We start from the raw sequence: 144,179 nt of genomic DNA, 5'->3' as shown, positions 1-144,179 counted from the left end.
CAGATTACCGATTTGGGGCCCCCATGCAATAACACTGAGCACTGACCATTTGCGATAACATTGACTGCTGACAATTTGCATTAATACTGAGCGCTAACAATTTGCCTTAACACTGAGCACTTACAATTATCATAATCACAGAGTACTGACTATTTGCTTTACCTCTGAACACTGACAATTTGCATTAGCACTGAGCGCTGACTATTTGCGTTATCACTGTGATGCAACCCCCCCCTAGAAACTACCCCCAACCAACTAACCAACTTTAAAAAAAAGGCTTTCCTGGAGAAGCATGAATCCTATGTACTCAATTTTGATATGAGGACAATTAATGACAATTAAGGTCATGGGGGGGTAGAAAAAGCAGAAAGAGGGGAGGGAGAGGAGTGGGGCCTTGGTGTGTGCCACACCTTCTGGGGCAAGACATGATTGCAAGAGGGACTTTACCTAACAAATGCAATCAGTGTAACCTGGCTTATTGTGCCCTCAATGAATCCTCAACAATAAAAAAGAAAACAAAGTCTTACTTTAAAAAAAAAAAAGGCTTTCCTAACTTCAAAAAAAGGTGCCCCCATCTGCAAAAAAAAGAAAGACCTCCTTACTTCAGGAAAATAAGGCCCCCATTAATGGCAAAAATAAGGCCCTACTAACTGCAAAATAAAAAAATTAAAAAAAAGACCTCCTAACTTAAAAAAAAAAAAAATCCTAACTTTTTCTTACCTTGGTCCTTATGCAGCAGCAGGCTCTGCACAGGCAACCTGGTGACTCCTCCGATTACACCAGAGACTGAGATGAGGAGTCAAGAGACAGAGAGAAGGAGGGGCGGGGAGAGACAGAGAGAAGGGGCAGAGTCAGAGAGTAGGAGGGGAATTGGAGAGTGTGGGGCACATTCCACACGTGCACACTGCGGCCTGGACAGTGAGTTGCTAAGCAGGACGGCAATAAAACCCGGCGGGGAGAGACAGAGGGAAGGAAGAGTTGGCGCACATTCCACACATGCACACTGTGGCCCAGGACAAGTCGGCTACTAAGCAGGACAGGCAGCTGTGGCAAAAACACCGGGTGGGCTGGATAAACGTCCTCAGCGGGTGGCATGTGGCCCGTGGGCCGTAGTTTGAGGACCCCTGATCTAGACTGTATATCAGTTCTGGCATTTACATGTAAATACCATTTCCATTTTGTCAGTGAAGACACTGTCGAGTGTCTTTACAGTATGCAGGTATCTCTAAGATTCACTCATATCTTAACTGTTTTTTATAAGGAGTGACAAAAGGCACAGATAATAAGTGTTCAAACAGTGGCTCAAACCAGTTTGATAATTACTTTCAGACTCTATTTAGCACTTTTTAATAAGAAAAATTTAACAATTTCATTTTTAACTTTCTCTGACTCTTAATTCTAGGTAGGATTCCTTCATCTAGTTAAATGAATAGGTAAAAATAACATGCAGAAAAAAGAAAGAAAAAGTAGAGGTTCTGGCATTTTGACAGGACAACACTTGAATTTCTGTTTTTTATTTTAAAACATTCACAATGGCCTATATTTGTTGAAATAAGGTAGAAATGTCTGTTCAAATTCTTTGACCTTTTACAAATTGGATTTTACCTTTCTGTTGTTAAGTTGTAAATGTTTGTTGTATCCTGGATTGTAGTCCCTTATCAGATATTTGATGTGCAAACATTTTTCTAATATTCTGTGGGCTTTTTCACTTTCTTGATGTAAAAGCATCAAAGTATTCATTGATGTACAAGCATTTTTGTTTGGATAAAGTCCAATTTATCTGTTTTTTTGTTTGTTTGTTTTGTTCTTTGTGTTTTAGTATTATCTGAGAAAAAAATCATTGCCTAATTCAGTTACAAAGACTTATACCAATTTTTTCATCTAAGAATTTTACCGTTTAAAATGTTAATTTTTGATCCATTCTAAGTTTCACATATGGTGTAAGGTAGAGTTTCCACTTCATTATTTTGAATGTGAGACATTTAGCTGTGCCAGCACCATTTGTTTAAAGACTATTCCTTCCCTCATTGAATTGTTTTGCCATTTTGTTGATGTCAACTGACTACAAACATTCGGTTTTTATTTCTGGACTCTCAGTTCTATCCTATTGACCAATTTGTCTATCCTCATACCAGCACAACATTTGCCTAATACAGAAATGTAGTAGCTTTGAAGTGGAAAGTATGAGACTTCCAACTTTGCCCTTTTTTGTAAGACCGATTTGGCTTTTTCTTGATCTTTCACATTTCCATATAAACTTTAGGATCTGCTTATCAATTTCTACAAAACAAAGCTGAGATTTTGATAGTGATTGCATTGAATTCCTAAAGCAATTTGAGAAATTTTATCATTTTAATAATATTAAACCTTCTAATCAGTGAACATAGGATATCTTTCTAATATTTAGGTCTGTAATTTCTTTCAATGTTACTTTGCAGTTTTTGGTGAACAAGTTTTATACTTCTTTTATTCAATTTATGTCTAAATGTTCTATCATTTTGATGTTATTTAAGTGCAATTGTTTTCTTAGTTTCATTTTTGCACTGCTGGGATATAAAAAAACAATTTTGTACATTTATTTTGTATCTTACAATGTTGCTGAACTATTTTATTAGAGATAATACATTTATTTATTTATTTGTAAATTCCTTATGATTTTGTACATGAAGATCATGTCATAAACAAATAGAGATAGTTTTATTCTTCCCTTTTCAATATGGGTGGGCGCCTTTTATCACTGTTTTCTACCTTAAAGAAAGGTGGCCATTGTTCTAGCTAGAACTTCCAGTACCATGTTGAATACAAGAGGTGAAAGTAGACCTCTTCATCTCGTACCTAAGCTCAGCATATAAAGATTTCAACCCTTCAGTGGTAAGTATGATATTAGGTTTGGGTCTTTGTAGCTGTCCCTTACAAAACAGAGGAAGTTTCCTTTAAAACTAGTTTATTAAGTGTTCTCATTTTAAAAGGTATTTGATATCGCCATATGCTCATTGAATAAAGTTCTTGTCCTTTATTCTATTAGTATGATATATGATAGGATATGATACTTTTCATATGTTGCTGGACTTGTTTTGCAGGATTTTTACATCAATCAATATATTTATAGGGGACATTGTTCTATACTTTTCTTTTCTTGTTATGTCATGGTCCAGTTTTGCTATCAAAATAATACTGGCCTCATGGAATAAACTGAGAGTGTTTCTGTCATGTGTTTTTGAAGAGTTTGTGAAATACTGGTTCTCATTCTTCTTAAACTTTTGATAGAACTCAATAGTAAAGTCTGGTTTCTCTCTGTGAGAAGTGATTTTGAAAAACAAATACAATTCAATCTTTATATTTCTGTCTCTTCTTGATTGGGCTATGGTAGTTTGTATCTTTTTAGGAATTCATCCATTTCATACAGGTTTTCTATTTTTGGCACACAATTATTCACAGTATTCTTTATGTATTTTTTAATTTCTGTAAAGTTTGGCAGTAATATCCTCAACCCCTAGAATTTGGTTTTATTTTTTAAATCTGGAAATAAGACGCTGGGAGGAATTATGTCACATCTTTTTTAAGAAGAGCCAGGAGGTGTATAGACCTCTCTAGCGAAATCCAGGGGGCAGTTGTATTAATGACAACACATATACCAGTTGTTGAACACCAACCACTATTAACATCCAGAAGGGGCTTTTCTCAAGTGGGCAGACAGAATTTCCAGGCACAGACACACTGTTACATGGAAGTTTCATCTGTTTTCAAGCAGCAGCTTCAGTAATGGCTGAAAGCATGGAAGATACCTAAGCAGAAGTGAGTGAGGGGCTTGAATTCAGGACCAGCCTGAGAATTTCAAGTGAAGGACCAGAGGTGCAGGCTGACATGTGTAGTACATCATGAAAAATAAAACATATTTGGAATCTTAACTAAGGTGGAACCACTGAACAGGAATTCATCTGCAATATAAAATCCCTGGGAACAGAAAGTAAGCAAAAAGTGGATTCAAAAATCTAAGGTCTGTTAAAAGATGCAAAATAAATTAGCAGTGACCATGTAAGGAAAAAAGATTCTCTAAGCTGAAGGATGTTGTAAACAGCAGGAGTCCAATTTACAATTGAGACAGAGGTAGAAACTGTCAAGAGGGTTACAGGAACTTTGGATTATGATAAATTTCCCTATTTTCACCCTCTTTCTTCAGCTGTCAGGGTGGTGGTAGATGCAAAAACTTTTAAAAATTACATCTTTCACATTTTATGGGGGCAAGACATGATTGCAAGAGGGACTTTACCTAACAATTGCAATCAGTGTAACTGGCTTATTGTACCCTCAATGAATCCCCAACAATAAAAAAAAAAAAAAAAAAAGAAAAAAAAAAAAATTACATCTTTTTATTAAGGATCAGGGTCTTTATCTGTGCTACTCCACTCTTCTCAGGAGCTTTATATTATCAATGGTTCCTCTTACACCTTGTTTCTTTACAATCCCTCTCTCTCCAACTCTCCTAACAAGTTTGCCCTTTGTATCTTTAGTATTTCTCTCCCCCCACCCACTCTGTACAAGATTGCCCCAACTATCATTAAAGCAAAGCTTTTTCTCTCCTATCTTAAAATAAAACAAAAATCAAATACTTTTTAGTAGACCACCCAGAAACACAAAATCTCCCAGTTTCCAATCACCATCTTTCCATCCTAACAAAGCCAAAATTTCGAAAAGAATTTCCTTCCTCCAGTTCTTTTCTAAATATTTACTCTTCAATTCATTTCAATCTTGCTTTCACCTTTTCCTTCGCAACTCCACTGAAACAGCCCTTTCCAAAAATTGTGTTGCTGCTAAAGCCAAGAAACACTTTCCTGTCCTCATTTTCCTTGACACCTTTGCACTCTTCATCGTTGACCATACCATTCTCCTCAGAAAATTTCCTAGTTTTCTCCTACTTTGCTGGTAACTCTTTTTTGGCTTCTATAACATTTTATTTTATTATTTTTTAACTTTTTTTAATTTTTATTTTTTTATTATTAAATTATAGCTGTGTACATTAATGTGATCATGGGGCACCACACACATGTTTTATAGACCGTTTGACACATTTTAATCACACTGGTTAACATAGCCTTCCTGGCATTTTCTTAGTTATTGTGTTAAGACATTTACATTCTACATTTACTAAGTTTCACATATAGCCCTGTAAGATGCACCACAGGTGTAATCCCACCAATCACCCTCCCTCCCCCCACCTTCCCCCTCCATCCCCTCCCTTTCCCCTTTCCCCCTATTCTTAGATTATAACTGGGTTATAGCTTTCATGTGAAAGCCATAAATTAGTTTCATAGTAGGGCTGAGTACATTGGATACTTTTTCTTCCATTCTTGAGATACTTTACTAAGAAATATGTTCCAGCTCCATCCATGTAAACACAAAAGAGGTAAAGTCTCCATCTTTCTTTAAGGCTGCATAATATTCCATGGTGTACATATACCACAATTTATTAATCCATTTGTGGATTGATGCGCACTTGGGCTTTTTCCATGAATTAGCAATATGAATTGGGCTGCAATAAATATTCTGGTATAAATATCTTTGTTATGATGTGATTTTTGGTCTTCTGGGTATATACCTAGTAGAGGAATTATAGGATTGAATGGCAGATCTATTTTTAGATCTCTAAGTGTTGTCCAAACATCTTTCCAGAAGGAATGTATGAATTTGCATTCCCACCAGCAGCGTAGAAATGTTCCCTTTTCTCCACATCCACGCCAACATCTCTGGTCTTGGGATTTTGTGATATGGGCTAATCTTACTGGAGTTAGATGATATCTCAAAGTAGTTTTGATTTGCATTTCTCTGATGATTAAGGATGATGAACATTTTTGCATATGTCTGTAGGCCATGCACCTGTCTTCTTCAGAGAAGTTTCTCCTCAAGTCCCTTGCCCCCTTGCAATGGGATCACTTGTTCTTTTCTTGTTTATACGTTTGAGTTCTCTGTGGATTCTGGTTATTAAACCTTTGTCGGAGACATAACCTGCAAATATCTTCTCCCATTCTGAGGGCTGACTGCTTGCTTTACTTACTGTGTTCTTGGCTGTGCAGAAGCTTTTCAGTTTGATCAGGTCCCAGTAATGTATTTTTGAAGCTGCTTCAATTGCCCAGCAGGGGTCCTCCTCATAAAATACTCACCCAGACCAATTTCTTCAAGGGTTTTCCCTGCACTCTCTTCTAGTATTTTTATGGTTTCATGTCTTAAGTTTAAATCTTTAATCCAGTGAGAGTCTATCTTAGTTAATGGTGAAAGGTGTGGGTCCAGTTTCAGTCTACTACAGGTTGCCAGCCAGTTTACCCAGCACCATTTGTTAAATAGGGAAACTTTTCCCCACTGATGTTTTTAATTGGCTTGTTCTCTGACATTTTAAAGATGAACTTTCTCAGAAATTAATTTTACATTCTCTTCTATTATAGTACTTCAAACTATACCTGGAAGATACATTTCTTTAATTACTTTGTACATGTCAGTGACTCCAAAAGTTACACAACTCTCTTCACCTCTCTTTTGAGTATCACACCTTTGTCTCCAAAATAGATACTTTACCACCTGGATCTCACATAAGCTTCTGAACGACATCCAAATTGGAACATTCATTCTTTACCTTGTTTTACTCCTCTTTCAGTATTCACTATTGAAGAAAATGGCATGGCGAATTTACCCAATAATTGAAGAAACTCTCTCTTCCTTGCCTCTCCGTTTCTAATCAACCACAACGTTTTCAGTTAAACTTCCTAAATTTTTCTCAAAACTTTTCATTTTCTTCTATCCTTTTTACCAATACCCTAAACCAAAAAGTTGTCACTTGCACCTGCACTGCTGAACTATCCTCATTAATGACTCTTCTCATTGCCACTGTGTCTGCCCTTAAATCCATTCTTGATAAAGCTGTTGGAGTAAAGGTTTGGAGATGTAAATATCTGTATGTAATATCCTGCTTAAAACCCTTAAACTGTATTACATCACCAGTAAGGAGCATCCAACCTTTCTCCCTCTCTGCCACACATTGGAAGGAGAAGAGTTGTCTTGGGCCACACATTAAATACCCAAACACTAATGAAAGCTGATGAGCAAGAAAACATCTGTGCATAATTTTCATGATATGTGACACCTCAGAAAAGAAAAACGGTCCTCAAATCATCCACATGTTATACCAGGGGATTAAAAATCAAAGACCACGTGAGAGAAAAACCTCAATTAAATTCAAGAAGGGAGGAAGAAGAGAGGAGATTTAGTAGCTTCCCAAGCAATGGGTATAATGCATGGATACATTTCCTGGGTGTAGGACACGGCTACAACTTTGACTTTAACGTTTCATGTCTAAATTATATAACCTCATGGTTTGTAGCTTCATATTAATCCAAAGTTAAAAAAAATTTAAGTAAATAACCTGCATACAATAGCGGGCCAAAGATTGGCCATCCCAACCTCACTCCACCTAACTCTCTGTCTCATCCAGATGCATCTTCTCCTTGCCATAGTTCAGATACAATGGCCTTCTTTCAGTTCTTCAAAATTGTCGAGGTACTTTCTGCCACAAGTACTTTGCACCTGGAGGGAGGCACACTCCTGTCACCCCATTCACACACACACACACACACACACACACACACTCCATTTTAATCTTCCAACTAATTACTTTCTCAGTAAAATCTTTGATTTCTCCAGGCTAAATGGATTATCCTATCATAGCCTCTCAGTGCACTGTGTGTAATTTCCTGAATAGCTCATGTAGCAACTCTAAATCAAATGCTTATGTATGTCTGTCTCTGTTGCACTATAAAATTCAGTATGCCACTTGGTATATTTGCTTTGTTGGTAACTATGTCTATCTCCAGCAACCATAATTCTTGACCCATAATGGTCTCCTCCCCCCCAAAAAAAGTATAACTAATTATGAAACAATTGAATAAAGAAATAGTGTAAGAACACGTGTGTGCTTTGGTGTCTCCTACTACCCAAGTCGAACCTCACCTGCTAGAGGAAAAGAGTCTTCTGACTATCTTAGATTCAGAATAGAGCCATATCCAGGAAAAAGGAGGGAACCATGTCTCCTGGAGATTAGGAGGACTAAGAAGTTCAATTTCAGAATTTCAGTGCCTGGAGGAAAAGATAGCAAGAAAAAGCAAAGGCTGACATAAATACGTTCATTTGTCTCCTAACTAGAGAAAATAACTGGCATTGAGCGAGTAAAGTGAATGGGAGACAAGCATGACATCCGTGGTTAGATAGGCGAATTAATAAAAAATAGGTGAACATGGTAAGGTGTTCATTCTAGATAAAGCAATAAACCAATGATGTGCTTGGGAAACAGCAACAACACATATGAGGAGGAATAGTATTGAAGTTGAGAAATGTCGAGAAGGAAAGTGGCAAGCCTCCTTCCTGCAGATTCACTTAGGGTCTGACGTCAAGGCTCTTTCCAAAGGAACTTCAGTAGAAAGGCCTTTTTTTGATGAGAATCTCTTCCAGTGAATAGCCTTCCTATAAATCTGCAACTTCTCTTTCCTTTTGGATTTGAACTGTGGACTAATCTGAAGTCTTTGACTCTTAGAAGTATGTGATGTACAGAGTAATATGTCTGTCCTTAACCAGTTTGCTGACCTTGGTTTTATTAAGAACTAATCTCCAACGTCTTGTTTGTTCTTCTCTAGCCCAGATCTCAGCTTTTTCTTTTCTTTTATTCTGATAGCTGGGTTAGACTTTGCCTCAATGTGCAGTGGATATAGAAAAATGCTTCCAGGAGAACATTCATCTGTTCACACACTCTCCTTGTCTAGAAGATCTTTACCCTTTATTCACTGTGCCTGGAAAACTCATTACTTTAAAAAATAAGATGGTATTTTCCAATAAAGAATTCCTGGGTCTTCTCCTTAGGACAAAGTTAATTACTGATTCTTTTATATTCTTGTAGAATAATATAATGTGTTATTTTAATGGTTATATTATACTTGTTAATAATTTAGTCAAAGTTTGAGTTATCCTCTAAATTCTAAGTTGCTTGAAGACAAATACAGTAATTCCTCATTTTTCATTGTACCACATGCCTTCTGGCCTGTCATAAGGAATTAAAGGGGATACTACATATAAAATATTTAGCATAGCACCTGGCAAATAATATGTGATTATATATCTTGGTTAAAGTGAGTAATTATTCCATTATCAATTATCCTAATTTAAATAATCTCTACTTACTAAGCAAATTAATTTTAAGAAAGCCTTATTTATCATTATATTTCACTTAAATATTTACATTGTTATGATGTTCACTGTTCTTGGCCACCTACTTTAGAAAATAAATCACACTTTCTATCTTTATAATATAACATTGAGACTTCAGAGCCCTGGGCTTCAGTCTCACATACAAGATGTGAAACCCTTACCCTTTGAACATTTGTGTGGCAAGATTCTAAAGAACATTTACTCATCACCTATTATTCTATTGTCATAGTGTGTATATTTGTCTTTTTATTTTTTTAGAAAAAAGGGTAATTCAATATTCTTTATATAACATTTAACATCCAACATAGTATCTAGCACAATAATAGTCATGCAGTAGCCTTGTGAAATATTTATAAACTGAATCACAAACATAGTTGCTGCTTTGTTTAATGTGGTATGGCTACTCTTTTTCCTCTGTACATCTCTTTTCTTTATGCATTCCATTTTATTACTGTGCTAAGGTGAGTAAATGCATACAAACCTACCCAAACACCAAGGATTCTGGAAAGTTGAAGAAAGGGTGACAAATACAGTTTCTCAGGAGAAACATTTAATAGGAAGTTATGAAGAGAAGCCATAACTCAGGGGAGTGTGAGGCAGTACAGTGCTGCTCCCCACCACCACCTCCAGACCCAGGGCTTATACTGTAGGAAAAGTGTATGTTTTCATGCATAGGGCGACTATCTAGGAAAAGACAAGGATGCCACATATGTCACAGCAACTGGTAATTTGCAGGTTAACACTGAGGTTGGTTTTATGTAAAGGCAGAATTTATAGTAAGTATGTGCTCTTATACAAGAAACACTAAGTAAAGTGGCACTCCTGGAACTGGAGTTAAAAAGAAACCAACACAGCAGATGTCACTTTCTTTTCTTTCATTTACAGAAGTGACTTACTGCCCTAACCACAAATGCCACCTTCCTCTTTGACTAACCGAGCCTGGAACCTGTTCCTCTTTAGATGGATTCCAGCCCTTTTTCTGGATGGATTCAGACAGATTCAAGAGTTTGCGTAAGTTTTAGTCAAACCTGGAGAATTCGTTTCACTCTAGCTGGTGGCAAGAAGATTTGAAGAGAAAACAATAGACAGATTCAAACATTGTTGGCATTGCAAAATGCTATCTTCCTCAGTTCCATCTGATTCACAATACCTCCACCTTGCCTTCCACAGATTTCACTTTGTTTTCCAACAGTATTGCTCACTGTGAAAAACCTTCAGTGTTAATACTTTGAGGTTAGATATTGAACAATTCAGATTTATTAACTAAATTCTTTGTAATTTTTTTGTTTTAAATCTCTTATATTATTATTTTTTATTAAATCATAACTTTGTACATTGATGCATTTATGGGTTTCAGGGTACTGCTTTGATATACAATGTGAAATGCTGACATTGAACTAAGTAACATGTCCATCACAATTATACTCATTTCTTAATAGTTTTGAATGTGGATGATGGAATGGTACATTTCTTTGTAATATTAACACACACATAGGACCTCCTGTTCAAAGGGCAGTTCTTTGGAGAAGATGCCATTATCAAAATGAGATTTCTTCCTCTGACAGAAACCATCAGGAGGAGTCAATATTTATAGAGCTTTATCCTGACTTGTGTAGTTTGTAACTCCTGCCTAGGGCAGTGGGGGATGACTGTTCAGCTCAGCTGTTCTTTCAGTCCATTAACTACGATAACAAGGTGAATTCAGATTTACTGGTACTAATGAGAGCTTGGCTAAGAGCTAGGGTTTGAAAGGAATGGACTCTCTGGAAGGTGGAGGATGGAGAAAATGTTGGGACTTAGAAAACAATGCCTCGAAGTACTTTATTCTGAGTGATTTTAGCTAAGGGAGAACCAAGGTCTCTGTGACCTCCTCCGGAATCCTCCCCTTCATCTGTGGCGTCTCTTCCCTGCCACGACATCCAGGGAGGGGCTTTCTCTGAAGTTCTCTCATGTGACTAGGGAAGTCCCTTCAGAAGGAATGCAAAGGTCCACACCAGTTATTTTTCTGTGGGCTGCTGCCTGAGGAACTTTATCTATGTGACAAGAAAGCATCTGTTCCTCACGTATGTCTGAACCTCAACTCACCATAATCTGTTGCGGCTTCACCCCAGAAACTTCATTTCCTTATTTCTTTCTGTAGCTCCGGATACCATACCATCTTCAATCATCTGGGCCTTTCCTGAAGTCTCCTACTTTATGGGATCCCTGTGCATAGACACATACTAAATTTGTATGCCTTTTCTCCTGTTAATCTGTCTACTGTCAGCTTATTCCAGAGACTCAAACTATCAGACTTTCAGAGGGTGGAAGGAAAGTTTCCTTCACCTCTACAAAGTAATGAATTTTTCCAGCTGCTGAGGTTCAGCTCGTGGATACCTTTGGTACGTGACATCTCCATCAGGCATGTCTTACATCCCTTGAACAAATATTCCTTCTGGGAAGGAAGAATTTAAGATAGGAATTTGGACAGTGGTATCTAAAAACACATTCCCTTTTAAAAATAAGCTCCACAGTTAATTTGCAAGTATCTGTTTATCCCCAATCATGTTACCATCATTGAGATAAATACTACTAGATTTAAAATTATTCAAGAAGCTGTGTTCCATGTTGGAAAGAGCCCATCACTAGATTCAGGATGCCTAAATCCGATCTAGGATGTGCCACTCATGAATGTGATGATGTTTGATGAATCCTGACTTACTAAGAATCTTCTTCCTTTTTCAATGTTCTTCCTAGTATTTCAGATTGGCAGTAAAATAAGTCCTTGACCGTGGTGTAGCATCTAAAAGATTTTGACCTATGCGTATGCTATGTGGTGCAAAAGTTTGTGACCATAGAATGGAATGAGGCACACTTGTTTAGGTTAGTTTGATACCAGAATCTTCACTAGGGAAGGATGTATTCAGAAGAGGGGCTGGGCAGACAGCTTAAAAAAAAAAAAATCTAATAGAACTCTCTGAAGCAGCCCTCATCCAGTGGCCTCCTGGACACTGTATGTAACAATTCTGGAGCACGTTCACCACCACCCCGAGTCCTAGTGGGATTATGCTTCTGTTGTCCATAGAGGTACTTGTTAGTTAACATATTAACATGTTCTACTGCCATTTTTTCCTTTTCCAGGTAGACTTTTCCTAAGTCTTTATCATTATCATTATTATTTATAGTCTTTATCATTATCCTTATCATTCTCTCCTGGCATTCCCTCCCAAGTAAACTACTTCTCCTTGGATCTTTGTCTCAGGATGTGCTTCTGCAGGGAACAAATTTAAACATCTCTGATATAATATATATGCAATAATGCAAAATGTGTATCTTTTTAATGTCAAAAATCTGTTGTACAGAAATTCACCAAATACTAGATATTTTATATTGTTTTATTTTCTCTCGCTTATGTATGATAAAAGAACAACTACATTGCTTCAAAGACAAAAGCACAAGTGAATTTCAGAGATATATTTATTTAGCTCACTGATTTTATCATTTATTAATTAGGCATAATAATGATTGAAACCTAGCACATCTTATAATTTGCAAATAATTTATTTTATTAGTTTTTAATCTATCCTAGTTCTCCCCTTTTGCCCCAAATTTAAGACTAGCATACAACAGCAACTAGATTCCATCTTAGTTTCAGGAGTTGCCTAGAGCAGGACAGTGACCTTGATAATGGTAGAGAAGATCTGCCCTGGGGTTCTTAATCTGCTCCAACGTTAAATAGTTTTCTCTGTTAAGGAAGTGAAAGGTAAAAAGGAAACATTTTAAATGCTTGGGTTAAGATTTTCTCATTAACTAATTCTCTGCAGAAGCCCTGTTTCACCTCTGGCAGACCTTCCCTTCTCAGCACATGAGAGATGGGTTACTGGCAGGAAGGAGAGACCAGCACATGTAATTAAATGGGAGAAAGATTCATAGGAATTACGTGAAGAGAAAGAATCAGCAATATCCACTCCACAGTTTCATTAGCTAATGAATGCCTGGACAGGCACTGAGATATGTTATTGATGCAGAGCCCTGTACCTACCACTCTGTGTGAATACACAATTATACATTGTTAGAACCTGAGTGCACTTTGAATGCATAGGTTGACATTGAAGATTCTTCATAAACTGGCCTCAACCCACCTATACAATTTACTTACCAGCCACATTTTCCGGGTGCATTCTATATTCTAGGATTCTGCATCTTACCTTGGGTTGTTCAGGAAAAATAATCTGAGGCAAAAGTATATGCTAAACCTTTATTGAAAGACATAAAGGGATATGAGCAGAGAAAACTAGTGAGGCAGGGGCAAAGGGAAAGTAAAATACAATGTGGTGTGTTTCTGTGCTGGCCACAGTCTCAGATAAAAGCAGTCAGTTGGTGAGTCTTATAGGGTAAATATGGCCTGGCTACAAGGGATCCCTGCACCTAGGAACAGTCCATGGTGGGTGGTGGGAAGTACAAGGAATTCTCTGTTGCTTCCATCTTATCTTTTGTGATTCACTGGTCTGCCTCATGGGGTTTTATTAACTTCCCTGCACTTTCAGGCTGCATTATTCCCCACCCTGCTTTGGGCATCCAGGAGAGTCTGGAATCTTCTCAACTTCATTCCACCAATATGCAATCGCAGCAGGTTGTCTTAGTCAGTACCTTGTGTAGGGGCTCTTTTGTTTGGGTTGGTAGAACAAGCAGAAATAGCTGGGCCTTTATCACCATGGGAAATCTATGTGGCTTGGAATCAAGGCAAGTGCTAGAGCTGGGCATAAAGGCATATGTGCCCCATGAATATGTACCAAGTGTCAGGGCAGCTTGTGCTATGACGTAGATCTACTATGGATCTCTTGTATAGGGTGACATTTCAGGCTGAAATGCAGCCTAAAGTCACTCAATTAAGGGTACAAAGTTCTATGACCAGTTGTTGTAAATATTGCCTTCAAAATTCAAAAGAGCCTTTACACACTATACTTCTTTTTAATTTAGGAATTGTAAAATATTACAGGTGTATACGGGGTTACTTTAAATCAGGGTTTTCAATCTTGGCACTACTAAGATTTAGGTGGGATGTTTTGTTGCCTTCCTGGGCTTTACTCCTAGCTGCCAAACCCCTCCTGATTTTCTTTTTTTTTTTTTTGGTTATTGGCTGGGGCTGGGTTTGAACCTGCCACCTCTGGCATATGGCGGCGCCCTACTCCTTGAGCCACAGGCGACGCCCCCCTCCCTGATTTTCGATAGCTAAAATGTCTCTTTTGAACAAAATCGTCAGTGGTTGAAAACCATTGCTTTAGAGGGAATGACTCGATACACTCCAGCTTGTTATCACTGAATCGTCATGGGGTTTATTTCTACTTTCTGGCCTATGTGTGTCTTACTGGGATATTGATGATACTTGTTACCTCTTGCTTATGAGACAAAGCATAACGATGTTATCTGTGGAGGAGACCCAAAGGATTTCCTGCAGAATGTGGAAATATCACCATGGTCCGGATACCTGAGGACTGTATTACAAAAGAGACCAGGACAGTAAACATAGCCACATAAAGGCAAACTATATTCAATCCTCTCTACCAAAGATATTAGTAATTTAATAATAGCACACCAAATCCAGTGGCTGGGTTAACATGCTTTAGTACAGCTGATACATCTGCACTGGGAATCAATTCTCAATGGGCATCTCATGTTTCTGCATACTTTGTGAGCAGAAGCACTGATTCCTGTGTTCTGGACAATGTTTTCAAGTCTATGTTTTCAAGTCCATGTTTGCATAACAGTCTTGGAAGATGGATCTCCTTTCAGAGCAAATAGCAAGTGTATTTATGGTCCAGAATAAGAAAGATAGTATTTCCCATCAAGATAAAGGTCAAGTAGGCTTATTGTCCATAAGGTTGAGGTTCCTCTCCTGTAACAAATTAGAATACAGGCGTCACTTGGCCCTATTTCCATCTGTGGGCAGTGTGAATCGCAGCTGTTGAATCAGGGCTTAGGGAAACTCGTGAGATGTTAATGCTCTGGCTGCTGCTCTCTGTGAGTGATAAACTCTCCTCTGTCTCTAACACAGAGCCTAATGTTTTCTACTAACATCTATGAAATTGTGGCAGGTTAATTTATTTGCTTGCAAATGGAATAAGATCTCAGATCCTTCAGAGTTGTTGACACCTGACACAGTAGCAATAACCAGAGTTATAATTTTTGTATACTATGAAGTACTATTCAGCCTTTAAAAAAATGGTGATCTAGTATCTGTTGTAAACAGCCTGCATGGATCTGGAGACCACTCTTCTATGTAAAGTGTTGCAAGAATGGAAAGACAAACACCACATGCTTGCAATGCTAAATTGGAACTTAACTATCCACACCTATGTGCACACAGGGAAGTAAAACTCAATGAAAATTAAGCAGGTGTCAGGAGGAGTAAGGGATGAGTAAGTTGATACCTATTGGCCACAACATACTCTCTGGCAGAAACACACAGAAAGCCACTTAAATGGCCTGCAAATAAGCAAAGTATTAATTCATAGACAAACACATAAAATATATTGTTTAGTAAAGTAACTAGGAATATAGCTAGGAGGTCAGTTCACATTATCCTTCGTCTTTATCTTCACATATGATATATTTCTATATTACCTTGGAGAAATCACTGTACCTCACACCTCTCTGGGTATGAGATTGTTCATCAGATAAATGAAGAGGTTGATTAAGTTCTGTGGTCCCCATAACTTCATGGAAGCAGCCAAAACTGACATGGAATCAGGATCGCTGGGGGAAAGGGGAATGGGTCAAGACTGAGGAATCTATATTTTTAAATCTCTTCTGATATCCAGCCTGGATTAACCACTGGTCTTCCTAACCTCTTGGGTTCATTCCAGCTCTTACACACTGAACTCTATCAATATTTGGACAAAATCTACATCTTTTCACAACTTACAAGTAAGAAAACATATTCAAAACAAAATGTTACTGTCCAACTCAGTTCATCAACAAAAACTCCTCTCTCTTCTCTGGGTAAGGGGGATGATATGTATTTACAGAATTAGAAAAGCACTATGACTTAGAAATCTCCTGTGATGTTATAAGCTGTGCAAGATATGTGGGAGTTGGGGAAGGGAGCGAAGAAAGCAGGAAGGATGTGAGGCATACACATCAGTGTGCTCTTCTCCAGCCACCCCTGAGGACTGTCCACTCAGCCACGTGCAGGTATGCCTGTGCTCTGCGAGTGACCATGGCTGGGGACTGTCCAAGTAGCCACAGGCAAGTATGCCTGTGCTCTGCAGGTGACCACACCTGGGGACTGTCCACGCAGCCACGTGCAAGTATGCCTGTGCTCTGTAAGTGACCCTGCCTGGGGACTGTCCATGCAGCCATGTGCAAGTATGCCTGTGCTCTGCGGTTGATTTCAGTGCTCTGGCTGGTCTTACTGAGGCTTGTGGCCCTTATGCTTCTTCTCACTGTACCTTTCCAACTGTATATATTAGCATTTCAGAAATATCTCTGTGCAGACCTGCTACAGCTCTAGAGAGGATTAAAAGAACTTATTGAGATTCCAAGAGTGCAGATGAACTTTCTTGAATGGGCTCATCTTTAACATACCCTCTTTGTTAGGTTTGGTTTCTGTCATAACTTTCATCATTTGATTTTCACATAGATCTCATAATTTCAGCATTGCCTCAGCTTTGTAGCACATACATTCTAAAGGCCTCACAGGGTCTAGGCAGATGCTGGACTGGGCCAGCTGGAGGGAAGAAGGAAAAGACTGAGTCTCATTTCTGCCTTCACTTTCTATATTTTCTTTCTCTCTTCCTCTCACTGAGGACATAGTTTGCTGAAGTTGACAGGTCGGACTGGATTAAACTAAATTGTGGGAAAATGGTGGAATTTGGAAAATCTGAAAGTTTTCAACGTCTAAATGCATTTTGACATCCCATTTGCTCAACACTAAGTAGGGAATTCTGCTCAGATTTTAAACCAGAAATTGGCAAGCAATTACAATAATTTTGATTGCACACTGTCTACTACCAAAATACTAGACTTAAGTATAGAGTGGAGCTAATGATAATGATGATGTCAGTACTTTATTTGGTCCTGAGCAGTCTTTTCACAGGATTCTCTTTTGTGCCCTCCCATCCCCCAGGAAAATCTTTTCCTTATCTCCCTTTGTGCCACCACACAGCCCCTTCTTCCAGACTTCAGTTCCACAATTTCCTTTCCCCCTTCGAACTGTGGCTTCTTAATTTAATTACACTCAGGTGGGCTGGAAACCTCATTAAAGTAATTTACTCAAGGTATGAATGAGATTTAACTCTCTTAGAAAACTTTAAATTTTAAAGAAATATCTTGTGAAACTACTGAGTTTTTGCTTCCCTTTCAGTGAATGGTATTTAAAGGAAGATATTTTTGAGTAGCGCCTCAGATCCATCCTCTTTGTGCCTAACCCCCAATACTCAAAACTTTACTTATTGTACATTTGTAAAAGAGGAAAGATGTGAAATCTGGCAAGCAGCCCTATATCTACCAAACCTAATATATTCTCTCATCCCCTCTCTCTCAAGAAACTCTACATCCCTGATGTAGCTGTATCTTCAATGCAATATGACACCCCTTTGTGTCAGACACACGTGGACTTCAGCCATGCTGAACCCAACACCTCAGTTCCTGATCTGTCCCCACTCCATTTCCTAAATCTTAGCTGCACCTTCTGTTTATAATCTTAACACTGCCCTTTGAATTTTCCTCTTTAGATTTTGTTCCTATACTCTGGGAGATAGTTCAGTAAAGTAGTTGAAGTCTAAGCTCTGGAATCTGATGCCACCTGCTAGGCATGAGACCTTGAGCAGGTTATTTACCATCTCTAAGCCTCTGTTTTTTTCATATGTAATAAGTGAGCATCCTAAAGATTGAAAATGATGTATAAGAACAACCAGGAACATTTCATTAAGAGTTCTATACATGTAGTTGTTATAGTTAATATTATTCATTATTTCTACTCCCCTCAACAACTTATTGGCCTTTATTAGGTATATAGTTTGTGAATATTTTATCTTGTTCTGTAGGTTGTCTATTTGCTATGTTGATTGTTTCCTTAGATATGAAGATTTTTAGTTTAATCAAATGCCATTTATTAATTTTTGTTGTTGCCATGATTGTCATCAAGGTCTTAGTCATAAATTCTTTGCCTATGCCAATATCTAGAAGATTTTTCCAACATTTTCCTCTAGAATTCTTACACTTTTATGCCTTAGATTTAAGTCTTTTATTCATCTGAAATTAACTTTTATACATGGCAAAAGGTGTGGGTCCTGTTTTATTCTTCTGTATGTGGTTATACAATTTTCCTGGCACCATTTATTGAACATGGCTTCCTTTCCCCAGTGTATGTTGTTTTCTGCTTTGTCAAAGATCCTGTAGGTAAGTGGTTTATATCTGGATTCTCTGTCCTGTTCTGTTGGTCTTTGTCTCTATTTTTGTAAAAATATCCAGATGTTTTGGTTACTATGGCCTTGTAGTACAGTTTGAGGTCTGGTAATACAATGCCTCCAAATTTGTTCTTCTTGCTTAAAATTGCTCTGAAAAGGTTCTTTTTGGTACCAAACGAAGCATGGAATTATTTTTTCTAGATATGTGAATTATGATGTCAGGTAATTTGATGGAGCTGAATTGAATTCATAAATCACTTTGGGTAGTATAGACATTTTAACAATGCTGATTCTATTAAACCATGAGCATGATGTATTTTTACCCTTTTTTGTATCCTCTGTGATTTCTTGCCTCGGAGTTTCATAGTGCTCTTTGTTGAGAACTTTCACATCCTTAGTTAAGTGTATTCTTTGATTTTCTTGATTTTCTTTCTAGCTCCTGTGAATGGTATTGATTCTTTGATTCTTGGCTTAGCTGTTACTGATATATATAAATGCTATTGACTTAGGTACATTTATTTTCTATCCTGAGACTTTATTGAATTTATTTATTAATTCCAGGAGACTGTTGGTGGAATCTTTGGGATTTTCTAAAGATCATAATAATCAAAAAAGAGTGATAGTTTGACCTCTCCTGTCCACATTTGCATACACTTGATTTACTTCTCTTGTCTGATTGCTCTGGCTGGGACTGCAAGGAATATTTTGAATAGAAGTGATGATATTGAGAATCTTTGTCTTGTTCCAGTTCTTTGGGGGAATGCTTTCAACTTTTCCATTCAGTATGATGTTGGCTGTTAGTTTGTCACATATGGCTTTTATAATTCTGAGCTATGTTCCTTCTATGCTTAGTTTGATGAGGGTTTTTATTATGAAGTTTGCTGGATTTTGCCAAATGCTTTTTCTGCATCAATTAAGGCAGTGTTTCTCAACCTCCCTAATGCCGTGACCCTTTAATACAGTTCCTACTTACAGCAATGAAAATAATTTTATGGTTGGGGGTCACCACAACATGAGGAACTATATGAAAGGGTCATGGCATTACGAAGGTTGAGAAGCACTGTATTAAGGCGATTGGATGATCTTTGTTTTTGCTTCTGTTTATGTGGTGAATCATATCTGTTCATTTACATATATTAAACCATCCTTGCATCCCTGGGATGAAGCCCATGTGGTCCTGGTGGATTGTTTTTTTTTTAATGTGCTCTTGAATATTATGTAAATCTCTATCTATATAAACTAGAGAATGTAGAAGAAATAGACAAGGTCCTAGAAACACACAACCTCAGAAGACTCAACCAGAAAGAAATACAACTACTGAACAGACCAATAATGAACAGTGAGATCAAACAGCAATGAAAATACCTCTTAAAAAACAACAGAAAAGCCCTTGACCAGACTGATTCACAGTTGAAGTCTATCTGACCTACAAAGAAGACCTTCTATCCATAATACAGAAATTATTCTACAGTAGTAAGTAGGAGAGAATCCTCCCCAAGTTATTCTATGAAGCCAGTATCATCTTGACATCAAAGCCAAAAAAGACACAAGAACAACAACAACAAAACTACAGACCAATATTCTTCATGAATATAGATACAAAATTCTCAACAAGAATTTTGATAACTGTTAAACCATTTTAAAAAGGTTTTGTAACATTTCACACTCACAAGAGTAATGTGTGGGAGTTCTGCTTTCTTCAGTCACTGAAAAGACAATCCTTTCCCCATTGAATTATCTTGCTTCTTTATGGGTAAATCAACTGAGAAAGAGAGAGAGAGAGAATTTGAATTCTCTATTTTATTTCATTGAATTATTTCCTTATGTCAATACTACAGTCTCGATTAGTATAGTTTTATAATAAGAATTGAAAACAGGCAGTGTTGGGTCACAAATTTTCTTCTTTTTCAAAGTTGTTCTGACCATTCTTGTATTTGCATTTCTGTATTAAATTTCAAACCAGCTTCTCAGTTTTTAAAAATAGTGTGTTAAAATTTTAAGTGGAATTTCATTATATCTATAGATCAATTTTTGAAACTATTGACTTCTTAAAAATATTTTCTTGCAATCTGTAAAGACAGAACAATTCTTTGCTTTGGATTGTTTTTGATTTCTATGAGCAATATTGTGGAGTGCTGTGACTAGATGTCTTGAATATACTTATTAAACCTGTTCCTAAGAATTTTCTATATGTTGATGCCAAGGTGAATGGATTTTTAAATTTTTATTTTCGAATTGTTTATTGCTGATATATAGAACTACAATTGTTTCAAATTTATTATTTTTCACAGTTGATTTGTGGATTCTTAGGGTTTTTATTTAGATAGTCATATCACATATAAACAAATCTTTGCTTCTTTTCAAATCTGTGTGTAGTTTATTTTCTTTTTTTCTTACTGCACTATTGAATATTACCTTGTAAATGCTCAGTGTAAATTGAGAGAGTTGATATCCTCTCTTTGTCCTTAATCTCTGGAGGAAATCATGCAATATTTCACCAATATGTTTGATGGTAACTGTATTTTTTCCACTGGTAACTCTTACAATATTAAGGAAGTTTCTTTCTTTTCCTGGTCTACTGAGTCTTTATTTGTGCTTTAAATTATAAATTGGCTCATTTTTGTCAAAAGTGTTTTTGACATCTATTGCAATGATTACTATGTTGAGTTACATTGGTTGATTTTTGAATATTTAACTTTGCATTCTTATAAAAATCCCATTTGGCATTTACATATTATTCCTTTTATATATTCCCAGATTTGATTTGTTAATATTTTGTTAATGATTTTTGTATCTATTTTCATGATAATCTTAGTCTACATTGTTATTTTCATACAATATTTTTGTTGGGTTTTATATTCAGTGCTATGCTTAACACATAAAATGAATTGGGTGGTTTTCTTCCCCCTAATTTCTGAGTCTTTTACATTTTACTCTCACAGCAATTTAATTTCATTTATCTAGCCAATACTTCGTGTTGCTGTTGTCATTAACTTTACTTCTACATACTTTATAAACATTACCTTGTAAGGGTATTTTTTTCTTTTGCTTTAAACAATTGTCATTAGGGAAATAAAGATAAAAGAACAAAGAAAGTAATTTTTGAAAAATGTACTTTCATATTTACATTTTTCCCCCTTAATCTGAAATTCCATTTTTCATCCTTTCCTTAAGTCTCTTGAAATTCTGAAATTTTTGTAGATTATAGTCTGCGATTACACATATTCTCAGCATTTATTTATGCTAAATATTAATATGTTTACAATATTTTTATTTTGAAACACCATTTTGTTATATATTAAATATTAATTTATAGATCTTTGATATTGTTCTTAATCATGTTAAAGTCATAATTTTATTATTTTCTCGGCAGTATTATTTCTGAGCATCACTTATATAGTTGTTTTCTTGTAGGTAATGTGCTATTTTTCTTTGGGGGCTTTGAAGGTTTTTCTTTTCATCTGTGGATGTCAGCCTTTTGACTAGACTTTCCTAGGTTTGTTTTTCTTTTTAATTTCTTGGTTTTAAAATTTTCTGAGTTTCTTGGACATGTAGGTTGAATCGGAGGACATCCAGTTGGTATCCACTGTGGAATTGGTTGCACCACATACTTGGTCATAGAAGTGTTCTGCATTGATTACTTTCATGGTGTTGAGAGCAGAAGGAAACAGTTTGTGTTTTTTCCACACTAGAGTTATATACCTATTCTCAGTTCTTAAGAATAGTTACCACAAATGTGTTCTCCAGTCTTGTAGTAATTTATGGAGGAGAACTCATTTAGAACTATTTATTCCACCTTGGCCAGAAGCACAATTCTAAATGTATTTTTAAATTTTGTATTATGAAATACGTAATATTTCCTATAGAAAATAAAATAGTCACTAAAACACCACACCCAGATTCAAGGTTAACATTCTGACCCTCCATCTATTGCAAATATGTGGCCTTTTCTCAATATACAGTGGAACCTCTGTGAGCTGACCATCCCAGGGACTGTAACAAACTGGTCAACATGTGAAGGTGGTCAACATAAGGAACTAAGCCTACTGTGCTGATATGTATATGTGATGCATGTCTGGTCTATGAAATTTAAGTCAACTTAAAGAGGTGGTCAATGTGCAGATGTGGTCGACTATGGAGGTTCTATTATAATTGAAACATACCCTTTTGGTTATCTACTGCTACATAAGAGAGCACTCTACAGCTTATTGATGTTAAACAACAGCATTCATTTATTTATTCAAATTTATGCAAATTATTTGAGGTCAGTGTGCACTTCTTATCTTCGTCTCCCATGGCTTCACTTGGGATAGCTCAACTAGGTTTTAAAGATCCATTTCCAAAATGATTGCTAATCAGCTAGATGTTGGCAGTCAGTTGGGAGCTCCACTGGGTATGTTGGCTGGGGTCTTTGTTCTTTTCCCCATAGACCCTCCACACAGCTAGTTAAGCTTCTGAAAGCACAGTAATATTAGGAGTTAGATTTTTACAAGACAACTGACTTCTTTCAGAAATAAAAGCAGAAGCTGTATGGCTTTATTAATGCCAAGACTTTTAAGTCTCAGAATGTCACTTCTACTATATTTTATTAATCAATTAATTAGTCTCAAGTCCAGCCCAGATTCAATGGGTATGGGTAATAGATTCTACATTTTGATGAAGGGTTACAATTCTGTCATAGGAGGACATGTGTGATGGGAACCAGTATTGTGGTCATTTTTGAAAATATAATCTATGACACCCACTTTTCCACATCCTATGTTGCCTTCTTTCCTTCCCAGAAGCAGCCACTATAATCATATTTCCCACTCATATTTTTATACTTTTACTAGAGTTCTGACTAGCATTGAATGCCTTTCATACTTTAAACATTTTCCATATAGAGCCAAGCAAAATATTGAGGAAATTGTACAAGTGTGAAATCATGAGAAAAGTATCATGTGGAAAAGGAGTTTCCTAAACCATGGACCTCCTAAAGAAAAATTCTGAGTGTGTGGTTTGGCCTCTCATATTCGGTTCCAGTCTTTTCCAGCATAAGGGTCTCCTTTTAATTAGGATCTGCCTCCATGCATAATTTTTTTAGTAACCTTTGATTTAAAAAAATACATAATCACAAGTCACGTGATCTTAATAATATTTATAAATACTGTACTTGTGTTCATTTAAAAATTCAAAACATGCTTCACGAAAAACTTTTAGTTCATACCATCTGGATAATTACTGATGCAGATTTTTGGAGCTTATGATAATAGCTTCAGTATCCAAGATGTCTGTATGCAAAACCAAAAGGCTAGTGATGCCATCCTAAAGCTCGTATTTTATTGAATCTTGCCCTAGCTTTTTGTTAGCTCATGTCCTCCTTGTGTAATACTCCTTGTACCAATTAGTGCCTATGTCAATGCGTTTAATATCCCTGGATATCAAAATTGTTGACATCCCACTGAGTACCTGCCAAGCTTCCTGGCTGAGATTCCCTTGCCCTGGCTACACATGGATTCACTTTCTTTATCATTTTCTCTTGCTTTCACTCTTGTAGTAGTAGTCAATAATCTATTTCTTCTTTTATTTCTTTTTCAAACTAAAAATTTATTTATCTGTAATAAATGAATGGCACCTATGCAAAGGTTAGACTTCAGAACATGTTGGTATAATTTGCAGTGTCCTCACGGCCATGTAGGAGCGTTTTTGTTTTTTTAACCCAATTTCATCTCTAAATCTTTAACTACACCTACTTTCCAAGAATGTCTAGGTTCTTTCCTTAAAACCTATTTTCTTAAAAACTATTTTTCTGGCTGGGCACAGGGACTCATGCTTGTAATCCTAGTACTCTGAGAAGCTGAGGCAGATGGATTGCTTGAGCTCAGGAGTTTGAGGTTGCTGTAAGCCATGATGCCAAGGCACTCTATCTAGGCAACAGAGTGAAACTCTGTTGGATGCTGAAGTTATTATCATAAGTTCCAAAAATCTGCACCAGCCTAAGCAAAATACTGAGACCCATCTCTACTAAATAGAATTAAAAAAAAACAGCCAGGCATTGTGGTTGGCACCTGTAGTCCCAGTTACTCAGGAGGCTGAGCCAAGAGGATTTCTTGAGCTCAGGAGTTTGAGGTTGTTGTGAGCTATGATGCCAAGGCACTCTAGCCTAGGCAACAGAGTGAGACTCTGTCTCAAAACAAAAACAAACAACAACAAAATACCCAACCCTGTTTTTCCTTGAAAGCTTACTTTTTTGAAAAAAAAAAATTATTTGATCAGCATAATCACATCATTTACTTTAATAATCCTTTACCAAATGCTTTATGCAACCATTTATTCAACATATATTTTATGAGCAACTGTTACATGCCAATACTGTTTTATGTACTGCTGATTATAATAGTAATCCAGACAGACAAAATTCCAGTCTTCCTGATAGACTGGAAAAACATAATAACTAAATCTAGAAACATATAATGTCTGTAGAAATGTCTGACATGAAGAGAAAAAGGAGTGGGCAAGATATAGAATGACAGAGATTATGTTGCTATTGTAGATAAGATCAGGGAAAGTCTGTCTGGAAAAGTGACATTTGAGCAGACATTTGAACAAAATTGTAGGAGTAAATCATGCAATCATTGGCACGAACAGTGGGGGAAACTTTCCAGGAAGAGAGACCAGTTAAGTGAAAAGAACTTGAGGAAGAATACGCAGGGCTTACTCAAGGCACGCCAGGGTAGCCAGTGTGACTGGAAGGCAGTGAGGAGGGTCATGAGAGGAAGGGTTGCAGGCAACTCATTGTTTGTGCCCAGCTCTTTGGATTGAATTATGAGGAAGATAACATGCTACTATAAGTTTATGTACAAAGAGATGACATACTTATAAGTCACACTCGTTGCTGTGACCATAAACTCACATGGAACAGAGGCAGAAACAAGAAACTGAAAGGAACTTATGACAAAAATCCAAGAGAGGGATGTTAAGGGCTTGGACCATGGGGGTAGCATTCAGGGAATGAAGTGTGGTGAAATGACAGTTATATTTTGAAGCTTCTGCTGACTGAATCTGAGATAGATATAGGAGATGAAAGAAAGAGAGTAGTAAACAGATGACCCTAATGTTCTGGATGTGACAACTGTGAGAGCACAGAGATTAGGCACACAGGGGAGCAAGAAATATGGAAGAAAGAAGGAGATTGTGTCATTCATGCATGAAAAGTAATTAAACAGGGCCGAGTAACAGCTTCCCTGCAACTAGGAACAGCGAGTCTGGGGAGACAAGACTCCGGGCATCTCTGGCTGGTGGGATCTGCCTATAATCATCCTTTTGAGGATACAGGGAGCCAGCAAGGGACTTCTGGACCCCAAAAGGAGGACAAAAACAGTGGAAAACTGGCAAGTGGTTGCGTGTGTTCGATCGACCTAATCACGCTGTCAACCGTAAGTACAAGCAGCAGTGAGACTGCAAAGCAGAAAGGCCTTACCTGTGAACTGTTTTGGTGCTCTTGGACTTGGCACTCAGTTGAACTGCCTTGGGGAGAGCTTGAGCAGGAGTGTGGAGAACTTTGGGCATTGTCTGGGGCCCAAAGTTCTGAGCCACTGAGCTAGGCGCAGGAAGCCATTGTGAAAGAACAGCCCTGGCAAGCTCTGCCCTCAGGGTCTCAGAGCAAGGATTGGGCGGGTCAAAGTAACCTACTGATGGAGCAGCTGAAAGGCGGAGACTGAGCTGCCTTACAGCCTTAATCCTTAGGGGCAGAGTGAGACGGTTTTGCACACTGGAGCCTTGGGCTGTTGCCCTGGGTAGAGTGCCATGACGTCACAGCTCATAGCAAGCTCAAACTCCTGGGCTTGGTGCAGTCCAGACCTCCATAAGAGCTGTGCAGCCACCCCCGACCAGTCACCCACACCCCCCGGCCTCCACATTCCCTGACCAGGAACTGCGGGAGCCACACAACCCTACATCCTCCCTCCTGTGTCCTCCCAGCTTCCACATTAGCCCGTTCATCTGGACAGGGACTCTGGTAGCTGCGTGCCCCTTGGAGCACTCCCTGCCTCTGTGCAGAGCTCTTCTCCTGGCCAGAGACTTCTGGAGCCTTGGGCTCTCTGTGCCAAAGTCCCTGGGCGCCTGGCACTCCCAGAACCGTGCACACCACCCCCAGTCCTGTTCCTGGATCCGGATGTGTCACAAACCGGAGCTGCTGCCACAACCAGAACTCCCTAGCTAGAGCAGCCCCAGAGGAACTACACAGGGTCACTCCCTACAAAGATCCAGCAACAATAGAGTGATCCTGCTGGGGTCTAATCTTGGAGAGACACCTCCCAACTCTGAGGACACCCAGAGGCAATGGTGAAAAACAATCATGAGGCAAAATCAACAGAAAAACTCTGGCAATATGAATAATCGGAGTAGATCAACTCCCCCAAGGATCAATGGGGCAGAAACAGCACAAGACCCCATGCACAAACAAATAGCTGAGATTTCAGAAATTGAATTCAGGATCTGGATAGCAAATAAGATCGAATTAGAATTCCAAAAGTTATCTAAAGAATTCAACAGATTCAAAGACCAAATGACCAAACATTTCGACACATTGAGACAAGAAGTTGCATCCTTCAAAGATCTGAGAAACACAGTAGAATCCCTCAGTAACAGAACAGAACAAGCAGAAGAAAGGATTTCTGACATTGAAGACAAAGCTTTCGAATACTCCCAAACCCTCAAAGAAGAAGAGAAATGGAGAGTAAAAACAGACCAGTCTCTCAGAGAGCTCTCAGATAATTTGAAGAAAACCAATATTCTTCTTATACGGATCCCAGAAAGTGACGAAGAGGCTTCACAAGGCACAGAGTCTCTTCTCCATGAGATTATGAAGGAGAACTTTCCAGACATGCCAAGAGATTTTGAAATTCAGATAGCAGACAGTTTCAGAACTCCAGCACAACTCAACCCAAATTGATTGATTGTCATCCCCCAGACACATCATAATCAATTTCACTAAAGTTAATATGAAGGAGAAAATTCTGAAAGCTGCCAGACAAAAGAAAACCATTACCTACAAGGGGAAGAATATCAGAATAACTGCAGATCTCTCTGCTGAAACCTTTCAAGCTAGAAGAGAATGGTCATTGACTTTTAATCTCCTAAAACAAAATAACTTTCAACCCAGGATCCTGTACTCAGCTAAACTGAGCTTCATTTATGACAGAGAAATTAAATACTTAAACAGCATTCACATGTTGAAGAAATTTGCCACAACTAAACCAGCTCTCCAGGACATTCTTAGACCTATCCTCCATAAAGACCAGTGTAATCCTCCACCACAAAAGTAAACACACCCAAAAAATTTTTGATCAAATTCCAACTTCCACAGTTGCAAAAGGATTAAAAATGTCCACCGGTCTCTCAAAAGGCTTACCAATACTCTCAATTAATGTGAATGGTTTAAATTGTCCTCTAAAGAGGCATAGGTTGGCGGACTGGATACAAAATCTCAAGCCAGATACCTGTTGCATCCAAGAATCACATCTTACATTAAAAGACAGATATAGACTCAAGGTGAAGGGATGGTCATCTATACTCCAGGCAAATGGAAAGCAGAAAAAAACAGGCGTCGTAATCCTGTTCACAGAAGCAATAGGCTTTAAAGCAACCAAAATAATTAAGGACAAGGATGGACACTTCATATTTGTTAGAGGTAATCCTCAATATGATGAGATCTCAATTATTAATATTTATGCACCCAACCACAACACACCTCAATTTATAAGAGAAACTCTAACAGACATGAGCAACTCGATTTCCTCCACTTCCATAGTAGTTGGAGATTTTAATACCCCTTTAGCAGTGCTGGATAGATCCTCCAAAAAGAAGCTAAGCAAAGAAATCTTAGATTTAAACTTAACCATTCAACATCTAGACTTAACAGACATCTACAGAACATTTCATCCCAACAAAACTGAATACACATTCTTCTCATCAGCCCACGGAACATACTCCAAAATCGACCACATCCTAGGCCACAAATCTAACCTCAGCAAATTTTAAAAAATAGAAATTATTCCTTACATCTTCTCAGACCATCATGGAATAAAAGTCGAACTCAATAACAACAGGAACCTGCATACCCATACAAAAACATGGAAGCTAAACAACCTTATGCTGAAGGATACATGGGTTATAGATGAGATTAAGAAGGAAATCACCATATTTTTGGAACAAAACAACAATCAAGACACGAACTACCAGACACTCTGGGATACTGCAAAGGCAGTCCTAAGAGGGCAAATTATAGCACTGCAAGCCTTCCTCAAGAAAATGGAAAGAGAGGAAGTCAATAACTTAATGGAACATCTCAAGCAACTGGAGAAAGAAGAACACATCAACCCCAAATGCAGCAGAAGAAAAGAAATAACCAAAATCAGAGCAGAATTAAATGAAATTGAAAACAAAAGAATTAGTAGCTGCCGAAATAGCTCAGTTGGGAGAGTGTTAGACTGAAAACAAAAGAATTATACAACAGATCAATAAATCCAAAAGCTGGTTTTTTGAAAAGATCAATAAAATAGATAAACCTTTGGCCAAGCCTAACCAGGAAAAAAAGAATAAAATCTCTAATTTCATCAATCAGAAATGGTAATGATGAAATAACAACAGACCCCTCAGAAATTCAAAAAATCCTTAACAAATACTACAAGAAACTCTACTCTCACAAATATGAAAATCTGAAAGAAATTGACCAATACCTGGAAGCACACCCCCTACCAACACTTAACCAGAACAAAGTGGAAAAGTTGAACAGGCCTATATCAAGTTCTGAAATAGCATCAACTATACAAAATCTCCCTAAAAAGAAAAGCCCAGGACCAGATGGCTTTACGTCAGAATTCTACCAAACCTTTAAAGAAGAACTCGTACCTATACTACTAAACCTCTTCCAAAATATAGAAAAAGAAGGAATATTACCAAGCACATTCTACGAAGCAAACATCACCTTGATCCCCAAACCAGGGAAAGACCCAACAACAAAAGAAAATTATAGACCAATATCACTAATGAATATAGATGCTAAAATACTCAATAAGATCCTAACAAACAGAATCCAACAACACATCAAAAAAATTATACACCATGACCAAGTCGGACTTATCCCAGGGTCTCAAGGCTGGTTCAATATACGTAAATCTATAAATGAAATTCAACACATAAACAAACTTAAAAATAGAGACCATATGACTCTTTCAATTGATGCAGAAAAAGCTTTTGATAATATCCAGCATCCCTTCATGATCAGAACACTTAAGAAAATTGGTATAGAAGGGACATTTCTTAAACTAATAGAGGCCATCTATAGCAAACCCACAGCCAATATGTATTGAGTAGAGTTAAATCGAAATCATTTCCACTTAGATCAGGAACCAGGCAAGGTTGCCTATTGTCTCCATTGCTCTTTAACATTGTAATGGAAGTTTTAACCATTGCAATTAGGAAAGAAAAGGTGATCAAGGGTATTCACATTGGGTCAGAAGAGATCAAACTTTTAGTCTTCACAGATGATATGATCGTATATCTGGAAAACACTAGGGATTCTACTACAAAACTTTTAGAAGTGATCAAGGAATACAGCAATGTCTCGGGCTACAAAATCAACACCCATAAATCTGTAGCCTTTATATATACCAACAATAGCCAAGCCGAAAAAACAGTTGAGGACTCTATTTCTTTCACAATAGTGCCAAAGAAGATGAAATATTTGGTAGTTTATCTAGCAAAGGACGTGAAAGATCTCTATAAAGAGATCTATGAAACTTAGTTTAGCTATGAAATAGCTGAAGATCTTAACAATTGGAAAAACATACCATGCTCATGGCTGGGAAGAATCAACATTGTTAAAATGTCTATACTACCCAAAGCAATATATAATTTTAATCCAATTCCTATTAAAGCTCCATTGTCATATTTTAATGATCTTGGAAAAATAATACTTCATTTTATATGGAATCAGAAAAAACCTTGAATAGCCAAAACATTACTCAGAAATAAAAACAAAGCAGGAGGAATCATGCTACCAGATCTGAGACTATACTATATATTGATAGTGATCAAAATAGCATGGTACTGGCACCAAAAAAGAGAAGTAGATTTCTGGAACAGAATAGAGAACCAAGACATGAGTCCAGCTACTCACCGTTATTTGATCTTTGACAAGCCATTTAAAAACATTCAGTGGGGAAAAGATTCCCTATTTAACAAATGGTGCTGGACGAACTGGCTGGCGATTTGTAAAAGACTGAAACTGGACCCACACCTTTCACTAAGATTAAAAGATTAACTAAGATAAAAGATTTAAACTCATTGGATAAAATATTTAAACTTAAGACATGAAACTATAAAAATACTTGAAGAAAGTGCAGGGAAAACTCTTGAAGGAATCAGCCTGGGTGAATATTTTATGAGGAGGACTCCCCAGGCAATTGAAGCACTATTAAAAATACATTACTGGGACCTGATCAAACTAAAAAGCTTCTGCATAATCAAGAACATAGTAAGTTAAGCAAGCAGACAGCCCTCAAAATGGGACAAAATATTTGCAGGTTATACCTCCGATAAAGGTTTAATAACCAGAATCCACAGAGAACTCAAACATATTAGCACGAAAAGAACAAGTGATCCCATCTCAGGGTGGGCAAGGGACTTGAAGAGAAACTTCTCTAAAGAAGACAGACGCACGATCTACAGAGACATCAAGAAAAGCTCACCATCCTTAATCATCAGAGAAATGCAAATTAAAACTACTTTGAGATATCACCTAACCCCAGTAAGAGTAGCCCAGATAACAAAATCCCAAAACCAGAGATGTTGGCATGGATGTGGAGAAAAGGGCACACTTCTACACTGCTGGGGGGAATGCACACTAATACGTTCCTTTTGGAAGAATGTTTGGAGAATACTTAGAGACCTAAAAATAGACCTGCCATTTGATCCTATAATTTCTTTACTAGGTATATAAACAGAAGACTAAAAATCACAATATAACGAAGACATCTGTACCAGAATGTTCATTGAAGCCCAATTCATAATTGCTAAGTCATGGAAGAAGCCCAAGTTTCCATCAACCCACGAATAGACTAGCAAATTGTGGTACATGTATACCATGGAATATTATGCAGCCTTATAGAAAGATGGAGACTTTACCTTTTTCATGTTTACATGGATGGAGCTGGAACATATTCTTCTTAGCAAAGTATCTCAGGAATGGAAGAAAAAGTATCCAATGTACTCAGCACTACTATGAAGGTAATTTATGGCTTTCATATGAAGGCTATAACACAATTATAGCATAAGAATATGGGGAAAGGGCCAAGGGAGGGGAAGGAAGGGCGGAAGTCAGGTGGAGGGAGGGCAATGGGTGGGGCCACCCCTACGGTGCATCTTAGAATGTGTACAGGCGAAACCTACTAAATGCAAAATACAACTGTCTACATACAATAACTAAGAAAATGCCATGAGGGCTACATTGAACAATTTGATGAGAATATTTTAGATTGTATATGAAACCAGTACATTGTATTCCTTGATTGCACAAATGTACACAGCTATGATTTAACAATAAATAAAATAAATAGATAAATGAATGTGTCCACTCCAAAATTTAGGGGTTGCCAATGTGACAGTATTAAGAGGCAGAGCCTTTAAGAGGTGATCAGACCATGAGGGCTTCTCCCTGTAATAGAATTTTAACTCTTAAAAGGCTACACTCTAGGGCAGCAGTTCTCAACCTGTGGATCGCGACCCACATTAAAGGGCCACGGCATTAGGAAGAACCACTGCTCTAGGGGAAGTTATAATTAGAATTTTACCTGTTTTTAAAATCTTAGATCAGGGGTACTCAAAGTTTTTAAACAGGGGGCCAGTTCACTGTCCCTCAGACCATTGGTGGGCCAGACTATAGTTTAAAAAAAAAACAAAACTATGAACAAATTCCTATGCACACTGCACATATCTTATTTTGAAGTAAAAAAACAAAATGGGAACAAATACAATCATACCGCCTCATGTGGCCCGCGGGCTGTAGTTTGAGGACCCCGATAACAGAAACTTTATGGCATCATTTAATGAATGTAAGAAATGGAATTTCTCTAGTATAATTGGGAGTATTTGAAATACGTGGAGATAAGTGAATTGGCTGAAATATTTTATTTCTTTTTGTTTAAATTTCAGATTTTATTTCTTTTTGTTTAAATTTCAGAAGTGGCTGAAATATTTTATTTCTTTTTGTTTAAATTTCAGATTAGTATGAGGATACAAACGATTAGGTCACAATGTTTGCATTTGTTAGGTAAAGCCACTGTTGTAGTTGTGTCCCGTATGTGCTAAAATATTTTAAAGAAACTCCACACTCATGATTGGACAGGGCATGATAACCAAAGGAAATTTTCAATCTTGATTTTTTGCAATGGTACTCAAGGCATGATTCCAAAATAGCATCTGTGTTTACACAAATCTTTTATGGATTGTGTAGTCAGAGATCATAAAAGAACAAGCAGTTGGGACTTAGTCAAGTTTTCAAAACAGTTTGGTGGCTTATTTGTTCCTGTTTGCTAATAAATGTGTGTTTATACATCTCTATATAATATTATAGACAAATCCATAAAGGACTGTGTGCATATACATACATGTATGTATGCATCATATACCTGGGATACAGTATATATAAAAGAAACACAGGAGTTGAGCAGTCATTGGCTTAGGTCACCTTTCAACCATGTGGCCAGTTATCTTAGTTGTTTCAGGAGATAAAGGAGATAAACAAGAAACAAAATAAAAGAAAAATAACAAACATGAACCAAAACAATGTTTCAAAAATGAGAGGCAGATCATCTCCGTTAAATGCTGACAATTAGCCAGTAAGAGAAGAACTGAGGGCTGATCTCTGGATTGGTAACATGGAGGTCATTGCTAATACTAATAAAAAATGGTCTCCTTGGAGTTATGTAGATAAAAGTGCATTGGAATGAGTTCAAGAAAGAATGGAAGAGTAGAAAGTGTAGGTTATTAGAGTGGACAAATATTGCAAGGAGGTTTGCTTTAAAGGGAAGCAGAAAGATATGGTAATACTTTAACAGGAATTTGGGGTCATAGGGAGTTTGGGTTAAGACAGAGAAATTACAGCAAGTTTGAAAGTTGTCGTAAAGTATCTAGCAGAGAGGAAAAAAAATGAAAACACTGAGGAGCAATATTCTTGAGAAAGTGAGGGGACAATTTCTAATCAGGCCTGATATTCAGCAGATATGTATGACCACAGCTACAATGATTTAAAAAATATTAACATACTTTCAGTATGGTCTGTAAATAATTGCTGTTTTGAGCCTAGTGACTTCCTGGATGTTCCCACCATCCAAAAAATAAAGGGTAACAACCGGAACAGCAGAAAGCTTCACAGATTGCTCTGGAACTATGTTCATGCTTTTGTCATTCTGGTTGCTAATTGTTTTGAGTATCACAAAATATCCAGTGAACAAGTGAAGATGCTAGTTTTAGACAGGAGAAGTAAACAGGTGTGTTGATAGATTTGGAAAGGTGAGATGTGGAAGTTCTTTTATCAATGCTTTGATCTTGTCATAAATCTAAGATACCAAGGGTAAAGACAGGCTAAGGACCTCATAGATATAAGAGAAGGTGGTGTGCAATTAGAGTCTCTTAGACTATGAAATTAATCAATCTGGGCAACATGTAGAATTTATAGTGAAATAACCATGGTTTGCACATTTCCACGCACATAAGAAAGAGGAAGACAGATACAAAAATGTTCAGAGCATACAGCAGGGAATGTTTGCCAAAATGAGATCTAGAATTTAAATCAATTAAGAAGAAAATGGGGTACAAGATCAAGTGAGAGTCAGTACCAAGGTGTTAGGGCAAACAGATTATAGGTTCTTGTATGATTGAATAATTGTTGGAGTTGGGCTATTCCTAGGGGTGTGGGTGAGAAATAGAAATGGTAGTTGAAGAAGGGGTGCGTGAGCTTCAAGAAGGATGACAATTTTTAGTAATGACTCAGTCTACTGAATGACCGTGCAACTGTTTGGCTGATAAGGTACAATGGCTTGAACATTATCCCTTCTAAAACTCATGTTGAAATTTAGTCTCCAGTGTGGCAGTACTAAGGGGTGCCCTTAAGAGGTGATTTGGTCATGAGGGCCTTATGAATGATTAAATTCATTCATGAATTTTGAATGAATGGATTAACAGGCTACCATGAAAGTGGGACTGGTGGCTTTACAATAAGAAGAAAAGAGACTTGAGCTAGAACACTCAGCCCCCTAATTTTGTGATGATGTCCTGTGCTGCCTCTGGACTCTGGGGAATGTCCCTGCCAGGAAGAAGGCTCTCACCAGATGTGACGCTCCACCTTAGACTTCTCAATGTTCATAACTACAGGAAAGGAATTCCCTTTCTTTATAAATTACGCAGTTTCAGCTATTCTATTATAAGCAACAGAAAATGGAGAAAGACAGATGGGCTGGGTATAAGACTATCAGAATTAAGGACGTTAAGAAAAGACAGATGAGTTTACCAGAAGTAAAGTCTATGTAGAAATTTAAATCACCAAGAGTTCTGCTGTGACAGACACAGTGAGAAAAAGCTGTCACCTTTAAGGAATGAGAAGTTACCCAGAGGTGTATAGAGGAGGGATATGGGAAATATAGTAGATGATATAATCTGAGTGTATGAGCTTTTAAAAAAGTTGCAAATACTTAAGAATGGGAAATAAACATGTTCTTCAAGAGGCAATAAGATAAAAAGAAGATAACCATGGTACCTCCATGTTCAGTTAGGTGTAGGGTATGCAAGGGAAAGAAGGAAAAGGGAAAATTCCTAAAAGAGATTCAGAGAATCATGTAGATAACTGACCATGAATCCCATAGGACAGAGTGAAAGGGCTTGGGAAAATGGAGATAGTTGGAAGCCTCAGTAAGATAAAAGAACTTATATATGCTATGAGGGTCCAGGCAAAAAAGCTTTAAGTGATGGAGTAAAGACAGAAAGTATGGTTGGATTGTCATCCAAGTGGGCTCTGTTAGGGGCTGAATTGTGCTTCCCTAAAATTCATCTGTTGAAGTGCTAGTGTCTAGTATTTCAGAATGTGACTGCATTTGGAGATAGGGCCTTTAAGCAGGTGATTAAGTTGAAATGAAGGCATTTTCTAATCTGCAAATCAAGGGGAATGGCTTCAGAAGAAACCAAACCTTAATGTCAGATTTCTAACCTCCAGAACTGTGAAAAAAAAAAAAAAATTCTATTGTCTAAGCCACCCAGTCTGTGGTATTTTATTATCACAGTTCTAGCAAACTAATTGAGTCTTTCAAGTAGGCTCCAATTTGGGAGCCTATAACCCTGTCTCTGTAGAATTTGATTTCTCATTGGAGTTTTCTCAGTGGAGTTCTTATGGCCAAACCCTCCCTACTTTAATCTATATATCTTATTATTCCCTAAATAACCTTGTTAAGATAGAAAATGTAATATATTAACTCTCCATATAAAAAGAGTAATTGACGGTCCCATATCACTTTATAAATCAACACTTAATTTCTCCCTATGGCATTCAAGTTATGATTTGGCGCTAAGTTACGTGTTTAGGATCTGCCCCAAATTCAGGATTTGTATCCCCTCTGAGAAGCCTATCCTTTGATTTTTTTAAATTGCAAAATTGACATTTCAGGACACTAAAAAATGTCAACTACTTATAGAAATTAATATATATTCATTCCCCATAAAATAAGTATTCAAAATATATTTAGCTATTTTCCATATTACCTTCGGTCTTGCCCTGGAAGTCCCTGAGCTCTGATTGTTTGCTCAGTTTGAGGACAGATACAGAGTGGGTGTGGAGTTGGAAAAGGAAATCCCAAGTATGTGGGGGAATTTCCAAATCATCTGTTCTAGCAACTGGAATGGGCTCCTGATTTCTTTCATTACTTTTCCTTTGAAGGCAGCCTAAACAATAGGGTATTGCTATAATGTTTTCATTTTTCTATCTGGGCAGAAATGTGGATATTTTTAAGGAAAATGAAACAATGACCTTTTGGCATATCTTACTCTATCAGTCAGAGCCTAGGCAGGAAACAGAAGTCACAGTTAAAATGGCTTAACAGAGAAGAATGTCATGAAGAGACTATTTACAGAGGTAGAAGCTGGGTTCAGAGAACTAACAGCAGTGGGAAGCCATTACTACCCTAGGCCCGAAGGGGCACTAGAAAAAGAAATGGTATTTTTGGAGATCCGTGGAAAAGAGGCTTCGAGATAGGCATTATAGTCATAGAGGGACACAATGCATGGCGTATTTTTGGCTTAGCATAAGAGAAAGAAGAATACTCTGATATTTCTTTCCTCACCTTTTGTTTTTCTCCCAAGGCTTCCTATTGGTGAAACACAACAGGAAGTCACAGGCAAGGATGTCAGCCTCCCAGACACAGCTGGGTAGAGAAGTGGAAACAATTGATTTGGAGACAAAAACCGAAAACACCACTGTTATAAATATTCTCTATGACCAGGGGAAATTTTAAAAAGTCCCTAGATGTCAGGACAATTAAAATCACCTTAGGCTGAGTTTGATGGCTCACATCTATAATCCTAGCAGTCTGGAAGGCTTGAGGCTGGGAGTTGAGAACTACTCTGAGGAAGAGCAAGCAAGGGCTATCTCTACTAAAAATTAAAAAAAAAAAAAAAAAAAAAGCCTGGTGTAATATCACAAGCCTTTAGTTCCAGCTACTCCAGAGGCCGAGGTAGGAGGATCCCTGACCCCAGGAGTTTGAGTTTGCAGTGAGCTATGATGATGCCATTGCACTTTAGTTGGGGGACAGAGCAAGATTCCATCTTAAAAAAAAAAATCACCCTAAATTTACCTTTTAATAGTACCTCCTTCTTATTCACACATTTAATTTAGTGTCCTGTCTGCCCAACACAGGGGTGGGCAGATTTTTTTCTGTAAAGGGTCTGATAATAAATATTTTAAATATTTTAGGCTTTGAGGCTTAAAAGGCAAGATTGAAAATATTATGTTCCATTTACCTATCCATTTATTTTATTTTATTTATTTTTATTAAATCATAGCTGTGTACATTAGTATGATCATGGGGCACCATACACTTGGTTCATAGATCGTTTGACACATTTTCATCACACTAGTTAACTTACCTATCCATTTAAAATGTAACCACTTTAACATGTAAAAAGCAGTCATTCAAATTCCACAGGCTGGATTGGGCCTGGGGGTATAGTTTCCCATCCTCTGGTTTAAGACAGCCTTCTGCTGAAGTGTTGCTAGGCTAAAGTCTGTCTGCTTGTCAATGTCAGGTTCAAATAAACACGTGAGCTGTAAGTGACTGAAAATCAACTTTTACTAACTAAACTGAGGATAAATAGAGAGGGTGCCTGGAGTAGATCTCAGAATCCAAGAACTGAAAAACTGCTAGTTGCTCTGGGGATATCCTGGTTGGCTACTGTGGTAACATCAGAACATGCCCTCATCTCCCCCGTCCTTTGCTTTTGTCTTCATTTCGGGTTCACTGTCTGGTAGACCTTCCGAGATAACCTTCCTCAGAGGAAATGGAGTACTTATCTGTCTCTCTTTGTGTGATAAGCCCGGGAAAGTACTCTTGACCTGTCTTAGTCACACAGCCCACACTTTGATGAGCTTGTGTAGGCGGCAGAGAAAGCACAGTGTGGTGGTGGTGTGGGGTTCACCACTGCTCCAGTTTAGGAGAGGGACTCATCCCGAAGGAGCAGCGGGAAAGGGGTAGCTTCCCAAAGGGAGAGGGAATTCTGCTGCCAGGAGATGAAAGAGGAGAAGATGGCTATTTGAGGGAGGTAGAAATGTTATAATTATAGTCCAATGTGTAACAGAGATTAAGTCTGACACACATTTTTATCACCCCCAGTACCGAAAATCACAAATGGTAGATAGACAGTCGTGAATTTTTGATGAATGAATGACTCAGTTCCCCAGCTGGTTGTGAACACTCACTTCACAAAATTGGCTCAAAATATAATCAGCTGCTCTTAATTCCGTACATTTTATTGGAGGTGTTTTATTCCCATATTTTATCGCCCCTCTAATCCTGAGTGCTAACAGGGTGCCGTGAGATAGAGGCAGGCACACAGCAAATATCCTGTGCCCCTCTCAATCCCAGACGCAGAGCCCGGAACGCTGACTACACCGCTGGCAGGAACGATTGTATTATTTTGGGAGACCCGTGTGGCCTTTTTGTTGAGGCTTTTAGGACACGCAGCCCCGGCCCCCCCAAACAGGAGACCCTCCCCTGGGAGGGAGGCAGGGCCCGGGTGGGGGCACAGGGGAGCCCGGCCTCCGGCGCGTCGCTGAGCACAAAGGAGAGCGAGGGCGGCGGCGGCGGGAGCTGCTCCGGGCTCGCCAGCCATTGGCGACTGCGGTTACAGACCTGCAGCTCCCCTCCCCCTCCTCCCCCTCCTCCCCCGGCCCGCCTGCCCGCCCGCCCGCTTTCTGTCTCCTCTCTCCCTCCGTACTGGACCGCCTGGGTCCATTTCCGGACTTCGGCTATTTGGCACCGCTCGGGGTCGGCGGCGCGGAGCAGGTGGCTGTGGCCGGGCAGCTGTGCCCTGAGCCTGGTGTGTTGGGTCAGAGTCCCGCCGCCTTTGTCGCCAGCCCTTGCTGGGCCGGCCCCCTCCCTGCTCCCGGCCGGACTCGGCGCCGCGTTGGGCTTTGCTGCTGCGCCCCGGGGCCCGCTCTCCGCGGGCGCTGGCAGGGAAGCGGGCGGTCAGGGGCGACCGGGACCCCAGCCCAATATGGCTGAAGTCAGTATCGACCAGTCCAAGCTGCCGGGAGTCAAGGAAGGTAGGGGCCGGCGTGGGAAGGCGGGAGGCCCCCTCTTCCTTCCCAGCCTGCGTTCTCTCAGGGCAGAGGCGTCGTCAGTTCGGTTCCCGCGGCCTTCACGGGGCGCCAGCCTTGTGCTCGCCTGACCTGGACGTGAAGGGAATTGAATTTCGGTTCTACTGTGGGACCTTGGGCAAGTCACTTACGTTCTAAGCTTTTTTTTTTACTATCTAAGTGGATGGGGGGAGGATAGCACCACCCACAGCAAGTAGTAGAGCAAATCTTCCCATGAATGGCAAAGCTCTTAGTGAAAGCGGAAAAGCTGCGTGAATGTTACTTATTGTTCTTGAAAAATCAAGGCCCATCCTAGCTGGCTGGAAGGCTGGGAAGCGGGGAGGGGTTGACGTTCGTGTGGAGCCTTTGTTTTGAAACATGACTCTTTCCCTCCTTCTACCCAGTTTTCCTAGCCCGCCGTCTGGCTGGCTGACTTTCCCACCTTCCCCAAGGTTTAAAAGTTCAGTCCTGGCATTGCCCTGCGCAGGTGGATGGGAAACTGCTCAGACATTTTCTTACAAAAAGCAGTGAGCTAGGGGATCATGAGACTGGTGACCTTGTTTTTAAACGACATCCAGGGAAATAGTGGTACTGGCCTGGCGTAGCTAACTGCAAGTGGCCCTTTGATTTACCGTTTCTGTTCTTCATCAGTGCCCCAGGACCTATATGGAGATCTTGGGTGCCGCATCACCTTACCCTTCAGTTATCTTTGGCTTTTCTTTGGTCCTGGGAAGCACAGACTTTGGCGAGTGCTATTGCAAGTCCAAGTTCCAGTGGCTTGCAAAGCCTGTCTTTGTTGCGGATGTTATTTGTTTCAACTGAGTATTGTGGCCTGAAGTGTCTTAGGAATGTGGAATTGAAAAATAACCATTTTTTGCTTTCTTGGAACTTCGTGTTTAATTGCCAGCTTAATTTGACTCAAATTGTCTTGTGGGTACCCAAGCCAAGCCAGAATTCCCACCCAAATTAGTAAGATTCCTTGGCTGCTTTCTTTCCCAGGGTTTCAAACACTGATTCATCACTGATTTCGTGTAGAATTTGTAATGGGGCTAGAGTTTGGATGTGAGGTCTTAGCATTTTTCTCTTCTGTTGCTAGCTTGGCTTTGGTAAAGACTGTGGCGTTCATATGTAGATACATTTCTCACTATGCTGTCAAGACCAGGCAGTCTGGGTGATAGAAAAAGCAGATCAATATTTTACTTTGAGAGTCCTAGTCTAAGAGATTGCTTATTTCTTGCTTTTGGATGTGAGTTGTGTGTGTGTGTCTGTGTTAAGTGTGTGCTTCCTTCAAAATGGATGAAGAATACTATGAAAATTGGAGTTAAAAAAAAAAAGTCATATGAAATATTACTTGCATAATGCTGTGATCTTATCCAGTTTTTTATTCGTGTGATTGACCTGAAAAAAAACTTAAAACTTTCTTTGGGAACAAGAACTTGGGAGCTGGAAGGAATGTTAGATATGGACCTAAATAATAATTCTTGATCTGCTGTGTGCTACATATTGTGTGAGGGTAGTTCCACAGTACAAAAAATGTAAACTTTCTTTATATACATTTATGTTACCCTTAGGTCTTCTTTTTTTGACCAAGATATGATTTATTTTAATGTATTATTTCTTAAGGAGTTTCACAAACTCCTTTTATTTTAAAATGCAATATTTTTCCATTCCTAAACTAGACTTTAATACATTCAAATTGGTTCATTTTACAGAAGATGGTGTTTGGCAGTCTATCTTACATAGACTGGAGATTAATAAGGAAATTATGTATAGCTTTTTCATGTGTCTTCAGTAAGTTAGAATTAAATATGTAGTAAGTTTGAAGGTGTTCAGCAATTAATGAGAAGATCATTGTCTTTATAAGCATCTGACTTTTCTGGTTCCAAGATCGTCAAAGGAAATGATATACTACAGATGTCTTCTGGTGATTAAGTTGCTGAAGTAGTCAAGTCTTAATAATAAAGTATATCTTTCTTTAGCTAATATATACCTTAATTATGGCCCACTTAGTCTCAACACTGTCATCACCCTAATGATTGTGACCCCTGTAATACTGAAACACTAAATATAAGAAGATATAGTAGTAGCAGTTTGTTTAGTATTCTGACACAAGATTTTTGAACTCTATTTAAAAAAAAAGTCTCCTCCACTTCTGTTTTTAATTTAAACCTTTGGTTATGTATGTGTAGTTACAGTTTATGTACAGTTTGGTGTTATGGTGTAGATTCCAATAGAGATTGTGAATAATAATGCAGTGAACGTATGCCCCTTTTCACTGCCATTTCTTTTTTTTTTTTTTTTTTGGCCGGGCCTGGGTTTGAACCCACCACGGCATATGGGACCAGCACCCTACCCGCTGAGCCACAGGCGCCGCCCAGGAGAGGGTGAGGTGCCCTGTGACCTTTCTTGCAAACTTGTCAGCACAGGTCATGGGTAGCAGCAGCTGACATTCCATTAGATATTTGAAAAATCTTCATTAGGTTAAAAGCTAGTGCTTGCTTACTTCATTTTTAAGGAGGCCAAAGATATTTGCCATTTGTACAGAACTTTTGTAAACACACACACAACTATGGCAGTATTTATATATTGGGAAATCTCTCTTAAACTAGGAGACAAAGGGAACTGTTTCAGTTCATATGTAGGTGAAAAGAAATAAGTCAACTAAATGTCAACACATTTTTTCTGGTTAAAAGCATATTTGGAACATCTACATACCTCTTTGTAATGGAAAATACCGTAGCCAATATTTAAGCATAATAATTTACTTTTTCTGAAACATTTGAGGTTCTGTGCAACAAGATTTGAAATAATGCCTAGCACTTTTAAAATCAGTAGATCTACACCTGAAATGTTACATTCAATTTGGGAATGTTAGGCAAAGGAATAGACATAGTCCAACAGTATTCTGAAAGCCTCTTTTATTTTAGAGCTCATAGCTGAGAGCCTATTTTTTCTAAAAATAAACACTCCTAATTAGTTGAAAAACTTAGATTGTTTTGGCCGATTTTATTCATCTTTACCAATTTTTTTTTTCTGAAACAGCAATCAAAACTCCTCATTTTCCTTTTTCCCTTCTCTGGTCGGATTCCCGTGTCACTACTTGATTTTAATTTCCCACTTATTAGTTTTTACTTAATTTTATGATTTACCCCATCTAACCTAGGTTTTGTATCATTGTAAAGTTTTGGTCTGAGAATGTTCATCAAAGCCATTATACACCTATTTACTTTTATCAACTTATTTGCAGTTTCTTAAGCACTAGTTTTAGCCTCTTAGCATGTGCATTCCAACTCTCCTGTCTTCTTTCAGTGTTTATCTTATCTTTCTTTGCAGCATTTTCTCAAATCTCGTTTTTTTATTTTCTATTCTTACTGTTCTTTAGATGGAAAGTTTCACCACCTTCAGAGGTGGTGAACTGTGTGTGTGTGTGTCCGTCTGTGCTTAACATCTGTGTCCACATCAGTGTACCAAGGAGTGGCTTATTTCTTGAAATACACGTAGCTATTATTCTGGAAACAAATTTGTTTTCTTTAATGAGAGATAAAATTTAGTACATTTTTTTCAAATGTTTATAAAAGGAAACATACCTGGTTAGCATTGATTCACTTTACATTCAGGACACCCCAAATCACCTAATGGGATAAATTACATTAATGGCCTGACTCCAGAAATTCAAGGGGAAAGATAGAAAATTACTTCTGTAACAACCAGTTAACGCCGAAGTCCTAGAGATCTAAAGCTTATCACATGTACACTAGGTATCTAAAGCGATTGTAGTATTTGTGAGATGAACTCACTTTCCCGTTTATTCAGAATTCCACATCAGGTTTGCTGTTGTTGCTTTTTAATGAGACCCTGGCTGGATCTCCTTGGGCTGGGAGGTTTGTGTCTTATTTACCCTGCTTCACCATTATCTGTTTTCATGTCTTTCATATGGTCAGCAAATATTCAATGAAGGTTTGAACATGTGAATAAATGTCTGAGAGAATGAATGGGTACATTATCAGGTGTTCCCTGTATAGGAATCTTATCTTATCTCTAGCATAATTATTTTATATTCTTTTTCAGAGTACAAGCTCTGCAAGGGGAGAAATAATGCCTTTTAGCCATATGTGTCACTTATCATTAATGCCAACATGAAATTTTAAAAAACTTTGTTTTCTTTTTTTGAAATTTTAAAAAATGTTGAATTTATTTTAAAAAATGTTTTGTAGGTATAAGAATTAATTCTCTCATTTTATATATATATGTATATACACATGTATATGTAGTTTATATGTATAAACATGTATATATAGTGTGTGTGTATATATATATATATAAACATAGGAAAAATGTGAACTGTTGCTTTCTTTTTTGTCTGTGGAAGGTAATAGTTACTAAGAGTAGAATTTTAGTGAAAACAGTTCTAAAATGTCGTTTTGTGGTGTGGGTTTTTATTTTAATAATAGGCTTAATTTTTTTCTTAAATGTAAAGTAATAAACACAACTTGGGAGCTAGAAGGAATGTTAGATACGGACCTAAAAAATAATAATTCTTGATCTGCTGGGTGCTACATACTGTGTGAGGATGGTTCCACAGTACAAAAATGCCCCGTAGTACATGGATGTGATCTTCCCTGTGGTGTAGAATATGTGGATTTGTCAAAAAGAACTCTCTCAATTCAAATGTGTGCCCAAAATGCCTCTCGCATGAGGGGGAAAAAATCTTCCAGTTTGTTGCTATATGTGTGCATGCAGTACTTTCTTGAATTAATAAATGGATTTTTTTCACATGGATTTAACTGTGATTTGTAAAATAAATTTTTTTAAACTAACAAGTATTTAAATGCCAAGTCCCACGTAGGAAACTGTAGAGTTAATTGATATTTTAAAACAGGATCTCAGAGTAGAAAACATTAAAAGCCACTGATCTAGGCCAACCTCCTCATTTTCCAGCTGAAAATCTGAGGGCCAGGAAGGGGAAGTGAGTTTCAGTAAGCCACTGATGCTAAGTAGCTAGGAATTGGCAAGTTAGGCCTAGAATTAGAAAAGTTTAGAACTGTGACTATTTACGCTGTTTCGTCCCGCCTCCTCCGTTATCTGCTTCTTCCCTCCTCCTCCTTTTATCTCCTCTCTCTCTTTTAAAGTCTTCTGTAGATATAAAAGTTTTATCCCTGATGCATTTCATTTAATGCTGTTGTGTTTAAAAGAGCAGAATGAAAATAATGATAATACTTTGATTTTCTGAGGTTATTTTATAGCTAATGCTTCATATAGATACTGAGTTAATGTAGGTTTTTTTATTTGATTAGTTTTGAGCTTTTAGTTTTGATTTGGCCAATGAATTATTGTGTGAGCTATAGGAAGTCACACTTTTCTCAGTGTTTTCTTTTTCTACCTGAAAAGTCATGCCAAAATGCATGTCTTCGTTGGTATACTCAGCCTGAAGAGGCTAAAGTTTAAGGGCTTAAGTCTTTTAAGAAAGACAGAGGAGATGGGCTTTCCTCAGTTTTTGTCAGGGACGTAACAGTTATTGAGATAAGTGAATTTTACCTCAGTGCCAAAAAACAATATGATATTCTGCTGCTCATAAAGCAATTGTATTAATACATAAATCCTACCAAACTTAAGTGAATCCTATGTGAAACCACGGTTTTCCAAATACAGAAGCATATTTAAAAAATGAATCACTGATCCTTGAAGGAGGAAAAAAAACAAGCTTCATAACAGCTACACAGGTATTTGTGGCCACTGGAAGTGCGATCGGATTGATGATTTTAAATGATGACCCATTTCAAGGTGTCCTGTGCTTCAAAAATATAAAATTAGGATACCCTAGATCTTAGCCTACAAAGGATAATTGGTTTTTATGTTCAGAAAGACTTTGGGAATTATTTACATGTTTGAATCTATAATGTTCTTGGTGTTTGAAATTAGAAACCAGTGGAAGAGTTCTCAGATATTACTTATAAAAGGACATAATAAGGAATAATTACTTCCTTTTGTCATTTCACTTAAAAGGCATTCACAGGCACATACACTCAGACACGGGATAGTTGGTAACCATACACAGACACTAGCAGTGAAGACTTCTAATGAACTGTATGTAGCCAGTGTTGTTTATATATCAGTAGTTCTTTTTTTCTTTGTCAGTTTTATTGAGGTATGATTTTCATACAGTAAAAATTCATTCTTTTTAGTATAGGGTTCTGAATTTTGAAAAATGGATAGCCTTGTAACTACCATTACAATCAAGATATAGTTCATAATCCTTAGACCCCTTAACCCTGTTTCCCTGTCCGCAGCAGTCACTGACTGGTTTTCTGACCCTATACTTTTTACTTGTCAAAATGTTATATAAATGGGGTAATATGGTAAGTAGCTTTATGAGTCTGGCTTCTTCCTTTTAGCGTAATGTCTCTGATATAGTATGTGTATCTGTAATCAGTAATTCTGTTCCATTTACTGGTTAGTAAAGTATTCCCACTATATGGCTGTACATACCCATACTATTTATATTCACTAGTTGAAGAACATTTGGGTTGTTTTCAGTTTGAGTGGTGTAAGTAAAGTCACTTTAAATGTCTGTATACAGGCTTTTTTGTGAGTGAATGGAAGTTTTTGTTTCTCTTGAATGGGATGGCTGAGTCAAATGGCTAGTTTATGTTCAAATTTTTCAAAGTGGCTGTATCATTTTGCGTTCTCACCAGCAATGTGTATGAGCTCCAATTGCCCTGCATCCTTGCTGGGCTAATATCGTCAAGTCTTTTTAATTTTTATATTTTCAATTTTAGCCATTTTAATAAGTATGTAATAGTATATTGTTATGGCTTTAACATACATCTCCCTGATGACTAATGATGTTGAGTATTTTTCTTATGCTAATTTGCCAATCTCATGTTTGTTGAAGCATCTGTTCTAAACTTTCACCCGTTTTTAAAAATAATTAGACTATTTTCTTATTAAGCCTGGAAAGTTCTCTATGTATTCTGGGTACAAGTGTTATTATGTATATATTTAGCAAATGTCAGTGGTTTTAAGGATTAGTTCAATATTAGAATGATGTGAAGATCTTTATTGCAAGCAATACCTCTGTACTTAGCTGAATCTCTTGGAGATGGTTCCAGGAATTTGTAGTTTTTGCATACAGATGCCACACTTGGATTTACACAGTGGGCATTTGGAAAATATAAAAGAATACTGTGGCTGCCCCAGAACAGGGATCCTTCCCTGTTCTAACGTCTTAAGTTTTTGCATTTAATATCTTATTTATCTGATAATGTTAAAGAGTGAGCAATAATTATACTCAACAATTGAAATTTGTTTCAGGAGCCTGTAAAGTACTTGTTTTTATACAGTAAGTCAACTGAGAATGGTTTTTATTTTTTTAATTATTCAACGAAGATAAAAGAGGTGTATTTTGTGACATGTGAAAATTATATGAAATTCAGATTCAGTGTCTGTGAGTGATGCTTTGTTGGAACATAGCCGTGATCATGCATTTACATACTGCCTGTATCTGCTCTCATGTTGCACAGGCAGAGATGAGGAGTTGTGGTGGAAACCATGCCATCTACAGAGCTTAAAATTTTTACTACCTAGTACTATACAGAAAACAATTCTTTTGGAACCATTTTGAAAGAAAATTTTTTGAAAGCGTTTTTTTTTTTTTGTTTTTTTTTTTTTTGTAGAGACAGAGTTTCACTTTATTGCCCTTGGTAGAGTGCTGTGACGTCACACAGCTCACAGCAACCTCCAACTCCTGGGCTTAGGCGATTCTCCTGCCTCAGCCTCCCTAGTAGCTGGGACTACAGGCGCCTGCCACAACGCCCGGCTATTTTTTTGTTGCAGTTTGGCCGGGGCTGGGTTTGAACCCGCCACCCTCGGTATATGGGGCCGGTCCCCTGCTCACTGAGCCACAGGCGCTGCCCGGAAGCGTTTTATTTAACCTTTGATATTTCAGCTATCAGCATGAGTACCGGTTACCATATTAATAACTTTGCTTTAGTATAGCGGTGCTCTTGGGAACTATTATGGATGAAATTCTTATGACAGAGTATTTAATTTGGGGGAACTATTGTTGATTAAATCTTATCACAGTGTAATGACTTTTAAAAATATAGACATAAAATTTACACTTCTGTAAATTTCTAGGAACTTTAAATCTGGGTAGAGAGCTTATGTAAAGTAACAGTGTGCCATATGCCAGCTCTGACTAAGGGTCTGTGCTGCCTTCAGGAGTAAAATGCAGAAGATTTCAGCAGATTCAACTTTTAAGAAAAAGTTTGCTTATGTTTTTTAGCTTATTCCTTATTATTGGCTCTGTTCAGAACTTGTTACTGATTTGCCTAAATGAAGTACCATTTTGTCTTATTGGAAACTTGCATCAGGTAACTTCCTTGGCTGATTTACCACCAAACTTTGAAGGGTTGATTCCAGTCCTGATACAGCTCTACACTGACAAATACCAGGGGAGTCTCCCCTGGACTTTTCTGGCTTTTGCTTTTCTAATGACTCATAAAGATTGAGTCAGTTTCTATTAACTTCAGGAGTTTTAACATGTCCGTACATACCATAACGGTGTGAGTGACTTAACTAGACTGTTTTCCTCTTCACTACCTTTCCATCAGCAGCATGATTTGTTTTGTGTATTGACTATGGAAGATTCCATGACTTAAGTATTATACTCACCAGTTTTGAATAACACCCATCCCACCAAATACTTTAAAATATTAACTTTTTCTTTCATATTATGAAGTTCTATATAAATAGATAATCTTAGGGTTGACAAGTAGACTGAAAAACTCCTTATTGCCTAGATGAGAATTTTGAAATAGAGAAAGAGAAAAAAGGGACTTGATTAAGATCCTCATTCTTTCTACCTAAACATCTCTAGTTTGTCCTAACAGTTATCTGGGCCAGCAGCTATTTTGAAAAGGACTGTCCTCTGTCAATGTCTGCATTTACAACTCATTTTCTGGCTTTTCCTAGGAAAGGTTTTCTATTCTGTTAGTGACTGCTGGATTCTAAGTAGACAAACCTACTTTTATAGTTTTCCCAGGCTTCTATGTTCAGATTTCTAATTATTATTTTAAATTGTGCTTTAATGTATTCTCAACTAATTTCTTCTTTTCTGTTGCTTTTATAGTTTCCCCAGTAAAGCTCCATAAGCCTGATCTTTGAAAGCTCATCTTGCCTATCTGTCTATGTTGAAGTGACAGAAAAAAGATGGTTTAGTGAGCTGTGGATAGATGCTTCTTTCTTATGCTTCTAACCCCTAAATTCTAGGGGGTTGGTTTTAGTGGCCCTCAAATTTCCAAACTAGGATAGCTACTAAGGTTTAAAGGCAAGGTAGCCAAATAATTTATATGCCACACCCAGATAATTTGAGAGTGAAAAAGGATGATCATAGCAATTTCACCAGTATAAGTATATATTGGTAACCAACCAGATATTGCTGAAATATTGCAGGAAGCTGGACATGATGAGTGAGTGAGTGAGGTCCTTATTAAAAAACTCTTTCTGGCTATCTAAATGTAAAGTTTTCACTGACTCTTAAAAACTAAAGGGTATCTGTCTCTAGTAGACTGTTTTCAGGTTCTTAATTTATCTTCTATTTTCTAATTGATTACTAAATGAAATGTGAAATCTCTCTAGAATGTTGTGGAAATCATTGGGGTTTCATTTATTTATATTTGATAGTCATACAGTTTATTAAAACTTTATTTTTATTTAGTTAGCTTTCTTTCTGTATAAAATTTAAGTTTGACTAATTTCTTGGTAAGGGAAGTACTTTGAGTCTAGATTTGTAAGACTTGTTTTCCCTTCCCTTTGCCATTTATTATATGTAAGAATTCAGAGAAAATTTCTCTAAGCTTTAATTTTCTTTTCTGTTCATTTACTATGCCTAATACATGGGCTTGATGTGAGAATTTAACTGAAGAACTGGATATGGAAACACTTTGTAAAATGTAGTGATCCATGTTCAGTATGTTCAAATTACCCTGTAAATTCTCCCACTTTTCTCTTCCGGATCATATTCCTTTGACTCCTAACCCAAGCGCTCTGCCTTGAATTTCCTTCACCACTGTCCAAATATAGTTATTTCTACTCCCCACCGCTGGCCTGGCTCAAATGCTGACTCTCTGTTAAGTACACCCCGCTTCTTTCCTGTGTGTCTCTTCATCTCATTTGCAAGTGTACGTACTTGCTTCCTTACACAACTTGTCTCATTCTCTGTATTGAGCCGTTCTTTCAAGATGAGGACTAGTCTTAGTATTTCTTAGAGACTCTTATACATAGGATATTATTCAAAAAGCTTGTTAGAATATCTTACAATTTTTGCTTAGTGGACAAAATTGATTATTGCTAACTGAAAATGACACTAGAGTCAGAGCTGTGATCATTTGTGTGAATTCACTGGATTAGGAGTAGGAGACTAGGAGCAAGTCTTCTGTTTCTTTCTTTTTTTTTTTTTTGAGTAAATCATTTTTACTTTTTGTTGTATAAGTTGTTACCTTTCTCAAATTCCTATAGGAGTATGACTGATGTTGAGATTCACTCAACACCTAAACCCACAGTAGTATCTTTTGGAAGAAATAATCTTACCTATTTAAGGATTAGTTTTAGTTATATAGGAGTCTGGTAATACGCGCACATTTTCAAGTAAAGTGATGTTACTAAAGAATCCAGTTAGATTTTTAGATGGTGTTGGGTTTTATCAGACTTTTTGTGTACACCCCTTTATTTCTAGATAAAAGGTTCTATGAAGTTTTACCTAAACAGATCAAATGTAACATGTTTTTAAAATTCTTAACTGTATGTAACGTTAGACAGTTGTGAAGAATCTAAAAATTTTAGGTTGGAAACTAATGAATATATAGATTGTAAATTTGTAATGGTTTATGATAAAAAGAGGGGAGAAAGCATGAGCAAGAGAATCAACCCAGGAGTTTTTGTTTGTGGAGAGAATGTTCAATTTGCACTTGTTTTAGAATGGTGTCTTCTAGCTTTATGTGGTCTGTCAGAAGTGAACATTGCTTTAAAAAACATGCAGTGCTACAGAGAACAAATGTATCCTTATAGGGAGTTAAAATTTTCTAAATAATCTAAACCATTTTGTCTCTTTAAAAAACGAAAAACAAGGCAAGTGAATCTTTTATACCAGAAAGATATGTAGACAGCTTGTTTCACTGTTAACAGATGCAGGCTACCCCTGATTTTCTTTCAGTTCCTCTGCAGTGGATATTACATGATAACAAGGTATACTATTAGTATATTTTTTGTCCTTTTGATAAATCAGTACACTCTGGTGTACTGAAGCCAGTTTTAGTAGCAATATGTATAGAAATCTAGGGCATTTAATACACATTCTAGGCAAGCTTAAAAAATTTGGTGATCTTTAAGAAGCCTTCCGAATATGGAAGGTTTTAGCTTTGTCAGGGTGTATGCCGATCATCTGGCCCTAGGAAAACCTTTTAATGCATGGCACGGTTCACCTTTGCTTTCATTGGGCAGTTAGTGACTGATAACATGGTCTCATTTTACTGTGATACTGAAGGCTCTTTAAGAACTTGTAGTTGAAAGCGGGAAAAGCTTACTTTTTTGTAAGGCACCAGATTGAAGCAAACATTATTTTAAGATAAACTAGTGGTTAAAACTACTATACAGATGTTTGTCATTTTTGGATGCTGTTTTGGAATGAACAGTAACAAGGAAGAAAGCACTATTTGGTGCGGGAGAAAGCACAGCAGTCCTCCTGTGTGAACGGGCTTTGTACTATCTGCAATTATCATATTATGAAATGATGTGCTCATATCACTTATGCCGAATCAGCTATGTTTCATACAATCCTTCATCTAATTTGGATGAGCTCTTAAAGATAATTTGTACTGTACGCTCCTAGGTCTGGACAGGAAGCTTGATTTGCAGTGACTTGTCAAAGATCGCTTGATGAGCTGCCGCTGAGTTAGGATGAAAATTTCTGACAGGAATCTGGGATTAAGAAGAGTACTCTTTGTACTTAAATTTGTTTGTATCGTATATGCTATAATAAAACTCTAATATTTCTGTAAATTAGGCTTATGATGCCAGATATCTTGCAGACTTAGCAGAAAGCTTTTACTATACAGAAATCAGGAAAAGCCATCTGCTTTTAGACATTACCCAGTTTTTTAACCTTCATGTTAATAGCTGGTAGATTGGGACTGGCTGTCAAAAATCTACCTTTATAACATGCTTAATGATGACAATTTGATGATTCTTTTATTTCAATAAACTATAATTATGTAATTTTCACATAGAATTTGACTTTGCTTTCCAATCCTGGACATTCAACTAAAAAAGTTATTTTAAACATTCTGATTTTACCTTAACTCAGGCCCACAATGTGAATAGGAAATGTATTCTCACTCTGCTAACTTTTTAAAGTTGGACCTATGAAGTACAAAGAACTATAGAAATTCAGTAAACTGTTGATTATATTGTAATTCCTTGCTAGGAAACATTTCTACAGATTCTGAAGAGCAAGTTGCCATTGCATATTCAGGTAGATTCTGTACTAGAAAAGTGACTAGATCTATGTTGTTAATCAGAGGCTTATATAAGCTTCAGATTTAGGCTTATATACTTGATGGTCCAAAGGGCAGAGAAACTTGAACCAAAAGCATTAAAAATCTAAGGGATTTTATAAGGGAGTCCTAGAGCTGGGATGGTTAATTCTTAATTTGATTGACTATATTTGGCATTTTGGGGTACATATTAAGAATTCAAGATGTTTTCTTTTTAAAGCTTTATATAGGGATTTTACTATTAGTCTAGAAATTAGATTTCTAAATATGTTGGCTCACAGTAACCTCAAACTCCTGGGCTCAAGGGAACCTCCTGCCTCAGTTTTTCTATTTTTAGTAGAGACGGAGTCTTACTCTAGCTCAGGCTGTTCTGGAACTCCTGACTTCAAGTTCAGCCTCCCAGAGTGCTAAGATTGCAGGTATAAGGCCCTGCACCAGCTTTTTTGTCCTTTTAATAATTCAGATCTTATATACTTAACAGACTCTTTGTAAATCTGAGCTGTTTTCTTGGTTATTTTACAGCTTCTACTGAACCAAAAAGTTTAGTGTCTGAATGGTGTTCCAAACAGGATTCTTGGGTTTTACTACCAATAAGAGGTTATCTATATATTGTAAAAGAATTTTATCTGTTGGTTGGCAGTTTCTCTGATCCCTGGCTTGGATTTTTCCCAAATACTGTGGTGAGCTCTTTTGAACCTTGAGGTAAAATAGTCTTTAACAACTTGTTTGGTATTAGTCTTAGGAAGAATCCTGACATTCAAAACCAGGGATCTCTTGGGAGCCTTTATCTAATGGGATGTAAAAAAGGCATTCTTTAAATCTGAAACCATAAATTAGCATAAGTTTCCTGACAGAGATGGTCAGTAGAGTGTATGAATTGGAACCACTGGGTGTATCTCCTAGACAATCTGGTTTATAACTCAAAGGTCCTGAACAAACTGGCATTCCTCTGAGTGAGGCTTGAACATTGGCAGGACTGGGGGTATGGTAGGGACTAACTTGGGCAGATTAGGCCCTGCTTTGGGAAAGTCTCTAGTAGGGGTTGTATTTTTCTTCTGTGTTTTTCTCTTTTACCAAATATTGTCTCAGTTTAGGTATCTTGTTTTTTTTTTTTTTTTTGTGTGTGTGTGTTTTTTTTGAAGATGACTTCTACTAGGTTGGCCATTATGGCCCAACCTGGTTTTTCTATTTGTCCAGGTGGTTGGTCTCTCTTGTCTTGTGCAGAATTTTGGGGCTTATCTTGCAGGGAGATCTATTGTCTGGCTATGGCAGCAGCATGTGAAAAGTGGCAAGCCTGTTTCTGTGGAAACTTGATTTCCAGATGTCTAGGGGAAAAAACAATTTGAGCATTTAATCAACCAAGTAAAATTTATTCTTTTTTAGTGGTAAGATAGGACTTTTATTAGAAGTTAGACAGGAATAAAGAAGAAGTAAAGAGGACCAGAACTTCTGGGAGGGGGAAAGAACTGAACCTAACTGAGGAGTCTCCACCTGCACTTTTTTATCTAGGGGTCTTAGGTCTAGAGGATTACACAAGGCCGGCAGTTAGTAGATGGAAAAACATCTTTTCAAAGCTAATGAGTACATTAACAAATGAATGAATGTAGTTCCTCTTCCACTAGGGCAAGGTTATCAGGTCCTTTACAGTTTTTGTCTCTGAGGAGGCATTAGGGTGTGTGCTCCTACTCTAGGTGGAACCACCCAAAAAACCATCTCAGGCTGCTTTGTTCATGGTCTTATCAGAGCCCAGAGGGTATGTCCCGGAAAAGGTAGTCTGCTTGTGCCTGGAGATGGGGGTCTGACCTCTGAGCTCACCTGGGCCTAGAGAATGGGGGTTGCCCTGTCTAGCCCTGAATGGTGGAATCCTGTATCAATCTTTCCTCTCTGAATAGAAGCTCTTAACTGTTGTTAGGGAAAAGGGGCGCTGACCGCTCCAAACTGCTTCCTGCTGAAGATGGACGGTGATAGGGGGAAGCAGTTAGAGGTTCCTCAGAGGAGGTTGATGGAGGATTCACAGTAAATGGAAATCTAGGTTGATTCTTCTAGTTTGGAGTAAAATGTTAGTGTATTCTCTTCATGAAATTGCCCAGGCCCAGAAAACTGAGGTCCCTTGTACGAGCTAGAATGAGGGAACCCTGTATCAGTAGAAGGGGACACCACTCTCTTTAGATGAGTGGTGATCCAAGGGTCTACAACAGAGTCAGGTCTGGGCTGGAACCTTTTTCACTGTTTGTGATTTGATGATATCTCTGAAAAACAAATCTGATTAGTACATTAAAAGACAAGGTTAGAACAGTGAGAGGAGGGGGTCTATAAAATTTGTGATTTTGAGAGAAAACTGTATTAACAGTTTTCTTGCTGTCTTCTAAATAATAATTTCAAATCTTCTTTAGGCTCACGAGTGTAGGTGGACTGTGGCTGATTCACTTCATGGTCTGCTTCTGTAGGAGGTGGCGGGTTCCAGGATTTTGCTTGTGAATGATGTATCCAGGAATCTATTCCCATAACTTTAACACCTTTACAAGAAGACAAGATAACAGAAAAGGGACCTTCCCAAGTCAGGGTTAGGAAAGGTGAATTGGAAGAGTCACAAGTCTTTGTTATCTGTTTGGACTGACTGGTCAAGCATATTTTGCTCTTCCCACCTGTCCCTCAGTAGTCCACACTTCTAGGTTAATTTTTGTTTCTAAGAAGGGAAGGCATAGTATAGGTTCTTGTCCCCTATTCATATAAATGGTTATTCCCACTTTAGTTAGTATGTCCCTCCCCAAAAGGGGGGTAGGACTTTCAGGCATGATTAGGAAGGCCTGAGAGAACAACCAGTCACCCTAATTGCAGCTTAAAGTCTGAGAGAAAAAATTGGTAACCGGCTTTCCAGACAAGCCCCTGTATAGTTATGGATTTTGGGGATAAAAGACCAGGGTTAGAGAGGAGTACAGAAAAGGTTGTTCCAGTGTCCAAAAGAAATTCTATCTCCTGGCCCTTCACTATGAGGCAAACCCTGGGCTCTTGAAGGGTGATGATGAAAGAACCAGACCAGCTCCATCTTAGGAGTTAAGTTTCGCCTTCTAGGCAAGCCCAGGCATCATGAGACAACTGACCAATCCAGATGTGCCCCCTTTGTTTCAAGCTGTGTACACCTACCTGCTGCGCGGGACCATAAAAACCCCCTACTCCAGATCCCAGGGCTCCTGGCTTAGATCTGTTGTGACGGAGACCCCAGGAGTCCAAGTTTGAACTTGCAATAAAACAGCTTTTTGTTTTTGCATCGGACTCGGCTCCCCGGTGGTCTTTGAGGGGGACTTCAAGATCTGGGCACAACAATGACACAAGCTGCAGCCATGAGAATCTACTCTGGGCACCCTCACTCGAGTTTGGGCGCTCATGGGATCACTGTCCCAGGAGGCCTTTGCCTCTGGGGACAGGCTCCCCTCCAGTGATCACCCTTGCACTCTGGACAGGTTGCCTGGTGGCTTGCCTGACAGGCGGTCCTGCTGGAAGCAGTCTCCCTCAAGTGGCCAGTCTGACCACATTGGAAGCACTTGTTCTTAGCTCCTTTGGCTTCCCTCTGCCCCTGAATGGTGCCTGTTTGTTGGAGTGCCATTACTAGACCTGTCATTCTTTTTTTATCCCCTTTCTTTTTTTCCTTCTCTTCCTCCTGATCTCGATTATAAAAGACCACAGTGGCCATTTTAAGAAGATTCTCTAGGTTATGATCTGGGCTTAGAGCCAATTTCTGGAGTTTTCTTCAAATGTCTGGGGCCGCCTGAGTGATAAATTTATTTTTTAAAATAATTTGGCCCTCTAACGAGTTGGCTGTTAACTGGGTGTGTTTTCTGATTGCCTCCTTAACCCACTCAAGAAAGGCTGAGGGACTTTCATTTTGCTCCTCCTACATAGTAGACGACTTAGAATAGGTCATAGGTTTTTTTCTTGGATCGATGTAAACCTTTTAGGATACATGTTAGAAAATGTTTACGCCATCAGTCACCTTGTTTCCCAGGGTCCCATTCAGGATCCTCAAAGGGCACTGCCTGTCTTCCTGTGGGGTATCTGTCCCTTTCCTTAAGAGACATACCGCCATCAGTTTTGGACATGAAACACAAATCACCCCACTTTCTAGCTTCATCTAAAACTTCATTTTTCTCATTAAAAGTTAAAGTTTGATCTAGTAGTAGCATTACCTCTCTTCAAGAGAGGTCAAAGCTTTGTCCTACCCCCTGGAGAACATCTGTATACCTATCTGGGTCAAATCAACCTTAATTTGCTTTAAATCTGCCAGAGAAAATGGACAGTCTACTCGTGCACTTCCCCTTTCACCATCCGCAGTCTCAACCAAGGGACGCAAAGAAGGATATGGCTGCCTTTTGGGGGTTCCAGTAGGACCAGAAAAAGCTCTTGGGACAGCCTCCCTCCTGGGGTTTTCTGAATGCATGGAAGAAGATGTGGGAGAAGTAGATGATGGGTTTGAACTAAGTGGTGACAGTGGTGATCTCTCTCGGGAATCCCTGACCATTTGGGGAATTTACTGTTGCCAGGAGAGCTGAATCTATCTGACAGGTTTTACACAGTTGGGGGTTGTCCCTGAGGAAAAGAAAGTTTGCACATAGGACACTTCAGACCATTTTCCTTCTTGTTTACAAAAAAATCTAACTGAAAAATGGTATCATAATTTAGAGTACCCTCTGAGGGCCTCTTCACCAGTGGAGAGTTGATACTGAGGCCAGGCCTGGGTGCAGAAGAAAACCATACATTCTTTCTTCAGCGTCTGGGGGGATCTACATGTCCCAACATAGCCCAGCAGAGTGTTTGGCAGCACAGGCCGAAATATCAGGTATCTGGAGCCTGGTTCCACCTGATGACAGTTCTCTTGGCAAGAGAACTTGTTACCTGGGTGTTCTCAGAGAGAGAACATTACCCATCTGTGGGAAAGAACAAACGTCCAGCATCTTAATCAATCCCACCCTGTATTCCTGGGTTGTCAAAGCGTCCTCTGACCAACCTAAGAAGCCTTCTAGCCAAACAAAAGGAAGTGTCCTTCCAATGTTTGGGGAAGAATCCCTGAGGAGAGTGGCCTCTTCAGCCCCTGTGCTTAGCCACAATTACCAGTGTAGCGCTTAGTACCGCTGGTTCTCCTGTGCTTATTACTTGCTGGCAGCACAGCTCCGAGAAATTAGCTATCAGTGCCTGATGCAAGTTTTCCCCTTTCTGTGCCTGATCCAGAGTATTAATCAAAATGGGGATGAGCCCTGGAAAATGGCTGTGTGGTGTTTGCACGTTTAACCTTTCATTATTCTATAAGCTTCTTCTAAATTCCTGGTAATAAAGGAAAATAGGCTTTTTATTATGAGCAGGTCTTAAATGCTATGCTTTCCACCCTCCTTCCCCCCCACCCCAAATGTTAGCAAGGTAACTATAATTAAACTCAGGGTTGAGAGACACTCTAAAATTTTTGCATTATAATCAGCTACAACTGCGTGAAGTCTTAGAGAAACCCCGAATGACTTTGAACTCTTCCATTTACGCCAATAAACCAGAAGAAATCAAATATCTGGGGTCATCTTCATTGCCTTTCTTCATTTTCAAGAGACTTTTTTTTTTTTTTTGCAGTTTTGGGGCCGGGCGGGTTTGAACCCTCCACCTCAGTATGTGGTGGGGCTGGCCGGCGTCCTACTCCTTTGAGCCACAGGTACCACCCTTTTCAAGAGACTTAACTGTAGCCAAGGGTTTAGGGCCATTCTTGCCTTGGGGAGTTGCCCCAGGCTTCTGTTCATAGGCTCCTGGTGCCCAGAGAAGCCCTGGGGAGTCATTTTGCCCTTTGTTTGGAGCCAACTTTTTGGCCTCTAACTGTTAACATAATTCAGCTTTTTCTCAAATACACAGAGAGCCAATTGAATTTAATTCTATAATGAAAGGCAGTAAAAACATCCTTATGATACACCTACCACATCTGAAGCACACTTATAATATCTGAAAAATACCAGAATGAGCCGGTACAAACTTAACTAGACTATATAGTAATCCTTTACCGATGTTCAAACCAATCATGCAAACTACAAGGAGAGAGAGTGAAGCAGAGGAGGTCTATGGAGATAAATAGGAAAAGTTTGGGACCATGGAAGAGGAGAGAAGATAGTTAGAGCTGGGAGAGCATGATTTTCTGAAGGCCCTCCTGTGCCATGGGGTCAGAACCATTGCTAGGTAGCCCAGGACCTCTGGGAACTACTGTTTGTTTAGCTCTCAAGCCTTCTAACATTCCCTTCCACTCCTTTCTTTTGGAACCAAGGAGAATTAGAAAGTTCATTCCCAGCATCCTCTCGTCCATGACCTGTAGGTCAGCAGACACACGATGACCTTTTAGGGGCAAATGGGCATCCAAATTATTAGTTTCCATTATCATGATTATGTCGAGAAAAACAGGATAGAGGGAAGTGGTCCCATTGCTTACCACAGATCTTCAATCCTGGACGACGAGCCCCCAAATATGATACTGGAATTTCACCTTCAGTAGGTCCTTGGTCTCGGGGATTCGAGGAATGAACCCACGGACCACAAATCAGCGGTAAGATAGGACTTTTATTAGTAGTTAGGAAGGAATACAGAAGAAGTAAAGAGGACTAGAGCTTCTGGAAGGGGGAAAAACCTGAACTTAACCCAGAAAGGAAACAGGAACTTAGGGCATATGAAAAAAAAATTATATTTTAGGTTTATATCTGCAAGATGACAACCTACATGTTGTAGGAAGGGACAAGTCATAGTTTTTTCTGGCACTCTTGACACCATCACAGTCTCCTCTGAATGAAAGGATACATGGATGTTAACTATTTGACATGGGTACCCAACCTTTTTTTTTCTTGTCTGCACATTGTAGAAATTAGAGTTGTGATAGGCCATACATTAAATACACAAACACTAAGAAAATATGATTAGTGAAAAAAGGTCCTTGCCTGCTTTTTGTGACAGGTAAGCAAAAAAAGTCCTCACAAAGTCAGCATGCAGGTTGGACTCCCCTGCTATAGGACATGAGGGTCCCATATCAATATAAAAGTCAACCAGATTGTTCTAGACTGTCTTTGCTACCTGGGGCTCCTGTGGGGTTAAGAAGGACAGATTGCCCTATCTAGGTCTGGGCTTTTTTATTTTTTTGTCTATATTTCTCTACTTTTATTATCTGGGTTGGGGAGGATGTCTTACCTTTCTTTGCTGCTTTTGCCATTTTCTAAGTGTCTCTCATTTTTGTAATATGTGCATTGATTTTTTTCTTAATGGAAGGTGCTCTTTTCTTACCTTCCGCAATCCTCCCTTTTTTTCCTTCTCATTGGATTGGTGGTTGAATGCTGTTACCAGCAAGGTTACCTCTTGTTTCTTCTTCCTTTGTTTTTTTTTTGTATCTTTTTTGTGGATGTAAACCTTCAAAACAAGTTTTGCTAACTATGAGATTGGTAGCCCAGGGACCCCTTTTACCTTCTACAACTTCCTCCTGATTGTCTGGGGCACTGTGGCTGATAAAGGTCATATTTTATTATACTATTTTCAGGGGCCTTGGGATTGACATAGATTTCTTTTTATTTATTATTATTATTTTAACCACTAGATTAAACATTTCCTGGCACTCCCCTTTCCCCCGTGGCTTCCCTATCAGATGATCTTACCCAGTGCCCCCCACCTGTGGCACTGTTATCTAGTTCTACCTTACAGCATACATGCTATAGAAGGAGCTCAGACTCCTCTCAAGGTGAAGGCTCTTACGTTTACACGTGACGCAGATGCTTCTCAAAGGACACCGCTGCTTAGGCATGCAAGTCGGACTCTAATCTCTCTCATTCACTTTCCATCCTCCCCACCGCTGACCCAGGGGACAGAAACGACAGAAAGGAAATGATTTCTTCGTTGTTGCTCTGAAAGCACCACCAGTGGGCTTTTATTGAATCAGAGAATGAAACCTTGTCCTATAGGTCACTGAGCCCTCAAGATAAACTAAGCCTGCCAATCTTCCTTGTGACTCTTGCATAACCTAATCAGCGTTCCCCGACCTTTTCAAAACCCCCGCCTCCCTTCCACAGACTAAATACAAACACTGCATGCCCTCTGTGTAGTTTATGTAACAAAAGTGACAGTTTTCTTAAAAAGGTATACCTTTTTAAACTATGCCACCTGCCTCACCCTCAGAATTCCCTTCTCTCCTTCACTCAATACCAGCTTAAAATAAAAATCACTAAACAAGTGTTACATTACTCTCATGAATTTGCTTTGTGTTCCCATCTACCAGGTGACAACTGGTATTTCAGTTTCAGTTTCCTAAGGTCATCTGCATATTCTCAGTCAGCTGTGCAGCAACTTCTGTTCTTTTACTTTCACTCATCTTAAAAAACCATCAAAAGTAGTTGACTTAGTACAGTTGATAAATCTGAATTTGATCCCCCTAACAAATTTAAGTGTTTTTCCTTTAAAAAAAAAAAAAACTTTCCTAGTAAATTAATTTCACAGGCATGGGGGTGTGTTTTATATGCTTGAAATCATACGGTTTCCTAAAGAAACATAACCACATGGGGAAGGTAAAAATGGCTTTTGAGTGGTATCAGAATATTTTAGAGAAGTCGGGTAGAGACATCCTTGTCCTTTTCATATCAGAATAAATTCTGACGAATTACTCCAGATCTAGCAAAGTCTTCATAATGACAACTGAAATCATTTCTTACTGATATTACCAGGTACATTCAACAAATTAACAAGTTAGTTCATCAGTGGAAAACTGAAAGGATGTTTTATGTTTCACTATAAAATGTACACTATGCCCTTGCTACTGCACATCTGAGGAAATGGACCAATTTATTTCTTATATGCCGGATATAACCATTCTAAAAACTGGGAGGAGTCCCTGCGATTGTCACTGGATCTTTTTTTTTTTTTTTTTTATTGTTGGGGATTCATTGAGGGTACAATAAGCCAGGTTACACTGATTGCAATTGTTAGGTAAAGTCCCTCTTGCAATCATGTCTTGCCCCCATAAAGTGTGACACACACCAAGGTGTCACTGGATCTTTTTAAGTTTGACTTTCAAAAAATAATTTCTTTAGAGTATAATTTTTATAATGCTCAAGCCAAGATAACCTTCTGTCATTCACATCCCAGTTTGCCTCAATTCAACACTTTGTAGTGACAATGTCAGTAGAGGTAGGGCAGTCGTTTGTCTTCATGGTGAAGCCAATGAACTTTCTCTTTAGTCTTTTTTATAACCATGTGAAGTTCCTTAGCATGAGCAAAAAACATTCATTAATACTTGAATATTAGCTCAGGTGGAATGGGGATGATGTGCATTAAAAAGATGGAGGAAAACAACTTGGGCATGCATTTAGGGTCATCCTGGTAGGAGGAGTCACTGCTTTTTTAATCAAACAGGTTGAGGTGGGATATGATGAGTGTATCTGCATCATACCTGCTGGCTGTCCATTGGCATTTAGCTTTCCAGCCAAGAACAAGGACAATGGAAACTGCCTTGTTTGAGGATCCCCACCCTAGATCAAATTGGGTACCTCATCGAGTGTGGGAGAGTGAGACCATGGGTACCTCATCGAGTGTGGGAGAGTGAGACCATATCCTGACTTGCATGACTTTTTTCTACTGGAAAGGCTTGTGCCCTTTTGCAGCCCTACTCCAATATGCAGGTGGGTTTAGCAGGGTCCACCTGGGAAAGAGGCAGTGGTGCAACTACCAGCTTGGCAGGTGCCAGAGGCACAGTGGGAGGATTTAGAGAACTGATCAAAACATCTTCTGCATCTCATTCTTTAGATCCTGATACTTTGGGCTGGATTTTCTTAGCCCTTAGTACCATCAAACTGTACCTTCTCTGTGTAGATTCATTCTGGTGTTATAACGTAAACTGCCTGTACATAGGAAATTTTGTCTCATTTTCTTTTCCTATTATAAAAGTTTTAATTATATAACAGTAACATAATTTAAAGATCTGTAGGGACCATTTTTTCGCCCTGAATCTGGGGAATATTGCAGCCAGATCATATTACAAAATAAAGTCATCTTTTTACATTTTTGGGTTATAACTTATAACGGTCCAATTCTGAAGAATGTGTCCCAAGGGGCCGCATTCAGGGAAAGAATTTGAGTTTTCCATAGCCAGTACACTTATGCACAAAACAAACACAAACATTTGCACAAAGAACAAAATCTAATTCTTGCAGGACAAAAGGATGGAGTCTAACAATTCCTTAACTCTCCCAAATGAAGGATTCTCTTTTCAATATTTAATGAAATGTAAATGGTGAAGTAGAGAATTATAACTTTGCACATCATGGTGACTCACATGGCAAATGTAAAACCTAAAGCAGACGGGAGTCCAGTACATTTCTCTACTTCAAGCGAATGTTTAATGAAACGTGGCTATGACCAAGCAGGAAGGGAAGTGACAAGGCAAGACACTCAGGCAGCTGTAGGGACTCCCTGTGCACCCAGATGCCAGTCAGGGCCACCGAGCCACATGCACACCATTTCTTTATGGTCGCCAGAATTGTCAGACTTCAAATTAAGGCTTGTGTACTGTTAAAGCCAAACACTGTGATTCTGAGGCTTGGAGATGGAGAAAGGTTTATTTGGTTTGGCCGACAAGAGACGATAAGATAGGAGAGTGAGATCTCTTAGGTCCATCTTAACCTAGGGATGAAGTTATGCAGCTGGAGAGTAAGGAAAGGGAGTTTTGGGATGCTGGTCATGGAGGAAGTCTGTGTTGTTTTTAGTTTCCTGTAACACCTGGAGTAACCAGATTTTTGGGTGTCAGCAGTTAGTCACAGCTTTCTTAGGGGATCCATTCCTTCAACAAAACAAAGTCACATGCTTTCCTCGTAGCTCTAGAGTCCGGTTGTCTCCTCTCGCCCAGTACATCAACAGTTAATAATTACTGTGGAAACAAAGGGTACAAAGCAAAAGGTGAGCGGTTAATACATGCAGACAAACAAGGGCCTAGTCAAATTTTATGTTATTTTAATCATTAAAAAAAATGCCTTGTTACTAAAATCTCAAGAGGCCTGGCTAGACCTAAAAGAAACACTTAATAGAAAATAACTCATTTTAAGAATTCATAAACTTTGATGATGCCAGTAAAAATAATAGGCTCTATTTATTGAACCACTTCTTACTGAGTAGCAGATGCATTCTTTGGTGCTTCACATACTTTATCCAGTTTAGTCCTCATAGCATTTATCTTATTTCACAAATGTGGAACCTAAGACTCAAAGAGTTAAAATATTTGCCCAAGGTTTTTTGGCCTGTAGGTAAGCAGTAATTGAATCATGATCTGTGCTCACATAGCTGCAGATTTGATGCTGCTTTTTCTGAAATACTTCTTAAACACTGAGTGGAATCCAAAACAGTTCCATGTTGCTGTTCTGAGTACTCTGTTTACTTTTGTATTGTTGAAAAAAAATCTCAGCATTCTCCTTATTGAAATCTATCGCTAGGATTGACAGCTTCTCTCTTCGCAGAGTATTAATTGAGCTTCCAGCTTTTGTTGGGAATAGAAAATCATTAAAAATTCATATGTGTATTAAGTACTAGTAAGGTGAATACAAATTTTTTCCTTCGGGGGGGGGGGAATATATAAATATCTTACTCTGATGAAACTACATAGGAGAGCCAAAGTGGTTGGCAGAATCATTTGTTAATATCTATATGCTGCTCCCTGTCATCAGCATGGGAATTTTTGGGGTATACTTCGAAACACCAGCTCACCTTATTCTGGTTTACTATGAGATCACATTCTGTATAGACTGTATTTCTAGGGGGAAGAAATGAGATCGTGATGTAAAACTAAATTTATTATAATTAAGAAGATACAGCTCCTGATCTGTGGTAGCATACTTCTAGATTGTAAAACTGAGTTAATTCTAGGATATATCCATGGTCTTAAGATATCTTGTAGACAAACACATGTCTAGTCAGTGAACATGACCAATTATTGAGTGTGTGGCTACACACTGCAATAGAATTCCAAAATCTCAGGATTTACTTGTTTTCTATTTCTAATTTTTTTGATTCATACAATCCAAGATTACTAGAAATGTATACAGTTGAGACAAGTGGTTGCTAGAATGGAATGGTCGAGTGGTACAGTCTGTTTTATGGGAGCAACATTCTAAGAGCCTACGTCCACCTACGTCCACCATACCCACGTATCTCTAGGTAGATTGATCTCTGTCTAAAATAAAGTTCTCTGGGGAATTAGAGTATTACTCCAGATAGTCTGAAATTGAAATGAATCTACTTGTCTTAGTTGGAAAGAAGAAAGTGCTAGCTAAAGTACATACTTGCAGAAGAGAAGTTGAAAGTGGAAATAGCTGACTCAAGGGTAAATAGAACTTGTAGTAGCTAGTACTTAAAGAAACTCTCTTGTCACATGAAGCCAATAAATCAGTATGGTTTTTCTTACCCTGGTGTAAACTTGTACTTAAGTTGGGCTGGATGTGATCTTTTGGGTTTTTAATGGACATGACTGGGTTTATCCTACAGAGATTTAAGGAGATGGGTGGCTTTTCTTTCTAGGCCGCCAAACCATTTGAGGGCTTGTGTAAGTGCCAGGAAAAGGGCCATTCAAATAAATAGTGGGACAACAGAAGGTTGGAGTTGCCTTAGGGATACATAGGATCAAAATAAATAAATTCTTAAGTGTCTGGATTTTCTTCCTGAAACATTGCTTTGAAAAAAAAAAAAAACTGCTTCAGCTTATGTAATTAAAGTACTTACCATTTTGAAGACACTTTGTAGCTATCAATGTCCTGTATTTTTAATAGAAGGTCTATCTCTGTCAGAATAATTTGTATCTTTTTAAAAGGAAAAATAAATTGTCTTCAGTGAGTAAGGATAGGTTGGTCCTTGATCACCATAGCTTTGAACTGTGCAGGTCCACTTATACATGGGTTTTTTTTTCCAACCAAATGTGGATCAAAAATACTGTATTCATGAGATATAAAGCCCACGCATATGGAGGGCTGACTTTCCACAGATGTGGGTTCCATAGGGCTGACTGCAGGACGTGTATGTATGCCCAGTTTTGGTGTCTGTGGGGTTCTTGGAACTAATCCCCTGTCTATACCCCAAATGACTATACTTATGGTGGTTATTATTGCTCTTAAATTACAGGTGAGCAAATCTAGGTGATGTTAGTGTGTTTAAGATTATTAGGTTACTGTCAGGTGTGTTAGCTTACAGTGGCAATCCCAGCACTTTGGGAGGCTGAAGTGGGTGGATTGCTTGAGCTCAGGTGTTCAAGACCAGCCTGAACAAGAGTGAGACCTCATCTCTATTAAAAACAGAAAAACTAGCCAGGTGTTATGGCAGGTGCCTGTAGTCCCAGCAACTCAGGAGGCTGAGGCAGGAGTTTGAGGTTGCTGAGTGTAATTTCTGATAGTCATCTATCGTTAATTATGAAATTTTGTAATTCCATTTAAAAATATGCAGAACCATTTTAAAACGGAAGTACTTCCTTTTTACTAATTTTTATGATAACAAGAGTAATTATTTAGTTACCATGTAAGTTCAAATATTACTAGTTCTAAAATAGAGCACCCATGTAAAATGTAATCATTTTTTAAAGAAGGCATGGGCCACACAGTAAATTTAGGAGAATGCTTCTTCACTTGTGATCAGTTTAATTTTCAGGGCTAATTGAAATTCATAAATATATGCATTTGCTAATCACAGTCCACGTTTCTTCAGCTTTTGGTTGGTGAAGTTTTAGAGATTTGGTGGGTTTATTCAGTAGCAGTTGTACCTTAGAATTGAACTCCTTTAGCTATGTTGAAATACCCGGTTCACTTTTCTTTCCAAGTAGAGATTTGTTTACTTTGTCTCACTGTATACGCACAGTGCTTACTTGATAAATGTGACTCTTGACCTTTTCACCCTGCTAAAGTTAGTAAAACTACTTACCACTTTAGAGCTAAGGAGGAAGCATGGGAGAAATGATGGTTTTCAAGTACTGTGGAGATGAATCAGTGGCTCACACAAGATCAGTAGTATACTCAAGAGCCTTGGTCGTCAATCGTGGCAAATTGAGTTAAAACGTAAATGTGTACACACACACAGATGGTTTAAATGCTGTGGAGCCTAATTCAGGTTTCAGGTTCATTGAGTGGTCCATTTGTCTAAATTAGCACTGTCCTATCTGTCACCTGTTGATCATTGTCTAGAGCAGGGCTATCTGACAGAACAACTGTGATGGAAATGTTCTGTATTCTACTTTGTCCAAAATATTAGTAGCTGCCACCAGCCCCATATGGCTAATTTAATACTGGAAAAATGTGATTAGTAAAACTAAGAAGAACTGAATTTTTTAAAATTTAATTTAAATTATTTAAAACTGAAATAGCTGGGTAGGTCAGGCATGGTGGCTCACACCTGGAATCCTAACAATAGAGAGGCCGAGGAAGGTGGATTGCCTGAACTCAGGAGTTTGAGACCAGCCTGAGTGAAAGCAAGACCAGTTTCTGAAAGTAGCTGAGCATTGTGGAGGGCACCTGTAGTCTCAGCTACTTGGGAGGCTGAGGCAAGAGGATTGTTTGAGCCCAAGAGTTTGAGGTTGCTGTGAGCCATGACAGCATATCAGTCTACTGAGGCAATAGAGTGAGACTCTGTCTCAAAAAATTATAATAATAATAAATAAATAAAATTGAAAAAGCTGTATGTGACTGGTAGCTGACATATATAGTATGAAAAAAATGATTTGTGACCCTAGAAGATAGAATAATGATGGATTAGTAGAACCATTTTGGACCTTTTCTGATACTGCTTTCATTCAACATTAGATCATGTGAAATGCATATCACTTGGGATTTTGAAGAAAACCTTAGCAACCACTTGGTGGGAATACAAAGATAAAACTTGGGAATCTGTTTATTGGCTTCAAAGCACCGTTCCGTAAAATTGATACCTACAACACAGCTTGTGAGGTTGGTTGTACTTGTGGGCATTTTAAAAATTGTTTATAATAACTTGTGTCAGATAAATCTTATGGAAAGTTTTATTTATATCCAACAGTTCTACCAATATGAGTAAAAATTGCCCTAATTCCCCCCAACTACCTTTCTTTTGTTCTTTTCACTATCCTTGTATCTTTTCACTATTTACCCTATCAGATAGAAATTTCTGACTCAGCCATTTTCTCTGTTCCAATACGTTACCCAGTTACTTTGTGGTCTCTGATAATGTAGATGGTCTGTGATATTAAAGCAGTACATCTGATTTGAGGGCTTACATTATCTCAGCATTTTCAAAACCGACTTTCTTGCAATCTGGTGTGTTTGTGGTTATTTATAACGTATCTACAGGCCAAACAAGTGGTTTAGGTTACTGGGGTTTTCATTTAACTTTGAATGTGGGAGATTAGGGAAAAAAAACAAAAACAAAAAAAAATCTAGATAAATTGCATCAGAGTGAAATTTTAGGATTAATTTAGTTGTTTTGCTTTTTAAAATGTTTCTTTACTGTGCTTACCCTTATGTGTTTGTTGAAGTCGTGTGTCTGTGTGTTTTGGCACATATTTAAAACTGATGCTTATTACCCTATGTAAAAACTGTTGATGATATCTGTTACATAGTTCAGTGCTACCTTTTTAAATTCCCACATGATAACTGAATTTACTTTCATATTTGGTACTAATAAAACATTTATTTGTGGCAGAGAATTGGCATTATTTCTCCTTTCTGATAATGAGAACTGAGCAACTTTTCATATATCCCTTCTTGGTGCTCGGGAAGATTACAAACAAATTTGGGGCCTCTAGTAGACCATTTTTGTTAGCATAATTTTTTCATATAAAAACAGAACTTTCATTTTGTAAACTTGAAGGAGCAGTATAAATTATCCATCAATAAAACATTGGTACTACAACTGCAGCTGACTTTTTTGGTAGTATTTTTTGCCTCACTGGGTTCTGGGTTTGTGGGGTTTTTTGTTTGTTTGTTTGTTTGTTTTGAGACAGAATCTCTGTTCCTCAGGCTAGAGTGCCATGCCATCATTCTAGCTCACAGCAACTGCAATCTCCTGGCTTCAAGTGATCCTCCTGCCTCAGCTTACCAAGTAGCTGGGAGTATAGATGCCTGCCACAATGTCTGGGCTGATCTTGTCTGTTTTTAGTAGCGAGGGCTTGTTCTCTTGGTCCAGGTGTCTACCTCCTGAGCTCAAGTGATGGTCCTGCCTCTGCTCCCAGAGTGCTAGGATTACAGGTGTGAGCCACCACACCCAGCCAGCTTCACTGTTCAGATGCTTAAATTAGAATAAAGACATAAAAAAAAAAAAGAATAAAGACATAAATCCATTTTTATCATAAAATATTTTGAAAATGATTGTAAAATTTCCCTTCATGGAAGATAAATAGGAAGATATAGACATATTCAAAAAGGAAAATAATACTCTGGTTTCTCTTCAGATCCTATAAATCTTTTGCCTTTTGCAAAAGGAAACTACATTGTAATCTTACAGTATTAGATGTTAGGATTCTGATGTTGATTCTTTCTAATACTTCCTAAATCTAATTTAAGTTGGAAAGTCAAGTATTTCAACTATAGTCAAAGTGTACTTGATGAGCCATGAGTTCTGTCTATAACATGGTGAGTACTTTTAGGACTTTACCTGTGCCTTAGCCCAGATGATGTGCTACACAGATGATCATATACAGGGTATATGAAATACAGACTTCAGAGTGCCAGAGATCTGCAGAACACCCACACACACATTCTGACATTGTCTTGAAGCTTGCCTTTCTTTGCTGTCAGATGTAAACCATTTCTGCACCGTATCATGTGTGATGAAAAATGGATACTTTTTGACAATCATAGGTGTTTGACCCGGTTGGATAAAGATGAAGAAACACAGACCCAAACCAACTATCTAAAAATGCTAACTGTGTCTGTTTGGTGATCCAGCACTGGTATTATCCACTCCCGCTTCATGAAACCTGGTTATTCCATTACAGTGGGCGTCTGTTGGAACCGATTGGACAACATGATGAGGATGCTTGCGATTAAGCAGCTGAGACTAGTCTATAGAGACTGGCCAGTTTTACAAGATAACATTGTCACACAACAATGCTGCAAATTACACAAGGTGAGCTTGGATTGCTCTGTTATCCACCATATTCATCAGACCTTGCACTAGCTGGCCGCCATTTCTTCCAGGCTTTGGACCACTTCTTACCAGGAAAAATATTCAATTCTCAACGAACTGTGGAAAAGGCCTTTCATTACCACTTGATCTCTAGGCTTCTTCGCTGCTGGAATAAACAAGCTACCATTAAAATGGAAACCAGTGTTGATAGAGTGTGCTCATACTTTGATGAATTGTGCTGCTTCTTGATTGAGATATAACAAACTAAACTTTTGATTGGAGTTGGACATTTCCTATTCACTGACCTAATATTAACATTCTCTAATTCTTAGGACTGTTAGGCAGCCTGCAGCTACAGAGGACTTAGGCTATTTTCTTAAACCAGTGACTTGAGGAGTCTAGTTCCAGATTCTGCGCATTCCTGCCAGCACCTCAGCACACATGGCATTTCTTTCTTTCTTTCTTTCTTGTTTTTTTTTTTTTTTTTTTTCAGTTTTTGGCCGGGGCTGGGTTTGAACCCGCCACCTTCGGCATATGGGGCTGGTACCCTACCCTGTTGAGCCACAGGCACCGCCCACACATGGCATTTCTTTCTTTCTTTCTTGTTCTTTTTTTTTTTTTTTTCAGTTTTTGGCCGGGGCTGGGTTTGAACCCGCCACCTTCGGCATATGGGGCTGGTGCCCTACCCTGTTGAGCCACAGGCACCGCCCACACATGGCATTACTTTGAGTCAAAGTGCTACATATATTCTAACCACCATATTGGGCATTTTGCTTAATAAGCCCATCTCTATGTAAACACACACATTTTTCAGGATGCTAGACTTTCATATTGGCTGTGCCACTTATTTAGCTGTCATTTTGGGCATATTATTCCAAATCTCAGAGCCATCATTTCTTTATAAATTGAGTGATATGTGTTTAATTGTGGGACCAGTAGTTGACCACTTTCCAGAGTATACCACCTTTCTCCATATTCTAGGATTCTATCAGGTAATATACTCTCATAATATGTCTGAAATTTGGAGTGAAGAAATTTACTGTCATTTGAGGTAGTATTGCTAGACACGTCGCTCCTTAGATTTGTTTTTTCTAAGCTGAAAGATGTGGATGATTCAGTATGCTGGAAATATGTGGATGGAAGAACACAATGTTTCATGTGTTCTATATCTATACTATATCTAAAGCAGGCATCCTCAAACTTTTTAAACAGGGGGCCAATTCACTGTCCCTCAGACCATTGGAAGGCCGGACTATAGTTTAAAAAAACAAACAAACTATGAACAGATTCCTATGCACACTGCACAAATCTTATTTTGAAGTAAAAAACAAAACGAGAGCAAATACAATTCACACCGCTGCATGTGGCCCGTGGGCCGTAGTTTGAGGATGCCTGATCTAAAGTTTAGTTTGTTATATCTAAACAACTCTTGCATCAGGTACACTAAACTGTCATTGTTCTCAGAAGCCCTCCTTTCTACAAATCTTCATTTGAAAATTACTGTCTCAGGCACTGGGATAAATGTTAGAGATAAATTGATCCCTAAGATTTTCCCTGCCTTTCATGATCTGGAATGTATGCTAGGGAAAGAGATGAATAAAACTTTTATAATGTGGGTAGTGCTACAGGACCATCTTGAATACCTCATGCTGTGGAAGCACTGAAAGAAATGTTCATGAATTTGCTGGGTGTGTGTAAGGGAGTCATTTGCGTTGGTTTTGATTATCATGTAGGATTGGATTGATAGATGACATTTGAAGGGGTCTTGAAGCTTGATGATTATGAATTTTGTAGACAGTGGAGGGGGTGGACGAGTGCTTCAGGCAGGTAGAACAGTGTCCCCTCCCCCATCTGTATAACCATGACTACACTTCCTCCTGATCTGCAAGACTTTGCCATTCTCTGTGCTCTACTCCCGCAAAAACCAGGCAACTAAAAACAGAAACAAGAACCAAGAACCATAAAAGTCCCCAAACAGTTGAGATGCTGCTTAATGTTACTTGATTCCTCAAGTATTTGTACAAAATGTGGAATGACTGTCTTTCACAAAGGAATTACAGAAATCTATGTATATTGTGTGAACTGTCTAGTAAGGAGGATAATTATACTAAGGATAGTGACTACAGGAAGGTGGATCTGATTTAATTATATTATGGCTTTCTGTTCAGGAAGATCATCTGTCTCCGAGACAAATAGCTTATTGGAAAGAATATGATTTGGAGACTTGATCAGAAAAGAAGCCCTACCATTGATTACTTTGACTAGGAGCAAAGTAAATGAGGGTGAAACACCTGTGTAGTTTACTTAGCATCAGCCAAAATCAGCCTGTGTCATACTGTCCTTGGATTTTGTTAATTTCAAAGAGCTGAAAGTTCTAGGACACTAAAAGTAGAGAATAATCAAAGGTTTCAGTTACCCTTTGTTCTAGCACATTAATGGCCAAACGTTACTTAGATATTGTTCTTTTTATTTTCAGCCGTCTGCCTGAAAGTTGGAAATATCAGTTGTCAGAAGTGACTAGCAGTTCAGAACTGTTTGCTGTTTGGTGGCTTAGAGGGTCAAATGCTTGAGAGAGTGTCTACAGTTTATAGCTGAGCTTCTTAACAGGTCCCCATCTGCGCCTTTGGCCACAGACGGTGGTGAGGGTGAGGATTAGTTTCGGAGGCGGTGTTGGTGGCAGTGATGTTGATATTATCTTGGTCCTTATGTCTATAAACTTTGCTATGGCTGAGAATGTAGAGGATTTGTCATTAGAATAAGATTTATTCATTTTTCCTGAATCCCATTTATTTCTACTCGGCAATTTTATTGGAACTTTAAAGAGAAGAGACTACTATATGGAGACATTTCTTTTGTAGGGCTAAATAAAGGTTTACATATAATATATCTTGGTTCAAATTGTCATTAATATCTCTTAGACACATTATTCTAAAATTTGTTATTGTCCTCTTAATATTAAAATGTATTATTCCTAAAAGGAAGGAAACTCAATTGATGTTAGAAGGCAAGCCAGTGGGATGAGGGCAGATGCTTAGGTCCCAAAGGGAAATTTTCCCCAGAATTTCCCACTGCAGTCACTACCTAGGTTTTTTCCTGTAGGTTACCTATAAAATGCTGTGAAAAAGAAAGAAACTTTTCTTTTCTTTTTTTTTTTTTTGCTAAATGAATAAGTTTATTGTTTTTAATCTGAAAACCCTCATATAAAATTGCTATTCGGTTTAGCTTTTAGCAGCTCACTCCTGAGCTCTATGAATGGCTCTTGTTTTGTTTTACAGGAGTAAATACAGGCTGGATGTGATGCTGGAGGTCTGTTCTTGGGAGATAATGAGGCAAAGTAAAGTATGTCTTATCTTTTCTTTTTTGGGACCTGGAATCCACTTTCTGAATACATTTACCACCTGTTAGGTAATTGCCCCAGTCACAAAACTTACCTCATCTCCTTGTCCCAATTACCTGTTGAAAATTTCAAACTTATGGCTTGCCCCTAACGGCTCTTCCTGCCAGAGCAGTAACTCCTTATTGTCTATTCTACCGTCCCATCACCATTCTAAGACTTCTCCTAACTGAACCTATATAAAGGTACGCCTCTCTTTCTCTCTCTCATTCTTGTTCTCCTCTCTGCCCTTCACCCTCCCCTTTCCTCTCCTCTCTCTTTTCTCTTCCTCTCTCTCTCTCTCCTTTTCTTTCCTCCTTGGTGCTGCTCTGCAGCATCCTTCCCTTGCCAATAAAGACCTTTCGTACAAGCCTTGGTGGTCCGTGAGATCTCTGCCAGTCGAGTGCCCTCCTTTCATCTGGTGTCAGAAGTGGGATATAATTAGGGAACGCTCCCAAGAGTAGCTTCCACCCCTTCCATGGGGTTTTAGCTCCTGGGAACTCCCTATCCTCTTCTTGCACTCCTGGTGCTCACCACTGCATTGGTTTGTCTCCATCCGCCAGGGCGCTGTACCCAGCACTCAACACCAGCCTCATCCAGACTAGGTGAGTACCCCTATGGGAGCAAGTTTTCCCTAATCATGGGCTTGGTTGCCTACATTCCTGGCAATTCACCCATTTCTTGAGGCTTGAGTTCCCTAGCCTGACCTTGCAGTGGCTTAGCCCAGAGCCTCCACGCCTCGCAGGAAAGTACCTGGCACCAGGTCTCAAGCTCTCCTCGGCCCCAAGGGTCTGACGCTGATCTGGGGTGCAGTGACAATTATCCTAGACTGTGTTCTCATCTTAATAGCCAGCAACAAAGCAGCAGAGACGTCTGTCCTTTGTCCTGGTCCTCGCATGATTCTGCTCAAGCTTTATTCCTGTGATGAATCACCATGGGTGCAGGCCATTCTATCCCACCTAACTTCCCCTTGGGGTGCTTATTACGCCACCTGGTAGAATTAGGATTAAACTTAAAGCAAAAAAAAAAAAAAGAAAAATTAATTGAACTTTCTACCCAGGTTTGGCCACTTTACAAACTAGACAACCAAAGTATCTGACCAAACTATATAGTTCATTTGATTTTTCTTTAATTTGATACCTATATAACTATTGTGAGCGCCTTGGCAAATGGAGTGAGGTCTACTAGTTCAGGGCTTCTCATATCTTAGAACCAAGCCTAGTTTATGTTCAGGTGATTCCAAATTCTTGTAACAAAGGGCTCTTCTGCTCTCTATCCCCCTGAACCAGACCTATTCAACCCAGCAGATGAACCTTGCTGTGCAAGCAAAGTGGCCACCGGTTCAGAAACCGGAGTAATTCCTGTTCCGGCCCTGCCACATTTGGCTCCTCCCTCAACCACACAGTTGCCTCCACCCTCTGTCCCTCCTACTTCCCTGTCAACCAATTTGAGCTCATCTCCTAACTCTTCCCCTCCACCTAGCCCTCAGAGTTCTTCCGTGTAGTCTCTCAGTCCACCACAGGCTTCTCCAAGAAACACTTCTGGACATCTTTACCCGTTTCTTCCTCCGGCTCCTTCATACGATAGTCCTACAGTGCCACCGTGTAGCAATATTGACAAATTACAAACTACTCACCCCTTACTTCCTCTGGTCCCCTCACCTGCTCCCGCTTCCATCCATCTCCAGAATTAGAGGGATTTTCAGCTCCCTCTCACTTCTGGCCCTGCTCGGTGAGGTAACTGGAGTCCATGGTATAGTTTCTGTTTCTGTTCCTTTCCCCATAACTAAACTCCCACACCTTAAGGTTAGACTAGGTTCCTTTACTTCTAACCCTTCTCATTTTATTTAAGAGTTTCAATTTATTACTATATCCTATCAACTTACCTGCTATGTTTTTGTTATTTTAACGAATACCCTGACCTCCGATGAGCGCAAATGAGTGTGGGAGAGGGCAAAAGAGGCAGCAGATCAATTTCATATGTCAAACAATGAGCATCCTACAGGTGACACCGCAGTCCCTAACTCCCAGCCAGATTAGAATTATAATAATAATGCTGGAAAAAAAAAAGTAGAGACATTTTTATTACCTGCATTCTTTGCGGACTTAGAGCTTCCGCCAAAAAGGTTATCAATTATGATAAATAACGGGAAGTCAGACGAGATAAGTCTGAGAATCCTTCAGCTTTCCTCCCACGTCTTACCAAAGCTTTTGTTAAGTATACTAGCTTAGATCCTAAAACAATAGATGAGAAAAACATTCTTATGACTTATTTCTTTAACCAAAGTTACCCCAACATCAAACTTAAGCTAAAGCGCTTGGAGCACAGACCTCTGACACCCCAGGCTGTGATCTTAGACACAGCCTTTAAGGTTTACACGGGGCGAGATGATGTTTTCTGAAGATAAAATGAAAAATCTCAAACCCAAGATTATCAAATGCTAGCTCAAAACATTACAAGCAGTGTCACTAAGGCCATCATTCCTAACCTGCCTAAGTCATCAGGGGCCAAAGGCCGCTTCATAATTCAACCACCTGGACCATGCTACAAATGCGGTGAAGAAGGCCACTGGGTACGATGTTGCCCCAATCCCAGACCCCCGTCAGGGTCATGCTCTCTCTGCAAAAGAAAGGGCCATTGGAAGGCTGACTGCCCCTTGGCCAGAGAGGACATGGGGCTAGCCAACCTGCGGCACCTACAGCAGATTTCTTGGGGCTTGCCTCTTCTGAAGACTGATGGGACCCTGGCTTCTCTCACCCCACGAAGATCACTTCTGCGGAGCCAAGAGTAACCCTGAATGTGGCAGGTAGGATGATCGCCTTTCTATTAGACATAGGAGCTAGCTTTTCAGTTCTTAAAGAGTTCAGCGGTCCTACCTCCCTGTCGCCCACCTCTATTGTTGGGGTAGAGGATTTTTCCCACTGTCCATGTCAAACTCCTTTATTACACCGCATGATTGGCAATTCTCATTTATACATTCTTTTTGGTGTTGCCTTCCTGTCCAATTCCCCTTCTGGGATGTGACACACTTTCCAAATTAGATACCACCCTGACTTTTCATCTTAAATTGATAGATGCTGACCCATTTCCTTCTGCTTCATTCTGCCTTGTCCTTTCCCAAGCCATCAAAGACTCGTCGCCCTGACCCATTCCACCAGAGCAAGTAAATCTTAAGGTTTGGGATACTAAAACCCCCTCAATTGCCTCCTGCTCTCCAGTTCTTGTTAAGCTAAAAGACCCCAGTGTTTTTCCTTCTCAATGTCAATATCCACTTCCCCAATCTAGTCTCCTGGGACTTCAACCTATTCTATAGGATCTCTTAGGAAAAGGTTTTTACGACCTGCCCGCTCACCATATAATACTCCCATACTAGCAATTAAAAAACTGAATGGCACCTATCACTTAGACTAAGACTCATTAATTCTGCGATCATTCCTATACACCCAGTAGTCCCTAATCCATACACCCTCCTATCAACCATCCCACCTCAAACCACTTATTTCTGTGCTAGACCTCAAAGATGCCTTCTTCTCCATTCCCTTACACCCTGATTGCCAGAACTTATTTGCCTTCAGGTGGACTGACCCTACTTCTCAGACTTCTTCCCAACTTACTTGGACTGTACTCCCCCAGGGATTTCGTGAGAGCCCCCACTTATTTGGCCAGACATTATTATGAAACTTCCAGTCCTATAATCCCTCTCTTTCAACCTTGGTTCAGTATGTTGATGACCTCCTGCTCTGTAATCCCATTTTACATGACTCTAAGCAAAACACCTCTTCCCTCCTTAATTTCCTTGCAGGTAGGGGATATTGGGTCCCTCCCTCAAAGGTTCAGTTATTCCAACAAAAAGTCACCTACCTTGGTGTCCTTTTGTCCCCAGGCTTCAAAACTATTATAGACAAAAAAAAGCCTTCTCTGGGTCTTTCCTCTACCCACCACAAAACAAGAACTCCTTTCCTTTTTAGGGTTAGCTGGATACCTCAGAGCATGGATTCCCAACTTTTCTCTCCTAGCTGCTCCTTTATATGATGCTACTCGAGGTGACCCTCATGAGCCTCTCTTAACCTCCATTTCCACTTCTTTTAAATCTCTACAGCATGCTTTATTAGAAGCTCCAGCCCTCCACCTTTCCGATCTTTCTCGCCACTTCCTCTTATATGTTACAGAAAACCTTGGGTTTACTCTTGGCATGCTTGGACATCCGCTAGGCCTCATCTTTACTCCAGTTACTTATCTTTCAAAACAGTTAGGTCACACTGTTCGAGGTCGGGCCCCATTGTCTCAAGGCATTGGCAGCTGCAGTCACTCTAATACAAGAATCTAAGAAACTCACTTTTGGTTCCCCTACTACTGTCCCGTCCCCTCATTCTCTTGTCTGATCTTTTGACATACAAAAATTTTCAAACCCTACCACCATGCTGCATTCTTAACCTTCAAACCTCTCTCTTATCTGACCCATCATTATCTTTAACACACGTCCCACACTAAATCCTGCATCCCTCTTGCCTACTCCTTCTGACTCGTCACCCACTCATGATTGCCTTCAAACACTAGACACTCTTCTCCCTTGCCTCTCCAACCTACAAGAAGGACCTCTTCCTAATACTGATCTCCTCTGGTTTTCGGATGGCAGTTCCTTTATGTATAAGGGAACTTGTAGAGCAGGCTATGCAATTATGCCCTCCAATGAGATCACTGAGGCACATTCTCTTCCCTCTTCCACCACTAACCAACAAGCAGAACTAATAGCACTAACCAGAGCCTTCACCCTAGCACGAGATAAATCTCTCACTATCTATACTGACTCTTAAGTACGCATTCCACATATTATCCCATGCAGCTATATGGAAAAAGCGAGGCTTATGTAACCCCAAAGGTAACCCTATTCTTAACTCTCACTTTATTATCAAACTACTAGAAGCTTCTAAATTGCCTAAGGCTATAGGCATTGTCCATTGCCGTTCACATCAATCTGACCACTTGCCTATATCAAAGGGTAACAACCAAGCCCACTGTGCAGCACATACGGCTGCTCTCCAACACTCATCTCCTGACACCTCCTCTCACCTCGTACTTATTTCTACTCCTGTTGTTGCTACAGTAAAGGAAACGAACCAACCTCCCACTCGTGACCTCGTGACCTCCTCATCTATCTCCACAAGTTGTTACACCCCAACTCTCAGATTTTACTACAATTTCTCAAAGCTTTCTTTCCTCTCTCACAGATAGATTCAGAATTTGTAAATCAACTTACATCATCCTGTGAGATCTGCCAGCACTCCAACCCACTAACAAAATCTTACCTCCTACACTTTCCAACTCACCACACTAGAGAACTTCTTCCTGGAACAGACTGGCAACTTGATTTCACACACATGCCTAAGATCAAATGTTATAAATACCTCTTAGTATTAATAAATACCTTCTCAGATTAGATTGAAGCCTTTCCTACTACAAACAAGAGGGCTACCACTGTTTCCTCTATCATACTCAAAGACATTATTCCCCACTTTGGAATCCCCTGTTCTTTACAGTCCAAACTGAACTTGAATTCTCCTCTACCATTTCTCAAACCTTAACCAAAGCCTTAGGTATCCCATGGCACTTCCATATTCCTTTCCATCCTCAATCTTCAGGGAAAGTTAAAAGGTCTCTTACACACTAAACTTCAGGCAGCCCCAGTCATGATTCCTAAAATTTTGTGGGTTTTTTTTTTTTTTGAGACAGAGCCTCAAGCTATCATCCTGGGGAGAGTGCCTTAGCATCACAGCTCACAGCAACCTCCAACTCCTGGGCTCAAGCGATTTTCTTGCCTCTGCCTCCCAAGTAGCTGGGACTACAGGCGCCTGCCACACACCCAGCTATTTTTTTTTTTTTTTTTGGTTGCAGCCATCATTGTTGTATGATAGGCCCAGGCTGGATTTGAACCTGCCAGCTCAGGTGTATGTGGCTGGTACCTTAGCCGTTTGAGCCACAGGCGCTGAGCCAATTCCTAAAATTTTGTCTTTCAACCTTTCAGACCCTGCATCTCTTAATTTAACAACTTGCACGCACAAAACTAAACCTTTTGTGCCCTCCCTCAATCAAGTCATCCAGTCATACCCTCTTTGCATCAACTTTACCGGCACCACTCCCCTATTAGGTCTGAATCCATCAAAGTGCCCAGATATAGTTACTTTCCCTTCCAAGCCAAAAAAGAAGTTACACAAAAAGTACCATCCTTTCTTCCAATTTCTCTGCCGGAAAAAATTATACCAAATTCCCCCTATCCACATTCAGAGTCTCTGTTCCATAGTTATGTTGCTACCTGATTTTAAAGTTATTACAGGAAATGAACCTATTTCAGTGCCTCCTCTTTCTGTCTATCCAACAACCCGTATGAAATGGACCACCCAAGTTGCCGTACTTTCCTTACAGTGGTGGGAATCGCGGCTGGCATAGGCACAGGAACAACTGGCATTTCCTCCTCAATAACTCATTTTATTCAAACTCAACCCTCAAAGTTGTCTCAACAGGTAACTACTCATTTGGTACTCCAAACCTACACCTCAGATACAGCTTCCAACCTGAAGAAACTGTTCTTCATGAATGGGCTACACTACTCCAGGCCACAAGACTTTCCTAAACACCACTTCTAAACAGCCACCACTAAAAGGGTAGTCTAAAAGCAAAAACTTACATCCTCCCAGCGAAAAAAATCATAATCGTCCTCTAGTTAGCCAATTGAAACTATGCGCCCTCTCAGCAAGAAGAAGCTACAGAAGAAAGAACTCGACATCCCTTATCCCAAGGCCAGCCCCCTGTTTTTAACATATCAAGAACGGAGGAATGTTAGGTAATTGCCCCAGTCACAAAACTTACCTCATCTCCTTGTCCCAGTTACCCGTTGACAGCTCTTCCTGCCAGAGCAGTTACTCCTTATTGGCTATTCTACCATCCCTTCACCATTCTGAGACTCCCCCTAACTGAACCTGTAGAAAGGTATGCCGCTCTCTCGCTCTTACTCTCGCTCTCCCTTTCTCCCTCTCTTCCCTTCCTCCCCCCCCCTTTTCTTCTCCTCCTTGGTGCTGTTCTGCAGCATCCCTCCCTCGCCAGTAAAGACCTTTCGTTCAAGCCTTGGTGGTCTGTGAGATCTCTGCTGGTCGAGTGCCGCCCTTTCACCACCTTTACCAAAATTTACTTTTATCCTCAATTTCAAAGGACCTAATGCACATTTGTGTTACTTCAATTCATTTTTAGTAATACCACTCTTTTCTGACAAACTGAAACGCATACCTATTTTGGGAGTATTTCTTATTGCAGAGAGTTTTGGGGCCAGAACAGGTAGATATTCATTAGTTGATCTTGCTCAATTCACTTACCTTCTTGGAGCTTTCGTTTCCTCATAAATGAGGATGCTGATAAAACCTTGACCTTCAGGTGGTTAGGAGGAATAAATGTGAAAGTACATTGTAATCTGTAAAGTGCTACATAAATGTCAGTATGTTTATCTGTTATTACCAAACTTTCTCAGGACAAAATATGTCCCTGGAATACCTTTGTTTATAGAGGGTGTTTTCATGTGTACAGAACAAAGGAAAGCAAGCGTAATTCTTCCTTTTAAAGTTCATCCACTACTCATAGCATTTACATAAAAAGAATAATTCACAAAATTCCATCATTTTATAAATGGAAAAATAGGCACATTTGAAAGAAGTAGTCTCTAGTAAATGTATTATTAATTTAAGAATTTTTATGTGGGTGGAATCTTGTAAAGATTGAGTCATAGGAATTGTGTTTTCAGAAAGTGTTGGAGTGTGGGTAAAAGAATGGTGGAAGAAGAATGACTTTCTCCCTTCTTTTTTAAAGCATTGGGAATGTGTGCATTATTTGCATAATGTATGAAAGTGACATGTGGCCATTCCTTGAGGCAGAAAATTTTGGATTTGGTTGGAATGGGGTGATTAAATACGTACTCACTCTGCATAATTGAATGGAGTGAAAGAAGGAATTCTGTCCAACAGGAGTACAATTTAATTCCTGCTTAGAAATTTTAAACTTTTCAGCAGAATTAGTTTAATAAAATGTCCCTCCACTATTTTTTTGTCACCAGTTTTTCTAGTATGAAGACAGGTTAATATCTTAATTCTTGGCTAAAATTTAAGCATATGTTTATGCAGGGAAAGAGTAAATAAAATGTGGGGAGAAAATGTGTGTGGTGGGATTAAGAGGGGATACTTCTATTTGTCCATTAGAAAAAAGATGTAAGGGGACCTGAAAACTGTTTCTTATCCCATTACTTACAAGTCTTAATCACCCATATGAAACAGGTTTCACAGAGAATGTTTTGTTCCTGAGTGAGAGAGAGAAACTCTTGCTTACAATGAACTGTCTAAAATAACCTTAAACATGTTTTATGTAAAGTATTCATAGCCATTTACTTTTTTTTCCTTTTACTGTTACTTGCATTTATTTTATGTTGCATCTATTCCTGTGCCATAAGTTTTTTTGTTTCTTAAGTTTCTTCTGGGATATCTTTTTCTTCTGTGCTACCTCCTCTTCTGGTTTGGGAACAATTTGTTCCTTTTCAGTAAGGATCATCTCCATGTAGCAGGGGGAGCTCATGTATGGGTTAATGCGACCATGAGCTCTCTAAGTTCAGCGATGCATTTTGGGTGCTTTGTTCATTTGGATATGCTCAATAACCAGAGAATCTATATCTAAACCCTTCAGTTCAGCTTTACTCTCTGAATTTTTAACCATGTGCAGCAACATTTTTAGGCATGGTCAACACGCTTTTTGGGCTACTGACCCTGTGTCCAGCCCCACTGTTTGGCCTGAACATACACCTACCAACTCCACTATTGTAAGGTTGGAATGGTACACACTGTTTCTTTAAAGGGACATCCTTCAGATAATTGGTGGCTTTTCGTATATGCGTACCCTTGATGGTCTGGACAGTTTCATGTTTGTTCTTAAAGATTTGAGCCTCTTGACTTGCATGACTTTGTGGGGTTTTCTGGGTCAAGTGAATAGCAAACCATCTTCACAGATCACCTCAGGCCGCTTAAAGGAAGAGCTCATTTACTTTTTTCTTTGTGGAAAGCTGAGGAGATCTTAATCAGGCATTGTTAATGACTAAGAAAAAATTTTAAATACTATTTTACAGGGCAGGCCGTGGCTCACACCTATAATCCTAGCACTCTGGGAGGCAGAAGCAGGTGGATTGCTTGAGCTCAGGAGGTCAAGACCAGCCTGAGCAAGAGCGGGATCCTGTCTCTACTAAAAATAGAAAAACTAGCTGGGCGTTGTAGAGGGCACCTATAGTCCCAGCTATTTGGGAGGCTGAGACAAGAGGATTGCTTGAACCCGGGAGTTTGAGGTTGCTATGAGCTATAACACCATGGTACTCTACCTAGGGTGACAAAATGAGACTATCTCAAAAAATAAAAAAGTAAATAAATGCTATTTTAGAGTTCCAAATTTGTTAACATTGGGCTGGAATTCTAGGAGTCATTGACATTCAGTCTGCAGATTTAGTCTAGTTCCTACTATTCCCAAGGGGTGGGCAGATGAGGGTGTTACCTGTAAAAGGAAAGCAGGTAGTTTTGTAGCTCTGCTTCTTAAAAGCCCCAGTTACTGGAAGGGGAGTGGTTTGTGTCTGGAGCTGTAGCAATAAAGTTGGCAAGGAGTCATACCTGATAAAAGACAGGTGAGGAGAAATAGCAAAGAGAAAATAAGAATAAGAGTCATGGGAAGCAAAGGTAAGACAAGTAAAAATGAAATCCATAATGCTTGGTTGGCTTGAGATGGAGCTCGGTGGCAATTACCAGATTTTCTTTTCTGCATATCATGAAACCATGTACCAGGAATGCCTATGGAATAAAGAACCAATTTCTCAGGAAGGCACACAGAACCTTTCCTATCTCACCTCTTGCTGTGACTCCCTTTGGTGCTTCTATATTTCTGGTACAAACAGAACTCCAGGACAGCCTATGCACTTTTGTCTTTGTGTCTTTTTTCATAGTTCGTCCTTTGCCAAGAATACTTATACCATTTTTGTCCATAGGAATTTTGACCTTCTTAGAGACCTATTTCATAGGCTAACAACTTCAAGATTTCTTGATATAGTCTACTTCTTACACCTACCCCCAATTCATAAAAGGCATAACTGCTATAATGTTTATACCTTCAAAAAATTTACTATACATCTTTAGTACATTTATCAAATTATATTATTTGTTTTTTTACCTTTCTATCATTTCTGCTTCTTTGATGGCTTGGAGAAGATGGCTTATTCATCCTGAAACAGCTCAACACATGTTTATTGAATAAATGAATTAGGTGTGTAGATGTATAGTAAATGCCATTTGTATTTTTAGGCTGGATCCACAACAGAATGAAAATCATCCTCTCTTCAAGGAAATGGCGGGGGAGATATTTAGGCATATATGTCAATCCTCCCCATTTCTTTTTTTCTTTTCTTTTCTTTTTTGAGACAGAGCCTCAAGCTATCGCCCTGGGTAGAGTGCTGTGGCATCACAGCTCACAGCAACCTCCAACTCCTAGGCTCAAGCGATTCTCCTGCCTCTGCCTCCCAAGTAGCTGGGACTACAGGCGCTCGCCACAACGCCTGGCTATGTTTTAGTTGTAGCTGTCATTATTGTTTGGCAGGCTCGGGCTGGATTTGAACCCATCAGCTCAGGTGTATGTGGCTGGCACCTTAGCTGCTTGAGCCACAGGCGCCGAGCCAATCCTCCCATTTCTGATACCTGCTTGCCTTAATGCAAACTAATTCACTGTATAATTACATGTAAATACATGCATATGTGACGTGGTTCAATAGTATTTAATTTTATTTCACTTCACTGACTGGCAGGCTGGCCTTCAGCAAGTCTTTGGGCACTGTTTTTTTACAACAGCATAGCATGTGATTGCTTTATGTCTCCTGTATTACACTTTGGTAATTCTCTGAATACTTCAAGCTTTTTCATTGTTACTATAATTCTTATGGTGATGTGTGATCAGTGATCTTTCATGTCAGTATTATAATTGTTTCGTGGTGTTATGAACCACATCCATATTAGATAGTGAAATCTAATGTTTCCTGTTCTGAGTGTTCTACTGACGAGCCCTTCCCTTGTCTTTCTCCCTCTCCTGGGATCTCCCTGTTTTCTGAGACATGGCAGTATTGAAATTAGGTGTGTGTAATGCTATAGATGCCTGTAAATGTGTCACATCAGAAGAATGAGGGTAAGTGCTTTGAGGAGAAGGAAAAAGAAGTTTATTTTCCAGCAAACGAGGCTGGCTGACTCTTGTCTTAAAGTACCAGAGTCCTACCTCTGAGCAGGAATACCGAGCTTTTAAAGGGAGGTTTTCAGGCTTCAGGTTATTGCTGTTCAATTATAGTTAACGGTTTCTGATTTATCCCATGTTAGGCCAAGACAGACTCATGTCCTCCTCTTGGACAATTCCCTTGAGCTACCCAGAATCACAGAGAGCAAAGGATACTCCCCTGCTTCTCCCAACCACTGACCTGAGGCAGGGATACAGGTTTTAGTTCTCAAAAAGGGTTAGGGTGTTTTGAAGAAACAAAAAACATTTTTCCCCCTTTCCAGAACATTCTGTCTGTTACAATCAAGTATTTTTAAATTAAGTATGTACATTTTTTTACATTTAATGTATGTGACTTACTGTATTGCAATACTTGTTTTATTGTGGTCTGGAACCAAATCTGTAATATTTTTGAAGTTTTCCTGTATTTGGGTTAATACAGCATTAAAATTCCTTTGTTTTAATAGGCATGGGGAGAGGTATCTAGTTTTTATGTAATTTATTTAAATAATTGAAAATTTTATTAGTCTGTTATGCTATCACAACATTAGAGCTTAATTTTGTTTATAAAGTTGTTTTCCTTTTTCTTGGGAACTCTTACAGTTGTTTGACTTTTGACCAGTTTTTCTTTACTTCTTTCTAACAATGAGCATTTCCTAATGTCTTACTGTATTCTATATACAGTGCAAATTATATGGAAGGTGCAGAGATTACTCCCATCTAGTTCCTGCTCTGAAGAGTTTGCAACTGGATAGGGAGGCTGCTGCGTATTCAAATTTAAGGGCAAAGTGCATTTCTTTTTGTTAATACTCTGCTAAGCAAATTGGTGGAGTTGCATAGTTCTTAGCATTCACAAGAGACTTAACCACTAACTTTGGGATAATGTCTGAGCAGAGAGGAGAGGCTACAGGACCATTAGGGTCTGGGTAAGAACAAGGGAGAATCATTGTGGAATTGGCTATGGTGAGGAAGTTCATTTCAGTAGCAGGCTAGGAACAGACAACATGGATGGGTTGACTTATGTCAAGGAGATTAGTCTGAATTCTGAGTGAATGAAAGTGAACACGGAAAAGAAAAAGTTTGATTAAAAGAACTTTAATGCTATGTTAATCCAGATACAGGAAAACTTCAAAAATATTGCAGATTTGATTTCAGACCATCACAATAAAACAAGTATTGCAATACAGTGAGTCACATGAATTTTATTTTCCCGCTGCAATAAAAGTTGTGTTTATACTGTAGTCTGTTAAGTGTGGAGAGAAAGGTGGTGAGATAGTTGATGTTGTTTATCCTCAGTATACTGTTTATACTGTTAAAACAAAGTGGAGTAGGCTAGGAGAAGGAGTAAAGTTCTGTCCAGGCTCTGAACTTGGCCTGGCTGTGCAGTGTTTCCTATAATTCCTGATCTAGTTACTGATTTACAAAGGTAACCGGCTGTATGATTATTTTGCAGGTTGCATTAGAATACTGATGCAGGGAATACAGAGGTAGATCTTCAAAGGAGCTAGAGTAGATTCAGAAGAAATTATAGATTGGGAAAATAGTATTTTATTATAAATGAGATTATATATTTGGAAACTCTTAGTAAACTCTGAAGGGCTAATTCAGTGTACCTGACAATATACCTCTTTACATGTATGAATGTGTGTTCTTCCTAATAGTCATTGAACGTATCTTGTGGGTACCAATTCTGCCTATGCAGTGAAAAGATTCAGAATTACGTTGCAATACATGCATATACTTCAGTCTTGCTGTTTAGATATTAAGAAATCATTATGAGGAATCATTATGATAATTAGTAATCATAAATTCTTCATGTGTGTCACATCAAACCATGTCATCATATTTTTGGTTTTAGTAATATATGCTATTGACAACATAAGTGAATTTTAAACAAATTGTATATTATCTAACTTAAAATGTAATATTTAATGCATTACAATAAACATAGGAAATAGAGACATCCGGGAATATACCACCCACATTAAATCGATGTTAGTATTTTGTCTTAGTTGCACTGTCCCTTTTTGTCTTTGAAGCAGTAGACCAGGATCTGTAGCTAAAGCTCTCAGGCCCCTTTTCTTGTATCTCTAGCAATAACCGCTATTCTGAATTTAGTTTGTGTCAGGGCCACATATTAAAAAAATTTTGCTATAGGTTTATCTGTCCATAAACAATGTATTTAATGTTTTTAATGTGCTGACTGAAGTAAAAAATATAAAATTATTGTAGTTCTTCACACAGTACTCCATGTGGAAAAATGCAGTAATTGTATAATTTTTTAATTTTAGTCAGCATGATATTAAAAACACATAAAATGTGTTTTGGCATATCAGGGCAGGCCAACTATACTGTTGTTTTCTAGCCTGTTCATTTTCAAAATGCTTGTTTAGACTTAGTAAATTGATTTTTTTTTTTTTTTTTTTGCAGTTTTTGTTCGGGGCTGGGTTTGAACCTGCCAACTCTGGCATATGGGGCCGGTGCCCTACCCCCTTTGAGCTACAGGCACCGCCCAGTAAATTGATTTTTTAATCTAATAATAGATTGCTGCCCATGATTCGAAAAACATTAAGCTTAATCTAAAAAACAAAATGTGAAACTTTTTTGATTATAAGCCACAGAATATTATATATTTTGCATTTGACCTATTACATATCATTTATGTGTGTACGTATTTATGCACTGGGTGTATATGTTAATACTGAAAATGGTTTCTCCAAAGCAGTCCTCTGTACTCCATGTGATATACTGTTGTCCCTCAACACCCAGGGGGGACTAGGCCCAGGACACACATGCCCATCCCCAGGGATATCACAATCTGCGGATGTTCAATCCCTGATATAAAATAGTGTAGTATTTGCATATAATCTGTGCATGTCCTACCATGTACTCTGAACCATCTCTAGATTGTTATAATACTTAATACAAGTGCTAGTAAATAGCTATCGCATTGTTCAGAGAATAAAGAAGAAAAATCTATACTTGTTTAGTATAGCTACAGTTTTGGGGGGAATATTTTTGTTGTGTGGTTGGTTGGTTGAATCTGTGATGGGGAGCCCCTAGATATGGAAGGCCAACTGTACTGTTATTTTCTAACCTGTTCATATTTATTTATTTATTTATTTATTTATTTTATTATTATTTTTTGAGAGAGAGCCTCAAGCTGTTGCCCTGGGTAGAGTGCCGTGGTGTTACTGCTCACAGCAACCTCAAACTCTTGGGCTTAAGTGATTCTTTCTCTTGCCTCAGTCTCCCAAGTAGCTGGGAGTACAAGAGCCCACCACAATGCCTGGCTATTTTTTGGCTGTGGTTGTCATTGTCGTTTTGCAGGCCCGGGCTGGATTCGAACCCACCAGCTCTGATGTATGTGGCTGGCGCCTTAGCCCCTTGAGCTAGGGGCACCCAGCCACCTGTTCATTTTTAAAATGCTTATCTCAGATTAGTAAATAGATTTTTTAATGTAATAGTAAGTTACCACCTATGACTTGAAAAACCTTAATCTGAGATTAATCTAAAAAATTAACATCATAATCTAAAATTGGTATTTACTTTAACATATATAAGTTTTTCTAATATAAAGATGCTTCAAATAATAAGTATATTAAAATAACATTGTTTTACATAAGATTTGATTATATTCATTTTGGCTAATTCATTCTGAATATTTTTTTATAAATTAAATCCATTTAAAAATGAGATATTAATTAATGGAAGTGTTTATAGAGGGTACATGTTGGCTAATGTGGAATATCTTCTTTCAGTCCATTGTCAATGTGGTTCACCTTGAGGCAAGGAGTGTCCTAGTGTCAGGGAAGGGAAGAGCCCTTGCCGGCTCAGGTATTGATCCTCATCCCCCAGCCCTATCACTAATTAACTCCATATAGCCTCAGTAATTTCTTTTTTTTTTTTTTTTTTGTAGAGACAGAGTCTCACTGTACCACCCTGGTAGAGTGCCGTGGCGTCACACGGCTCACAGCAACCTCTAACTCTTGGGCTTACGCGATTCTCTTGCCTCAGCCTCCTGAGTAGCTGGGACTACAGGTGCCCGCCACAACGCCCAGCTATTTTTTTTGTTGCAGTTTGGCTGGGGCTGGGTTTGAACCTGCCACCCTTGGCATATGGGGCCAGCGCCCTACTCACTGAGCCACAGGCGCCGCCCCTCAGTAATTTCTTTCTTCCTTCTGGTCCTCTGTTTCCTCACCTATTAAATGAGGGTATTACATAGTTCATCTTGAAAGCTAGATAACTTTCATCCTGTGAAATGTAAGTTAACTAGGACCTGGACCTCAAGCTATTAAAATTTGTTGAGAATATAGCTGATGAAATGAACAAGACTTTCTGTTAAAAATACTGGTTTTGCAATTGCATTTGAGAAAGGGCTAAGGATATCCCATTCAGTTCAGTGTGGTTCTTGGACAGGAATTATCCATCTGTCATAAAATCTCCCAAGATCTCCCTCCCCTTTTCCTTGCCTTCTCTTGAGGGAGGGACAGGACTGTGCTTGTCTATCTGAACATACTTAGATGCTGAGAATGAAAAAGCAGTGCTCTTCTTTTTGTTGCAATTACATGTCCTCATAGGAACATCCAAAACTGCAGAAGGAAATCTGTGATCTTTCATAAGCCCTCGGGGACGTTTTGTGAGTCTCACATATTGCGGTCTTCTGAGGCCTTTCAGAGTTTTCCTTTTTAATGTGAATTACATGTTTGGAATAGAGTGAAGACAAGTCACCTAAACTCATGTCCTTAAGACAGCATTTTTCATAATGAGTCCTTCAGGTTTCGTTTTGTTCGTATGTTTTTTTTAAACACAGGAGTTTAAATTGCAGTTTGAGGTAAAAGTGGACCTTGGAGACCATCTCTTTTCATTTTGCTTCTAAGAAAACAGGCCGCAAACATCCTTGCCCACACCTCCAGATAGAGACAAAGTTAGGGGCAGATTCCTTGTTTCTTCCCATTGTCTTAGGCTAGTAGATTATTTGGGGGAACCCTAGGTTTGGAGAGACCTGGAGACTAGTTCTAACTCATGTTCCAGGGAGTAGACCCATTAAATAGTGTTGTTACTCTGGTAATATTTTCCCTCCAACTGGATCAGGATTTCTGGGCCTCTGGTTTCTGATTCTATGGTAAATAGAACTAAGGGTAAATCTTAGTCCAGGGGCCTGATCTAACAATTATTTTGTGGTACTCTGTGCTTGGCAATGACCAGTAATTATGTCAATTTTTGTGAATGAAGGTTTCATACTGAACTATAATAATTACTGTTTTATGCATTGTGAGTTTATAACAGTGACCATCCTGAGATATTAGGATTGATTATGAAGTAAACAAAATTCTTTTCTTTGTGTGTTAAAGTATTACTAATGAATCTTCCTGTCTGTTCCTCCCGCATCCTTTGCAGTCTGCCGAGATTTTGCTGTGCTGGAGGACCACACCTTGGCTCACAGCTTGCAGGAACAGGAGAGTGAGTAATAATCCCATTCATGTTTCTTCAGTTTCCTTTTATTTAGCGGTCGCTTGATGCTGATTTCTTAGGGTGAGGTAAGTAGAGAGCACAGTCACCTGGCTCTTGCTGACAATCCTGAAGTATTTGTCTAGGCAAATAATTTCTGGGTGAAGAAAGATGTTTTAAATGTTTTGAAGTAAGACAAGCTGAAATCAGAGATTCTAGACTGCTAGATGTGTAAGAGGAAAAGAGAGGCCCGAACTTTTCCCTTGCCTTTGTGTTGTAGGAGGGAGATAGTGGTTGTGGATATATCTGGGGTACATAGAAAGCTGGCAGAGGAATCTTTTCCTGTCCCTAGAGTAGGGACCTAAACATCTCTTCCCGGCAACCCTGGTATTTAAATTAGGTCACATTTTGGATTTTACTGAATATTTATGCAGTGTACTGATGGAAAGTAAGTCTAAATTATATTGTTATCTAAAAGTTTTTTCCTGTAAATATGTGATTGGTGAACCATTAATTCATATGTTAATATAAAAATTAAGTATCGTACAACATGAACTTTACCTTGGATGTGAGAACAATGTAACCTAAAAATTTGTTCCCTCATATTAATATTTGAAAAAAAAATATAACAAACAGGGAGGCTTAGGACAGCAGAGATTTATAATCTTACAGTTCTGAAGACCAGAGGCCGGAATAAAGATGTCAGCATAGCAAAAAAAAAAAATTAAGTATTGAAAAATGCAGTTAATAAATAGAGCAGCAGCACATGCAGGGTATAATTAGGGCACTGCTTTCCAGTGTCAGGGTGCACGTCATGATGCACCCATGATTTTTTTGCCATGTGACCAAAGGCAAATTACTGAATTTTTTTAGCCTCGTCCTACTTACTGGAAGAATGGGAGAATAATTCCTGTGCTGCCTATATACAGTGTTCTTGAGAACATAAAACAAAATTATGGATGTGCAGCTCTTTTTAATGGTAAAGCTTCTTAGTTTTATTATGAAATTTATTTCTACCAAGCTAAAGCATTATAATTCCTGTCCTCAATTTTTCTGTCCCAGTCGAGCATCATTTGGCATCAAACATTCAGCGGAACCGTTTGGTCCAGCATGATCTCCGAGTGGCTAAGCAGCTTCAAGAGGAAGACCTAAAAGCCCAGGCTCAGCTCCAGAAGCGCTACAAAGACCTGTGAGGATTTAGGGAGTGGGACGGAGTCAGGGCTGGTTTTGTCTGTGGAGACGGCAGCCACAGCAGGGGAGAAGCAGACTCCTCTTGTCCTGATTCCTTTCCTGTTAGAATACAAATCCTACGGGGGTTATCTAGTACTTTTCTTTGTTTTGAAAAATTTTCTTTGCTGTTGAAACACTAGGTTTTGGAACATGTGTATTATGGTATGAGGTCCGGTCAACCTCTCTGATTTTATTTTCCTTACTCATACATAACCAGTATTCTCTCTGCTTTATACTTTGTTTGTGGAGTCCAGTAAAGTAATGGGCACAAACAACTTTATGAGTTGTATTGGTTCTTTTGTTGTTTCCTACTTGTATCTGTTGCTCTTACTTTGCTTGAGCCCCTTGCTTTTCAAGAGACAGCAGAAATGTTCTGCAAAGTTCTGAATTGTGTGCTCAGTTCTCTTCATTACTTCAGCATGTGACAAAAGTTCTCTGTCAATAGCTTCTTCCTTTAATACATAAGTGACCATTTCTAAGGTTCCTTTCAGCACAATGACTTTGTACTCTTTTCAGCATGTTAAAGCTGCCAGGGTACATTCCTTCTCAGAGAGTGGCTCTTTTTTTTTTTTTAATTGTTGGAGATTCATTGAGGGTACAGAGTCTGAGAGTGGCTCTTAACAATCTAAATCTGTAATGACAGACTTAGCCATGAAATACTACGTTGAGGAGGATGGGGTACAGGGAGAAATGAAGGAACCCCTTAATTTACTTAAGAGTCATGTTTAAATAAAAGAAGAAGGCCAGTTACTTTTGCTGCCTTTGAGAAAGAGTTTGTCATTCAGTTTAGTGTTTGTAGAGAGGACTTTATTTATTATTTCATTAAGCTTCTCTACTTTGAAAATAAACACATTTATTGATTCATGCTAAACCTGGCAACATAAAAGGCACTGGAGACCAGAGGAGTAAGATGTAACCCTTTCCTTTAAGGGTCTCAGGAAAACACCCTGAACATTATGTATCTAGAGATACAGGCATGAGTCGCAGAAAACTATATTATAAATTTAGAGTGTATGAAGGGAGGAGAGCCTGGGGAAAGCTTCATAAGACAGGTGATGGGTTTAATCTGAAACCTGAAGGTTAATTGGGAGTTTACAGTGATATTTGGGAAATCATTCTAGCCAGGAGGAGTAGCATGCATAAGGACAGGAGGGGAAAGGACCTGGACTCTCATGTTAGCTGCGAGAAGTTCAGTACTGCTGGGGTGGAGAATGTGAGTAGGAGTGTGTGTGGGCGATGAGGCCAGAAAGGTAGCCAAAAACTGGACCAAAAGGGTTACATAAGTTATGTTAAAGAAGGTAGGTCACGTTGATTTTATATTATATGAGAACCATTGAAAAAGTTTTCGATTTTCATTTTTGGATTCACTTTGGGGAGTGGGTGGGTAATGATTTGGAGGGGGCAAGGTTGAAGGCAGAGCATTGGTGAAATTAAGGTATGGTGAGGCTTAAATTGGGGACAGTGGTGGCAGAGATACGATCATAGGAGATAGATGATGAGGCCTAAATTTGAAGGTAATGATAGCAAAGATGTAAAGAGGAAGAGATAGATTTGAGATGTTTTGAGGCTCCGTGTCACAGAAGTTAAGCTAGGATGTTCTAGAATTCTAAATTAACACCCTTTAGATTACTCATAAATTTGTTAGGCCAGTTCCCAGGTTAAGACAGAAGTTTTAGATTCTGAATTAGGGTAATAATTGTGTATAGTGAGGTTATTCAGAGATTATCAATACAAACCACTGTAAAATGTAAATCAGGAGTTGGACAGTGGTATTTTACAGGTTCTGAATGAGAGAAGAAGAAGCAGGTATTATGTTTCTGCCTGGAAATTCAAGGTTTTGAAAGTGTTCCTGGCTTAAATAAATAAGTTAGAAAGGAAGTCTTTGACTTTTTACTCCCTGACAAACTTTTGACAGCTGGACATCCTGGGAAGAATGAAATGCCACAATTTTTAAAGAACTGGAACCTTTTACTTAGTAGGGTTCTGAGGCTGCTGTCCAAAGTCAGCCTGCTAATTGTTTACCACTCCTTTCTGAGTTTTGCTTTGTCAGGTTTCTTTATAATTAGGTGACTGAACTCAGCTGCAACCTCACGTCTTCATGTTCTATACGAGGAGATGCGTCTTCTGTTTCTTTTGACTGTAACACTGCATTTGGGTTGACCTTTTCTGCTGTGCTTCCTCTGTCTGCCCTTTTCTTGTCATCTTTCATGTAGTTGATAGTCACTTCTTTATAGATGTTATATTAATCTGGGAGCTCAAGGTAGAGAACTCCTTGAAAAGTGATCTTCATTATTATGAGTGAAAAAAAAGAAGAACTGTAAATCTGAGATTTTTGTTTCATTTCTTTAGTTTGAATGAGTAAGAACCCTAGAATATTAGATCTGCAATATGAAGTCATTAAGTTTAAAGTTTTTTTTTTTTGGCCGGGGCTGAGTTTGAACCCGCCACCTCTGGCATATGGGACCGGCGCCCTACTCCTTGAGCCACAGGCGCCGCCCAAGTTTAAAGTTTTTTTTTTGATAGCTGATGAAATGGCATGAGAAGGCATGATTCACAGTTAACCGTGGATAAGAGACAAGACCAGAAATCAAATTTGCAGACTTCTTGTCTAGTGATTTTCTAACTGATTTTTAGAAAGTGTTCCTGTTTCTGGCTTGTGCTCTCTGTCTTGAGTCCTCTTGTTCTTTTCCCTTGTGTGTGCACACTAGAATGTTCCTGTTTCTGGCTTGTGCTCTCCGTCTTGGGTCCTCTTGTTCTTTTCCCTTGTGTGTGCACACTAGAATGTTCCTGTTTCTGGCTTGTGCTCTCCGTCTTGGGTCCTCTTGTTCTTTTCCCTTGTGTGTGCATACTCATGTATATGCATCCTAGCAGTGTGCTTACATCTCCTTTGACGTATGTCTGCTTATTTCCAAACATCTCAAAAAGACCATTTTCTTACACAAATGAAAATAATTTTTATCCAGTTTGGTAAGAATAGAATATTTTGATTTTATTTCATCTTGAGAAGGTAGGATATTGTTTTCTTCCTACTCCCCACTTTTTTCAATTTCAAAAGCCTGCCAGTACATCTAGAAAACACAGCCAAGACTGAGACTGACTATTTTAAGGTCACTCAGCAGGGGAAGAATGAGGGGATGTATGTGTTTAGCAAATAAACTGCATATTTAAGTCACAATTGCAATTTTATTCCAGCGTCATCTTAATCAACTCTTAAGCATGTTTTTATTTATCTTTCTGAGCTAACTACATTTGTGTAAAAGATCGGCTCCTCAGGGCTCTTGCATTCGAGAGTTATAAATTGTTTTTTCTTGAAACGTGACACAAGAAGAGTTGTGCACCTAGGGGCAAATTTTGAATCCATTTCTGAAAGAATGAAACTTTATCTTCTGTGGGAACTGTGTTTTAAAGGATGTCTTTCTCCCATTAAAATAATTTTTCTTGTTTTCCTCACCAAAATGTATTGTGAGCTTCTGAGGATAGCATGAACATTTGCTCATTTTGTTTCCCCAGAGATGAGCATAGTGCTGGCCGGTTGTAGCTGATGTTTAAATTGTGGTTGAATGCATGAATGCCAAAAACAAATAAAAAATGCAAAAGCCAAAGAACTGTGATAGCAACAGAATCCCAACTTTTGGTTTTCTTAGTGACCAGAGTATTAAGAAAAACTGGCATTAGCCAGAGAGGCTTCTACTGGAGATCAAAGTTGAAGAATATACATTGTGTACCCTCCAACCCCCATTTTAGCATCATTTTTTAGTGTTGTGTGTGTGTGTGTGTGTGTTTTGAGACAGAGTCTCAGTTGCCCTGGGTTGAGTGCCATGGCGTCATAGCTCACACCAACCTCAAAATCTTGGGCTCAAGAGATCCACTTGTCTCGGCCTTCTCAGTAGCTGGGACTACAGGTACTCTGTAAAATCCAGCTATTATTTTAGAAATTGGGTCTCGCTCTTGCTCAGACTGGTCACAAACTCCTGAGCTCAATTGATCTACCCACCTCCCAGAGTGCTAGGATTGCAGGTGTGAGCCCTTGTGCCTGGCCCTGTGTTCTTTGTTGGAACTGACAAAAAAAAAAATACAAATAATTAAAATCATTTCCAACTCATGCCAGCCACCTCCAGGTGACCCCAGTGTAATTGACATTTTCGTGAGCTCATTCCTCATCTTTTCTGTGCACTTTCTATGTGGGTATTTGTAGATGTGAATCTCATTGTCTACATTGCCTTTGTAGAATCTCGAGGAAACAGGCCTGTCTTGCATGGAGGTTTCATTTCCATTGTAGTGCCTGGGGATCAGATTTTAGTTTTGCCACTTATTTTTTTTTGTGATCTTGAGGAAATTATTTAACTTCTCTGAGTAACATATCACTCTCTTTGCATCTTTATCTTGAGGACTAAGTAATGTAAAGTGAGTATTCAGTAATATTTATTATTTTTAGGAGAAGTTATTCCTTACTTTCATTATTCATGTTGTTTTTACCTTTGCTTTTTAGTGAACAACAAGATTGTGAAATTGCTCAGGAAATTCAGGAGAAGCTGGCTATTGAGGCAGAGAGACAACGCATTCAGGAGAAGAAGGACGAGGTACAACTTAGTTCATGTCCCTCCACCCAGTGAAGATAGGGGTGCTCAGCTCTGGAACATAAATACCTTTTATGTTCATGGGCTCCATGAGGGCTTGCTGGATGGGTAGCAGAACTCTCCTTATTTGGGGTACAGTAGTTTAAGCATTTTCCTCATGGACCACTGTTTATTCTCTCTTGATCACTTGTGTAAGTGCTAAAGTCTTGAGAGATGATAATAGATAACTTGATGCATTGTGTGAATTAGTTTCCTAGGACTACTGGAACAGATTAACCACAAACTTGACTTAATACAACAGAAACTTTCTCATTGTTCTGGAGGCTAGAGGTCTAAAATCAAGAGGTTGGTAGGGTCGTGCTGCTTCTTGGGAAGGCTCCTTCCTTGCCCCTCCTTGCTCCTGGTGTACTGCGGGCAGTCTTTGGCCTGTAGCTGCATCCTTCCCTACCTGTGTTGCCATGGGGGCCTTCTTTCCCGGGAGTAGGTCTGTGCGCTCTGGTCTTATAAGGACACCGTACATTGGATGGAGACCCTGCCATAATCCAGTGTGACCTCTCTGGACCTTATTTCAAAAGGTCACATTCTGAGGTTTCAGTAGAAATGGATTTTGCGGAGGTTACTGTGCAGCTAACTACAGGGTGTCTATCCCTGGCTTACTCTTGCAGTGTTGAAGACAGTAGGCCTTGAGCAGAGCCCTAGCGGAATTCGGGCATAGTCCTTATACTGGTCCTCACACTTTTTCTCTTCGTCTTAATGGTTTCACTTTTCTATAATCTGTTGGCTCAAAAAATTCATGTGTGTGATTCTGTATGCATTTTTAAGTTCTATTGATTTTAAAGCTGAATATGACTGAAATTTGCTATAGTGTTTGGTTTGTGGGAAGACTAGAATTTACAGTTAACTATTATTTGCTTTTGTGTTAGATTTTCAGCACTTCTCATAGAGTGCATTTCAGTCTGTGTCAATTCTGTGTCTAATTTCTTTCATATCTATTATGTTGTTCTTGGCCCTGACTTGATTTATAAAAGAGAAAAAAATGATTTGTCATTTTTAATAGTAGGGTGACCATATGATTTGTTATGTACCCAGAAACACTTTTCAAAGTTAAAGGAGAGCTGTTAGTAATTACAGGGCCTACTGGCATTCGTGATCACCCTATAAAGTAAACGTGATCAGGGTCATCAGTAAACCAGGCTGCATGTTCTGTTACTCCCACTGAGCCACCCTCTTCCTAGAAGATTTCTTGTTCGTTGCCAGAGGTGTATGAGACACCTGCTATGAATCTAAATTTTTCTTTAAGAAATAAACCATGGTTATGTGACAATAAGAATTGCAAGTAAGATTAGGGAATAATGTTGATCCTTTCTGTTATCAACACAGGAGGCTCTTGCCTACTATATAATGTGTTGCCTGTCTGTACTAAAGACTGCTTTGGAGATGAAACTAGGAACTGAAAGCTTCCATTTTAAAAATAACCAAGTAATGAAGCTGCTGCTGTCCTTTGTTTTTTTCCCCCATTTAGGGGAAAGCAGGATAGAAATAAAAGCCACAGCATTTTATTTTAGGCATGTAATCTAAATAGTAATAACAATAGTTAATGTGATGGTAATATTACATAAATTGAGCAATGTATTGATTAATTCCATTTTTCAGATGTTGAAATTAAGCACTAAAGAAATGAGCGGTAGGTCCCAAGTTAAAATCAGATGCTGGAGAAATGTCTGTTTGGTTTGTGACTGCTTCTGACTTAGAGATACTGTGGCAAACGTAAAACATGTGGGCTGTAGAGATAGACTGACCTGGGTTCGAGGTTAGCACTTTGACTTTTCGTTGTGTGACTTTCAGCATCTTACCTAATGATGCAGAACTTCAAATTCCAAAATGAGCAAGTCATGGTGGTTGTGCTTACCCTAAGGAGCTGTTGTGAGGTTTAAAGGAGGTCTCATGTATGAGGCATCTGATGTGTATGTATAGTTCTTTCCTTTTTGCTTTCTGGCCAGCTGTTTTCCCAACAGTTCTTCCCCTTTTAACAAGGCTGATTTTTCTTATAGAGTGATATGTGCTATTTAAGAAAGGGGAAAACCACAGCTATGATTTAATAATTAAAAGGGGGTGGGGTGGGGCAAGATGGCCGCTGAGTAACAGCTTCCCGAGTCTGGTTAGATAAGACTCCAGGCATCTCTGGCTGGTGGGATCTGCCTATAATCATCCCTTTTAGGATACAAGGAGTCAGCAAGGGATTTCTGAACCCCAAGAGGAGGACAAAAGCAGTGGAAAACTGGCAAGTGGTTGCGTGTGTTCGATGGACCTAATCCCGCCTGCAGCCGTAAGTACAAGCAGCAGTGAGACCGCAAACCGGAAAGGCCTTACCTGTGAACTGTTCTGGTGTTCTCGGACTTGGCACTGAGTTGGACTGACTTGGGGAGAGCTTGAGCAGGAGTGCAGATAACTTTGGGCATTGTCTAGGGCCCCAGACTGAGCCGCTGAGCTGGAAGGAGCTAATAGTGTTCAGCTGTGGGCTGCAGGGAGCCTTTGTGAGAGAACTGCCCCAGCAACCTCCGCCCTCAGGGTCGCAGAGCAAGGATCCGGTGGGAGCTAGTAACCTACTGACAGAGCAGCCTGAAGGCGGGGACTGAGCTGCCTTACAGCCTTAACCCTCAGGGGCAGAGTGAGACGGGTCTTGGCACACTGGAGCCTCGGGCTGTTGCCCTGGGTAGAGTGCCATGGTGTCACAGCCCATAGCAACCTCAAACTCCTGGGCTTAGCGCCACCCAGACCTCCCTAAGAGCTGTGCCATGAACCCTGACCCGCGATCCACGCCCGCTGGGCCTCCGCATGCCCTGACCAGGAACTGCGGGAGTTGCGCAACCCTGCGTCCTCCCTCCTGTACCCTCCGTGCCTCCACACCAACCTGCTCATCTGGCCAGGGACTCTGGTAGCCGAGTGCTCTCCAGAGCCCTCCCTGCCTCTGTGCACAGCCCTTCTCCTGGCCAGAGACTGCTGGAGCCTTAGGCTCTCTGTGCCAAAGTCACTGGGCGCCAGGCACTCCCAGAACAGTGTGCACCACCTCCCGCCCTGTTGCTGGATCTGGGTGTGTCACACTCTGCAGCTGCTTCCACAACCAGAACTCCCTGGCTGGGGAAGGCCCAGAGGAATTATACAGGGTCACTCCCTACAAAGATCCAGCAATAATAGAGTGATCCCCCTGGGGTCTAATCTTGGAGAGACACCTCCCCAACTCTGAGGATGGCCAGAGGCAACAGTGAAAAACAATCATGAGGAGAAATCAACAGAAAAACTCTGGCAATAAGAATAATCAGAGAAGATCAACTCCCCCAAGGATCAATAGGGCAGAGACAGCACAAGATCCCATGCACAAACAAATAGCTGAGATGTGAGAAATCGAATTCAGTATCTGGATAGCAAATAAGATCGAATTAGAATTCCAAGCAGTAACCCAAAAGATATCTCAAGAATTCAACCATTTCAAAGACCAAACGATCAAAGATTTTGACACATTGAGACAAGAAGTTGCAGCCCTCAAAGATCTGAGAAACACAGTAGAATCCCTCAGTAACAGAATGGAGCAAGCAGAAGAAAGGATTTCTGACATTGAAGACAAAGCTTTCGAATGCTCCCAAACTCCCAAAGAGGTAGAGAAATGGAAGGCAAAAACAGATTACTCTCTCAGAGAGCTCTGGAATAATTCGAAGAAAACCAATATTCGTCTTATAGGGATCCCCGAAAGTGACGAAATGGCTTCACAAGGCACAGAGTCTCTTCTCCATGAGATTATGAAGGAGAACTTTCCAGACATGCCAAGAGATTCTGAAATTCAGATAGCAGACAGTTTCAGAACTCCAGCACAACTCAACCCAAATAAGACATCCCCCAGACACATCATAATCAATTTCAGTAAAGTTAATATGAAGGAGAAAATTCTGAAAGCAGCCGGACGAAAGAAAACCATCACCTACAAGGGCAAGAATATTAGAATTACTGCAGACCTCTCTGCCAAAACCTTTCAACCTAGAAGAGGATGGTCATTGACTTTTAATCTCCTAAAACAAAATAACTTTCAAGCAGGATCCTGTACCCAGCTAAACCGAGTTTCATTTATGATGGAGAAATTAAATACTTCAACGACATTCACATGTTGAAGAAATTTGCCATAACCAAACCAGCTCTCCAGGATATTCTCAGACCTATCCTCCATAAAGACTAGCGTAATCCTCCACCAAAAAAGTAAATCCACCTAGAAAATTTTGATCAAATTCCAACTTCCACAGTTGCAAAAGGATTAAAAAAGTCCACCGGACTCTCGAAAGGCTTATCAATACTCTCAATTAATGTGAATGGTTTAAATTGTCCTCTAAAGAGGCACAGGTTGGCTGACTGGGTACAAATACTCAAGCCAGATATCTGCTGCATACAAGAATCTCATCTTGCATTAAAAGACAAATATAGCCTCAAGGTGAAGGGATGGTCATCTATACTCCAGGCAAATGGAAAGCAGAAAAACGAAAGGAGTTGCAGTCCTATTTGCAGACACAATAGGCTTTAAACCTTATTGAAATAAGGAAGGATAAGGATGGACACTTCATATTTGTTTAAAGGTAATGCTCAATATGATGAGATTTCAATTATTAATATTTATGCACCCAACCAGAACGCACCTCAATTTATAAGAGAAACTCTTAACAGACATGAGCAATTTGATTTCCTGCAGTTCCATAGTAGTTGGAGATTTTAACACCCCTTTAGCAGTGCTGGATAGATCCTCCAAAAAGAAGCTAAGCAAAGAAATTTTAGATTTAAACTTAATCATTCAACATCTGGACTTAACAGACATCTGCAGAACATTTCATCCCACCAAAACTGAATACACATTCTTCTCATCAGCCCACGGAACATACTCCAAAATCGACCACATCCTAGGCAAATCTAACCTCAGCAAATTTAAAAAAATAGAAATTATTCCTTGCATCTCCTCAGACCATCATGGAATAAAAGTTGAACTCCATAACAACGGGAACCTGCATACTCATACAAAAATATGGAAGCTAAATAACCTTATGCTGAAGCATAAGATGGTTTATAGATGAGATTAAGAAGGAAATCACCAAATTTTTGGAACAAAACAACAATCAAGACACGAATTACCAGAACCTCTGGGATACTGCAAAGGCAGTCCTAAGAGGGCAAATTATAGCACTGCAAGCCTTCCTCAAGAAACGGAAAGAGAGGAAGTTAATAACTTAATGGGACATCTCAAGCAACTGGAGAAGGAAGAACATTCCAACCCCAAACCAAGCAGAAGAAAAGAACCAAAATCAGAGTAGAATTAAGCGAAATTGAAAACAAAAGAATTATACAACAGATCAATAAATTCAAAAGCTGGTTTTTTGAGAAGATCAATAAAATAGATAAACCTTTGGCCAACCTAACCAGGAAAAAAAGAGTAAAATCCCTAATTTCATCAATCAGAAATGGTAACAATGAAATAACAACAGACCCCTCAGAAATTAAAATAATCCTTAATGAATACTTTAAGAAACTCTACTCTCAGAAATATGAAAATCTGAAAGAAATCGACCAATACCTGGAAGTACGCCACCTACTAAGACTTAGCCAGAACGAAGTGGAAATGTTGAACAGGCCTATATCAAGTTCTGAAATAACATCAAGTATACAAAATCTCCCTAAAAAGAAAAGCCCAGGACCTTTACGTCGGAATTCTACCAAACCTGTAAAGAAGAAGTAGTACTTATATTACTAAACGTCTTCCAAAATACAGGAAAAGAAGGAATATTACCCAACACGTTGTACGAAGCAAACATCACCTTGATCCCCAAACTAGGGAAAGACCCAACAAGAAAAGAAAATTATATACCAATATCACTAATGAATATTGATGCAAAAATAGTCAATAAGATCCTAACAAACAAAGTCCAACAACACATCAAAAAAATTATGCACCACAACCAAGTGGGATTTATCCCAGGGTGTCAAGGCTGGTTCAATATTCCTAAATCTATAAATGTACTTCAGCATATAAGCAAACTAAAAAATAAGGATCATATGATTCTTTCAATTGATGCAGAAAAAGCTTTTGATAATATACAGCATCCCTTCATGATCAGAACACTAAAGAAAATTGATATAGAAGGGACATTTCTTAGCAGAGTATCTGAGGAATGGAAGCAGAAGTATCCAATGTACTCAGCCCTAGTATGAAGCTAAATTATAACTTTCACATGAAGACTATAACCCAACTATAGCCCAAGAGTATGAGGAAAGGACCAAGGAAGGGGAAGGGAGGGGGGAGGTTAGGCTAGAGGGAGGGTAATGGGTGGGGCTACACCTATGGTGTATCTTAGAATGGATACAGGTGAAACTTAACTAAAGGCAGATACAAATGTCTACATACAATAAGTAAGAAAATGCCATGAAGGCTGTGTTGAATAGTTTGATGAGAATATTTCAGATTGTATTTGAAAGCAGCACATTGTACCCCTTGATTGCACTAATGTACACAGCTATGCTTTAACAATAAAAAAAATTAAATAAAAAAGTGGGGGGTGGAATGATGTAAGCTCAATTGTGTCCTAATGTGGTGTGATTTGAGAGGCCTTCAGGTGTTTAGTTGGCTTTTGTAGGCTCCCGTGAACTTGCCCTCAGCTAGTAGTTGAACTGAGGAAATGTTCCTTTTTCCCCAGTAAAGTGGAAAAGTTAAATAAGAAATCCAGTTGTGGAGGTTAAGTGACTAAAAGAGCACAGCCTTTGAATACTTTATTCAGACATTTTGATTTTCTAACTCATACTTGAGACGCGAAGATGGCCACTGTGTCAAGATACTCTTTTATTGTAGAAAAATGTGACTCTCAGCTGACTAGTATGTTGTTAATATTAAATGAACAAACTGCACATGAGTAGAGTTTGTTGCTGAAGGACTGTGATGATGCTTATTTTAGTCCGTGCGGAGGAGACTAGGACTGAGACAATAGTACTAATTCCTCTAACCAGTCTTTGAACCAATCATTGTGTATTTGTGGCACATGAACTGTTGTAATTCTTCCCCTCCCTCCACTCCTTTTTGTCTTTTATGTCCCTGTGGAGTCTGCTCAGTTAATAAGTTTTTATTCAGCAGCAGGCTGTGGAAAATTCCTTCCTGGGTTTTTGTCTGAATCTCCTTTAGAGATTTTTAGGTTAACATTCTTGGGTTGTTTATAACCCCCCTCCAAATAACCAGAGGTAGAGACCAAGGTCCCTTTCTTGGGGCAAAGATTCTTTTTCTATTTTTCTGGACAACATTGTGCATGATGAGAAGTAGTGGAGTTATGCAACTTTGGGTGGATAAATTAGCATTTCTACGTTTGTTGTGTTATAATTTTATTATGTTTGTGAATAGAACACAGATGTAAGGAAAGTAGCATTTCCATGCAAGGAGACAGATGTGGAAAAGTTAAAAAAGAAAATTTTTTTTTGTCATTTATTGTCTCCATCTCACTCTTTGTTTTTCGCTTTTAATTTATTTTATTTATTTTGTTTATTATTACTGACTTTTTTTTTTTAGAGACAAGGTCTCACTCTCTTGCCCAGTCTGGAGTACAATGACATGATCACAGCTCACTGTAAATTGAAATTCCTCAGCTTATGCCGTCCTTCCACCTCAGTCTCTTTAGTAGCTAACACTCGGTGCCCACACCACTTTCTAATTTTTAAATTTTTTTTGTAGAGACAGGGTCTTCCTATATTGCCCAGGCTGGTCTTGAACTCCTGGCCTCAAGAGATACTCCTCCTGTAAATGCTGTGATTAGAGGTGTCATGCCTGGCTCTTTTTATTTGTTTTTTTTTTTTTTTTTGTAGAGACAGAGTCTCACTTTATGGCCCTCGGTAGAGTGCCATGGCATCACACAGCTCACAGCAACCTCCAACTCCTGGGCTTAAGCGATTCTCTTGCCTCAGCCTCCCGAGTAGCTGGGTCTACAGGCGCCGGCCACAACGCCCGGCTATTTTTTTTTGTTGTTGCAGTTCAGCCGGGGCCGGGCTTGAACCCGCCACCCTCGGTATATGGGGCCGGCTCCCTACCAACTGAGCCACAGGCACCGCCCGCTCTTTTTATTTGTTAAACTCTTTTATGTAAGGTCTTCAATATAGTAGTTGAGTTCTCCATAGGCTCCCTATTGAAGGGGCTTGTGGCCATTAGGAATGCCAGACTATATGAATTTATGATTACTGAAAGTGGATTAATTCTTTTTTTTTTTTTTTTAATGCTGGGGATTCATTGAGGGTACAATAAGCCAGGTTACACTGATAGCAATTGTTAGGTAAAGTCCCTCTTGCAATCATGTCTTGCCACCATAAAGTGTGACACACATCAAGGCCCCACCCCCCTCTCTCCGACCCTCTTTCTGCTTCCCCCTCCATTACCTTAATTGTCATTAATTGTCCTCATATCAAAATTGACTACATAGGATTCATGCTTCTCCGTTCTTGTGAAGCTTTACTAAGAATAATGTCTTCCACTTCCATCCAGGTTAATACGAAGGATGTAAAGTCTCCATTTTTTTTAATGGCCGAATAGTATTCCATGGTATACATATACCACAGCTTGTTAATCCATTCCTGGGTTGGTGGGCATTTAGGCTGTTTCCACATTTTGGCGATTGTAAATTGAGCTGCAGTAAACAGTCTAGTACAAGTGTCCTTATCATAAAAGTATTTTTTTCCTTCTGGGTAGATGCCCAGTAATGGGATTGCAGGATCAAATGGGAGGTCTAGCTTGAGTGCTTTGAGGTTTCTCCATACTTCCTTCCAGAAAGGTTGTACTAGTTTGCAGTCCCACCAGCAGTGTAAAAGTGTTCCCTTCTCTCCACATGCACGCCAGCATCTGCAGTTTTGAGATTTTGTGATGTGGGCCATTCTCACTGGGGTTAGATGATATCTCAGAGTTATTTTGATTTGCATTTCTCTAATATATAGAGATGATGAACACTTTATCATGTCTTTGTTGGCCATTCGTCTGTCATCTTTAGAGAAGGTTCTATTCATGTCTCTTGCCCATTGATATATGGGATTGTTGGCTTTTTTCATGTGGATTAATTTGAGTTCTCTATAGATCCTAGTTATCAAGCTTTTGTCTGATTGAAAATATGCAAATATCCTTTCCCATTGTGTAGGTTGTCTCTTTGCTTTGGTTATTGTCTCCTTAGCTGTACAGAAGCTTTTCAGTTTAATGAAGTCCCATTTGTTTATTTTTGTTGTTGTTGCAATTGCCATGGCAGTCTTCTTCATGAAGTCTTCCCCCAGGCCAATATCTTCCAGTGTTTTTCGTATGCTTTCTTGGAGGATTTTTATTGTTTCATGCCTTAAATTTAAGTCCTTTATCCATCTTGAATCAATTTTTGTGAGTGGGGAAAGGTGTGGGTCCAGTTTCAGTCTTTTCCATGTAGACATCCAGTTCTCCCAACACCATTTATTGAATAGGGAGTCTTTCCCACAAGGTATGTTCTTGTTTGGTTTATCGAAGATTAGGTGGTTAGAAGATGTTAGTTTCATTTCTTGGTTTTCAATTCGATTCCAAGTGTCTATTTCTCTGTTTTTGTGCCAGTACCATGGTGTCTTGACCACTATGGCTTTGTACTACAGACTAAAATATGGTATGCTGATGCCCCCAGCTTTATTTTTATTACTAAGAACTGCCTTAGCTAAATGGGTTTTTTTCCGGTTCCATACAAAACACAGAATCATTTTTTCCAAATCTTGAAAGCACAATGTTGGTATTTTGATAGGAATGGCATTGAATAGGTAGATAGCTTTGGGAAGTATAGACATTTTAACAATGTTGATTCTTCCCATCCACGAGCATGGTATGTTCTTCCATTTGTTAATATCCTCTGCTATTTCCTTTCTGAGGATTTCATAGTTTTCTTTATAGAGGTCCTTCACCTCCTTCGTTAGGTACATTCCTAGGTATTTCATTTTCTTTGAGACTATGGTGAAGGGAGTTGTGTCCTTAATTAGCTTCTCATCTTGACTGTTATTGGTGTATACAAAGGCTACTGACTTGTGGGCATTGATTTTATATCCTGAAACATTACTGTATTTTTTGATGACTTCTAGGAGTCTTGTGGTTGAGTCTTTGGGGTTCTCCATGTATAAGATCATGTCGTCAGCAAAGAGGGAGAGTTTGACCTCCTCTGCTCCCATTTGGATTCCCTTGATTTCCTTGTCTTGCCTAATTGTATTGGCTAGAACTTCCAGCACTATGTTGAATAGTAAAGGTGACAGAGGACAACCTTGTCTGGTTCCAGTTCTAAGAGGAAAAGCTTTCAGTTTTACTCCATTCAGTAAAATATTGGGTGTGGGTTTGTCATAGATAGCTTCACTCAGTTTTAGAAATGTGCCACCTATGCCTATACTCTTCAGTGTTCTAATTAGAAAAGGATGCTGGATTTTATCAAATGCTTTTTCTGCATCTATTGAGAGGATCATGTGATCTTTATTTTTGCCTCTGTTAATATGGTGGATAACGTTTATAAACTTGCGTATGTTAAACGAGACTTGCATCCCTGGGATAAAGCCTATTTGATCATGATGAATGACTTTTTTGATGATAAGCTCTAATCTGTTGGCTAGGATTTTGTTGAGAATTGTTGCATCTATATTCATGAGTGAGATTGGTCTGAAATTCTCCTTTTTGTTTGGGTCTTTTCCTTGTTTTGGTATCAGGTTGATGATTGCTTCATAGAGTGTGTTGGGGAAGATTCCTTCTTCCTCAATTTTTTGGAATAATTTCTGCAGTACAGGAATAAGCTTTTCCTTGAAGGTTTGATAGAATTCTGGAGTGAAGCCATCTGGACCAGGGCATTTTTTGGTTGGAAGATTTTTTATTGTTTCTTTGATCTCAGTGCTTGAAATTGGTCTGTTCAGGAGCTGTATTTCTTCCTGGCTGAGTCTAGAAAGAGGGTGTGATTCCAAATATTGATCCATTTCCTTCACATTGTCAAATTTCTGGGCACAGAGTTTCTGGTAGTATTCAGAGATGATCTCTTGTATCTCTGTGGGATCAGTTGTTATTTCCCCTTCATCATTTCTTATTGAGTTTACTAGAGATTTTACTTTTCTATTCCTCGTTAGTCTGGCCAATGGTTTATCTATTTTATTTATTTTTTTTGAAAAAACAACTCCGTGTTTCATTAATTTTCTGAATGATTCTTTTGTTTTCAATTTCATTGATCTCTGATTTGATTTTGGATATTTCTTTTCTTCTACTGCGTTTAGGCTTAGATTGTTCTTCTTTTTCCAATTCCATAAGATCTCTTGTGAGATTATTGATGTGTTCTGTTTCTGTTTTTCGAATGTAGGCATCTAAAGTGATGAATTTTCCTCTCAAAACTGCTTTTGCAGTATCCCACAGGTTTTGGTAGCTTGTGTCTTCATTGTTGTTATGCTCAAGGAAGTTAATGATCTCCTGTTTTATTTCTTCCTGCACCCATCTGTTATTCAAGAGAAGATTGTTTAATTTCCATGCCTTTGGGTGGGGTCGAGCATTTTTGTTAAGAGTTGAGTTCCACCTTTAGTGCCTTATGGTCTGAGAAGATCTACAAGGTAAAATTTCAATTCTTTTGATTCTGTTGATATTTGTTTTGTGTGCCAGGATATGATCAATTTTGGAGAATGTTCCAGGGGGTGATGAGAAGAATGTATATTCTTTATCTTTGGGGTGGAGTGTTCTATATGTGTCTATCAAGCACAGTTGTTCTAGGGTCTCATTTAAATCTCTTATATCTTTGTTTAATTTCTGTTTAGAGGATCTGTCCAGCTCTGAGAGAGGAGTGTTAAAGTCCCCTGTTATTATGGTATTATCAGATATCATATTGCTCAGACTGAGTAAGGTTTGTTTCAAGAATCTGGGAGCATTTAAATTGGGTGCATAAATACTTAGAATTGAAATGTCTTCTTGGTGTATTTTTCCCTTGACCAATATAAAGTGACCATCTTTGTCTTTTTTGACTTTCGTTGCTTTAAATCCACATGTATCTGAAAATAAGATTGCAACTCCTGTTTTCTTCTGAATTCCATTTGCCTGAAAGATTGTCTTCCAACCCTTTACTCGGAGTTTTAATTTGTCTTTTGAAGCCAGGTGTGTTTCTTGCAGACAGCAAATGGATGGCTTGTGTTTTTTAATCCAGTCAGCCAATCTATGTCTCTTCAGTGGGGAATTCAAACCATTAACATTTATTGAGATAATTGATAAGTGTGGTAGTATTCTATTCGTCTTATTTTGTGAGAGTCCATTGCTTAGTTTTATCTTTTGCATCAGTGTGGAGGTTAGGTTCTGTCCTTTAATTTCTGAGTTCTTACTTTGCTGCTGATCCATTGTGGTGGTCAGTGTGCAGAACAGGTTGAAGTATTTCCTGTAGAGCTGGTCTTGATGTGGCGAATTTCCTGAATGTTTGTATATCCATAAATGATTTGATTTCTCCATCAATTTTTAAGCTTATCTTAGCATGGTACAGAATTCTGGGCTGGAAATTGTCTGTTTAAGTAGATTAAAGGTAGATGAGCATTTTCTTCTTGGTTGGAAAGTTTCATTAGTGAAGTCTGCGGTTACTCTGATGGATTTGCCCCTGTAGGACGACTGGCGCTTACTCCTGGCAGCTTGCAGAATCTTTTCTTTTGTCTTGACTTTGGACAGGTTCATCACAATGTGTCTTGGAGAAGCTCGGTTAGAGTTGAGGCGACCTGGGTTCTGATATCCCTCTGAAAGCAGTGTGTCAGACTCTTTGGTGATATTTGGGAAATTTTCTTTTATAATATTCTCTAGTGTGGCTTCCATTCCTCTGGGGCATTCTTCTTCCCCTTCTGGAATTCCTATATCTTGTATTTTGGAACGCTTCATAAAGTCCCATAATTGTGACAGTGACCATTCTGCTTTCTCTCTCTTCTTTTCTGCCTCTTTTGCTTTCTGAGTTATCTCAAGAACTTTGTCTTCTACCTCTGAAATTCTTTCTTCTGCATGGTCTAACCTGTTGCTGATACTTTCCGTTGCATCTTTAAGTTCCCTAATTGACTATTTCAGTTCCTTCAGCTCTGCTATATCCTTTTTATATTCTTCATATCGCTCATCTCTTATTTGATTCTGTTTTTGAATTTCCTTTTGGTTATTTTCTACTTTATTAGCAGTTTCCTTCATTGTTTCCATCATTTCTTTCATTGTTTGCAACATGTGTATTCTAAATTCCCTTTTTGTCATTCCTAACATTTGTTTATAGGTGGAATCCTCTGCAGTAGCTACCTCATGGTCCCTTGGCGGGGTTGTTCTGGACTGGTTCTTCATGTTGCCTGCAGTTTTCTGCTGATTCTTCCTCATGAGTGATTTCTTTTATCTGTTTCCTTCCCCTAATTTTCCTTTCACTTCCTCTTGCTCTTTAAGTTCTCGTGCCTGTGGATTGAGGGTTACAGGACCAGAACGGTCAGAAGGTTGAAGAGCAAAAAAGGGATGAGGGAAGGGAGGACTGAGTGATAAGAAAAAAAAAAGAAAAATAGAGAAAGGAGAGGGGGTGGGTAAAAGGAATATTGACAAAAAGAAGAGAGGCGCAGAAGGAGGGAGACACAGCAATATAGGTGTACAGTAGGGTACTTTGACACAACCTTAAAAAAACCAACCTTCTGGGGGTGCCCATTTGGGTGGTTCCCTTGAGGTCAGCATCTCTTTGCTAACCTGATCAGACACAGTACCCCACCTCCACCAAGTAGAGAGGAAAGACAAAAATGGTATAAATCAAAGCAAAACAAGCAAACAGAAAACTTTACGGGATAAAATTCGGTGAAAGTAAATAATGGCGGTAGAAATGCTAGCAAAAATGAAGTTCTAGTTATTGAAAAAGGGAGCAATGGGAAATTATAATTAAACTAGAAAAATTGAGAAAGATAAAGGATTTGTATGGAAATGGTTGAAATTGAAAAACAAGACAACATCAACAACATCAAAATAAACAAAAAAACCAACCAAACGGAAAAAAAAAGAAAACACAACCGAAAACAAAGCAGTATATATATGTTATTGAATATTGTCTGGGCAACACGTGTTCTTTTGGGGTATGAGATGTTAATCACAGTTCTGATACGACTGGAGGCTGCTGATTTCTCAAACCCCAGCAGGTAGACACCCTAAATCTCTCTTCAGCCCACTTAAAAGGTACTTTGAACTTGTAAACTTGTTGAGCAGGAGCTTTCCCAGGAAAGTGCTTGTCGCTGGAATCACTGCTGAAGTGGCTATCCACTTACCCAGTGTGCCAAAACCGGTCTCACTCTGCCCCTGAGGGTTTTGGTGCAAGGCGGCTCAGACCCCACCCTTAAGCTACTTGGTTTCTGGTTTACCAGCTCCCACCCAATTCTAGCTCTGCGACCCTGAGGGCTGAGCTTGCCGGGGCAGATCGCTCACATTATGACCACAGCCAAACACTATTAGCTCCGTCTGGCTCAGCGGCTCAGACTGGGGCCCTAGACAACCGCCAAAGTTCTCCTCACTCCTGCTGAGGCTCTTCCTAAGGCAGTTCAATTGAGTGCCAAGTCCAAAGACACCAAAACAGTTCACAGGTAAGGCCTTTCTGGTTTGCAGTCTCGCTGCTACTGAGCTTACAGTTGCCGGCACGTTTAGACGGATTGAACACACGCGACCACTTGCCGTTTTTCTACTGTTTTAGTCCTCCTCTTGGGGTCCAGAGGTCTCTTGCTGACTCCCTGTATCCTCACAGGGGTAATGATAGGCAGATCCCACCAGCCAGAGATGCCTGGAGTCCTATCTCCCCAGACTCACGGTGTCCACATGCAAGGAAGCTGTTACTCGGCCGCCACCTTGCTCCACCTCCGAAAGTGGATTAATTCTTAGTTCTATTGGGATCTTTTTCTTATTCAGCGTAATCATTTGTCAGTGTTATTTTGTAAAAGCCAAGGAATATGTATTTAGTTGATTTAACTTAGTTACTCTTAAATAAAATTCTAAGTATGTATGTGTGAACGTGTGTGTGTTTAGAAGTGAACCAGTTTAAATACAGCAGAACCTCCATAGCTGACTAGGTCCCTATATTAACCACCTCCTTATGTTGACCTAATTTTCAAAGACTGGATGTGCATCCCATGCACGAATCAGTACAATGGGCCTAGTTCCTTATGTTGATCACCTCTGTATATTGACCAGTTTGTTATAGTCCTTTGGGTGGTCAAGTTATAGAGGTCCTAATCTATATGTGAATGTGCAACTATCTTAGCAAAAAAAATTTTTTTTTCTTAAGTAAACATTAACATGCCCAAACATGTCATGAAAAGTTTGTGGCATTAGTCCAACAATTTGAAGCCATTTATAATATGGACTGCTGGGGGATAAACTTAGTAACCAGTTTACATTAAAAAGTTAATCTAATGTGAACCATGGTCCTTATTCATAACACTCTTAAGGTTATTATGTTTGTGTTCTAAAAATATTTATATATTCTCTGATAATATTTAGAGACCAGCTCAAATAGCAGTACATTTTAGATGTTAAAAATTTCCCTGATAAAATAAAATAAAATAAAATAAAATCACCAGAATGGAACTTCTTCTTCTTCAAAAAAAAATTCCCTCTGTTTAGGCACTTTAAAAGTAAGTTTATACATATACATGCTGGATGTGGTGGCTCACACCTGTAATCCTAGCACTCTCGGAGGCCTAGGGGGAAGGATCATTTGAGGGCAGGAGTTAGAGACTAGCCTGAGCAAGATTTGAGATCCTTCCTCTCCAAAAAATAGAAAAATTAGCTGGGCCTGGTAGCATTCTCCTGTGGTCCCAGCTACTCTGGAGGCTGAGCCAGGAGGATCACCTGTGCCTAATAGTTTGAGATTGCAGTGAGCTATCATGAGGCCACAGTTCTCCAGTGTGGGTGACAGAGCAAGATTCTGTCTCAAGATAAAAAAAAGTGTACAAATATATAACCAAAAGGGAAAGTGAGATGGAGATTTCTGGTTGAGAAAAAAAATTTTTTTCTCTTCTTATCCTAGGTATATTGGCGTTTCACATGATAGAATTGGTATTATCCTGTTTTCCTGATATTAAAGAATAATGTTTTGGAGTCATACCTACCTTAAGATTCCCTGCTGAGTTAGATGTTAGTATGTTAATCGTCAGGTAATAAAGTTGTTTAAAACGCTAATGGAATAATTTTATTTTTTTCCAGTTTCTGATAGTCTTTTGCTAATCACATCTTTAGTTCTCTATTTGGTTGTTTTTAAACTCAAGATTCTCTTTTGGAACCCACTACCATTGTAGGATAGAAGTGAAAACTTTAAGGGGGAAGTAACTCTTATATCATAGGTAGAACATCTGTAATCTGAAAATCTGAAATCCAGGAAGCATCTTGGTGGTGGTGCTTCAGATTTGGAGCATTTTGCATTTTTGATTTTCAGATTAGGGATACTCAGCCTACAAACCATAAAAATACCCCATGGAACCCAATACCATGTTCCAATAATTTGTCATCTACGTGGGAAAGATGTGCAGGGCTCCTCTAGGTTTCACTGCCCCTCATGTGCATTAATGTCTCTGCTGGAGCCCTCGTGTTTCCTTGTCTTACATTATGCTAATCATTTTGCTTTTAAGGCTTAATAGGTAAGAACTTAAAGAAATATTGACCATTATCCCATTTCTCTAATGGTCTGTAACCCCTTTAAAGGAATTGGTAAATCTATGTTTTTATTAAAATTGCTTTCCTTTAAAAGCATTTCAGAGATCCTTACCCGTGCCCTTTCTTATAATTTCAAATTTTCCAGAGTTGGGTGAGCTTGGATAACAGAAAAGAAAAAGGTGAGACACATGTACAATGGTAAATTCTCATTCCAATAAAGGTATTTATTAGGAAGTCTTTTAAGGAACAGGGTTATTTTTACATATTAGTCTAAAATCTATCTGATTAAAAAATAATTCTAAATGATCTTAAAGGGGTTTGAGGGTTCTTTTACATTTGTTTTCCTAAGTTATGTTATGTAGAACATTAATTTTGTGATTTTTTTTTAATGTAAAAAGAGGCTTCTGTCATAAAGTAATTTGGAAAATTCTAGGTTACAGAAAATAATTAGATCCTAGGTTTTTTGAATATGCTAATGTATATTTTAAATAATTAAATTTGGTACATGCCCTCTGTTGAATGCTGAGGTGTTTTTTGGAGGCCTTTTTGAGACCTGTATTCCTCAGTGCTGGCTTTGGGGAAATGTTTTTCTGCACCAGGCGTCCTCACACTTTTTAAACAGGGGGCCAAGTCACTGTCCCTCAGACCATTGGAGGGCCAGACTATAGTTAAAAAAAAACAACAAACTATGAACAAATTCCTATGCACACTGCACATACTTTATTTTGAAGTAAAAAACAAAACGGGAACAAATACAATTTACACTGCTTCATGTGGCCCGTGGGCCGCAGTTTGAGGATGCCTGTTCTAGACTAACCATTAGCAGGAAGGAAGCTGAGGATCAAGGAGGTTGTTTTGTTAAAGGTGACTAAGCTGGTTAGCTACATCCAAGTACTGTGACTAGTAATTTCCATCTTTAGTTTGTTTTAGGGGAAATTTATGTTGAAATCCCCTAACTGAACTCATTGCACAGTTATCCTTGCAAAGTGGGTAGGAGAACTGACTTGTGCTAAAGCCTAGCTATAACATAGTGGCAGTTTTCATTGAATTCTTTATCTTTTCCTTCTTAAGCCTAGCAAACTTTTTCTTTTCACCCCTTTGAAAGCTCACTCAAAAAGAGCTAAGAGCTTAGAAGAGCAAAAAGGTTTAGGTGCTTTAAAGTACATGACGTATTATGATGATTATTATTATTCTACTTTAATTAAAGGCATTTCATTTGACTAGCTGTACTTTATAAGGAAGGAGTGTAATTTTTATTTCTTGATTTCTTATATTGGGAAAGTGGTTTCTTACTGTGTACTCATTAGTAATAAATTCAATACTAGGAAAGCAATTACACGTCCTTGGAAGGTAGTGTAATAACTTCTGCTGGCAGTTGGGCCTGATAATTTTCCTTTGTATTTTTCCTTCAGTTATAGCTGGGGAAATTTTTGTTTACCATAAACCAAACCACTTAGGAAAACATACCGTTGGGTGCTTAGTAAACACTATAGCCCAGAGAAGTATTTACATTTCTTTCTACTTTTTCAATGAACAGTATAAGAATTTAGGAAATTCTACTAGTTTTGAAGAACAGTTTAACTAATTTATGCAAAACGATTAGAATAATTTAAAACGTGCAGAAGTGAGGCTCTGGGAGAGGCATTAATGTGAGGGAACTATAGGGAAGCACGGGAACCCTACGTGTCTTAAACTTTGTAAGACGTCAAAGGTAATGAGTCTGGCACAGGGACCAGCACCTGGTAAACGCTGACAGATTTATTAAAATGATGCGTTAATAAGTAAAAGACATTTGATTTTAATATTGAATAGTTCAATCTTTCTCAGGTAAAGAATTGAAGCCCATCTGAGCATGGTGGCTAACACCTGCCATCCTAGCACTTAGGGAGGCTGAGGTGGAAGGATAACTTGAGCAGGACCAGCCAGAGCAAGAATGAGAACCCATGAGCTGAAAATAGGAAAATTAGCCCTGTGCAGTGGCGCATTCTTGTAGTCCCAGCTACTTAGGAGATTGAGTCAGGGGGATCATTTGAGCCCAGGAGTTCAGGTTGCAGTGAGCTATGATAACACTACTCTAGCTGGGAAGACAAAGTGAGACTCTGTCTCAGAAAAAGAAAAGAATCGAAGCCCCCCAAATTCACATTAGTGGTAATTATTTCTCTTCCAATGTCTCTTTAAAGCATCTCTTTATTATAAGTAGAAAGAAATAATAAGTATCTCAAACTACGTATGACTGCTTTTATCATTTGCACCAGTGAATATTGTTGGCATATTTGTGTGAGCCTTTACGAATCTGATAAGAACTCTAGACTTTTCTCATTAAAAATGTACATGAACAGGGCGGCGTCTGTGGCTCAGTCGGTAAGGCGCTAGCCCCATATACCGAGGGTGGTGGGTTCAAACCCGGCCCCGGCTGAACTGCAACCAAAAAATAGCTGGGCGTTGTGGTGGGCGCCTGTAGTCCCAGCTACTCGGGAGGCTGAGGCAAGAGAATCGCTTAAGCCCAGGAGTTGGAGGTTGCTGTGAGCTGTGTGAGGCCATGGCACTCTACCGAGGGCCATAAAGTGAGACTCTGTTTCTACAAAAAAAAAAAAAAAAAAAGTACATGAACATATATGTTTACATGCTATTATGAGGCTTTCATAGAAATAATCCTCAGATTCAGAACATTATTACTCTGTAGCTCAAAACCTTCATCCTCTACATTATTGACTCCAGACTTCTTCACATTTTCTATAAGGGTTTCCTATGATCTGGCTTTAGACTGTTTTATTAGCTGTACTTTTCTCTACAATACATCTATGTTCTGATTGGACTATTGGCCGTTCCCTAGATCGATGCCATTTAAAACATTCATAACTTTGCGGATGTTTTTTCTCCTTACTTAGCCTATTTTTTTTTTTTTTTTTTTTTGTAGAGACAGAGTCTCACTTTATAGCCCTCGGTAGAGTGCCGTGACCTCACACAGCTCACAGCAACCTCCAACTCCTGGGCTTAAGCGATTCTCTTGCCTCAGCCTCCCGAGTAGCTGGGACTACAGGCACCCGGCACAATGCCCAGCTATTTTTTGGTTGCAGTTTGGCTGGGGCCGGGTTTGAACCCGTCACCCTCGGTATATGGGGCCGGCGCCTTACCGACTGAGCCACAGGCGCCGCCCCTTACTTAGCCTATTGAAATCCAGTTCTTTATACAGAGCCAAAGTCTAGTATTAAATCTTTCAAACTAAATAATATTCCCTCTTTTCATAGATGTTTTTAAATTTAACTGTATTGTCATTATTTGCATACTCTTTTGTTTTCATACAGGGATTACAGCCTCTGGAGGGCAGGTGTGGAGTGTTATTTATCACTCTGTCTCTCACAGTGCTTTGCACATAGTTACTGCTAAAAATTTGCCTAGGGTTGAAACAGGTGGCAGACAGGAGGAAAATTATTTTCTCTTTTTCATTTAAGACAGTACCACTCCAATGCAAAGGTAAATCAGAACCACATGAAAAAGTCTTAAAAAAAAATTAAATTATAAACATAATTAATGAAGTTTTATAGATTACTGTATGCAGACTTACCAAATCATCTTGGAAAAGGGGCCCACAAATACATATTTCAAAAATTCTGTTATATAACCAACTTTAGAAAGTACTAAGGTTTAAACGTCCTCAGGTTATGTTAAATCTAAATTCAATTGAAAACCAGGCTAATTCATCTGGATCATGTGCCATTTCTGTTAAGCAATCAGCTGTGGCATTTGGATTGCATGAAATTAATGCCAGAACATCTGGAGAGCCATGGACAGAGCTCATAAAAACTTAGCAGTGGAATGTTGAACTCCATTGGAAGTGTGTACTCATTCTCTGGTAACATTTATTTCCATTCCCTTTTGTCTTTGTAGGACATAGCCCGCCTATTGCAAGAAAAGGAGTTACTAGAAGAGAAGAAGCGAAAGAAGCACATTCTAGACTTGTCTGGAGCCAATGCTTATGGAGATAATTACTCTCATGATGATGGAGGTAACAGTGTCTGCACCATATCTATTCAAGACACTTCTTTAATCCTGTTTATAAAGTGACCTGAGGAACCTGGGAATGTTTCTCTAATCCCCTAGCACTGGGTACATTTAAATTTGTGGCAGATTCTATTTGAATCTGATGAATTCATCAATTCCTTAGTCAAACAACTGGAGGCATTTTTGTGACTTTTAAAATTTGAATATAGCTTTGTAAAGACTGGCATGCATTCTTTGTGCTGCGGTTACTTGGAATGCTGTGTTGCGGTAAAGCACATAAAGTTCGTGTGTAAAATGGCAGATGGGTCTCTGGATTTAACCTTTCTCCAGAAAGTCTGGGTGGTGCAGTTGAAGAAGGTACGCCATGCATCAGTTACTGAGTGATGAAGCATTGCTCTGTGCTTTCTTGTTTTTTAAACGTAGGCCAAGGGTTTAGCCTGCTGATGACAAACGATACTGTTAATTAATTTTAAGGTTTACTCTTTGTTTTTTGCTTTTGATGCTTTCTTTGCTATTTGATCACCATATGGAATAATTTCTGAGGGTGCGAAATCTTTTCAGAGTTTCACTTCTCTCTTGCCTACTTCTGCAGTGGGTGATGGTGTGGTGGTGGCAACATGGTGGTGGTGATTCTTTATCTAAAAATGTGTTGGGAAAGGAGTATTTGCAAGTATTCTTCATTCCTTTCAAAGATCCGTCAAACTGAAGATACTTGCTCTAGTTTCAAGTGTCGTATTGACATTTGGCTTGGAAACCATACTTAGAATAACAAGTGAACAAAACTTAAAGGCAATTTCTAGAGAGTAAAGATTTTTAAGGTCAGTGATCACAAAGGGCCTTGCAAACCAATTATCATCTGCTTTCCTATAATTCCATTTAAAAAGGTAAGTATATGTTTGTCTTTCATAAGTAGAATGTAAGCAGTGCATATGTAGATGGTGGGATTGTTATAGTTTGAATATAATCTTGCCCAGTAAAAATTTTTGCCCTAAACTTACATAATCGATAGAGCACAACATTATGACCTATTTAATGAACAGTTTGACTCTCTATTTATTGCTTAATACATTCTTACTCCATATGTAAAATGCTTATCTTCCTTGGTAGCCAAAAATTATATATTATGTCATTTTAAAAGAAATACTGTTGCCATATTTTATTATTCTAGAGACCAGAGGTTAAGAGTTACTTTTCAGTTCAATTAAAATCTTAGAAATGTAATCCAGTGTTTTTCCTTTGTTAGCTTTTATTTTAAATTGTGTGATAGAGGCATAATCATTATAAAAGTTTGTATTTTAAACTCAAGTCTTTTAAAAAACATTAGGATGGCAGGTAATTAAGTACTTTAAAATATTTAATTTAGCCTTTCTTTTATAAAGCCTATACTGACTTAAATTGAGACTCAAACCTATTTGTTTTGAACAGAGTACTGTCACCCTGATTCACATCTGTAGGGCAGGGAACTATGTTAAAATTTATTTATTATTCTTAACATAGTTTCAAAGTTAAAAAAAAAATCTATATCTTAACTACCTTTCAAAATTTTTAGATAATAGCATATACGCTTGTAAGGGTTAGGGGTATATTGGATGGAGATGGTAACCTCATAAACATGTGTATAAAAACTGGACTTTCTTTTACCTAAACTGTGTTGTTGGTAGATTAAATATTGCTAAATGTGCAGTTCTCATTTATGTTCCTATGAGTTAGACTAATGTGAGTGCCACAGAAACCATATTATAATTCAGCTCATATTTACAGAGCAATCCTTAAGTTATTTACAGTGGTCCTTTTCCAACACATCCAGGATATTTTAAAATATATTTTTCAATCTCTGTATAATTTGATTTTTGCTTTACCTAGTAATCACAGTATGTCATAAAAGAAATGGTCATTTCTTCTGCTTTTATTTAACTTAAATTTTAATAAAGGAATCTTTCAAAATGATCATTTATAGATTTTCTACAAATTTGAAATCATCGAAAACATTTGTCAAATTTGTATCAATTATTAAGTCGTCTGTATTATTCATTAGTGGATCCATGTTTCTCTGTCAAAGCCACTTGGCCATATTGCAGTCATCTTGGTGACTAGTCATGGTTTGTGGAATCATAAGAATTATGGCTTAAGTTCTATATCCCTTTTTTGGAACAATGTAATCTTAATGAAGTTATCTATTATGATTACTCTAAATTTGTTTTACATCTGTAAATTGGAGATTATACAAATAAGTCCTTTAGGCTCAGCACCTGTTGCACAGTGGTTACGGCGCCAGCCACATAGAGTGGCAGGTTCAAACCTAGCCAGGGCCAGCTAAAAACGACGACAATGAAAACTATAATAAAAAATAACTGGGCATTGTGGCGGGAGCCTGTTGTCCCAGCTACTTGGGAGTCTGAGGCAAGAGAATCACTTAAGCCCAAGAGTTGGAGGTTGCTGTAAGCTGTGACACCACGGCACTATACTGAGGGTGACATAGTGAGACTCTGTTTCAAAAAAAAAAAAAAAAAACAATCCTTCATATGATTGTTATCAAGTACTGCAGTTTGGGTGAAGACTTAGTAAACTCTGAAGTACTATTGTTTATACATAGATCAGTGTTATGTAACGTGTGATACATTTTTGTGTATCTAAACAAAAATGATCTGATTTTGAAAGAAACATGGAGGCACACATGTAAAATAAAGCTGTGTCTGTGTGCGTGTGGGTGTGTGGTGTGTATATGTCTTGGTGATATTTGCCAAATAACAGTGGTCTCAAACTCAAGTCTCAGTTCTCAACTGGAAGATTTTAAAGGATTCAAACACATTCCTGTTCCAATCTTTTTTTTTCTTTCTCAGATTTAAAGCTATCACAGTTGGTGAACTAGAGAATGAATTTCCAGTCATCCCTGTCAAAATGCAGTAACAACTTTCTAATAATTCCTGTAACACATTTCCCTACAGTAAAACTACAAATATCAGTGAATTATTTAGATGGAATTAAAAGCAAAAACAATCATAGCTTTCACAAATCCAAGTCAAAAATAAAACCCTTCTTGTTTCTTTTGGGCTTAAAGGTGAACTTCCCTTTTACACTTCCCCATGAGCACAAGGTGTTACCACTGTAGCGTTATTATTCTCTGGAATGTGGTCCTCATTTAACTAGCTGGTCATTGATTCTTCCTCAGTTGTTAAGATAGACTTAAAAATAATAGTTTGGGTAAAAGAGCAGACACTTTTTTTATTACAGAGAGTAATTATTCTGTTTCACTATTATTTTATGTAAAATTAAATTTAAACATAAATTATGAAAATAAATACTTTTATAGACTGCTTAGAAGACAAATTTTAATCTAGATTAATCTTGGAAGCCAATTTCCTTTTCTTCTGAAGAGCTTAAGAGGAAACAATTTCAAGTTTTTGAGTAAAAGCTTTTGCAATCAGTGGGGCATTTAGCATTTGTCTTCTCACGCTATTCCTTTATCAGAGTAATAATCTTAAAGGAAACAAACTGTAAAAAAAAAAAAACAACCCCTGAGAAAATGTACAGGCCTTATTTTGTCTACCTGTCATTAAATTATGGTAGTTGTTTCAAATGCAATTTAGCAAGTGGTTAATTCCAGTAAGGAATGTATTTTAGCTATCTTAGCAATTTTTCATGGAATTAGGATTTCTGTTATTATATAAAAAAGTCATAAAATTTTTAGAAAATATTAAAATCAGTATGTTCTTGCAAAGTACATAGTAATTTGCTGCCTTTGTTTTCACAACATGCTTGTGCCTAAATGACACCTGACCAGGCCACCATGTGTGTGCTTCTTTTGAGGATTGTGTTAAACTGGGGTCCTTGTATGTTTAGCACTTAACTCTATTTTTATATGAAGAACACAGTATTATAACGTTTTGGAAACGTATTTAGAAAGTGACTCCTTTTTTCTGTTTCATTAAGGCATCACTTTAAAATTTTTCCCTTTGTTGGGTTTTAATGAGAGATTGACAACAGAGGAATCTAAAGTTACCTAACAGGATCATTTATTCATTTAAAATTCGACTCCACCCTCTTCCACACCAATCTTTTTTTTTCTTATAAGGGTTTAAAGCTTATCACAGTTGGTGAACTAGAGAATGAATATTTTTTTTCCAGTCATCCCTGTCAAAATGCAGTAACAACTTTCTAATAATTCCTGTAACACATTTCCATAGCTCTTGTGGTATAGAGCTATTGTAGCAAGTGGCCGGGCATGTTTGCTTTGGCCACATAAGGGGAAAGGGATACAGAAATCTGTAGATCATTTTTCTGAACTAAGAACCTAGGAGCATTTTGGGATAACTTCATTGTCATTTCTCATAAGAATGTTTCAAAGCGTGTAACTGAAGTCACAAAGCTTAATTTTTTATTATTTTATGAGACTCTTCAACCCCTACTTTTTACACTGTACTTAGTTTCAAATTAGTTTTATAGTGGAATTTACTGTTTAATGCTGTAATTTTTGTTTGGCAAATATTAAAGTACTCTGCTAACTCTGCCTGATCATGATCATAGTCTTCTTTCAAATTAAATTATTTCACTTACTTTGAGTTTTTCACCTTTTTGTCTGTGTACCCAAGACCCCTTCATGTGTGCCTGGACCAATCCCGTAAATGCTGTTTCTCCTCTTCTTAATTCATTCAGTCATAAAAGCAGTTTTCTCCGTTTTAAGAGTATGTTAAACTTGGGCCCGTACTCTCCCCTGTGTAATGAGTTTGCAACTCTCATTAAGTTAACCTGCATTTTTATTTCTCACACCCCTCCACCTCTCCTCAGACCACCCTAGGTCAAGGAGGGCCAGGGAATTGGGGTCTGGCTTCTCAGAGTCTCACAGACTCCCAAGTGATGGAAAGACTGTGAAGCAGAGAAAGGAGAAACTTAAACATGCACTGAAGGACTCGGAAGACCTGGAAGAACACTGCTCATCCAAGAGGCCTTTGTCATCTTCTAACTGGGGCGGAGTGAGAGATGATCCTCAGAGTAACAGGGAGCAGCATGAAAAGAAAGGATCTGGGCAGGAGAGGCTCCAGAGATCTCCACTTCCCAAGATCAGTGGTGAGGTGTTTCTGAGCACTGAAGTTGATGACTGGGAGGCTAAGCGTAGCCATCGAACTTGGAATTGGGAAAAACATTCTCGACACGAAGACCGAATTCCACCCAACTCCTCACAGAAAGCTGGGCCTCACTGCAAAGATGTTTATGGGAAGGACCGTGGGCAAGGTGAGCTCAGAGAAAGGAGACATAGATCCTGGTCTCCTCCTTTCTCAGAGAGTGAAGAGCAAGTCCACCTTCAGAACACAGGTAATAAAGGACAGTCTTGTGGGAAGTCCTGGTATATGTATAAACATACAAACCAGTATATTTAAGAAGAAAACTTACTTCTCTCCAGTTTGTGCTCATGACTTTGAAATAAATCCTAGGACCAAACAGTATAAAAGGTATGTACCTAATCTCAGGACTTTAGGAAGAAGGGGAGAGTCCCTGCACCTTTCCCCTTCTGTGAGACTGTGCTGGACCCATGGAGGATTCTTCTGGGCCCACGTTACATGGAGGTGCCTGTCTCAGGTACAGTTCTTCGTTTGCCAAGACCATACATCAGAGAGTCTAATATCAAATCAAACTTCCTGAATTTCTGGTTCTATGTCAGTAAACCCATAATATCTGATGGTATTGCCTTAATGGTATTTGCCTAACTAAAAGGCTGCTAGAGCTGAAGTACTAGATATTCCAGACCTCAACTTTCTCATAAAAGGAAGGGTTCGATAGATAATCTTTTAAGACAGAATTCTTCAATTATTGGCCTCAGTCCATTTTTGTCAGAATCAGCTCTTCCCTAAAAATGCAGATTTCTGGGTTTCATGTATATTTTCTTTTTTTTTTTTGTAGAGACAGAGTCTGACCTTATTGCCCTTGGTAGAGTGCCGTGGCGTCACACAGCTCACAGCAACCTCCAACTCCTTGGGCTTAGGCAATTCTCTTGACTCAGCCTCCCAAGTAGCTGGAACTACAGGCGCCCGCCACAATGCCCGGCTATTTTTGTTGTTGTTGCAGTTTGGCCAGGGCTGGGTTTGAACCCGCCACCCTCGGCATATGGGGCCAGCACCCTACCCGCTGAGCCACAGGCACCGCCCTATATTTTCATTTATGGAGAAAGGCCAGGAAGTTTGGGAATATTTTAGACTTGGAGGTGATTCTTATGAACTTAACTTTAAAAGTCATTGCCTTATGTTTCTTTTTATGCTTTAACTTTCTCCAGCTTAACTCTACAGTTGGTGTTGTAATTTGTCAATATTGGTAAGTTCTTGATTCCTACATAGTAATGAAGTTAGATTTCTAGCATCTCTGAGGCTGAACTCTGAAGTCCATCATTGACCCAGCTGTGGCTCTCTCTTCTTTTTGGAGTCTGCTGAGGTGATGTTTTCCATGTAGTAACACCATACTATCTGGCATCATGTACACCGTGCTATCTGTACTCATCTTTCAAGTTTTATTTTAATTTCACTGAAGTTTTATAGAAGTGGATGGTTATTGGGAAAGTTGTAGCAAGGAGGCATCTGTTCCTGGTTTCTTCTTTATTGCAGCCTCGTCAAGCTCTACTTGTGATTGGGAAACTGGTTTCTAGGTTGCAGATTATCAGATTGATTCATTTGGTTCTGTTTCTGTCATGTTATCTCTTATTAAAGGACTTGGTTGTAAAGAAAATTAAAATTCATTTCAGCAAGCCATATTGAGTATCTGCTACACATATTCTTGCCTTGGGCTTGAGCCTTAGAGTGTTAATAGTCAAGCCAAAAGGAAGAATATGTAAATAATTCCAAACTAGATGCACTTTGTTAGGGAGACATGAATAAAGAGCTGCTGAGGAATAGAGGAGAGAGTGGTAAAATCCACCTAAACTAGGTTTATGAGGAAGTTGTAAACTTCTAGGTTTAGAAGTTTATGAGGAAGTTCTAAACTTCTAGGTTTAGAAGTTCAGGTTGGAGTTTCAAAGGTGTGGGGGAGTATAGTGGAACAGTGATGATCACTCTGACCTCTGGTTTCTGGTTCTGTCAGTCTGACATAGTACAGAGCTCTGAGAGCTCATTAGGCTTTTATGGCTTTTAGTTGTGCTCTAGGGTCTTTAAACAGGCTTGGGAAGCATGAAACTAAACACTGGCTTAACTACAGGGATTGTAAATGTTTTATTTTGCCAGCATGAGATTTTAAAAAACTTTGTGGCTAGGCAGATACTAAAATGGCCACAACCCGAGTGGCTTAGTGTCTATCATTATCTTTAGCTTACTGTATAAAATTCAATATTTCGATTGTTAAACTCCCTGGAATAGGTCAGATCATCGATTAAATAAAAATATAATTACTGAGTACTGGTACCTGTTCTTGCTGTTGTAAAATCACAGTTCATAAAGTTGTTAGCACAGGCCAGAGTTTTATCTGACTTAATAATGAAGAAACCAGTGGGATGACCCCCCCCAAAAAAAACCCAAAAAACGGCACTCAGCTTATTTGCAGAGTGACATATATAGTTGAAAAAAGAATGCAAAATAAAGTTGCTAAATGAAGTACAAGATTTCTCCAGTAATCTTTCTCTGTTGGACTATAAATTCTTAACAGCTTATCATTTTCTGCAGGTTAAGATCTAAGCTGTCAGGGCCATAAAATACCTCCATTTCCTGCTGTGAATTGTTAACCAAATATACTGTGGAATTTCTTCAGTGTCAGACTAGTTTATTACAAAGTACTCTTGCCTGGTATTGAAAAAAAAAAATCTGCCAGTCATCATTTTACCTTATTCTATTTTTTTTTTTTTTTTTTATTGTTGCAGTTTTTGGCCAGGGCTGGGTTTGAACCCGCCAACTCTGGGATATGGGGCCTGCGCCCTACTCCATGAGCCACAGGCGCTGCCCCATTTTACCTTATTTTAAACTCAGAATAAATTTATCTTGAATACCAGCACTTTTAATAGTTTTATTCTATCAGAACTTATTTAAGGAGAACATTTTATTTGTTCCTTTATTTGTGTTCTTGTGTTCTCAGACTGGAGGATGTTGAATAGAATAAACAAGGAAGACTTAGATTAAGCAATACTGGAGCTGTTGAAAATACAGCTCAACTGATGATTTGAAAACAAGTTTCTAGATTCTCTTTAGGCTACCTGTATGAAGGCAGCTATTTCATTAATCTTTTTAAATTAACTATGTTTTAAACATCTGTTTTCTGTAATGACGGCCTGACATTGCATTATTGGTGATTCCTTGTCATATATATTTTAAAAAACTTGTTACCTATGTCCAGGGGTTACTATAGTGAGGGCTTCCTGCCAGTCCAGAAAGCCAGGTTGTGAAGATTTTCTTCTTCCTAAGACTTGCAAATTCCAGTGATATATCAAGGGTTTAAACAAACCGTTACTCCTTTAAATACTTGGGACTGAAGAGATGTCACTTCAGATTCTGACCCTTATCAGTGAAGTTGTCTTGTCTTTTTAACTTGTCAGAGCTTGCAATTTTATTACCCTGTCAAATCAATTACAGCTATTCAGTTGAGTATGTCTTTGATAGAATTTAAAAAACATGTCTTTGATAAAATTTAAAACAAAATACTTTCTCAGTTAATTCTGTGGTGTATAGTAGGAGACATAATTGCAGGGAAAGTTTGGTATCTTGGAATCTGAGCACGTCCCCCTGTCACCATCTCACTGGATGGGAAAATTGAAGGAGCTCAGTGCGTTCTGCCCTCCTCAACGAGGTTATAGGCTGCTCACTGAAGGATCACTTTGCTACAGATTAGAATATTGTATCGCAGCCTATCTTGTCCGCTGACCTTGCCCAATACTAAGTTGTCTGTCTAATTTTATGCATATTTCCTGAAATTTGCCTTTCTAGTTATGCACAAGCTAATCACAACTCAGGGAGGTTTGTGTTCTATCAGGTCTACTCTTACAGCCCACTCAGAAATGCAGGTTGAAATCAGGCCAGCGCAGTATAAGATTTAGTAGTTCTAGAGATGATTTCATGTGGTCTGTGTAATCAGCATCTGGTAGGCCTGAAGCAGAGGGTTTAGTAGTCTTTATTCATGGGAAAGTATGAATAAAGCTTTTTAATTTACCATAAAGCCAGGTTGGAAGTTCTACAAAGATAAGCTTCACAAGATAACTTAAGTTGTCTGTATTTGTTCAATTTTAACAATTTAGTTGTTTTTTTTTTTTCTTTTCTTTTCTTTTTTTGTGATTAACATCAAGCAAGCAAATGAAGCAACGGTGGTGAGGCATTTTGATAAAAATTATTTTAACCTATTATTTATGTATATAATACATTACTTGTTCCACTGCTGATGGTAAGAAAGAATCAACTGGAACTGGGAAGACTTAAAAACTTATTCCAAGGCCAGGGCTCACTCAGGCTACTTAAATTAGAATCTCTGAGGGTTGGGGAAGATATTTTTTGTATTTATTTAAAGTACCTCCAAGTGACTCTAATATGCAGCCTTGGGTGGCAGCCCTCCGTGTAGAGAGATGGGCAGTTAGGAGCACATCCTCTTTCTCCCTTCAGTAGTTCATGTACTGAAATTCGCTGTTTCAGCTGGCTAATCAGCAGTAAATAAGTAATTCACTGCATTCAGAATTATTGTTGATTCTGAATAGGAGTATATATTTGAGTAGGAGTATATAGCCATAGTTGACCACCAGTCTCCCGTGTTCCTTCTCTGCAGAGGAATAGAACTCGGAAGTCATTGTGTGCACTTGGTATTTCCCTTGAATCTTTCCTGAAGTTTAACTATGGGAAAAATCTAAAGCAAGTGAGTGTGTTTACCACTATAGCAGAAGCCATGGCAGAGCCACTGCTTGGCTAACTGGTGTTATCCCCTATCCCCTAGGCGATGCTGTTTCAACCCTCTGCAGTAAGGGTTGTAGGCTCAGGTAATTCAAATGAAGCCTCTTTTCTCCTCCTGTTTTGACAGTTTAGTCTCTTTTAAAATCTGTGACTCTATAACTTCTTTTCTTTAAATTCTTTTTTCCCCTTCACTTCCTATTCTGCCAAGACCTCAACTTGGAGTTCCTTACATGATTTTCTGCTGTTGAAACCATGTGAAAGGGGAGTTTTTACCAGGCAGGTTTGAGTGGGCAACTTTGTTTAAATGTGTAAGTTATCTTCATTGCCACGTCCATGCCTAGGGCAGAAAATACTGTAAATGCACTCCACACTTACTAAAGAAAATCTTTATCTTAAATTTTTCAGCTTTTCAGAGAACATACTCAGTTGCCTTATTACACTGAGTTTCTATTTTAATTTTCTTGTCTTTCTTCCTTTTTTTTTTTTAAGGAACAAAGACAAGAGTAGTGAAAGAAGCTGTCTCTACCCCATCACGAGTGACCCACAGGGATCAGGAATGGTATGATGCTGAAATTGCCAGAAAGCTGCAAGAAGAGGAACTTCTGGTGAGTAAATTGCCAAAAGTTTAGGTGAATCAGGTTTTTTATGAATCCAATCAATCTTGAGATTATATAATAGGCATTATCGTCCTCAATCAGTTGAGAAACTAATTACTATTTTTTGAGTGGAAAAATCAAGACAATGAAAATAGAGTATCCAGATTTATTTATTAAGTAAGCATTAGCAATAGAACTTACATCCCTATCTCTCCATGATTCAGTTCTGACAATTCTCTTAGACTCTGCTGTAGAATTTATCAAAAGAGCCCCTGCTCTGGTTGATGATAGTATACCAACTGCTTATCAGCTTCAGGAATGTTCATCACAACTAGGTTCAAATACTATTTTATATAAGATTTTTTAAATGGAAAACATGGATTCCAATTTTTTTGTGTTGTATTTTGTGTATCACAGGCTACCCAGGTGGACATGAGAGCAGCTCAAGTAGCCCAGGATGAGGTAAGTTTTATGTTAGTTAATGAATTGAATTTAGCTGATATTCTTTGAAAATATCCTGGTATTTTTTCTACCTATAATTGCAGTTAATAATGTTGGCTGCATTTTGTTTAGGAAATAGCTCGACTTCTAATGGCTGAAGAAAAGAAAGCTTACAAGAAAGCCAAGGAGAGGGAGAAATCATCTTTAGACAAAAGAAAGCATGACCCTGAGTGGAAGGTAGGGTGTGGGTTTTGTGGGGTTTTTTGGTTATTTTTAATTTGAGATAAAAAGAGGACTCTGGTTTTAGGGTAAGCTCTGCAGATATATTTAGTATATGCAAATCATCTGTATTGTGTATGAATTTGATTGGTAAAAGTTTATCACTATGGAAAATTATCGAATTCTTAAAATTAACTCAGTAAAAAGTTACTTCTAAGATTGAAAAACTCATTCTGTTAAAACCAACTGAAATGCAAGGGCTTCTGGTCATGAACGATCTTAGTTTTCATGTCCATTATCTAGACTGCAGGAGAACGTGGCATTTTCACATGCATTCAGATTTTCCAGTGACCTTCTCTGGCTGTTTCTACTTTCTTTCTGTGCTCGCATTTTTCTTTATCCCTGTGACACACCTGTTCCTTTTTCCTTTGACACATATCTTTGTCTATGGCAGACTAACAGATACATACTTGTCACCAGCAACCATTGCTTATGTTACAGCGCAAGAACTGGTTAGTGTGGGTTTGGACTGTTGTCTTTCCCCTCATTAATCAGAAATAGTTGACAAAATGATCAATGACTGCAGTTTGTTCTCTGTAAAGTCACCTGATTCGTTGTGTGTGGTAGTTGCAGGTTCAGTTCGGTAGACTTTACTCATCAGGCACTGTGTAAGGCACTACTCTGGACCGACATGATATTTTTCCTGATGATAGTATATAAAGCTGGAAGACAAGCTGTGGACAGCTAGCAAATAGGTGAAGCTGGGTGGAAGAAGACCAGAGGAAGAGGAAGAAAATTCCTACAGAACAGGCGTTAGAGGAAGGATGCAACTGAGGGTGTGTCTCCACGATGTAGTTGATGTTTGTGCTCTTTGAAATGACCCTCTCCCTTGGGGATCTCTGATCCCTCTTCACAGTCTTAGCAGTGATCGTAAGGAAAATGAAGATGTAAAAACTATGCTGTTATTCAGTTATGCAGATCTAAAAGCAAATGAAAGTATTATTTCCGTGTTTATTAAGTTTATATCTAATTTATTCTCTTTTCCTCTTAGTATCTCAAGATTTTTCTTCACATATTTTATCATAGTCAAGGATTCCCTAATACTTCTAGTACATAAATTTAGCCACATATAATTGCCTGGATGTTACTCAATTTTTTTTTTTTTTTTTTTAACTAGGAAAGGGTAGATATTTTAAGGATTATAAATCAGGAAAGTCAGAGGGCAATGGCCATACTTATAACCTCTGTGATTTCCAGATCCTATAACTGGTGCTGGGACAGTCCCTCTTCCAGAAAAGTTGACCTGAACTTGCCCTAGTTTGCTCACCGGAAAATCATGAGCCCCAAGTCAGGTGTTCAGGAATAAGTTTGTGAGCACAACTTAGCTTCCAGGGACTCTGGTGTTTCCACCATTCTTGGCAGTTTGTGTGCAGCTATTGGGTTAATGATTGGTGGCTGAGCACACCCACATGGGAGAGCTCGTCCGTCTGTGTTCAGCTACTGGTCTAGCTGCTCTGAAGCCTCCGGCACACCTTTGTAGTTTAAATTTTCTAACTCTGAATGGCCAAATATAAAAATATTTTACACTGCTTAACTAAATGTAAGTAACCTGAAATTACTAAAGGAAAGCTTGGCGTGGTATTTATATTTTCTAAACCTAATCTTTCCTCTTGTTTATTCAATGTTTCTGTATCATGTTTTTTTTCTTTTTTTGTATGTGTGTTTTTTTTTTGTTTGTTTGTTTTTTATTTTTCTGTACATAGCCCAAAACAGCCAAATCAGCACACTCAAAGTCAAAAGAGAGTGATGAACCTCACCGTTCTAAGAGTGACAGGCCAGCACGGTAAGATGACAGCTGAAAAGGAAAGTGAGGAAGTGGACTTCGGGGTGAGTAAGGAGAAGTCAGTTGCCTGAGAAGACTATTTTTTCTTTGGAGAGGAGATCCAAAAATCCACAATTGTGAGGTGGTGTTAAGTCTTGCAGAGTTATTTTCAAACTTTATTTGCAGTCTTACATTAGGTCGTATAAGTTAAATCAGGGGAATTTTATAAGCACTGGGGTACGTAAGAAGGGGTACATTTTCTTGGGACCATTTCTTCTCTCTCTATTCACTAAATTTATGGTGTCGGCTAGGAAACCGTGAGATTATCCATTTTCCTCAGTAAAATCTCAGGTTTGAAATCTTTACCGGCTTCACTGGTTATGCTGTATGTGTATGACATTTACACATGCTCAAACTTTTGTCTGAGCCTCATATCCTAGGCAAATAAGTACGTAATTGGTTGCGTACTATCTAGATCACACTGGACCAGATAGCTATGCTGTTGGATGTGCGCTTTCTGAAGCACAAGCAGTCCTGGGTCATGATTAGGAAGCAGGTGCTATCTACTTCAAGTCATTAAAGTTTAAGTTCCAGGGAAGCAACTTCTTTTCACTTTGTTGCTTTTTGTTCCCTTTCAAAAGGAACTATGATTGAATATGAAGAGAAAATACTAGAAATAAAAGAACAATAGTAACACTGAGTCTACCCTTTTGAAATCACCAGTTACAGGATCTGGTCCAAATTCAAAATCTGAATTTTGGTCCTGATTATTTATATTTATTAAATTTTAAAATATAAATTTTATTGCCCTGAAAAATACACAGTTGTTTCCACTCGTTGCCCAGGCTTAAGCTGCTAGACTTGTTTTCCTTAAGTGAATATATTTAGTTTGCTTAAAAAATTATCCTCTGTTTTTAAGCTCGTATGTGTTTAGAAGATATTCTTCAGAAAATTATATCAGGTTTATTATATTGCTTTGAGGACAATAGTGTATACTTAGCCTCATTATATAAAGTCTGTTCTTCGTGTAGCTTTTGGTTAAACACATGCCAAACATTTTTCAGGCACATTTTAGAACTGTGTAGTTCAGTACATCCCCACAGTGTTCAAGTAAAATAAGAAGCAGCTAATCTGCTCTCAGGAGGTAAATATGTCTGGATTATTATTCTTTTTTTAGCCAAATGAGCTCAAATCATCTTCAGGGTTATTTTTTAATCTTCAAAGTCCTTGGCCTCTTTAGAATACTAATAACTTTGAAAGCAGATATGATAGAGCAGTCTGGGATGGCTATTTAAAAAGGTTTATTTAGTCCCAGCTACTTGGGAGGCGGAGGCAAGAGACTCGCTTGAGCCCAGGAGTTGGAGGTTGCTGTGAGCTGTGATGCCACTGCACTCTACCCAGGGTGACAGCTTGAGGCTCTGTCTCAAAAAAAAAGAAAATAAATAAAATAAATAAATAAATAGATAAAAAGATTTATTAAAGCTTGAAAACAAGTTTCTGGAGTGTAATAGGTACTTTAAAAATATTTGGCATTTTGAAAGAACGAATAATCAAATGAAAATAGATTAAAAATGGCTATTATAAATTAGTGAAAAGTGACTTAGGGCCACTAGGATGGAAATCTTTTTGTTGTTAGAGGTATCTTTGTCTTTAAATAATATTTATAGAAAGACTGTTTTATATGGGAAAACAAAAATGAATTAAGAATTTTATGAAACTTATATTTTCATAGTTAATAATTCAAGCCTAAATATCTTGGACATATAGATATCTGTACCTAATATCTGAATATGTCTTTTCTGGTTAGAGTCTGGTTTTCTCTTTCACATCTAATCATGGTGGAAAGGTTTAGTTAGCTACTGGTACAGAGAGTGGGTTCAAGGATGGAAAAACATGGAGCTTCCTAGGTCAGATGTCTATCACTTCAGCATAGTAATAGTGGTAACAGAGGAGAAACAGATTCTCATGTAGAGCTGGTAACACGTCCATTACAGTTGTCTACTTCCTAAGGAAATTGAGTACCAGTTAGCAATCTGAATTAATTCTACATTGGAAAAAGTTTCAAACTAAGCTTCAAATGGTTTTTAACTATAGCATGTTATACTAGTGCTAATACATGATACTTTACTTTCATTGTTTTCTTAGGAAAACTTAAAGATTCTATAAACCTCATTTATGAGCACTTTAATAGTTGCTTAGAACTAGGGTAATCAGTCACAAGAATGAATTCTTTCATGTTCTCATGAAGTTTCTAATCTCAACAAATAATTATCTAAGTAACTATTATGTGTTAAGTGCTATGGTTGAAGAGCATAAGGAGAGACAGCCTGGTTTGGGGATCTAGGCAGGTTTAAAAAGTGAATTTTGAAGTTAATTCTGGAGGGCATTTGGCTATATCACTGATTTAAAGATGAAAATTATTTCATGAACATAGTAGGAAATAAGGTAATCCTAATACAACAGAAACTACAAAATAAATGACTGGTTAACTTTGGATATAAATACCCTTAACTTTACACAGATGTCTCCAACGCAACAAAATAATTTGCTAGGACCATAATAGCAATAAACCAAGATTTGTTCTCTTCACTGTATAACTGAAAACAACAGCACAGCTCCCAGAGAGGACTGAGGGCATCCTGGATTGGTTTGTTCATCCTTACAGGGAGGTCCCAGAGAACTTGCCAGCATCCTGTGCTCCACTTTCTAACTTTAGCGTCCTTTTCCTTGATGACCAGTTGATAATGAGACAGTAATTACAGAGTGTTTTTAAGAGTCCCACTCAGCTTGTGTCTTTCCAGTTTTTGATTGCCTAATGAGGTTAATGAAAGAATAAAGAACAGACTCTACCACCCAGATTACCAGCCCTGTTTTGGGGGGTTTATGTCACTTCTTTAGCCACCTATATGTTTCATGAAGTTAAATTCCTTAATTCTGGAGTGAGATTGATTTGTCTCTGTTCTTCCTGCTAAGTCTTAAAATCCTTTTTCAGGGTAAATGTTATGAATGTCAGTTTATGAAAGAAAAACACCATTTAATTTTTAATAATTTGTAAATGATTCAAAGAGAAAAACAAGAAAAAAATGCATTAGTCACTATACTCCATTATGTGTATAGCAAATGCATGAAAATATAAAAATACACATAAAAGATCTTATTTTCAATGGGCATTTGAAAGTCTAAGATATAGATACATATGAAAGTATACATATAAAAATATAAATGCAGATGCATACATGTATATATACACATACATACAGTCTTACATACAGATACTGATGCTCCTAATAGAAATACACCCCAATGCAGCACAGAATGGTAGAGCAGTTAAGAACACTGGTTTTGAAGTTCAAAGTCCAGTTGAATTTGAGAACTGGCTTTGCCGCTTAACAGCTGTATGAACTTAAATAGATCACTTACCTTGTCTCTAACCTAATCTAACTCTGAAATACGTATATAATAACTACTATACAGACTTGTCCTGAAAGATAATTGAGATAATCTTTTTAGATCCCATAGTTCAGGCCTCATACACAAGTGTCCATCCATGCTGACCTCTTCTAGATCTGAATACCCAGGAAAAAGACTTACTACTTGGGTGTAGGGTGAACAGTTTGAAAGCCTTTATTTTTGTATAACTGGGCTCATGGTACCAAACTGACTATTAACTTTATAAACCCCAGGATATTTATTATGCCTTCTATATTTTATATATAATTGCATAAAATGTCTTACAACATGATTATATATTTGATAAATCTTAACCTCATCTCAATCTATGCTTTAATGAAAAAATCTGGGTATACCTTTGGGAAAACACAAGAATAATAGGTTTTGCTCTTCATCCTAAATTGCCAAGTGTTTGTAAAATTTTATAGTAAGTAATTTAAATAATAAAAAGTTTGGTAAAACTTTCCGAATTTTGTTTTTTACATTTTGTTTTCTTTAACATAAAAAGTGCAAATATACTACGTGGAAAGTTGCAGCTGTATTAAGATCTACTTCGCCACCTAGTGGATAAAGGAACTTGGTTCATGAAATTTTAGAGTTTCCTCCCTCCTTGCCTGTCTGTCTCCTTTTCTTCTCTTCCTTTTTTTGGGGTCCTTTTTTCCCTTAACTTTTTACTTCCTTATTTCCTATTATTTCTTTTCTTCCTCTTTAGTAAAACCTACTAAAGTGTATTCCTATTAATGGCAGCAGTTGTATCTCATTAATCTTTGTTTATCTAGCATAGTGCTTCATACATAATAGTTGTTGAGAAAAATATATTCTGAATTGAATCACATTCATCAAAACAGGAACAATAAGACAAAATAATTTATGCAAGCTTTTACAGTTGTCCTGAAAATAAAGTGCAAATTCTAAAGCATCTGGCTTTTCATTTCTGTAGAAATGTTTTTACCATCCAATCCAGAGAGAGGTGAAATTGCAGCGAACATTATTTAGAGTATTTCTTTAAGTTCTGGCTTCCTTTTAGGCCACCACCGCCTACCATGACAGATGCTGAGGATTTTGATTACACTCATTTTACAAACCAGCAGAATTCCACACGCCATTTCTCAAAATCAGAGTCCTCTCACAAAGGTAAGAAGAGTATCCATGGTTGAGTTCAGGGCCATTATTACAAGCCTCATACATTGGTGGAAAACTCAAATGTTGACTTCTGATCACTAAAGTGGAAAATAAGTTGCCTTCCTCTCGGCATATCCTGGTAGTGTTCTTCATTTATTAAAACAGACAAATAAAAAGACAAAAACCAGAATACAAAACCCCTCAGAATAAATGCAAGATTCTCTGTGTATTTGCATTTTCCACTGGAAAGAGCTGATAACTTTCCTCTTAGGATTTATGAAGGTGTGATTGTGCCCTCCATTTAGATCTATAGGACAGCTGTTTCTATCCTGGCTCTGGTTTCCCATCTGCCCATGACTCCATTAATTAGATTTAAAATATGCATACCTCCCACACAAAACTCGTAGGCAAAAGAAAAATGGAGCAAAGGTGAGGAAAGAATATAGATAATTAAATTGAACCAACCTCCAATGGAGGTAGTTGCATGTATTTGCTTTTCTAAGGATATATATTCACTTATGTGCATTGTTTTGGGAGTTATAAAATGAAATAATAGGTAGTTTCTTATTAATTTCCTCATCTACAAAATAGAGGCTATCTAAATAAGTGTGAGAGATATGTATCTTATAGGATAAAATGTGTAAAAGAAGTTTGCAGATTGTAATAGACTTTACAGATATATTAGGTCTTATTAACTAATGGAGTTCATCTTAAGTGTTTTTTTTAATTTCAAAAATAGATAATTAAAAAATAGAATTTTAATAGGCCAGGCGCAGGTACTTATACCTGTAATTTCTCTTGAGTTCAGGAGTTTGAGACCAGCCTGAACAGGAGTGAGACCTTGTCTCTACTAAAAATAGAAAAATTAGCTGGGCGTAGTGGGGGAGTCTGAGTCAGGAGGTTGCTTGAGCTCAAGAGTTTGAGGTTACTATGAGCTAGGGCGAGGTCATGGCACTTTAGCCTGGACAACAGAGTGAGATTCTGTCTCAAAAATAAACAAAAAAATATACAGAAAAAAATTTATTAATTAAAATTCAAAATAAAATATTTCTTAGGCCTCAGTGCCCATAGCTCAGTGGTTAGGGCACCGGCCACATACACTGAGTTAGGCAGGTTTGAACCCGGCCTGGGCCTGCTAAACAACAATGACAACTGCAACAACAACAATAAAAATAGCTGGGCGTTGTGGCAGGCACCTGTAGTCCCAGCTACTTGGGAGGCTGAGGCAAGAGAATTGCTTAAGCCCAAGAGTTTGATGTTGCTGTGAGCTGTGACATCACAGCACTCTACCCAGGGAGATACTGTCTCAAAAAAAAAAAAAAAAGCTCAGGATTTTTATTATCCTTTTTCAAATGTAAGGATAGTCTCCCGAAATCTTTTTAAATTATCTTTTCTACTGTCATTAAAAATACCATTGCACAGGTGACAATGTAGATTATGGTTTGCGAATGGGATTGTCAGGCATTTGTATGTTTTAAAAAGCTTCTCTCCCTTTCCCATTTAATATTTATTCAATGTTGGGAATAAAACAGAAGACACTATTTAAAAGATGGGATGAGTTTATCAGAGCAACCGCCCATCATAGTTCCATCAGTTGGTGGCATTTTTATCATCCGTAATTTAACTGTCAGTGGCTCATGTTTTTCTCATCACTTTTTAGGGGATGCTTTTTATTGTCCTTCACATACATTTAATGCATAATGCTAAAATAATACATTGATTCTATATGTAAATATTTTACAATCAAGAACCACATAGAAATAAAGATGGATTATTTTGTCTGGGCAGGGCTTAAAACTGTCAAGTTTTAAAAAACTTTTTTTTAATTGTGTTTCCTTTTTTCTTCTCCTCCCCAGGTTTTCATTATAAGCAGTAAAAACCTAGGAATCTGCTTCAAAAATGGACTCACTATAGCAAATATTACTGGATGATACAGAATTCATTTCACAACTTATTTTTTCTTCCCATATTTTTGCATTCCTGGGATTTATCCTCAAATGTTTTTGACCGTGAATATTTTTAATTCATTTTATATTTTGATTACTTGTGATCACTTGGGTAGTATAAGAAAATGTTGCTTCTGAATACTGGCCGTTTCTGTGCTACATAGACTTCCTGGGACATAGTGTCTAAGAGCTCTGTCAAATGCCGTCTTGTTAGGTATGGAGTAACTAGGGACTAGTCTTTATTTAGCAACTTGAATTTTATGGAGATGAATGTTCAAAGTAAAAATGATGTTTGGATGCAATGCAGAATAAAAGAATATATGAAATAGCTTTTCGGTGCATTAGTGTATGATATTTTTTGAAGGGTAGAGCCTTGGCTTTTTGTACTCTTCAGGAAAAGAAAAAAAATACAACCATTAAGTATTAAAAAAAGAAACACTTGTAACAATTGAAATACGTTATTCTGATTGCATGGACTATAGGATTTTGTATATCCTTCTAAACCTTCTACAGAAATGGCCTAGGTATTATTATTTAACACTTGCTCTTCTCTTGCTTCCTCAGTAGCAAGGGCAGTGGACCATTTATTAGTATTAATTGGCAAAAATGTAATTCTGTGAAGTTTTAACTCAGATCTATGCAAAGTCAACTGCAAGTGAAAACTTTATATCTCTTCTCTTTTTTTACATTTACTTGTAGAGCCAAGGAATGAAATGGAATTTCATGAAATTCCATGAAATGGAATTGAAGACAGTTACATAAATAATGATGCCATCTCTCTGGAAGTATACTGAAGTTTTTCTCTTGCTTAATGTCATAGCAGTATTTGTTGGCAGCTTCTCAATAATGTTTTGTTTAACCTGCTGGTAATTAGATTAATTCAAAACAAAGTTGAATTTCATAAAGTGGTTCTTTATTCAAATATTTGGTTTTATACATTTGTTAATGGAGATTGTATTCATTTGTGTAAGACCTTTAAACTTAGCTGTAAGAAATTTAGTCTTTGTATATAGCTGCTAACCTCATGGAAATGTTTATTTTTCCATGCTTCTTAGTTAACATAAGTGGCAGTCAAGCTGTATACACACGCACTCACATACATACAAGCACACCATCATATATATATGTGTGTATATATATATACACACACATCTGCACATATATACTATATCTCTTCAGCTTCACTTGCTGTATTTTTCATTGTAAGAATCTGACATTTTTGGCATTTCAAGATGGCGTTTGTTTAGGAAAGAATTACATAGGTCACTGGAGAAAAAGTTATTAATTTTTTTTCCCGCATTGGGAACTGCCTTCTGTTTGCCTTATCTTTTCACATAGTCTGTAAAGTTGGGCAATATTCAGGAAGCTATTTAGAACAGTTTCTCAGAGTGGATTTGGATCATTGTTTTGGGAAAGATTTTTAGTTTCATAAAGTTTTTGGATTGCAGGAACTTGAGTAAGAGGGATCTAAGAGTTAAGTTCAGGGCACATGATAATCCAGAAAGATAATCTCTATTCCTTAGGGATATAGTCATTTTGGAGAAATGGAAAGGAAAAACAACAGGATTTTATATAACTGTGATGAATAAAGAAAAATCTTTGTTTATTTAGAGAATGGGAGACAGAATGGAGGTCCTGGCCTTAAGTTAAATTCCTGATAGTGCTTTTGATATTCAAACCTTAGGCCTTACTGAATTATAGCAATGCTGTATTTTTCTTTAGCTACCCTATGATTTGTTCTTAAAAGGGTTTTTTCAGTGGTATCTTTAAAGAAGAAACACATGTATTTTTATTTGATGATTAGGAAAATGGGCAATACCATTTGCCATATTTTTATTTTATAAATGTTTATTTTTCTATCTCATACAATGATCAGTTTTACCTTAAAAATTATGTGTTTCATCTGCTTCTCATGTACTTCATCCAATCATATTTATTATTATAAAATGTTAACTGGAGATACTTCATTCAAAAAAAAAATGTTAAACCACTTAATACATAACCAGAATGTTAGTGTATCACCTGTCGTAGTGACCAAAGGTGGTATCTCCCTTGTGATATCCAATCAACATCTCTATTACATATTTGTTACTTTTTTTAGGTTTTTTAAAAATAAGAATTTTAAAATATCGTATCTTTATTTTTTTGTAAAGCAAGCATTTTTTAAGAGTATCAGAGTAATTATTACCTTATGAATAAGGAAATAGAAATCACACTCAATCACTTAAATCCTCTTGTTTTTTGTCATTCCAATAGTGTGATAATTATCTTTGCCACTATAGTAGCAACTAGTGACTGTATTTTAATGAACTGCCAGATACTCTTCACTGTGTTCTCTATTCTTTGTCATTTTTATATAAATGTGGAAGCATTTATTTTACTTTATTCCTGCTTCTGGAAAATGGTGCAGTTTAATTTTTAGGCCCACATATACTATGTTTTAATGTTACCATGTAAACTAATACTTCTGGCCTCGGAAAACCTTTCTGTTTCTATATCTGTTCTTTGGATACCAGGCGCCTTTAACAGCAGTATTGTTGAATAAGCACAAGATGTTATGGAGCTTTATTATAAGGCTGCTTGCCATGTACACCCCCTGTGTAAATCCTTGCCTGGGAGTGAGGTTAGATAGAATCAGATTAAATGTTTTGACTTGGAAAAGATTTTGACTCTATTCTTGAAAATCTTATACAAGATTTTTGTTGTAGTAATGGCCAGTTACTTCATTTGCTTTTAAAAGAACATTGAGATTTTTAGAATGTGACTTTGTGTACTATTGAATTACCATTTCTCAAGTGACTTTACAGTAACCAGCAACAACATGAACTGTAAAAGAAAAACTATATGGTTTTTGATCATAGAGAAACATCTAAATTAGAAAACAAAGGTATGGTTAGATGGTCTCAGGTGGAAAACCTTTTTAGAATGGCAGTGGCCATGTAGATCTAGGTCGACATTTTTCAAAATGTTTGACCTTGGGCCTTACGTTTATAGAACTCCCTCCAAAAAATTCTGAACCCAACCTGTTTCCCCTTTCCTTCTCTGCTTTGGTGTGAAGCTGAACTCGACGGTGAATAAATTCATTACTGACTGTTGTCCATCTCATTTCCTCAAAGTTGGAACTTTTCAGTATATAAATATTTAGTTTTTAACTGGTAACTAATTTTGTTTAATACTGCCAGATCTTCTCTAAATTTTATGTTGTGCCAAAGTGGAAATACCTATTCTAATATGGTGCATTGACTTAACCACTAAAGTGGTTAACATTTTAAAGCCTTGATTTTTAAGGAGCATTGCCTTTGTGGAAAAACTACTACTTTGGGAATATCAAGAGGAATCATGATTTAGTGATGATTTTCTTAAAAGATAAACTGTGATGATGGGCTGTAAGATCTTATGCCTAATAAAGGAGTAAGAACCCTGTGTACACAGCTTTCCGAAGGGCTGAGAAGAGAACAGAGCTGGCAGGGAGGGAATTTTTCTTTTTTGAGAAGACAACATTTGTGTAGGGAGCCTTAACATTGAAAGGAAGCACTGTTCAGGTAGACTTCACTGTACATAGTGTGCCGTATTCTGACAGCATAGGCTTTGTAGAAACAATCACAACAAGTCAAAACCTGATGTTTCAACAGAAACAAAAAAGATTTTCACAGCACTTTCTTCATTACTTAGAGCTCTTCTATAGTCAGAGAAGTGACGATATAAAGTGATCCCCTTGTGTCCTCATTTCTGGTGGTGCCTGTGAGTCTTAAAGCCATATCTGCTTATCTTATTAGTAAAAGAATCCTTTTTTCTTCTTAGCCCATGCTAGGTAGTATGGGCAGGTAGACGCAAAACGGAGGCTGTCCTGTTAATGCTGTTTGGGGCACGGTGTCATCCAAATCTTGGTGGAAGAATCGCTTTTGTTCATGATAATATGTAAGACTATTTATTAAAGGGAAGAATCAGAGGCTTTTGCTACTCCTGGCATTTAACAGCTATCATTAGAAATGCTGAAATTGTATTTTAAAGGAGTCAAGAAAGAAAGGGTAAACTGGGAAAATCTCACAGTCACCTTTTTGACGAGTCCTGCACTTCGTGCCAACAGTGCCTGTGAGGAGCAGTATTGCCTTGATTTAGTTTGACTCTAACCAAAGCCGGTGAACGTTACTTCTCCTTTGTGTGAACTATAGTCAACTCTCCATCGAGATACAAAATTCACAGATGATCCCCAAGCTTTCTTGTCATCAGGAGCTTCGAACCTACTCTCCTACAGAGCGGTGGCTGACCTGTAACATTGATAGGTCTATCATTTTAATCCAATCTGTCAACCTCTGGTAAGCAGTGGTCTGACCAAAAAGACTAGTAGAAGGAGAATGAGAATTTCCTGGCCATATCCTTCCCACCAGCTGATCGCCTCCTGAATAATTGAGAGTTGACTATCCTTTTCTGTAGTGACTATCTTGAAGATATTTACAAAGGTTCTTTTGTGCAGTGAAGACATTCAGATTATTTGTAAGAATCTCACCAACACTCTTGTGTATTGATATGCTCACCATTAACAAAAAAAGGAGAAACCAAACAAAATAGAGATGTTTACTCGAAATGGGAGATTTGCTTATGTGAAGTGTTTCTATTTTATTACTTTGAAGAAAAAAATAAACCAGAAAAACTTCTGCTTTGTCAGGAGGACACCACAGTGGTTTTTAAAGGTTTTATTTGATGCCACAAAGTAATGCAGTCATGTTGATTTCGTGAAAATAGATGGCCCTAAAAACCATTTTCTTTTATCTCCATATGTGAACACTCCCTAGGAACATGTTCTTAATAGACTCAATATGCATTTGTATATTCTCGATAAACCAGAAAATGTTTTTCTCTTTTTGGGTAATTTTTCATAGCATAGAGAACCAACACTATGCTAGTTTCAATACGTCACATTACATAAAGGCAAAATTACTTGTGTAGCTTAGTACTCTATTATTATTCATTGCTGAGGTTCATTATATAAAGAATAGAAAAATTGAAAGACAGGGTTTGAGTGACATTTCCTTCACTAAAAGAGCAAGATAAAGAACAGTGAAGACAGTTGAGAGAATGTACTATAATATTTACTTAAGATACATTTTTATTGGACTGAAGTTTCAGACTGTAATTCCTAAAATAATTTCTTGCTGATAAACTTGGTAAGAAGGTTTTTGATGTCAAAATTTTTGTACTTCTGATTAAATTAGTCTATGAAGGCCCCATAGGCTGTAACTTCAGCATTTGCTGTAAACTGAAAGCCAAATACCCTTTCTCAGAATAGGTGTATATTGGGGAGATAGCGTATAAAAATGATGTTCCAAAGTGAGAATTCTCTGTAATGGCATTTCCTAAAACAAAAATATATGCCAGCATGTTGTGTTTTGAAGAGGTGCTAAATTAAAAATATAATAGTTTGCTCATATAAATCAAGTTGCTCAGGAAATTTGAGGCGATGTTGTCATTTTTCTTAAAATTGGGAAAAGTGGTCTCTTGAAATAGAGACTACACAGTGGCCTGACACTTTCAAATTCTTTGGTATGGCGATGTGTATAAAACAAAGGAGATAACTATCTCAAGTGCTCATTGATTTATAGCCAAGCCCCTGAGGTTTAGGCAGCTTTGAAGTAGCTATTTCATGGAACTGAACAGAACATTCATGGAATATGGTTGCCTATATGAGGACAGAAAACAGGCCACCTCCAACCACATGCCTACCTAGAGATTAAGTAAAACTGTGAGAGACACTTTGTGGATGCCTTATAGGGGACCAGTAGTGGGTGCTGGTGGGTGTATGTATATTAATATGTACCCATCTGGACTAAGCCGATGGAAACAGTCTTGTTGCAGTTCACCTTCGCACAGCACAAGTTGTTCTGCTCTTGGCCTCCTGGAGGAAAGTGGGAAACATGGTGCTGTTGACTTTCATGAGTCATGTGTTTTGGGAGGTTGACGTGGGCACCACCACTAAGTCACTCTCCAGTGCTCAAGCCTCCCTGAAATGCCAGTTGTACATCTACGTTAATTCATCTATGCAAGTTTATGTTTTCATGGTTTACTTTTTATACCTTATATCACATCTGATTTATTGATCATCAGGTCTCACATTGACGTTACGAATAATTTTTAAGCCAAAGTATTGTATACATCTGTGTGCTTTGTTTTCCTGTATGGTTTGACCAAGGTAAACACCAACCTTGTCCTTCTCTCTTAATAAAGTCATTAATTTGTTAAGTCAATTGTCTCTCTCTCATGCTTTCTTTACCTCAGTCAAGGACTTATGAAGTTATGCTAATATTACTGGATTTTTTTTTTCTTTCTTACAAAATAGCCCTAATATATGTCTGTGTGAAATAGTAAAATTTCTTCTTACTCTGGTTTCATCCGCTTTCTATAAACATGTACAACATGATACTGATGCCTAGTATATTTATTCTTACCAAATACTTCAAGTATGAATCAGAGAAGCAGCTTTGTTTTATGTGTGGTGTTTGGTGGCTTGATTGATGTATTTAAGAGGGAAAAAAAGGGTAAGTGTATGTTTATAGAACCATGCTAATGATCAGAGACTCCATGACTACAACTTAGTTTGTAGTACACCTGATACATTGTAGACATTTAGACAGAGTTTGATAAAATGGATGGATATTAGAATAATGATGTTGAAACTGATTTTGCAGAAATTTAGCAGAAATCTTAAAAATAAGATAGCATTTTCAGTGGCTGCTAGAATGATTTTTACAGAGATCACTATTTGGTTTTCCTGGAAGAGATTCCCTAGGCCTCAGTTTCTTCTCTGGCAAATACAATAGGGCCTCTAAATGATGTCTGTAGTCACTATAAGATGCTAAGAGGGGCCAGTGATGAAGAAAGTCGGTGTATCCATCTCAACTTTTGATCTCTAAACAATTTCTAGATGTAGTTGCCAATGAAAAAGGTTGATGCATAATGTAGAAGCCATTTTAAAATTATGTATGTACTATAGCTCCCTTTAATCTGTGGTGGGAGATGCACAATGTGATAGGGTGGTTTTTATGAAATATGGTTGAATCTGTGAGGCTATGGCTATGTGATGTAGAGAGGTAACATGGTAGAAAAGCTCCTCAAAATAGCCAAGAGAATATTACCCACCTCCTATACTTTAGAGTTGAAGAAACGCTTTTTTTTTTTTTAAATCTTTCTTTCTCTCTTTTTTTTTTTTCTTTTATTAAGTCATAGCTGTGTACATTAATGCAATCATGGGGTACCATGTGCTGGTTTTATATACAATTTTAAATATTTTCATCACTGATTAACATAGCCTTCCTGGCATTTTCTTAGTTACTGTTCTAGACATTTATATTCTACATTTAGTAAGTTTGACATGTGCCCTTGTAAGATGCACTGTAGGTGTGGTCCCACCAATTACCCTCCATCCACCCATCCTCCCCTCTCCCCACCTTTCCCCTTTTCCCATATTCTTAGGCTATAATTGGGTTATAGCTTTCATATGAAAGTTATAAATTAGTTTTATAGTAGGGCTGAGTCATTGGATACTTTTTCTTCCATTCTTGAGATACTTTGCTAAGAAGAATATGTTCCAGCTCTATCCATGTAAACATGAAAGAGGTAAAGTCTCCATCTTTCTTTAAGGCCGCATAATATTCCATGGTATACACATACCACAATTTATTAATCCATTTGTGGGTCGATGGGCACTTGGGCTTCTTCCATGATTTAGCAATTATGAATTGGGCTGCAATAAACATTCTGGTACAAATATCTTTGTTATAATGTGATTTTTGGTCTTCTGGGTATATACCTAGTAGAGGAATTGTAGTATTGAATGGCAGGTCTATTTTTAGATCTCTGAGTTTTCTCCAAAACATCTTTCCAAAAGGAACGTATTAGTTTGCATTCCCACCAGCAGTGTAGAAGTGTTCCCTTTTCTCCACATCCACATCAACATATCTGGTTTGGGGATTTTTGTGATAAGGGCTAATTTTTTTTTTTTTTTATTAAATCATAGCTGTGTACATTAATGTGATCATGGGGCACCATACATTGGTTTTATATACCATTTAACATATTTTCATCACACTGATAAACATAGCCTTCCTGGCATTTTCTTAGTTATTGTGTTAAGACATTTATAGTCTACATTTACTAAGTTTCACATGTACCCTTGTAGGATGCACCATAGGTGTAATCTCACCAATCACCCTCCCTCCGTCCATCCTCTCCCCTCCTTCCCCTTCCTCTCTCCCTTCCCCATGTTCTTAGGTTATAACTGGGTTATAGCTTTCATATGAAAGCCATAAATTAGTTTCATAGTAGGGCTGAGTACATTGGATACTTTTTCTTCCATTCTTGAGATACTTTACTAAGAAGAATATGTTCAGCTCCATCCATGTAAACATGAAAGAGGTAAAGTCTCCATCTTTCTTTAAGGCTGCATAATATTCCATGGTGTACATATACCACAATTTATTAACCATTCATGGATCGATGGGCACTTGGGCTTTGTTCATGATTTAGCAATTATGAATTGGGCTGCAATAAACATTCTGGTGCAAATATCTTTATAATGTGATTTTTGGTCTTCTGGGTATATACCTAGTAGAGGAATTAAGGGATTGAATGGCAGGTCTATTTTTGGTGTTCTAAGTGTTCTCCAAATGTCTTTCCAAAAGGAATGTATTAATTTGCATTCCCATCAGCAATGTAGAAGTGTTCCCTTTTCTCCACATCCACACCAACATCTCTGGTCTTGGGATTTTGTGATAAAGGCTAATCTTACTGAGTTAGATGATATCTCCAAGTAGTTTTGATTTGCATTTCTCTGATGATTAAGGATAATGAGCATTTTTTCATGTCTGTCGGCCATGCACCTGTCTTCTTCAGAGAAGTTTCTCTTAAAGTCCCTTGCCCAGCCTGAGATGGGATCACTTCTTCTTTTCTTGCTTATATGTTTGAG

At 38.3% G+C, this 144,179-nt stretch overlaps 1 protein-coding gene across 3 annotated transcripts; it reads left to right on the top strand.

Annotated features, from left to right (window-relative positions):
* Positions 1-39,125: 39,125 nt before the first annotated feature.
* On the top strand, positions 39,126-141,020 carry CCDC50 (coiled-coil domain containing 50). Of its 3 annotated transcripts, XM_053564895.1 has the most exons (13): positions 39,185-39,477; positions 69,040-69,170; positions 89,260-89,322; positions 90,373-90,499; positions 95,030-95,120; positions 115,675-115,792; positions 120,574-121,098; positions 126,114-126,229; positions 126,638-126,682; positions 126,794-126,898; positions 128,644-128,723; positions 133,180-133,286; positions 135,131-141,020. In XM_053564895.1, the coding sequence occupies exons 2-13, from the start codon at positions 69,152-69,154 to the stop codon at positions 135,148-135,150; spliced, it is 1,416 nt and encodes a 471-aa protein (XP_053420870.1). In that variant the 5' UTR covers positions 39,185-39,477; positions 69,040-69,151; the 3' UTR covers positions 135,151-141,020. The 3 variants fall into 3 exon arrangements, with proteins under 3 accessions (XP_053420869.1, XP_053420870.1, XP_053420871.1); XM_053564894.1 differs by lacking the exon at positions 69,040-69,170 and having other exon boundaries at positions 39,126-39,477; XM_053564896.1 differs by lacking the exons at positions 69,040-69,170; positions 120,574-121,098 and having other exon boundaries at positions 39,194-39,477.
* Positions 141,021-144,179: the final 3,159 nt, after the last annotated feature.

Source organism: Nycticebus coucang, chromosome 16, assembly GCF_027406575.1.
Source record: "Nycticebus coucang isolate mNycCou1 chromosome 16, mNycCou1.pri, whole genome shotgun sequence".
NCBI lineage: Eukaryota > Metazoa > Chordata > Mammalia > Primates > Lorisidae > Nycticebus > Nycticebus coucang.
This window is presented reverse-complemented; position numbering and strand designations above follow the sequence as displayed.

Bases quoted from the DNA above. Each gene is read 5' to 3' on its own strand.
- CCDC50 (XM_053564894.1), top strand. From the start codon at position 39,429: ATGGCTGAAGTCAGTATCGACCAGTCCAAGCTGCCGGGAGTCAAGGAA. The intron at 126,230-126,637 runs GTGAGTAAATTG...TGTGTATCACAG, and splicing joins TGCAAGAAGAGGAACTTCTG to GCTACCCAGGTGGACATGAG. The intron at 126,899-128,643 runs GTAGGGTGTGGG...TTCTGTACATAG, and splicing joins AGCATGACCCTGAGTGGAAG to CCCAAAACAGCCAAATCAGC.